The sequence below is a fragment of the Raphanus sativus genome, chromosome 2 (assembly GCF_000801105.2).
Source record: "Raphanus sativus cultivar WK10039 chromosome 2, ASM80110v3, whole genome shotgun sequence".
Lineage (NCBI taxonomy): Eukaryota > Viridiplantae > Streptophyta > Magnoliopsida > Brassicales > Brassicaceae > Raphanus > Raphanus sativus.
This window is the reverse complement of record NC_079512.1, coordinates 30,518,564-30,657,956: the sequence shown is the minus strand read 5'-3', so window position 1 is coordinate 30,657,956 and position 139,393 is coordinate 30,518,564. Positions and strand designations below refer to the sequence as shown.

Genomic DNA, 139,393 nt, shown 5'->3' with positions numbered 1-139,393 from the left:
AGTAAAGTTTATAAAATAAAAGGAAGTCAAGACTGATGAGTCATGAGTTAATTGGTAAGGAAAAAACAGAGTTTCTAGTGATACAAGAAGGTTGGTTAGCATCTAAACAAGCCAGCCACTGAAGGTCTCTCTCACCTAAACCCTTCATAAGACCTTACCACAAACCACAACAATCCAAAACACACACAAACACACACACCCACACCTCGGAATCATCCCCCATTGCAAGGAGAAAGAGAAAGTAAGGCATGAAGACAGATTTGACTGATTGATTCTTGATCAGTAGTTGTTGGGCCATAACTGTTGGTGGGGGGTCTGTTTAGAAGCATCTCTGGCGTTTTGTTGTTGGTGGTGTTGGTGATGGAGCTGATCTAGTGCTTGTGAATGGTAAGGACTCCCATAGCCATGTCCTCCAAAATGCTGTTGTTGTTGTTGTTGAGATGCCTGCTGCAGTAGTTGTGCTTGACGGAAACCAGGAGGCTGTTGATTCTGATGACTAGGAAGGCTGTAATATCCGCTTCCTGGAACCACACGCGAGCTGGACTGTTGTCCTTGATGCCATGCTGCTAAGTGTTCATTCTGCAGTTCAAAACATAACAAAGGAACCCTATATGTTAAAGGGTTGCAAAACAGAGATCGCCACAAAAAAACTTGAACAAACATGAATCTCACTATCTTTCTATTATCACCTAACCAAAAACCGAAATGAACTCATCTTTTTCACACTAAACTGAGCCAAACAAAAATTCAATTCTAATTCACAAAAAACAAACCAAACCAAACCAAACCCATCTGAGCCTAACCAAACCACAATCAAAAGACAGGAATGAATATAAAACCAAAATCAATAAAATGCTCCAGCCAACTAAACCGAATGGAACAGAGTTTTGGATGTTCACATCAAAACATGAGGCGGTGAGATTTCAGATGCTCACATCAACAAGATTAGAACACTGAGACGAGTTCAGCGGCTTACCTGCTGTTGAAGTGATGACGCCAAGTGATTGCTGTCCCTAAACTGCGAGCTCAGAACCTCTTCGTAGGAGTTTGGAGCGCTTGTGGAGTTCAAAGGGAAGTTGTTACCCAACGCGGAGCCACCACTAAAACCATAGGCAGAGGGAGGAGGAACAGGAGGAGCAGTAGCTTGAGTTTTGTATTGCGGTAGCATAGACTGATGGCTACCAGACGGAAACGCTTGCTGGAAAGCTGAAGGCATGTAAGGGTTGTAACTCTGTGGCATGAATGGATAGCTCATCAGATTACCATAATGCCCTAAAGGCATCCCAGGCTGATGAGAGTATGGGTTTAAGGCAAGGTGTTGAGCAAGAGCTGCTGCTTGTTCTCCCGCACCGGGCATTGCGTTTTGTGGAGAAATACTCGCAGCTCTTAGTGCCTCAGCCATGGATATTGCTGGACCGCTATGTGAAGAGGGAGTGGCACTGTTGTATTTTGTTGGGAATGGTGAGTAGTGGAGATCAGGTTCTCTTGCATCTTGAATGCCTTGATGCTGAACATTATGAAAAAAAGAAAAACATGGTTTAGATCTTCTGAGTGAACTTATCATTGTGTGTGATGGGTTTCTGTTAAGGAGATAGATATTTACCATTACGTTGGGGAAGTTATCCAGACTCTGCATTTGTGGATTTGTTTCTGGTGGAGGATTCAACTGTTGGCTGTTTTCAAATTCATAATCTGCAGGAGATGAGAACTTGTACTGATGATCTTCTTGAAGAGGAGGCTCATGTTGCGCTGCTGCTTCTGTTTCAGAATCCGAGGAAGCATGGTAGTTCCTGGCGGTTGAATCGATTTGATAGGATGCTTGTTCATCAGTAGCAGCATTCTTGAGTTGCTCCTCTTCTTCTTCCTCTCCATAGAAGTCAGACTCAGGGTGTCTGAATGATGAATTATCTTCTGTTTCTTTTGTTTCCTCCAAGTTATCATTAAAGCCACTGCTAGCTTGGCCAGATCCTAACCCCATGCCAAAGCTACCAAACATCAAGTGTGAGCATTCTGAGGTATGCACTTGTAGGTGACTGGGGATTATCACCGGAGGTTCGTCTTCTCTCGTTAATGTTTCATGGTCTTCTTCGTTCTCTATGGTTAGTTGCTGAAAACCAGTCGCAACAGATGCAGAAACATCTTCACCTGAACATAGTGGAAAAAAAAAAGCAAACAGACATCAAGAACATGGACAAAGAGGAAGAAAGAATTAAAACAGAGATTTAAACTCTCACCTCTATTTTCCTCAAAAGCATGTGGCTCCACTTTGTCGTTTTCGTCTTCATTAACCGAGGAGTCTCTAGCATCGTCATCGTCCCGCAAATGTCTGCTGGATACTGAAGCAGGTGGAGCCTGTTCTGCATCAGGAGGAGACGCAACTGGATTTGTTTTTGTTTCAGGAACCTCTTTATCATCCAAATGAGTCTCATCCAAATGTTGAGGCTGGCTGAATTGGTCTTCAGCAGCTGGTTTCAAGAGAGAAGGTGTTGGATAAGAAACATCTCGCTTCTCAATTGAAGGCCATTCGTCCTTCAACGGAGCTTTGCTTCCACTCTCTTGAGCCTCTGTTGAACGAGGAGGCACGGCAACAACGTTCTTCTTCTGATGAAGAGGCCTACCCATTTTCACAATATCAGCCATTGTTCTCTGACCTGGGTTGGCATTGGCCCAAGCGGATTGATACACAGGAGGAGTTGGCAGCGAAGAGGAAGTAACTGTATCACTTGAAACCGTTGGTTGTGCTTTCTTAACTTCAGCGTTAGTAGGATCGCTGCAAAAGCAAAGGAGATAGATACATACAGTAAGCTAACACACACAAATAAAAACTGATATTTAAAGATTATGAAAAAACAAAAACAAAACACATAAGAACCTGTTGGGTGGAGGTTGGCGGCCAAGGACACCAGGTGTTGAAGAAGAAGAGCCAGCCCAATGGTTACGTGTTCCATTCTCTCTTCTGTTTGCAGGTACACTTTGAACACTTCCCCTCTCTGAACCAAAATTCAGTAACAAGCTTAGACATTTTTGTTCAGATTAAATCAACCACAAGTAAGAGAAGACGCTCTTGCAAAATAAAATAAAAAATTTGCAAACTTGCTATTACCATTGGATTTAAATCTGTTACCACCACCTCGAGTGGTGTTGTAACCGTCATGACCGCTGCTTCTAGCACCGCGATTGGGTGTGCTACGTGTCCAAGACTCTGCTGGATCTTTGGTCTGACCAAAGAGAGAATAAGACAAAAAAAAATGAGCTCATCATCTGAAAACTATAAGACTTTAAACTATCTGCAATATAGCTAACCTCTTTCTTCTTGTCTCGTTTGCTCTTCACCTCGTGAAAAGTATCTGAAAAGATTATAAGAAACTCAAAGCCGAGAATATAAAAACACACACAAGGAGAGAAGAAGGAAAAAAAAAACAGAATTTTAATGTTCTTTCCAGAAACAGGTAACCAAACCCCTAAAATCATTACTATTTCAAGAAACAAAACATAAAAGTTTTTCTGACATTCTCTTACAAACAAATCTTAAAACTTGTTCCAAGCTTAAAGACAAACAAACCCTTTACAGGTTTGGTTTTACTAAACAAACTCAAAAAAAAAGCTAAAAGCTTTGAAGAAAGAAAGAAAGAAACAAACCTTGAGAAAGAAGACGACTAACGGTCTCGTCAGGATCCATATCGCAATCGACAAGCATCGCGTAGATCTCCAACTCAGAACAGCTAACGATCTCTTTCAAACTCTCAACCACCTTCCTACACGACGCTGGAACACCACCCGCCTTCGCGTTACTTACGCCGCCGCCTCGACTGCCCATTATTCTCTCTCTCTCTCTCTCTAACGGATTCAGATCTGAAATCGAAACTTCTTCGACTCGTGATTCCTTCTTCGAGCTTGCGATTCGACGAAACAAACAGACAAGTGATTCTCGATTAATGAATGTCTCTCGCTCTCGCTTTCTCTCTCTTTTATTCTTTTGCTCTTTGGGAAAAATGGGAAAGATTCAAATTTTTGGGAAACTATTGTAATGGGAAAATGTTAATTTTGGAGATAAGCAATGTTAATTTAACTAATAATATGTTGGTAGGTTATTTTACTTTTTTAAAGGTATTTTTAATAACTTTACTTATTTTTTTTTCTCAGATTTCGATATAATGTTTGGATAATGATGAAAGTAATTTACATATTTAGAAGTACCAGTTGTTGTCTGAGATTCCATTGCAATAATAATTGAGATTTCAGTTTTAGATTCTAACGCGTGGAGAGAAAGAATCTGGGTTTTTTTTTTAATTTTAGTGATCGAATAATGGGAAGAATGGATAATGATGTCGTTGCTGGACCTAGTTAGAAGATACATTTACTATGAGTCTAAAGCCCAACACACCAAACCAAAATATTATACAGAAAAAAGCATAGGATAAAATCTTTTCAATTATGTAAATTTTGTTTATCCCATTGAAAGCTCTTATAAAGATTATTTGTGAAACAATTTCTTTTACTTTTCGAATTAAATTCAAATAACTAGTACACATTGAAAATGGTTGTCAAAAAAGAGGAAAATGTTTTTTTCTTACTTTTGTGAAATTGCGTATTTTTTCATTATTCATTTGAAAACTACTTGATAAACTGATCCATTAGACTCTGGAAGCAATACAAATTCTTGGTATCCAACTAATTATTTTACATGTGTATATGATATGGAGAAAGAATGAAGTGATGTATTAAGTCCTTCTAGGCTCATATCATGTGTTTTTCTAGGTTCATATCACTTGTAATCCTTAAAAGAGCCTAGGAAGATATAAATACATCACTTGTATTTCCCATACATATAATATAAACATGTTTTACAATAATTTGCATGTCACCATTTGTCAGAACAAAGAGATTGTTGATTCATCTAGCAAGAACGTCATCGCCAGTCTCCTTATTGAAATATGTGGTCAAGTTTTTTTAATATGAGAATCTTGTCGTTTCCACCTTTTTCAAAAAATTCTTCAATAATTACACTGAATCAATCACTCATAAAAGCTCACTTGTTAAGCTAATTGAGTCTTTGATAAACACTTCAAGTCTTTGTATAAAGTCAATAATTCTTTCTTCGTTTTATTTTTCAAATTTCAAAGAATATACAGAGGGTATAGTTTTGAGTTACTGATTTACTTCTCGTTTGGTTTGAATGCAAAGTTAACATTTTTGTTTGTAAATGAGATTGTGGTATTTTTAAAAAATAATGATTTGATGTAGTTTATCATATACTGGAAGCGATTTTTCAATCTTATGCTAATCATGTATTGAAATAATAGGTTTATGTTGTTGTTACCGCAACTTCTATCATTTGTTGTATGTTTTATTCTTTTTACCAAAAATGGTAAAGCATGTGTTGGTTTCCCTACTTTAAAATGACGAACTTATTGTAAAATTGAATTTTGTTTCGGAAACAAGATCAGAAACGAAGGAGTGGAATGAAAAGTGTAGAAAACTGAGAAAAGTAAGAGTTTAACAGGGAAGAATATAAACACATGACTTGTATTCCTGATGTCATATACACATAATTCAAATGATTTATATGTCAATTTCTTAATACGTGTATCATAACCTACAAGTTTCTTTAATGGTAAAGTTAACTCAATCACTCATAGAAAATCGTTTGTTAATCTAACGGCATGTTTGCTAAACATTTTTAGCCATTGTAGAAAAATTCTTAGCCAATAGTTTTATTTTCTTCATTTTACTTTATTAAAAGTATAAGCTATTATAGTTTTGAGTTGTTGATTTACATCGAATTCTTATTTTAGCATTTGGCTTTAATGAAATGTTAATATCTTTGTGTTATAATGAGATTGTGATGTTTCTAGAATCTTGGTGTTGTATTTACATTTTATTTGTGCAAGTTAAAAAGAACAATTTATTCTAAATATATATTATTTATTGTCTATCTGCACTATTTTTGCAAAATAACAAATGCAGATTTACTCTCATGATTTTTATTCATATAACTAGTGATTAGTGACTCAGTTCCAATGTAGATAAATCAAAAAAATATTTAGGCTATACCATTAAATATATATATATATATATATATAAAAGAACATATATGACATGTTATTTGTTTTGTGGTCTCCATATAACCAGATAAATTTAAAATTATATTAACGTATATTTTTAATGAAATTATGAATTATAGTTTAAGACTAATATTAACGGACCTGCTTGGATTCAATTTGGTGAGGTCATATATGATGTGTTATAGATTTTGAAAGTTTAATGGCCTTAGTAAAGTAAATAAGATATTAGTTTTTCCATTTGGAAGAAGACCAATCAAGGATTACGTTTGGTTACATATGTTTAATGTCGAATAGTTTTTTTTTTTTTTTGGTTCTTTTGGCATGTTTGTAAGAGTTTAGAGGAATCTATAATAAAACCCAAACTATCTTTTGGTTTTTTGATACCTACTCTTTTGTTCATCATTAAGGGGAATCAGTACTGTTTCTGCCAATATCTTATGTGTTGTTCTTAACAAACTCAATTATATCATTAGAAGCATTAATCACAAGCTTGTGAAGAGATAATAGTTTCACTAGAATTACATGGCAGTCCATTATATTTGTGATCTCACATGTCCTGGAACACTATTACCAAAGTCCTCCAATTATAATTTTTATCAAACAAAGTTTTTTGTAAAGGTTAGATGTGTATCGCAAGTGAAGCTTAGCTCAAATTTGGGTGATGTTGATTTTGAATGTTCTTTTAAACCTGCTAGCAAAAAAAAAACCCAGCAAAAGGTGTTTTCTGATGCAAGCAAACCTAGGCATAAAGAACAGGGAGGAAGTGTGGAAAAAAAAAGCTTATACAAAATTTTCTAGCAACAAAATAAAAAACTACTGCCCAGACATGAAACAACATTGTGTAGAGACCCTAACTCATAAGTCCAATTCAAATAAGGTGGTAACTGGATCATAGATTCATACTCATCACTTGGTAAGAGTCTAGAGAGAATCCATCACCGTGAGTTCATTTACAATACCATCCACACTCTCTGCCTTCTCTCTTATTCATCCACATCATCACCAGGTTTGGTTATGTTCATAATAAATGCTGATTGATATAGAACCGACAATCCTCATCCATATAATCATCACGTTACGTTACCAGACATTTACTCATCTATAATCTATATAATACTTTTTACTATATAGTTCGAATGATAGATATTTAAAGTAAACCGAATCAAACCAAACTTTATTTACGAAGGAAGAAAAAAAAAGTAATAAAGAAAGTTGTTATCGGTGGTCACACTGACAATCTGTACGTGTGGAAGAGAATGCAAACAAGAGTAGCAAAAAAAAAAAGCATTGAAGCAAGCCAAGAAAGAAAGAATATGAGAGTACACACAAAAGAAAGTTTCTTACTTTTATTTCTCTTGCAAATGATAAAAGAAGAATCAGCTTCTTCCCCTTCGTCCTCACTCCTCACACTCCAAAACAATGGGATTCGAGAGCTCTTCCTCAGCCGCAAGCAACATGAAACCACAAAAGTCCAACACCGCTCAATACTCCGTCGACGCCGCCCTCTTCGCCGACTTCGACCACTCTGTCTACTCCGGCAAGTCCTTCGACTACTCCAAGTCCATGATCTCTCCTCCCAACAACGTCCCCGACGAGCACATCACCGCTTACCTCTCCAACATCCAGAGAGGCGGCCTCGTCCAGCCCTTCGGCTGCTTGCTCGCCGTGGAAGAGCCTAGTTTTAAGATACTCGGTGTTAGCGACAACTGTATCGACTTCCTCGGCCTCTCTCTCGCTTCTACCGAGTTTAACGTCAAGGGTCTGATCGGTATCGATGCGAGGACTCTGTTTACTCCTTCCTCGGGAGCTTCCTTGGCTAAAGCTGCTTCCTTTACCGAGATTTCGTTGATGAACCCTGTCCTGGTTCACTCCAGAACCTCCCAGAAGCCCTTCTACGCTATTCTTCATAGGATTGATTCAGGGATTGTGATTGACTTAGAGCCTGCTAAGTCAGCTGACCCGGCTTTGACTCTTGCCGGTGCGGTTCAGTCTCAGAAGCTAGCCGTTAGAGCCATCTCCAGGCTCCAGTCGCTTCCGGGTGGAGACATTGGCGCCTTGTGTGACACCGTTGTGGAAGATGTTCAGAGGCTTACTGGCTACGACCGTGTGATGGTCTACCAGTTTCACGAAGATGATCACGGTGAGGTTGTTTCCGAGATTAGGAGATCTGATCTGGAGCCTTACTTGGGTTTGCATTACCCCGCGACTGATATTCCCCAAGCCGCGAGGTTCTTGTTTAAACAGAACCGTGTGAGGATGATATGTGATTGTAATGCGGCTCCGGTTAAGGTTGTTCAGAGCGATGAGCTCAAGAGATCGCTTTGTTTGGTTAATTCTACCCTGAGAGCTCCTCATAGCTGCCATACTCAGTACATGGCGAATATGGGGTCTGTTGCATCTCTCGTGCTTGCAATAGTGACCAAAAGCAAAAACTCGAGCAAGCTCTGGGGGTTAGTGGTGGGTCATCACTGTTCTCCTAGGTACGTACCCTTCCCGTTGCGGTACGCTTGCGAGTTTCTCATGCAGGCGTTTGGACTCCAGCTTCAGATGGAGCTTCAGATAGCGTCGCAGTTGGCTGAGAAGAAGGCTATGAAGACGCAGACCTTGCTGTGCGATATGCTTCTCCGCGACACCGTCTCTGCTATCGTGACGCAGTCTCCTGGTATCATGGACCTCGTGAAGTGCGATGGAGCTGCTTTGTGTTACAAGGGGAAGTGCTGGCTCGTTGGTGTGACTCCCAGCGAGTCGCAGGTTAAAGAGCTGGTGAAGTGGCTGGTGGAGAATAATCACGGTGATGAGTCGACGGGTTTGACTACTGATAGTTTGGTGGATGCTGGATACCCTGGTGCTGTCTCGCTAGGAGACGCGGTCTGTGGCGTGGCTGCGGCGGGGATCTCTTCTAAAGATTACTTGATTTGGTTCAGGTCCAACACTGCAAGTGCCATCAAATGGGGAGGAGCTAAACATCATCCCAAGGATAGAGACGATGCTGGAAGAATGCATCCGAGGTCGTCTTTTAAAGCGTTTCTTGAAGTTGCAAAGAGCAGGAGCTTGCCTTGGGAAACCTCTGAGATCGACGCGATTCATTCGCTGAGGGTTATAATGAGAGAGTCGTTTACAAGCTCTAGGCCTGTGTTGTCGTCGTCTGGTGGTAATAATGGTGTGGGGAGAGATGCGAATGAGCTTACTTCTTTTGTGTGTGAGATGGTTAGAGTGATCGAAACCGCGACCGCGCCTATCTTTGGTGTTGATTCTTCTGGATGTATCAATGGTTGGAACAATAAAACCGCTGAGATGACGGGGTTGGGAGCTAGTGAAGCCATGGGGAAGTCGCTTGCCGATGAGATTGTTCTAGAGGAATCACGTGGAGCTCTTGAGAGTCTCTTGTCCAAGGCGTTACAAGGTGAAGAGAAGAAAAACGTGATGCTTAAACTGAGAAAGTTTGGTCATCATCATCCTCCTCCGGATTCTTCTTCTTCTGATGTGTGTGTTCTTGTTAACTCCTGCACGAGTAGGGACTATACGGAAAAGATCGTTGGTGTTTGCTTCGTTGGTCAAGACATGACTAGTGAGAAAGCAATAACGGATAGGTTCATCAGACTGCAAGGAGACTACAAGACTATTGTTCAAAGCTTAAACCCTTTGATCCCACCTATATTCGCATCTGACGAGAACGCTTGTTGCTCGGAGTGGAACGCAGCCATGGAGAAGCTTACCGGGTGGTCAAAGCACGAGGTGATTGGGAGAATGCTACCTGGTGGAGTCTTTGGAGATTTATGTAAGGTGAAGTGCCAAGATGCACTCACAAAGTTCTTGATCTCTCTGTACCAAGGCATTGCTGGTGATAATGTTCCAGAGAGTTCGCTTGTTGGGTTCTTTAATAAAGAAGGGAGGTACATAGAAGCATCCTTGACGGCGAACAAGAGTACAAACACTGAAGGGAAAGTCATCGGATGTTTCTTCTTCTTGCAGATTATCAATAAAGAATCGAGTTCTAGTAGCTGTTCTCATAGCCTCGACGAGTTGGCTTACATAAGGCAAGAAGTCAAGAACCCTCTTAACGGTATCCGGTTTGCACATAAGCTTCTTGAATCCTCAGAGATTTCAGAGAACCAAAGGCAGTTTCTGGAGACCAGTGATGCTTGCGAGAAGCAGATTGCAACAATAATCCAAGACACTGACTTGAAAAGCATTGAGGAAGGGTATATAGAACATTACATCTTGATTCTTTCTTCATCTAGTAATTGTCGTTGTTTTTACATTTGGAGTCTGAAAAATGAAATGGTTTTGTCAATGATATCAGCAAGTTGCAACTGGAAACAGAGGAGTTTCGACTTGAGAGTGTTTTGGACACAATCATTAGCCAAGTGATGATTATGTTGAGAGAGAGGAAGTCACAACTCAGGGTTGAAGTAGCTCAGGAGATTAAAACTCTGCCTCTCTATGGAGACAGAGTAAAGCTTCAGCTCATTCTTGCTGATCTTCTGCGCAACATTGTGAATCATGCCCCGTTTCCAGATAGTTGGGTAGGAATCAAGATCTCATCAAGCCACAAGCTTGCACACAACAATAATCCCTATATCCATCTACAGTTCAGGTATATATCCATTTTCACAAAAACAATGCAGCTGTTTTGCAGATTTTTCGAGTAACGTAAAGAGTTTGATGTTGTCTGGATGTGTAGGATGATACATCCTGGAAAAGGACTTCCTTCAGAGATGCTAAGTGATATGTTTGAGACTAGAGATGGATGGGTCACGCCTGATGGGTTAGGACTAAAGCTTTCACGGAAACTGCTGGAGCAGATGAATGGTCGTGTGAGTTATGTCAGAGAAGACGAACGTTGTTTCTTTCAAGTGGATCTTCAGGTCAAGACAAGGTTAGGTGTTGAGACCAGAGGAACAGAGGCTGGTTCAAGTATACAGTAGAGAGACTCTGAGTTACAAAGGCATATATATATAATAAAATTTGATGAATTTTTTGCTCCTTTTATGGTCTGAATGTGTTGTCATTCAAAACAAAGTTTCCACTATTTTATTATCAATAAGATGTATCATTCTTAGTCATTCTTATGTACATGATTAAGCAAACCAAGAAAAAATCCAAACCATAACCATCAATTTACAGTAAGTTGACTGATTATCATTATCATCATCATCACTTCATCCTAGAAACTGAATATTTACGTTTGAACTAGAGGCAATAAAGGGTGTGTGTGTCAGCTTCGGTGTGTGCTTTGGTCCTGTGAATGCTCCAGGTCCATGATAAACTAGTCAGATATAGATATATATGAGTCATCAGTTAAAGACATAATTTTAGATAGGAAAAAAGAAAGTCATTGCAGGGTCATGTCTTTGTTGGAAAAGAATGCTTACCGGATAGCTAGACTCTGTTCCATCAAAGACAATAGGGTGGCAACGCCTGTCTTCATTCATCAAGCTTGAGTTCTGGAAGTGAGCCATGAGTGCAGTTTTGCCTTGGATCCGGGCATAAGCCAAGGAAGCAACTTTCTCGCTGTTGAACTTATCCCATTTTTTCCCATCAAAGGCCTATAAAACATATCACAAGCATAAGGACTCATCCCCATTTTTTTCAGTCTCTATGAAACAATACTCAAAACATTCAAATCTAGTTTTGTACCTCGTACAATGCAACGATGAAAGTAGGAGACACCATATTGATAAATGCATAACCCACATTGCATTTATTCTGCACACAAGAAAAGTTAATCACATGATGATATAGACTCAACACGAAAAAACAAAGGTGGTCTTTACCTTGAAATCAATAGGCAGATACAGAAAATCATAAGTTCCTCTGTTTGTCTCGTCAACGGCAGCTAACAGCATCTTCCTGGTGTACCTGAGAACAAGCAAAAGGAACAGTTCTTTCAGATCCTGATCGATGCATAGCCAAATTCAGACAAGAAACTCTTTACTTATTAGGGATGTTCTTTATCATCAAGGTTGTCCGTAAATCTTCACCGCTCATAATCTTACTCAAGTCGAGCTGAAACTGTTTCTTGCTGTCCACTTGGTTCATGTTACTACTGCCAAGCTGTTGACTCCTACCATCCTCCAATGGTCCGTCAATAGAAGCGGTTGTTGCAACAGGCCATTGGTAAGAAGAAGAGCCATTGCCCATAAACAGTTGACTATGTCTTGGAGCAGACACCTTTTTGAAACTTGGGGATCCAGTCTCACGCATGTTTCTTGGAGCTACATTACCACTTGCTCCTCGGAAAGCTGCTGCTGAACTCATCGATGATGAAGTCTCAGAAGACCTCGGTAAGAATCCAGACGGCGCAGATCCAACATGATGATGCCCCTTTTGAGCTGAATATTGAAACATGTGGGCTATTCCGTTTGAAGAGAGCGGATTCATATGCCGAACTGAAGAACTAGGACTTCCCCACAAAAACTCTGGTCCAGACAATGAATCCACATGACCCGGGTTTGAGTTCAAAGAGCCATACGAGGAAGCAGTACCATAAGACTGTGTTTGCTGAAAAGCAGAAGCTTTGTAGCTTGAAAAGTGGCTGACCCTTCTTCCTTGTTCATTGCTCACCCATGAGTCTTTTGTTTGGTTTGCTCTTTGAGAAGACAGAAACGAAGAAAGTGTTGTTGGACTCAGTGGAGACCTGCTGAGGCTTTGTAGAGGACTATGATGATCAATAGGACTATTACCCCAGAAGTTACCAGCAGGAGAGTTATCTAAAGGAGAATCAGAAAGATTCAGGTAGCTACGTGAATCATCTTGCTCATACTCTGGATTCATTTGCAACATCATACTGAAGAAGAAGAATAAGAGAAACCAAAATAGAAAATCAATTCATAAGTCTCTCTTCAGAGTCAATTTTGTTAGTATCATCGTGAATAAACTCACTTTCGACGAGCACCACCAGGACGACTATGTTCAAGCTTGATACGCTTTCCAGCAATGTCAGTCCTGTTCAAAGCCTTGAGAGCTGAATCAGCTGATCTAACGTCAAAAAATTCAACAAATTTGTGATGCCTCTTATTTGGTGTTTCCCTTATCTGCTTTTTGTCAGAACATAAATAACTTACACAAACGTTAAACCATTAATTGAAAATTCTAAAGAGAAGAAACCTAAAAAAACATCAAGAAAGCAGAGCTCATCACCTCCTTGATCTCGCCATAAGCTCCGAATATGTTTTCAAGGTCTTTGTTTGAAACTGATGGAGCCAAGTTGAAAACCACAAGAGTTCCTTGATTCACATCTTTCTCTGATGGATTATCCTATAAAATAAAAAAGATCATACACTAAATACATAGGGTAAGAATAGTAATGTAATAAAAGAGAGTGAAAGAATATTAAAAAACCTTAGGGATAGAGAAATGAATGTCAAGTTTCCTCCCTTTAAGCAGCTTGCTTTGTAAGGCTCGCATAGCTGCTCTTGAAGCACGGATATCGTAATAGGAGACCATTACAAAACCCCTATGCTTGCAGGCTGTATACAGAGTTCGGATGTCTCCATATTGCTGCCAAGAATGATATAAAGACAAACATAAAGATCCAATCTTTTCAGAACATTAGATTTATGGTAAATGCTTGCCAAAAAAAAGAGAAGTTAACCTCAAAGATAGCTCTCAGTTCTAAATCATCAACGGTGCTGTTAATGTTTCTAACAAACAGAGTCCTTGAAGGGTGTTCACCATATGGATGTTCGCCAGCAACCGACCCCATTCCAGTTTTGAAAATACCATTTTCAGGTGGTTTGGAGTCAGCAAAGCTCATTCTTGGGAAGGTCTTGTTTGAACTGTCAGTCTCAAGTTCAAGACCTCCGCCACTACCAAACAAATCATACTCTTCCAAGTCATCCAATGTATTTGAAAATGAAGTTAAGTTTATGTCGTCCATTAGACCAGCCAAAAGCTGTTCCTCATCACCGGGAAGCATGCTTTCAAGTGGATGTGAGTCATCATGATCATCATTGAAATGGTTTAGCCCGGAAGCAATTTCATCAAGAGGAGGAGGAGGAGGATGGTGGTTCTTGATAAGATTGACTGCAAGAAGAGATAGAGTGATTTAAGAACATAATGCAATGTAATGACAATACACAGAAGTGGGAGTTTGTGGTTAAAAGTACATACGGTTTTGGTGAGGAAGAAGAGGCAGAGAGGTGGAAAAAAAGGAAGCATCACTTGAAGCATTGCAATTTTCAGATGTTGAGAAAGTTCTATTTGGAATATTCATTCCCAAGATTTTATCAACGAAACCTGCACTTTTATTTAACAACAATAAAAAAAAAGAGGTTGTTATTAGGATGAAATCAACTGATCCTTGTTGGTTAGCTTAGAGATGAGCAAGAAAATTAAATTTTCAAGTTAAAGCAAAATCGATTAGTAATTTGAGAAGCAACTAAACAAAAACACAAAGGAGTGAGGAGTCTCAATCTCTACAAAACCCTAAAACTATAATTCTGATGAGGTTAAAACCCTAAGCAAAGTCTAATGTTTGGATAATAAATGATCACATCATCACAGACGTTGCCGACAAGACCACAGATTTAATGCAGCAGCTACAGCTAATTTCGACAAAACTCAAGCAAAGTCAATGAAGCTTGGAAAAACACAAGTCAAAAAGCCCTAATTTGAATCACTAATAAGAAGGCTAACAGTGATCATCCAAGCCAACAAGTCTATGATTGACAATAAACCAACTTTCAACTGAGATCACCCAACAAGCTAATTTTCGAATTAAAAAAAAAAGGATCATTCAGTTCTAAAAGATCGAAACTTAAGAAAAAAAATCAGAAACTGAAACAGAGAGAAAACAGTAAGAAGAAGACATTGGAGGACAAAGAATGATGAAAAACCTTTTTTGTTTTGTTGTGGTTTTCACTCACGATCACACGTTACCGAACCGCTTTCTCTCTTTCTCCCACCCTATGTCCCTCCTGTATATATATACATATATGCCACATTGGTAAATCAGAATATAGGTTTTATTCCCCCTGTTATTATTTTAGTAATATTTTCAAAGCATTTAAAAGGGAATCTTTATTGGATGGATAGAGTGAGAGACTCATGAGCCCCAAGAACAATGGCAAATGTGAGTGAGTAGGACCAATTGGGGGAGCAAACATATTCCAACTCCATTTTAACTTCTTCTTTTTTAGAATGAGACTTTTTTTGAATTTAAAAAAAATTCAATTTTTTTTTTTTATTCTCAAATCCGAAAAATTCTTCCTGAACTTTTTTAAATTTAATTTTAATTTTAAATATTAATATATTTAACTTTAAATTTTTTTTTTTTAACAGGAGGTTCGAAGGCGGACGCGATGGCACCTACGCCACGCTTAACTCAACCGACTAATCCTCCTGGCCCGGAACCAGTCGGCGCCAATACCCATTACTCAAGGGACGCGATGGCACCAACGCCACACTTAACTCAATTTGGGAAGGGCGTAAAGCATTCTGTGGCCACAAGGGGTATTTGAACCCGGGTCTTTATTGGCGTTGTACCTGCCTCAAGACCACTAGGCCACCACCCCGTCGTTAACTTTAAAATTCTAAATTAACATTCCTCCCTGAATCTATTTACATCTTTATTGAAACATTTTGGTTGCTATATTGATAATAATAAAAATTTCAGTGTCATCGTAGAAAATTTCTCTTACAATAACTTTTGTAATTCATTTATTTTTGAGCTGCAAAAATTAAAAAGTTTAATACTGTAAATGTAATGTTTATGAATTGCTACATATCTTATAACCGTTTCGTGTTCGAGCTTCGTTGTTATTACATAAAAGGTTTGAAACAAGAACAATGGTTTGTTATGGACTAAGATTTTAAAAAAAAGCATAGAAACAATTTGGGTAGATTCCAAGGCATGCTCGAGTTGGAAGACTGAATCATATATACCAAATTCATTGATGTTAGATTCACATAGTTGTGGAAATGTATTGTTTGATTATGCTACACCCTGTTCAAAAACGCGGCCGCCTAGCCGCCTAGGCGGCCGCCTGGGCGCTATTCGGTGGGTGGCCGCGGCGAGTTGAGCCAAATCGGTGAATTCAGGCGTTGACCCGCGTTTGACCGTCTAGTTCCCGCGTTGACCGCCTAATTCCCGCCTAATCCCGCGTTGACCGCCTAAGTTTTTTTTTTTTTTTTTTTTAAATAAGATTAATTATTTTTATTCATTATTAACAAATTTGTATAATTATTGATTACTAAATAGTTACAATTAGTTATCTAACCCAAAACAAACACATATATACTACATTAGGGATTTTCTCGTATCAAACACGCCCAAATCTAAATGTTCGATAAATTGAAAGGAGATCGTTTCAAAAAATTATCTAAAAAGTTATAAAATTATGTATAAGAACTTGTGTCATCATGTTTAAAATTAACTAAACATATTATAAATATATTAAATTGTATTTAAAACTAGGCCCCGCGTAATCTCCGAGTACTCCCCGATTTTTCGATAATTCGCTAGGCCCGGACTCGCCGCCCGACTAGCGCCTAGCGTAGTTTAGAACAGGGATGCTACATAAAGGTAAGATATTGAATAACAAGAGAGAAGAAATCAAAATCTACATATTGGGCTACTGGGTAATATAGGCCCATACTGTCTTAAGGTTTTTCGTATTCCCTTAATAGTTCTAAGGAGCCAAATATTTTATTGGGCCCAATAACAAAGCCCATTATACTGTGTCTCATAAGAAACCCTAGTTATCTCCTTTAAAACGCATTTTAGGTTTTGCAGCTGCTGCTGTTTACAGAGAGTCGCATCGAGGTTCTGATCTTAGGAAGCAGCAGAAATGGCGGTACCGTTGCTAACGAAGAAGGTGGTGAAGAAGAGGTCTGCCAAGTTCATCAGACCCCAGAGCGACCGTAGAATCACCGTCAAGGTAAAACCACTTTCTCCATTCGATCTTACAGAACCTATACTTGTTTCTTTTTAGTGTTTTAGAAGACCATCCTCTGTGTTGTGTTTCCTCGATAGTAAACTTGTCTCTTGAGTCTTAGAATCTGCATCTGTAAGATGAAACATTTGTGAAATCACTTGAGTATCAAGAGACGTTTTGCATCTTTAAGACAAAACATGTTTTTATTTTTGTTTTGGTTCTTGTCTGTGTGTACGTACACATAGTGATTCTTTTTTTTGTCTGAATTTAAAATTCAGGAAAGCTGGAGGAGGCCAAAGGGTATCGATTCAAGGGTTAGGAGAAAGTTCAAGGGTGTGACGTTGATGCCCAATGTGGGTTACGGATCAGACAAGAAGACACGTCACTACCTCCCGAACGGGTTCAAGAAGTTTGTTGTGCACAACACGAGTGACCTCGAGCTGCTGATGATGCACAACAGGACGTACTGCGCGGAGATTGCCCACAACGTTTCGACAAAGAAGAGGAAGGCTATTGTGGAGAGAGCTTCTCAGTTGGATATTGTTGTTACCAACAGGCTTGCTAGGCTCCGTAGCCAAGAAGACGAGTGAAGTAACTAAACTAGCAAAGGCATTTGAAATATTAAGTTTGTTTCTGGTTTGTTTGCATTTATTTCCGTTTTTGTAAGACAGATTTTGTTTAACTGTTTTTGTGTTTTGCAATCTACAAACATGAGTTTTGGTATTAGACAAACCTAGGTGATTCAGTTTCCTAATGGACCACGCTGACATTTAATCACTAGACGTGTCTAGAAGATGGATGATATTTGAATACTATTAGGTTTGAAGTATACCGTTGCAAGCATAGTCGGGATGTGTGAGAGTGTGTGTGTTCTTTCTCGGCCATGATAGGTGAAGCAGCTATTAGTTCTTATGCTAACTAACTGCAGGCATCATTCGCTACTTGACCCGATTCTTCAAATATCACCACCTTCACGTAACACCAAATGTAGCTCAAATTAATAAACGGACTCAACCAGTGAAAGCCCAATACAAAAGCCCATAGCTGTGACGCGTATAAAACGACGTCGTATGTTAACTAACCTTTATAAACAAAAAGTAGATCGTTCGGAGAGAAGACGGAGAAACGATGGCGGTAGAAGACAGTCTGAAGCCTGTTGTTGTTGTTGCTACGGAAGAAGAGAAACCAAATTCTCTAGAGCACCCGATTGATCGATACGATGAGGAAGGTGCGGAAGGAGGAGAGATCGCAGACGACGAATCATCGGGAAAATCCGAGGTTCCTGAATCGCATCGGTTGGAGCATTCGTGGACGTTCTGGTTCGATAATCCTTCCGTAAAATTAAAGCAGACGACTTGGGGAAGCTCCTTACGTTCCGTCTTCACCTTCTCCACCGCCGAGGAGTTCTGGAGGTTGGTACTTAGCTTCTTACAAATCATCTTCTCCTTCTTTACAGTTAATTCTACAATCTGGGTTTTGTTTAGATTCCGATCTCTCGGAGGAAAGCTATCTTCTTTATTGGTGGGTTTGTTCTTCTCTGTTTCTGAAGAAATGTTTGGCTGGTGTTTGAGTTTGTAGCTACAAGCTTTTATATGTTATGGTTAGTGTAATAGAAAGAGCACTCTTAGTGTTTTTTTTTATGGGTAACGGAAAATAGCTAACATCTTCTTCTGTTCAATCTAAATAAATATTTTTAAGACCTTTGAGACTTCATTGTTTGTTTCACAATAGCTAGAAAATTGAACCCCAGTGTATATTATTATTGCCTTAATTTGTTGACTTGTTGGTGTAATAAAACTGAAAACTGGAGTAAAAAAAGAGCAAATTTAGTGTTGTGAGAAATAGAGCAGTTTCTGAACCCCTCCCTCGCTCTTAGTATTTTTGTTGATTAACAAAAAAGCTGAACAAACAGTTACTTGGTTGCTGTTGGATGCTATTGCATTGTCGTGAAAGAAAGATCTCTCAGTAAAAAAAAAACTCGTACTTCGTTCTGTTGATTTTATATTATATATGACATATGACTTTTTTGATTTGCAGTTTGTACAATAACATGCGGCATCCGAGCAAGCTAGCTAACGGAGCTGACTTGTACTGTTTCAAGCACAATATCGAGCCTAAGTGGGAGGATCCTATCTGTGCCAATGGAGGCAAATGGACTATGAATTTCTCTAGGGAGAAGTCTGATAAGCCCTTCCTTTACACCGTATCCCTCTTTCTTCTTTCACACATTAATTCTTCCTTCTTTCACCATCCACTCCTGTCGAGTCTAATCGTATAATAAGGTTGTTGTTGTTGTTGTCACTGTAGTTGCTTGCATTGATTGGAGAACAGTTTGACCATGGAGATGAAATCTGTGGAGCTGTTGTTAACATTAGAGCTAAGCAGGAAAGAATATCCATTTGGACTAAAAACGCTTCCAACGAAGCTGCTCAGGTACAAGACAACTTCATTCTCAACCATCAACCATGTTAAAAAAAAAGACTTGAAACTCCATTTTCTTTAATGTTTCCAGGTGAGCATTGGGAGACAATGGAAGGAGTTCCTTGATTACAATAGCAGCATTGGTTTCATCATCCATGTAAGAGAAGAGCGTTTCTCTTGATACCTTAATTTCATATTCTTTGTGATCTCTCACTGTTTGTTTTTTTTTGTCTGTATTTGGTTTGGTTTTTTTATCAGGAGGATGCGAAGAAGCTGGACAGGAACGTTAAGAGCGCTTACACTGCCTGAAACGCCGCCCCCAACAACCTCTCCGATCTTTACACCGTTTCAATCACAGTTTCGTATGTGAGAGATCTCTATTTAACTTGAGATGACGTCTTTGTTCTTGAGTGTTTGATTTGTTCACAAGTCTTAACATTTCATTTACTATTAGTATATGTTAGTATGATATTCTAAATTGATGGTGTATGAAATCAAACTTTTACCTTATAGTTTTCAACTCTGGGCACATCAACACTTATTGACAAAACTGATTAATATTTCGAGAAAATTTTGGGCCTCAAAAGCCTGTAATCTTTTCATACAATAACTGTTTCATTGTCCATGTACATTCTGTCTTTTCGGCGATTCATGACTAACGGTGTGATGTTGTACCGGTTTCTTTGAGATTTCTTAGTGAACACCATTTATAGTAGTATTAATCAAATAGACTTTTTTATGGATTATAGTCTATCAACCTTTTTCAATGATTACGAGATTTTTGACAAGTCTAGTCGTATATTTTTCGAAGACGAGAAGACCTTTCCATAAAATATTTGTTTAGCATTAAACCGATTTAACTCGGTTTTTGACGGTGGCCGGTTAAGTAAGATGTGAGTGTCGGTAGGAGATCGAAACTAAGGGAGGAGAATCGTCAACTGTCTGTAAAAGGACCACTTGGGACGACAAGATCTTGACTCGTAAGCCTTTTTTTCGTTGCAGAATATTAATAAGATTACGCGGTGTGTGTGATTGATTATTCAAAAGTTTAACAATATGGTTTCCAAGTGTTTATTTTTTCCGATAATGGTGAAACCAATTAAAGTATTCTAAAGATCCTTACATAAAGTATAGTTTTAAACAACCGCACACAAAATGGTTTGGAAAAAGAACATATGGAGGGCATGTGCAAGAGACTTAGATCTAAATCTATGACTATTGTAATAATGCTGTTGAGATCTTGCACGCATTTAATTCAGTCGATTTTTATTCAAATTGATCTTAATAGAACGCGCCTTCATCAAAGTTAAATAAGTCAAATCTCGATTAGTGAAAGAGAGGAAGAAAGACATCATTATTAGTTTAGTGACTTTCTCTCTCTGTCCACACTCAAAGCTTTATACTTTCCGCAAGCTCATTCATCACTGAAACAGAGCTAAAACCAGAGATCTGAAGAGATTTTAGAGTCTCTCTGCAACAAGAAGATCTACATCAACCAGGTTAGCTCTTTTTCAACTAGATCCCGTTCTGGGTTTTTGATTTAAGTTGCTAAAGTTAGAGTCTTTAAACCTCTTTCATTCCCTAAGTTGATAAAGTCTAGTTTTTTTTTTTAGATCTTGATCATTGTTAGCTCAAAACTAGTTTATAAATTTGCTTCAGGAGAGAGTTTCAAAATGGGTTCTAAGAATAATCCACCGAGATCGAGAAGCTCACTATCTCTAATCCTCGTGGTCGGACTATGCTGTTTCTTCTACCTCCTCGGAGCATGGCAAAAGAGCGGCTTCGGCAAAGGAGACAGCATAGCCATGGAGATCACAAAGCAAGCTCAATGCACCGACGTCGTCACCGACCTCGACTTCAAACCCCATCACGACACCGTCAAGATCCCCGAGAGGCTAGCCGATCCCAAACCCGTCTCTTTCGAGCCCTGCGACGTGAAGCTCAAGGACTACACCCCTTGCCAAGAGCAAGACAGGGCAATGAAGTTCCCTAGAGAGAACATGATATACAGAGAGAGGCATTGCCCACCCGAGAACGAGAAGCTCCGGTGTCTTGTCCCCGCTCCTAAAGGTTACATGACTCCTTTCCCTTGGCCTAAGAGCAGAGACTATGTTCATTACGCTAACGCTCCTTTCAAGAGCTTGACTGTTGAGAAGGCTGGTCAGAACTGGGTTCAGTTTCAAGGGAGTGTGTTTAAGTTCCCTGGTGGTGGGACTATGTTCCCTCAGGGTGCTGATGCTTATATCGATGAGCTTGCTTCTGTTATCCCCATCAAAGATGGTTCCGTTAGAACCGCTTTGGACACTGGATGTGGGGTATGTTGTTGGATGTTATGTCTTCATTTCATCTTCTTTATCTTCTTGATTCTGATTTGTTTTGTTTAATCTTCTGCTAGGTTGCAAGCTGGGGTGCTTATATGCTTAAGAGGAATGTTCTGACTATGTCCTTTGCGCCACGAGACAACCATGAAGCGCAAGTTCAGTTTGCGCTTGAGAGAGGTGTTCCAGCGATTATAGCTGTTCTTGGATCTATTCTTCTTCCTTATCCACCAAGAGCCTTTGATATGGCTCAATGCTCTCGTTGCTTGATTCCATGGACTGCAAACGGTAACTTATACTCTCTCCGCTTCATTTTATTTGTCGTTCTAGGTTTATGCACAAAGATTAAGAAAACGTATGATTTTGTATATTTCCAAAATAAAAACACAATTACTTATACACCTAACCATATTTCAACCAATAGAAAAAAAATGGAAAATCTTTTAATAAATTTTGTATTGAAACTCTAAAGCTACACTTATTTTGAAACGAAAAATTTTCCAATTAGGGAGTATCAACCAACAAAACAGGAAACAGATTTCACAGTTTTAAATACTCATAATGTTGTTGTTGTTTGTATCAGAGGGAACCTACTTGATGGAGGTGGACAGAGTCTTGAGACCAGGAGGTTACTGGGTCTTGTCAGGACCTCCAATCAACTGGAAGACCTATTACAAGACGTGGAACCGTACCAAAGCAGACCTCAGAGCCGAGCAAAAGAGGATAGAGGATATAGCAGAGTCTCTATGCTGGGAGAAGAAGTACGAGAAGGGAGACACCGCCATTTTCAGGAAGAAGATCAACGATAGGTCGTGCGATAGATCAACACCGGTTAAGACGTGTAAGAGGAAAGACACTGACGATGTCTGGTACAAGGAGATCGAGACTTGCGTGACACCGTTCCCTAAAGTATCAAACGAAGAAGAAGTGGCTGGTGGGAAGCTGAAGAAGTTCCCCGAGAGGCTACTCGCAGTGCCTCCGAGTGTTTCTAAAGGTTTGGTTAGTGGAGTTGATGCGGAAACGTACCAAGAAGATGTTAAACTGTGGAAGAAGCGTGTGGGGCGGTACAAGAGAATCAATAGCTTGATTGGTTCGACTAGGTACCGTAACGTGATGGATATGAATGCTGGTCTTGGTGGGTTCGCTGCTGCTTTGGAGTCTCCCAAGTCTTGGGTTATGAACGTGGTTCCGACTATTACGAAGAAGACGTTGAGTGTTGTCTATGAGAGAGGTCTCATTGGTATCTATCATGACTGGTATGGAAACTCTCTACGTTATATTATTAAAATGGTAATCTCTAGAGAGATCATAAACAAAAGCAATTTTTAAGATCTTTGAGTTTTGAAATATCTGCAGGTGTGAAGGGTTTTCAACTTATCCAAGAACATATGATTTTATTCACGCTAATGGTCTCTTTAGCATGTATCAGCACAGGTAAAAAATTTATAAACCCTAAAAAACTTTCCAAAATTAGCATTTTCTTACTTGATGAATGGTCTCTTCAGCATGTATCTGCTGATGAATGGTTTGTTTTTTTTTTCATTTGGCAGCTGCAAGATTGAGGATATTCTTCTTGAAATGGATCGGATCTTAAGGCCGGAAGGGATTGTGATAATCAGGGATGAGGTTGATGTTTTGAACGACGTGAGGAAGATTGCTGATGGGATGAGATGGGACACTAAGTTGATGGATCATGAAGATGGTCCTCTCGTTCCTGAGAAGATTCTTTACGCTGTTAAACAGTACTGGGTCGCCGGCGGCGGCGATGCAAACAGTCAGGCATCGTCTGCTGATAGTAGTGAAGAAGAGTAAAGAAACACTCAGGTATTGGTTTTCTACAGTCCTTGTTAGTTTTGCATATTTTACGATATTTAACCACAAAGTTTTGTTAAGTTCAATTAAGCCCACAATGCGTTTTGGTTACAACCCAACAATTTGAACCCTTTGTTTGTATGATTATTTGAGATATGCATTGAAGATTATATATATTTTGGTATGGTTTCAGGTGAAGCGTGGAGCTATTTTATGACACCTGGAAAATTCTTCTTATCAAAGGAATCAGAATTTTCATGAAGGAAAGGGGGTCGAAAGTTGAAATACATTATAGATGATTAAGATTAATATGTGCATTTATGTTTTTTTTTTGTACTTTTAAAGGAACAGAAAATAGTTCCATGCGTCTCTTTTTTGAAAATTAGTTGAATCCTTGAACATTTGTTATGTTATGTATGATGTGAACTTACAAAAATAAATCAATAATTAGTTCTTAAAAAAGAAAAAAAGAAATATTAATAGAAACTTCTGGACGATTTGAAATGATTTTAAATATAAATCGTTGAAACGAAAAATCTTTATATATAAAGTAGGCTTTTTATCTCCTTAGGGGGAAAAATGTCATGTAGCATTCTCTTTTTAACTATTAAATTTTTTTTTAACTTATATTTAATAGGTTTTAATTGATGTTAATTGTGAAAGACATTGAATTTTTAAACTTTTTTTCATAAATGTCCACGAGTTTATAACAGTGTTTTGAATCCGATCCGAATCCGCGGTTGAACCGGTAGATCTGGTGACCCAATGTAAATCGGATTTTTTTTTGACAGCAAAATTTAATTCATATTAATCGGATTTAGGTTATGTAAAAAATTCAAAATTTAAGAACCAAAGAAAAAATATTTGATGGAATTGTAATATTTTATAAAACTATTATTTTGATGTTTAAAAAACATTTTAAAATATTAACTTTAGTTTTTATATATTTATTTTCATTGCTAATATATTATTATATAATAAATTTAATTCATATTAACCAGCGGTTGATCATTTGACCCAACGACCCGGTAAATCGTCTGGTTTAGTATCTGAATCAAATTTCAAAACATTGCTTCACAGAGTTTCTTAGAATTTGATGTTGACGATGGAGAATAGGACTTCTACGGTTCTCCTTCTTTAACACAATCGACGTACCCGTTCATGAATCCAGAAATTCCAGTCATCGCACTCATCCCACTCTCTTATATTGAATACTTATTTAATTCATGCTTCCTTAGCTTCATTGCCTATGTATAGACGGTGTGAGAGTTCGGGTGGAAATCCCTTTAGTTTTTCCATTTCAGATCATGTCGAAGTCTCAGTTTCATTGTTCAGAGTTAAAGACAAGCCGGTATAGAGATGTTGTTAAGACTAGGATACAACAATTTTGGCAAGCCTGAAATGTTAAGAAAGAGGCAAGCTGTTGGGGTTGATATGTTGTTGCTTGATGGAAAGGTAAGAAGATTTGGTGAAATGTTCCACTCCGGTTAAAATAGAATTTGTCCATTAAATAGAGGAATTTACCAAACATTTATATTTTTAGCTAAAAAAATATATTTAAATTTATCAAGATTCGTTGATATTTGCAAATAAGGGTAGACAAACAAGAATTTCGTTAACAAACGGACATAATCTTCCATTATAACAAAATTAATATAGAAAATAAATTTATGTTTCTTATTTTAAAATACATATTTTTAGAGGCCTTCAAACTAAACTAACACATACAACTCGCACCTCCATATTTAAAAAATAAACGTGGTAATCTGAAAAGTATATATTAATACTCATCAATTAATTTACCAAAAATTGATACTTCACCCTTACTTTTTTTATAAAATTTATAAAATATGAAACTTATTCTATCTTTCTATTCTTTGAACTACATATATTAGTACAAGTTTAATAGTTCATAAGTACTCTAATAATTAATAATATAAGTATGTTCTCTAAATAAAATGTCAACTTTGCTTTATTTCTAACTAAATTAACTTTGTTACGCTATCAGCTTTTTATTCTATTTTTAGTAAATCAATTAGTAACAGCCACTTATGTTATTTCTCTTTGAACTAAATAATTTCAAACAAAGTAATATACTACGTTCGTTAACCACTATCAAAAATATTAGAAAAATATCATTTTTTAACATATTTTCATTTTCATATTTTTAACATATTTTTTTTACTAAGATCATATAATAAATTATAAATTCATGTGAGAATAAAACATACAGACCCGGCACGTAGCGCCGGAAAACCACTAGTATCAATAATAAGTTCATTATTGACACTATTGTATAAGGAAAAAGGGATGCAATAGTCGGTATGCTGTACGTAAATGGATATTACTGTTTTGGAACAAAGCCATAGTTGTCATGGGTCACCTTTTGTCTCATCACTTATCATACAATATGCATCACGCACTAATAAAAATATACAGAAACTAATAAATGTACATATGTCATTACATTATCATAAACTATCTGATGATATAATGGTTGGAACTTGAAAGACTCATCTTCATGTTTAAGCAAAAAAAAAAAAGACTCATCTTCAAGTCAATGCGATTATGTTTGCCCACTAAACGTAAACCTTAGTTCCATACATTTGTTAGACGAATTAGGTTAAAATTACAAGCCAGATATTTAATCTTAAAAAGTGTATCGACTATCACTGAAATAGTTATTTAAACATAAGATCATTACAAGTATCAAGATATTTAGTCTTCAAACATGAAGATGAGTCTTCCAACCATTATATCATCAGATAGTCTAAGTTTTCTTTTACATTTTTTATATTTCTTTGTTATTTGGTGTTACAAAAAAATATTTCTTTGTTATTTAAGAATCTAAATCATAAAAAAAACTGTCATTATAGTTCATTATGTATATTTAAAAATATAAACCGAGAGTTATATATCTAATTTATTTACCTAACAAAAGAAAAACAGATCAGCATGGTAGTTTGGGGCACAACCAAAGTAGTAGTTTTTGGCCAAAGCACTAACACAATAATTATATCAAAATACGCTAGTTATCTACAAGAACGCTTTTATAGATGGCAAGACACGTGAAACAAAAAGCGCTTTCACGACCACGATCTTAAGTTTATCTTGTGTCGGACTAATAAAATTGAATGATTCAAACATGTACTACTAACTACTTTACAAAAAGAAAATCATAGTAAACTAAGAAATTAGTAGCAACTGTGTCAATCTCATAGTAACGTAAGAGATTTCAAATTCAGTGTGTCAATCTCATAGTAACGTAAGAGATTTCAAATTCAGTTTCTACCTACTGAGATATAAACGTATCATTTCACGTAAAACTATAAAAGGCGAGTTAAAAAATATGTGTGGCTAAAACTAAAAGAGAAGAGATTGTGGAACCAACAAGAGCATTGGGAGTCTGGGACACCTAAAAAGTCAGAACTTCATTCAATTATATATGTACAAACAGAAATTTTGACAAATGTTAGTTGTCCGTTTCATGTTCCATATAAAACATAAAGAGTACATATATATCTCCTTGTTTGATTCTCAACTTTTCTTATCAAGTCTTTTTTGACATACACTTTTATTACGTGTGTTAAATACGTATAAACCAACCACTTTTAGTTAACGTCCAATCCGGACTAATTCTATACTATCTAGGACACCTAAACATATCTCGAACCAACAATGTAAAAATTAGTTTTTATATAGTAAAAATTGAAATAAATACTCCGTTATTTTCTGAGTTATAAATATAATTGATATCTCTAATTCAAACCGAAATCAGTAATATCAAATTATATGTGTATATATATATATGTAAATGATTAAGACCTAGAGACAAACCAAAACTATAATCCTATGAAATAATGAAATTGATTAATATGAATTAGTAAATTAAATTTTGCTATATTGATCAAGTATAATCACAACTATAAAATAACAAAGCAACTTATTATATTATGGGTTGTAAGATTTGTTTTTCCATTTGTTGAGAGATTATCTAAAGCTACAAAACCAGTTCACCAACCAAACGAAAAGTTACAGAAACCACATTTGAATATGAGCCAAACTGTGGGCAGTGCAACAACTGTGTGCTATTAGTTTTCCTCATCTTTGTTTTTATTTATCAGAGACTCATGTCTTTTTTTTTGTCATCCAATAGATTAATATTAACTTTGAACAAAGTATCACAAAAAACCAACAAAGGTGCAAACCTTTCTAGAGCTATATGCCGGCAAGGTGATATGCAGCATCCGAAGACTAAGATTGGTACAGACACTAAAACATAAACTAGACAAAAGGAAGAAGACAATTGATTAAGAACACAGGAAGAGACACAATGCACTTTAAGAAAGGAAAAACTGAACGGAGCCAAAAGTATATATGAGTGAGAAAGCGATGCAAGCCTAATTATTTGAATTCGAAGATGACTTTCTAGAACAGTTCCACCAGTGAAACACGTTCAAGAACCAAACATAAAACTGCTTCAGCACAAAAAGCCACAAGAGAAAAGATCTTCAATTCGATCAGCCAAAATAAAATGATGGTTGGCAATTAACTACTTAAAAACTACACACGATTGAGTTAAAGACTCCATAGCCCTTTACCAAGTAATGGAGAAACCCATTGGTTTCAAACTAAGGAACTGCACAGTTTCCCTGCCCTGAAACTTCATCAACAGAAGAGAACAATAAAACGACCAGAAGACTAACATGGAGGCCTTACTAAAGATGACAACAATCAAGAACCAGACGTCTCGTCAAAAACAGAGCAAAACCACTTCCAAAGCAAGGAAACTCTACCTGAAAACATAGTATATGATATCTCCCACCAAAACCATTAGACCAAATAAACTCTACAAGTCCATCAACGACTGAATCTCCTTCCAAAAAAATCGAAAAGCTGAACCCCTGACTCTGAATCCGCTACACTTTCTCAAGTTGCCTCCAAACTTAATTTTCCTTAAGAATGCCCTTAAACGACGACCTTGATGCAAAGGCTCATGTCAATTGTTTGTTTTATTTCTATTTTTGGCTCAATTAAATAAAAATGTTACAACTTACCTCGATTTGTCCATTATATACAAGCTCGTTTCAATAAATAGTGGACTAGTTTAACTTTTTTTACAGCAAAAGGTCTTTTTCAATTTCATCATCTTTAAAAAGTGTTTAATTATATAAATTATGAATATTTACGAAAAAATAAATCTAATATTTTTGGAAATATAACACATAATATTACATAACATATTGAACTAAATACAAAATATATATATATATATATATCTTGCATCTGAAGATCTCTGGTACATTTGCATTCATCAATTTGTATAATGTTGATTACCAAATTTTTTTTATAATGTTTATATTTTGAAATAAAATCTAAGACATGTTGTAAAAATGCTAAACATTTGATTAATCGCTGGATTAATTTGGTCAAACAGGTTTGACAAAAAATTGCTTTCTTTATAAAATGCCCTTTTAATCTTCTTTCTATTTGCATTTTTTTTTTGGATTATACAAAAGTATCTTGTTCTTTCCCCCCCACAAAAGTAAGTCCAGATTAGTCACGTGTTTGCAGCCTACATTTTCAGCTTACATGTAGATCTCCTATCTCTGGTGATGCCGAAATGTTAATTTCCCAATGACCAACGGGATTCGAATCCGAATCCGTATTAGGGTCGAAGCTCCCTCAAAACAACTAGACCATCCTCGTTGTATAATTTTAACATTACATAGAAACTTGTAACTCTATGAACCGGTTGATACGGTTTAGTATAGGTGTATAACTAAAGAAGCTATCTATTTTGGCTATAGAAATGATAGCCAACTGTGGTTTTGTCTTTTTTAACCATGGACTTACTGACCATTTGTGTTAAAGTAAATTTAATCACTTGCCTAACAGCCTAAGAGCACTTCTTCACCAACTTTGCTTATTTTTCGTATAAGGAGATACGATAAAAAGGAATATAATGGAGCTCGAATAATTAACAAATTCTAATCAAAGAAAAAAGAACAATTATGCGGTGGAACAAAAAAGCAATTATCATTAAATGAGTAAAAAAAATAGTGAAAAGGGCAATTACCACGAAATGGTGAAGCTTTCTAAAGTAAAAACAACCAGTGAAACTTTCTATGAAACTATTCTTTTTCAAACAACCCAAAAAAATCGCATTGATGAATAATACTACATCTCAGACTCCTAGTGTGTGTGTGTGTTAATGACGATGAACTTTAGTCTCCTTAAAAAAAAAAAGAAATCGCAATTGGATATAGTCAAACTATAGTTTTTCAATTGCCGTTACAGAAAAAGAACAACTACGACTTAATTGGTTATGGTATATGCCGGACGACAACAATCAATGTTATTTGTAAGTGCTTCTTAACAATCAGTTAATACGATGATGACAACAGAATATAATAAACACGAAGCCAGCCTTGGCGTAATTTGAATTTTATAGTTGAAATGCATCTTTTTGTAAGTTGAAGTATAAGTTAGACTGTATATTTAAAAGGAAAGATGATGTTTGGTTAAATCCGGTTGTTGCTTTGAACACACATATGTCATCATAAAAGTTGCGCAACGAGTTTGAAAGATTGAACCTCTGTAAATAGGTTTCCCCTACCTTATATTGATATATAACTATTTCCAAACATATAAAGAGTACCATCAAATAAAAGTAAAAATCTAAACGATATAATTTTAATTATTATTTATATTTCTTTTTTTTTTGACAAAAGATATAATTATATTTCACCATGCAAACAAGATTTTATGGAGATGGAACTAATTTAAATTATTCTGATACATAGCCCGACAAAATTATAAATCTAAGCTTTTTGGATTTCATGGAAATAAAAATACTTTTTTTGGTTATATCTCACCAGGAAAACCTTTTTTAGTTTTATACTTATAAAGGGTCAAATGGAACCAAATATGCATGATTAATTTTGTGTATCTTTGTTTTTTAAAATTTATGTTCTAGTTTTTTTTGTTAATAGTAATATTTCAAGACGAAATCTATAATTTCTGGAAGATACAAAGTCTTTAGAAATTTTGTTTAAAATAATAATTATTTGTATCAAAATAGGTTCGATAAATAAACATTTTACAATATTTCTAGGCTACCACATTTCAGTAAGCATTGTTTAGGTTATGTTTGATGGGGTTTGTTTTTTAATAAACCAAAGATGTTTGATTTAAATGTTTTTATGTTTGAAAATTATTCTAGCTAAAATTATTTATAATTTCAATAGATTTTCCTTAAACTTATACTTGATTTTTTATATTAGTTTGATTTTGTTTACTTTTTTGCATTGTTTTGAAAATCAGAAAAGATCGGCCAATCAAACCGGTTCGACTAATAATCAAACCGGTTTGACTAAGATTCGTTGAATAAGCCGAGTTCGATTTAGTTTAGACCTATTTTTGAAAAATCGACAAAACCAGTTAAAACTCGTAAAGTTGGTGATTCTGATAAACTTAAAAATCTAGTTCTAAAATTAATACATAATTAATATATTTATAACTGATATTAAATTTTGGTATATTTATACTTTATAAATATTTAATTACTTTTTCATTTTTTTCATTTCTTAAAAAGGTAAAAAAATGCTCGATTTGACACTTAATTGTAAGAATAAACAAATGCAGTAATTTGAACGATCAATAATTTGTGTATCTCATTTTATTTCTTTTCAATTTTTACTGTATATATTGATAAATTCATAGAACTATTTTTAATTCTAAATAATATAAATATATGATTATATATGTTTAGTTTTTGAAAAATAGAAAACACGGTTGAACTAATCCAACTAGTTAATCAGCAGATATACTGAATTGGTATCTAATCTAGTTTTCAAATAATTGTTTTTTTATTAAATAATTAGTTTGGGATTTTGAACCCGAAATGAATTGAATTTGCAACCTTGTGAAATGAAATCCCAGCAATTTTTGATAAAGTACTGACAAATGCTCTTCTTGTAATTAAAACTGGAGTGAGTATTTTCAGTGGTAGTTTATAAGATTTTTTCACAAAAAATAAAAAAATAGAAAAGTAAGAGAGAGACTATAGAAAAAGATGGTAAAATATTTCATTAGAAAAATTATTATAAAAATTTGAGGGATTCTAATGCTACGTGTTATTTTCAAAATAATCTAATTCATTTAAAATAGAGATATAATAATATCAAGAGATTCATTTGTATAAACTCATAGATGATGATGTTTTAATGTTTACATAATGATAATGAATTAATGATATTACTAGAGTCTGATTCGTGTATCCGTATAAGTATTTTTTTCATTTTTATTGATCAAATAAATTTAGTTGTATTCTAAATATTTTCATGTTAGTTGATCCTATTACCATTAGATATTCAGATTTCAAGATAATATATAATTTAACACATTTGTCATTTGATAACATTTATAGCAGTCTAAACAACTACTTTTTAAATGTATCTAATTTGATTTACAGTAAACATTTAAAATTTATTATTTACATTTAAATTTATATAGAATATAACGCTATAAAAGTTTTATATGTTTTCAATATTATTAATATATAAATCTATTACTTTTATCAACAATATATTTCATTATCTGTTTTTAATAAATGTCAATATATTCTTACAACATTATTCTACACTAAATTTCATAACTTGATTAACTTGGTCTTATGGACAAATAAATGACCTGTATATTCTAGGGATAATTTAAAATCTTGATAAACAGTTTCCAAAAAATATGCTTTGAAATATACACTATTTGTGATTTAAATTTTTGAAATACACTTTTTTTGAATACTATACTTTCTTATATGTGATAGTACATTACTACCCTAAATTAAATTAAAATTAACAACTTAATAACTATTTTTTGAAGTATACTTATTTATATTGAGGTAATAAAAGTTATTATTTTAAAATAAAAAATATCTTAAAATTCTTTTCAAAATTTTCAGTTTTTCGAATTCTCTGTAAAAAAAATTTACCCATCATCGTTGAAATCAAATGTATTCTTCGTTCATACGATTTTGTTAGCATCAACTTTATTAAAAAAGAAGTACAAAAATATACTACTATGAGAAGTCATAGATGGACTATTAATTAAAAACTTAATCGATATCCTAAATCTAATTGTATATGATATTTTCCTAATAAAAGCATTATATATCTAAACAATAACTAGAATATTGGTAAATATTTTGTGACAGATTTCAATAACTGAAATATTTAAAATCTTACGGACCAATATGGTTTAAAATTAATAATTTATAGGAAGATAATCTCAGTCAAGTTGTAATCATATATTAAAAAGATGTGTTCTAGATCGGTCAAGTTGCATTAATTGGAAACTAAATCATATAGATAGCATCAAGAAAACGATATAAAAAATATATATAAATTTAAATATAGATGTAAATACTAAATTTGTTAATATATACATTATTGTTACAAATAATATTCAAAAATATTATTTAATAATATATTCTATCATCTAAACTACATAACAAAATTAATGAATTAATTATATTATAATAAAGATGTCACACAAATGACACTTTGAAACTATACATTCAATTATCACATTTACACTATACCATTTTCAAAAATATAATGACAATAATTAGTTATATGGTAAATATCAATCATAAAAACAATTCTACTCTGTTAAAAAAGGATTACAAAAAAATCTACCATTAATAAGTTATAGTTGAAATATTAATTAGAAACTTAACAAAATATCTTAAATCTAGTTGTATATGATATTTTGTAATAAAAATCTTTATACATCTAAAAGATAACTAGAATATTGTTAGATATCATGAAGATATTTTCACAGTTTTCAATAACTGAAATATTTAAAACCTTACAAACTAATATAGTTAAAATTAATGATTTGTAGGAAGATGATCTCAATCAAGTTGTAGTCATTTACTAAAAAGATGTTCTCGATTGATCAAGTTGCATTGTTTGGAAGTCTACCATCGTATAGATAGGATCAAGAAAACAACAAAAATAATAGACATAAATTATGTTTATATTATTAAAACTTAATAAATAGAACTAATCTTCTAAGTACATGTAAATACATGCAAGAGTAAAAATTTAAATATAATGTTTATACTAAATTTATTAATATATAAATTACTGATACAAATAATATTCAAAATATATTCCCTAATCTTAAAATCCATAACAAAACTAATTTAATAATCATATTATAATAAAAATGTAACACAAATGACAATTTAAAACAATATATTAAGTTATCAAATTCACGCTATACAATTATTTAGGAAAATATGATAACATATAACTAGTTATATGGTAAATGTTAAAATAACATATAGCTAGTTATATGGTATCAATAATCATAAAATCAAATTTATTTATGAAAAATAAGTAAAACCAAATATTCCCGCAGACATATAGATCAAACTCTAAATTTCTATTAAATCAATATTTTATTATTTTGGTCAAAGTTATTTGGTTAGTTCAAATTTTAGAACTTAAAGAAGTTTAAGCAAACAATTGATTATATGCTTTTATATCTGTTTGTTTAGTTTATTTCAATACACATGGAAATAGGGTTCAAAACAAAATAGTGGGAAAATAAAGGGAGAAAGATACCACGATTATTAAATCGTTTGCAAAAAAAAAAAGATACCACGATTACTTGAAATCAGAGAAAATAATACGTGCATGTAAACAATGCAGAAATGGAGAACACATGTTATGTGATTTTTGTGAAAATGGAGATGACTTGTTATCACTTTCTTTTGTTGAATTTGTTTCTAAAGCAACTTTTAAAAACACATGATTGAAATTATTGTTTCGCTCTTGTATCTTACAAAAGGAAAAAAGAAAACAGCAGTAACAGCTGCAACAGGAGCTGAATAACTGATAGCAAATTACACATTACTTTTTGTATAAAAAAATTATATTCGCGTGTCCTCGAAAATTTATAGTAGGTGAAAATTCTTCTTTATTTTTCATTAAAATAATTCTGTATAAAAATTGTCATTAATAAAAAATAATCTAAGATTAGTGTAATTTTCAATGGCAAATATTGTTGAGATATTAATCTTAATGTTCTTTATTGGATATTATTATGTAAATATAAAAGTATAATTAATAAATTTTCTAAAGAACAGTTTAACATAAAAATCACACATGAACAAAATCATGACTTTTATTTTAACATATATCTTGTGTATTGAGGAAATTTCCAACTTTTCTATTTTGTGGTAAGAGGAAAATAATCTTTTAACATATATTACTTAAAAAGTCAAAACCAAATTAACCTTTATCCTCCCCTTTTCTAAATTCAATTCATTACATTTATCTTAGTGAGAAAAAAAAAACCTTTATCTTAGTGAGGATTTTTGATTCCTTATATCTTGTGTATAACTCAATGACAATAACAACACTAGTCACCAACTTATTATAACTCTTCATCCATTTTCTCTCTCTAAAAGTCACCATTTACACCCAAAGGATTTAATCTTGAATGTGACCAAGGACGAAAGAGAAAGAAAGAGAGAGAAGGAGCTTGAGGAAGGGGTCTGAGCAGATCTGCAACAAATACTCTCGGGTATGATGAGACCTTTAAAAAAATGAAATTACCCTTAGTTTACTTCTTTCAATTTGAGTTCTGGATTGTAAGTTTGTTTTTATTCAGTTACAAGCTTTTGTGTTTTCTTTTGATAAAGTATATGTTCATTGCATGTGATGAAAGCATCTCTTCTCTGGGAAACAATGGATTTGAGATTCTTTCCTTCTTTTTTTTTTTTTGAAAAGGAGTTTCTCTCCTTCTTCTGCAGCAAATTTCTTTAAATTTGTTTAATCAAAAGGTGCAACTTTTTGATTTGATCACAAATTTTCTCTCTGGGTATTATTTCTCTTGATTTCGCTAGATTCTAGAGGGATTTGCTTTTCTACTTCTTTGGTTTGTCATTAATCTGTGATAAACCAGTTTAATCATTAAATATACATACTGCATGCACGAGTTAACAACAATTAAGATGTAATAATGCTCTTAAACTAATTATTTAAATATATATTCACTCTCAGATGATTCAAAGTTTTGTTAGATTTCATGGCATGGTGGTGGTCCACTCTTTATTATAACAAAATCAAGATCCTCATGAATTATTCTTATCGCATCAATAATAGACACCTTTTTACTTTTCTATGCTTGTTCCTCTAAAAACACTTATTCCACTTTCTTTTGGTTTTTGTTATTGATTAAAATACAGATAGTGATTTCGTTCCCCGTAGAATCTACCGGCAACCACAGTGACGGAGGAGAGAAGCGGCGGTGTTGGCCGCAAAAACGATGCAAAACCAGCTATGGTCTTTACCTCTAACGATATATCAAACTGGGAAAATTTTCCAAAGGGACTTAGAGTCCTTCTCCTCGACTGTGGCGACGGCATATCCGCCGCCGAGACCCGATCAAAGCTTGAGTCCATGGACTATATCGGTGAGCCGACTAATTTTCCTCTGCTTCCCCTCTCTTAAAATCTTTCTTACTTTCGCTTTTGTTTCATTAGAAATGATATTAAGTATTTTAGAGATACATATCTGCCATGTTTATGTTTACAAGTTTAATGTTAGAGTTACTTTAGCTCTTACATGTCCCGTGACGGGACCGTTTTTTTTTTCTTCACTGCCTATTAATGGATACTATAGTACTATTATAAAATTAATACTGACATGTAGAATGGACTATAGTATGAAAAAACAACGTTTTAGTCGGTTGAAAGTGGAAGACAGTAGTAAAGGGTGTGCAGTAATAATTTTGGAGTTTTGTTAAGTTTACATAATTAAAGAGCAATTATTGCATCCGAAAAATTCATTGACTTAGTCTTTTCCATTTTTCTGAGTTTGCTATGTTTCACTGTGTGTTAAGACTATGCATTCAATTTATTTTTGTACTTTTGGAATTTTCTTTGCAGTCACTACGTTCAGTGATGAAACCGAAGCTCTCTCTGCCGTTATAAAAAGCCCGGACAGCTTCCACATTGCCATCGTAGAGGTGAATACAAGTGACGAGAACGAGAGTTTCAAGTTTCTTGAAGCTGCTAAAGACCACCTTCCTACTATCAGTTTGTGAACCGTTACCTTTTAAATTTCTACAAAAAAAAAAAAATTTAAAATAAATCTTTTATAAACATGGATTTGTCTTTTTGTCTTTACAGTGATTTCAAACGATCATTGCATTACAACTACGATGAAATGCATAGCGGTATGTGATCGCTACTTGCATTTTTTTTTTGGCGTATTATGTATAAGAAATGTTTGGTTATATGATGAGAATTGACAAGTGTTTTCCAGCTTGGTGCAGTTGAGTTCCTTCAAAAACCGCTCTCACCGGAGAAATTAAAGAATATTTGGCAGCATGTAGTTCATAAGGTTCAGCTAGTTAAAACTAAACCGTTTAATATACATTTAATATTTAATGTAGAATAATAGTACTCATCTTTTGGTGTTGTTGTTGTTAGGCATTTAATGATGGAGGGACTGATGTTTCAGAGTCACTCAAGCCTGTTAAAGAATCTGTTGTCTCGATGCTTCATCTCGATACCGATATGATGAGTACTGATGAGAAAGATCCAGCACCATCAACACCGCAACTAAAACAAGTTTCACGGTTGCTAGACGGTTGTGATCGTCGAGAGAACATAAACTCCTCCACCGAGAAAGAGGATATTGAAGATCAAGACATCGGTGAATCCAAATCAGTCGACACTACAAATCATGACGACAATGTGATTGTCAAAGAAGAGAAAGAAGATGGTGAAAAGAAAGAAGGCCAAACCGGAGATACGAAAAGCGAGAAGACAGATTCAGTTAAGTTTCAGAAGAAAGAAGATGAAACTACTAAACATAACAATAAATCAACTGGGATCAAGAACTTGTCTGGTAACAAACCTAGTCGAAAGAAGGTAGTGTAAGGTTTCTCTTTAAACTTTGTAGTGGCTAAACGATTTAAGCTCTTGTTGATAAGTTCTTTTTCCTTTTCAGGTGGATTGGACACAAGAGCTGCACAAGAAGTTTGTGCAAGCGGTAGAGCAACTTGGAGTCGATCAAGCGATACCTTCGCGGATTCTTGAACTGATGAAAGTAGACGGCCTAACTCGACACAATGTAGCTAGCCATCTTCAGGTAAGTGATCTGAATGTTTTGTAGAGATTCTTGTGAAATGGTTACGGAATCTTTTTGAGTTCTTGAGCAGAAATTTCGGATGCATAGGAGGAATCTTCTTCCAAAGGAGGATCATAACCGTAGATGGATACAATCTAGAGAGAACCAAAGACAAATCCATCGGCAGTATAATGGTTTTCAGCAGCAACACCGTCCTGTAATGGCTTATCCCGTTTGGGGTCTCCCCGGTGTTCATCCGCCTGGAGCAGTTCCGCCTCTGTGGCCGCCGCCACTGCAGTCCTCTGGTCAACTACCTCCGTGGCATTGGAGACCACCTTATCCAACGGTAACGTTTTGACTCCTCTTTGTAACTAACAAAGGAAGTAAATCGGTTTTGTTACACCAAGAAAATGTCATTAGCTACGAATAAAAACATAATTAAATCACGGTTTATGTTATAATACATTTCAGCTTTGCAGTGATGTTTTAATTTGTAAAAGTGTATAGCTACGTTCCAGTTCTAATAGTAACGAAAATATATAGATAGACAAATATATGTTGAAGTTTTTGTTACTATTATATTAACCGTTTGGGTGGTGCGGTTTGTATACATTAAGAATTCTGAAATTTAGATAAGATTTAGCAATGTTAAAATCGATTAGCCAAATCGTTTATTGATGTTATATATACTATCGTGTGATAGGTAAACGGTAATGCATGGGGTTGTCCGGTTGTACAACCGGTAACCGGGACATTCAGTTCTCCGGTAACCGGAGCATTTAGTACTCCTTCGGCGATTCAGCTGGTAAGTGTCTAACATATTCTCTATTTTTGCGATAGAAATAACTAAATATTTACATGAAAGGTTGTATATTATGGGTTTGGTCAGGACGAGGAAATGGTTGATCAAGTGGTTAAAGAAGCGATTAGCAAACCGTGGCTGCCGTTACCGCTCGGGCTAAAACCACCATCCGCGGAGAGCGTTTTAGCTGAGCTCTCGCGTCAAGGCATCTCAGCCGTCCCTTCTTCTTCTTCTTCCTCTTCCTCATGTCCAATCAACGGCTCTCGTCGTCTCCGCTGACGTGTCACTAAGCGGGACCAATGCAAAAAATAAAAACAACAAGCCAGATGTGATGACGTCATGTGTTGCGTCCTTCTCCGTATCTGACTGTCCGAAGCGGGAACTGATTTTACAGAGAGAGTTTAATTGCTATTTATTTTCTCATCAAAACATTTGTTTTTGCTGTTGTTATTATTATGAAAAAACGAATCGGACGGTGGAAATGTGGGCCACGATGTTAGTTCGAGGACCATAAAATAGAATCTGCGGATGTACATAGATCTCAGACACGAGACTCTGACAAGTCGGAATCTGACGTGTGTATCATTGTGTGTTGGTTGTCGAGGCGGGGCCCGCTGAAGAATTTAATAGTTGAGACTTTTTTAGGTGATGCGATAAAAAGATGAAAAGTACAACTCAAAGATTCCGTGATGACATCTTTTTGTTTATTTATCAATAAACTTCCAAGAAAATACGACAACAACTATTAAGTTTTCAAAGAGTTTTAGAAAAACTTTTAAAATCTCGTTACAAAAAAAAAAAAAAAAAAAAAAAAAGAAAAACTTTTAAAATCTTACACTGCCTTCAATATTTTTATTTTCCTAAGAAATTATAAGTAGCCACAGCTCAAGTATGCCACTTTTAAGTTCTAATACATTTTCATTCGCCAGGGTAAATTAATAGAAAGTCTCACTGAGAGGAGATTTTTGTTATAATTACAGCTTTTTGTTATTACTATTCGCAAGAAATAGTAAAAGTTGCTATTCGGTAGAATAACAGTTCTGGATAGGGGTGGCAAAATATCTGTAAATTTTGATTCGATCCGTTATTTGTTTCGATTCGATTAGAAAAATCTGAATATCAGTAACTTAACAAATCGAAATAAATACTAAAATCTAATATCCGTCAAAGACGAAGCAAATTACAAATACTAATATTTTTAGAAACGGATATCGATCCGGTCCGTTATATACATATAAATTTATACATGTTTATAAAATTATATAATATATATACCCTTATATCTCTATATAAGTTTTATAAAGTTTTTATCTACTAAATTAATTATTTAGTTATTAAAAATTTTGAAAGTATGTAATTTTAAAAAAATTGTGATGAAATATTATTATTTTATTTTAGATTTTTTTTTCTTTTTTTTATTTTTTTTTAAATTTTTAATTATTTTTTTACGGATCAAATCGGATATCCGATGAAAATTCGGATATTCGCGGATCTGGAACACCGAATATCTGAAAAGTTACAGATTGGATCGGATTAAAAATTGAATATTCGTAAAGAATTAATCGGATCACGAATATCCTTAAATTCCGGATATCCGTTACGTGGCCATCCTTTTCTGGATATTACAGCTCTAAAATACTTCTCGAGTATTGGTGCATAAGACATAAGTATATATCAGGATGACACCACATCATTATTCCTACATGGACTCTTCAACAGTTAAGTTAATGATCACAAAGAACAAGACAGATAAACATGTCTGTTTTCGCTCTGTAAAACTGCATTTTGTTCCACAGTTGATAGTAGAAATGACAAAACAGATAAGCCACTACTGAATTATAATCTCTAATCAATTTTATCTAGTGACGTCTCTTTTTTTTTTCTTTTTGGATCAACATATAGTGTAGTCTCTATAACCAGAGATAATGAAGTGTATAAGTAGTTGTCCACGGGCCTGATAGATTCTATTTGTAAATGTATAATAAAGACTTTATTTCTGTGAATTATGTTTGGGCCTCAAGAGGAGAAAAGATGTTGAAAATTGGGCGTAAGGTCGATGGGGCGGAGGCAAAGAAGTGTTTGTGGGATCACATGACCCACTAAATTTTGGGGAATTTTTTTTTTAGTGTACGTTTTTTAAAAATTGCTTTAACATTTTTTTATGTTTATGTTTTCATATGTCTCCATTAGAAAAAAATATTTTTGTTATAGCATCATATATTATCAAGTTCTAATATTAAATTTATATGTTATGATCCCTGTAAATTATATTTCTTGCTCCGCCAGGGTAACAACACGTACAGAAGATATGTAATATTTATAATGTTTTTTTACTTTTTACTACTCCCTCCATTTCTTAAAGAGTGTCGTTGTTACATTTTTCATACAGATTAAGAAAGTTGTTGAAATATATGTAAATTATAATTAATTATACCTCTTTGACCAATAGTATTTTAGATAAATAAAATTATTTATAAAATCAATGTAGTTTGCAATTAATTTTCAGCTGAAATTTAGTATAATTTACATTGGAATTGTAAAGTGACACTCTTTGTGTAACAAGAAAATGAGCTTAGAATGACACTTATTATGAAACAGAGGGAGTATTGTCTTAGATGCTGTAAAGAAATTAATGGGTTTTGATCAAAAAAAAAATGAATGGGTAAGATGGCAAAAAAAAAAGAAGATTAAGAACTTCATCAAATTCAGTGTACTAAAAGAAAAATCAGAATATATCAAGAGCTAGGAAACAAACAAATTTCACGAATAAATTATCTAAAATCCCGGTGGTTGTATAAATCTAAAATCGATTATCCTATGTTATTTATTTAATAGAAAAAGTCAACTATTCATAGTGCTAATTCGGAAATAAAAAGGGGGCATAATAATTTATTTTTCTTGTAAAAAATATTGACCCATTGTCTATTGGACAAGACTTAGGTTCACCCCCTATGGTGAACCTTTAAATTCACCACACTATTTATGACCAATAAAAATTACATGTAGATAATTAAATAAAACATATTAAATTTATTTTAAAATAGTTAAAAAAGAATAATGACAATTTTAAACCACAAATCTTAATTTTTAAACCCTAAATAGTAATTTCTAAATCTAAATCCTATACCCTAAATCAAAATTCTATACCCTAAACCCAAATCCTAGATCCTAAATCCAAACCAAAAATTCTAAACCCTAAACCTAAACCATAAATCTTAAATCTAAACCAAGTACCCTAAACCCAAATCGTAAACCCTAAACCCAAACCTTATACCCTAAACCCAAATTATATATCATAAACCCAAATCGTAAACCCTAAACCCAAACCGTATATCCTAAACCCGAATCCTATACCTTAAATCCAAACCGTAAACCCTAAAATTTAAATTTAAATTTAGGGTTTACGGTTTAGGTTTAAGATCTAGGATTTGGGTTTAGGGTATACGGTTTGGGTTTATGGTCTAGGATTTGGATTTAGGGTATTAGATTTAGATTTAAGGTTTATGGTTTGGGTTTAGGGTCTAAGATTTGGGTTTACGGTATAGGATTTTGGTTTAGGGTATAGAGTTTGATTTAGAAATTAGTATTTAAGGTTTAAAAATTAAGATTTGTGGTTTAGAATTGACATTATTCCTTTTTAACTATTTTAAAATAAATTTATAATGTTTTATTTAATTATCTACATGTCATTTTCATTGATTATAAATAGTGTGGTGAATTTAAAGGTTCACCATAGGGGGTGAACCTAAGTCTTGTCCTTGTCTATTGATTATGTAACTAACTTACTTGGACACGTTATTTTTGTTCGGCGGATTTCAACTAGAGACCAACCTTTTCTCTTGGAGTGCACGATTTATCATAAGTTATAGCATATCGATCCGAAAATTCAATTTATTCAAATAGGCTATTTTCTGTTCTGTCATTTGTCGAAGGTTTAAAAGTAATGTCTTCCAAATCTAATTTATGAAAGACTTTTTCTTGGGTTCACCTCCTAGGGTGAACCTAAAGGTTCACCAACCAATAGAAAGTTGTTATTTTAAATCTAGTATCTTTTAATTAAGGAAACAAAAATAACTTGCCAAATTATATTATGCTTTTAAAATAAATAAAAAGATTAAATAAATAAAAATAAAAATAGTTCTCAATAAAGATTATTTTTAAAAATATTTATTTATAAGATTTGGAGTTTAGTGTTTAAGATTTATAGTTTAGAATTTATCTAAATGTTTAGTGTTTTTCTAAGGGTTAGGGTTTACCCAAGGGTTTAGGGTTTAGGATTAGAGTTTAGGGTTTAGTGTTTTGTTGACAACATGTTTAGTGTTTTTTCCAAGAGTTTATGGTTTACCCAAGGGTTTAGGGTGTATGATTAGAGTTTAGGGTTTAGTATTAGAATTTAGGGTTTAGTATTAGAGTTTAGGGTTTAGTGTTTTGTTGACAACATTAATTTTTTTTTAATTCGTTTTTATATACTGTTTTTATTTATTTTTAAATTTTATTTTGAAAAAATAATATAATTTGACAAATTATTTATTTCCTTAATTAAAAGATACTAAATCTAAAATGACAAGTTTCTATTGGTGGGTGAACCTAAAGGTTCACCCTAGGGGGTGAACCCAAGAATAACTCTTTATGAAACTAGTTTGCTTTTGTTGCGGAAAATATTTTCATCTACCTTACGTACAATATACAAAAGACCATCGTCATCGAGTAGTATATATATCAAAAACCATAACAAGAGAGCTTTTACGGCTATTGAGACAAATAGCAGTAAACTTTCTTTCTTCTGAAACTAGTAGCAGTAAACTTTATGATCAAGTGATACTTTTCTGAAACGTTAGTGCTGAAACTAGGTTTCGGCCTAAGTAAATCCAATGGATTACGAGTCGTGTATGATTGGTTAATGCTCAATTAAGGGGAGGATAAACAAATTTCTTGAGAGGTTTATGGAATGGATATATCTACTATCTCCATGTTTTTTTTTTAATCTTTTGCACGGAGGTATTAACCTCCAATATTCATGAGACTAAACAAATACGATGTGCGACAAAAATACATATATATCACCCTCTAGTTCTCCAATCTTTCATCTCCTTTACAAAGATTATAGTCCAAGTTTTGGAAGCATCACCAAACGAATGTGCGCCATTTATGGAGTTTGGTAAGGATCTTTGGGGATGAAATGTCTCTCTAAACATAGCCGGTTCGTTTGTTCATTCGTCCTCCTTTGTCGTGAATGACTTTTTGAATCTAGTGCATACAATTTAGTACCTGAAGAAGTAGTCGGCCATACAACAGAATCAAAGAATTTGCTGAAAGTCGTTCATCTTTATCTGGAGTTTGGCCTATTAGATTTAATATATATAGGTAATAATTATATATCAAGTTGTTGTATAATAAATTATTTATATTAATTACTCCTTCTGTTTTTTAAAGATAGATATTTTAGAAAATAAATTGTTTTACAAAGATGTATTTTTTATATTTCCTATATAAAAATTGCAAATTTCAATAAAATTGATTGAATTTATTGAAAGAATATTGGTTAAAATGTATTGGAATTTGATAATTTCTAAAAATGATGTATAATCAATGTGTTTTCTTAATATGTGTGAAAACACCAAAACATACATCTTAAAAAAACAGAGGGAGTATATGCCAAGTTGCTGTTAAACAAATTATATACCACTCTGTTATCATCATAATGTATAAAATACAATTAGTTACGCCATGGTTCGAAGTTCAAATGGTCTAAAAAATAGGTTATTAGCATCAACATCGATCATGCACTAAACAGAGGAAGGCTGTAGGTGGTGAACACGGTAAAATAGGGTTCGAAATGTCATGAACACTATGTTTTCGCAGAGGATAAAAAGCCTTTAAACGTTTTGGTGATCATTCTACTCTACTGTAAAACTCACATAAAATCCTTTAAACGTTTAAAACACTAACTATTCAATGCTTAACTTTAGTTATTTTGTAGGTGTAAATTACTTATAAGGATATTTTAAAACAATTTTAAGTATAAGACAACTTAAAATGCAACACCATAGAAGCACTTGCATATTTATAAAATACATTTCTACTATTAGACAGCTCAAAATGCAATACTAGAAACACTTGTCTCCGTTTAGACTCAGTTTCTGGTCCATCCTATGTACACGATTCACATAGTGATGGAGATATTGTTTATATTGTATATATAAGAGATGGTGGGATCTCCAATTCTCTCAAATCCGTATGGTTCTAAAACCCCAATTGTGTAACAAAAGATAGTGATTTCTGATGTAGAGAGATCTTATATTCCACTTCCAAATTGTAATTTTGTATACAAACAACACGCATCACCCTCATTTTTAGTCCTTTAATTTTAAAATCTGTTACTTTTTATTCTTGTAATGAGAAGGAATATCGAATTTATTAATCGTTTTGGGGATTATCACATTGTTGCTTCGCTGTCTAGACAAAGACCAGTGACTTTCATATACAACTTAATTATTTTAGCTTTTTTCCTATATTTTTAAGAGAAATGGATGTTTCAAGAAATGTCTAGGAAAGTAAGGTTAGCGATTAGGGACAAAAAATTGTCGCCCTATGTTGGTGCAGTGGCACACAGCTGTGGAGTCGATGTACCGTAACGTACTTAATAACTGATAAGCCGATGTCTACCCAGTTTTGTTTTTCTCGAGTTTCCACTCATTTTTGTATCCGTCACAGTTAGCCCAAAATCATTTTTTCTATCTAAAGATGGTCATCACTTATATTTTCTTTTTGTTTACAACTTTTCTGGACGGCATATTAAAATGCAACTTGATTTACAAATATTTCTTTTTTTTTCCTAACGCTGGATGATTATGATATTAAAAATCGATAAATATTATAGACGATTATACATCCCACAATTCTATCTATCTTATAAGGATTCTCGCCTGACTGCATTACCTGAGTCGTCTTATGATATTCTTTGCGTAATGCTGTAGATTTCTCGTAAGTTTTTTCTCTCTTAATTTGCATAATTCTGTTTTTTTCGGGACTCAAAACTCAGACTTTTTGGTGTAGAATCATTAATGAACATTAGTCAAACTACTGGTGACTGGACAAAAGAGATTAAAAATATTTTATATACGTTTAATTTTCTACTTAAGCATTTTTAATAAAATTATGGTGTTGGTGACCTTCTCTCTCTAAACAATTTTTCTACATTTTCTTTTCATCCGAATTTTTTCTCTATCATTTTTTGTAATTGTTGTCATTTTATGCGGTGGTCAATCTCTTTCTCCCGTCTATGTTTATCTTTGTCTCTCCTCATCTGTCTTCTTCGTTGTTTCAGTGAGAATAATGCTTGATTGTGTCTTAAATCCGGTAATTCCGGACTCAGATATAAGATTAGCAACAACAAAGGTCTTTTGAAGATAGTTTTTTTTACCGTTGTGCGTTCTCTTGTCTGAATCAAAACTCTATAATTTTTTCTAGATCCAGTCAACTCCTAAAAACTTAGTGGCTTGTGTTGCGTCCTTAAGCTCCTCGTCGGCCCGGTTTGTCACCGTGTGGAGTTGGGTATCTAGGGTTTGCCGCAAATTGGTATCTCGAGTGGTGTTGAGGAGCCGCTTCTTGGTAACTTGAGATCTTTCTGCAGAATCTGAAGAGCCTTCGTTATGCTCTCAGGCGATGACTGCGTGGGGGTTTCGTCGATGACCGAGACGTTTGTACGGTTTCCCTTTAACGATGCATAATGTGTGGGTTCACATGGTACGCTTTGTGGTTTAGCTCCCGTGTGTTCCTTTGCCTCTCAAACTCAATGGTAATGGTGTTTGTGGACTAATATTTCGTTAGATTTTCTCAAATAATCTCAGCAGATTTGTGTTCGTGTCTTGGCAGCAACTTCCAGCTTGCATGTGTTGTCTTGGTGTGAGTGATAGTCAGCAGCGCTTGAGTGTGGCTTCAGTTTAGTCTCCTCTAGAGGATCTATCAATCTAACGATTCATATTCCTTATGGAATGTGGTTAAATGAGTGTATATCGTCTCCGTGGAATGCAATAGACCAGTAATCTTCGGCGCAAACCACTGCTGGTCTTTGGTTTTTTTTCGTACCTAGAGACGGATCCACATGTATTAATAGTGGATCAGCTAACACCCCTTAAAATTTTTAAACATCGTTTTTTATATGTATAACATTAAGATTTAGTAGCTCTGGTGGTTAAATCTAATCTTCTAACCATCCTTAAATCTGGCTTCAAACCTGCTGACACTATATTTTACCTTTTTTTTTCATAGACCTAAAAGCCCATTTAAAAGTTTGATCCATGTTAAAATAAAGTCTGGGGCACCGTTGGTGGTCTTTTTTATCGTACTTACTCTGTGTATGTGGTTGGATTATGTGTTCTACACTTCTACTTCGCTCTGTGTATGGGGTAATGATTTGTGAGTAGTTATGACTTCAGTCTATTAAAAACTTTGTTTTGAAATGAATAAAATACATGAATAAAAATACGACAAAGTGGATTATTCGCATAAAGTTGTAAAAACTCTTTTTATTTTTATTTTTATTTTTGTCAACATGTTACTTGAAAAACTTTCGTACGCCATGATTCGATTCTGTTTTCTGAATATCGATATTCAACTAATTTCAAACTAGTTATAATAATGAAAATTAGGGACTAATTGCGTCCTTGTATATGGGTGCTTTTGAGGGTATGTGGTCCAAATGAACCTTTATACCGGCCTACCAATCGTATCTAATGTTTGTGTTGGGTTTGGTAAATTAGAATATATTATCATATGATAGATTACAAATATTTTGAATATTTTCGACTAACCGACTTGATCAATTTAGACGTTTCATATTTTGTTTCTTGTGTTAAAGATTACATTTCAATAATCACACTCTTTCTAAAATTGCTTAAGAAATTTAAGATAGTTGTGACAATGGTAGCTTTGCTGTCTACATTTGTTGATATGTATATTAATGTTTGATACTTAATTAATAAACGATCTTTCAAGCAAACCAAAATAGCATTATATTTTCGTGTTTAATGGTTTAGATACTTTTTGTTTTAAATTAGACGAAGTTTTAAATTTTCGGTGTAAAAGTTATTAAATTTTATGTTTATATAACAATTTAGATTGTAAAATATTTTATTATTGGTTAGACTATCTTTTCATAATTATTAACAATTTTGTTTTGCTTTAAAATAGAGTTAAATATATTTTAGTTTGTATTTAGAATCTTCAAACGTCCACTAACAGAAACAGAAATATATAGAAAGTAATTTAACGTAAATCGGAAAGGCTAAGACAGCAGTTAAATTAATAATTAATCTATCCAGATGTTAGTTATCCCGTCACTCTCGATGATAAGTAAAAACATTTCTGTTTCCCACTAAATTATGGTAAGAAAATATCCCACAACTATTTTGTGGTCAACCAACCATCGTCGTCCTTTTGTTTTAAAGTCCCCTTAATAAATTATGATTAATTAGTAGCACTAGTTATAATTAAGTGGGGTCAATAAGAACTTTCTTAATGACTCTCGTTACGTCCTCTATCTTCAAATTGCATTGCATGGGCGTCAGTTTGTTTTAATAATTATAATGATATCTACTGTCTAATGACGTTTATTTTCAGTGTTTAACTATCGTATAAAAAAATTAGAGTATAATCAAAATAAATTAAAATCTGCTGTCGTAAACAATTAACATTTCAATGTAGCCGAAATAATTAACACATCATATCTTATCTGCAGAGTAGATATCAATCAAATTCAGCTGTTTCTGGAAATTATAATACAGTTTTAATTTTCAAAATGGTTGTAAGTTGTAGTTGAATAAACGGTAGCTATTAAAAGAAGTGTGATATAATACTTTTTCGACTGATATAATACTTATTTAAGTGAGGATAAAGCGCATGATTCTTTTCGTTGTTTTCTTTGGTTCATTGTATAATATTATTTTAATCATTAGTCAAATAAATAATCAATCTTTTTTCCGACTGTATGGCTGAAAATATTAGCTGGAGCTAGACTCATGCAAGTTATAAACTAATCCTTTTATATAATCGATGTCTAAAGAAAGTTTGACTTTTTTAAATCACTAAAAAGAACGTCTGTATTTTTATAGTATAATCTCTTTAAATTAATAATTGATAGATTAATATCTCTTTTAATTAATATAATTTTAAAGTCTTAAATTGAATTTTTGGTTCAATTAGTATCTCGATAAATTAATAATCTCTATAAATTAATAAAAAATTATAGTTTTGGTGTAGTCCCAACATTATTAATTTATAGAGGTTTCACTGTATTATCTTAATAGTATTTGCTAAATCGGATTTTGGATTGGTTTTGGTAGAAGAAAAACAGTGACTAAACTGAAACTGATTATACTGAAACAAACTTCATAATTTCATATCTTCAAAATATCATAGTGAAGAAAAAGAATTATCAGAGTAAAGCACAATTATCTTCAAAAATATCATAGAAAAGATAATTAAAAGGTTAGGTATGATAAAGCATTCAGATAAATATCTGTTTTTTTTTTGCTTAAACAGATAAATATCTGTTACAATCGTAAAACCAAACCAAGATAACCAATTCGGTTCAAATAAATCAAGAACCAGAAGAAACATGGGTGAGAACAAATAAAAACAGAAATAAATCAGTCTTTCTTTATAGTTTTCAATAACATGTCTTGCCCAAATTAATCAAAATACTATTAATAAAAAGCGTGTATTCGCAAGTTGGAGTTTGGTTTAAATAACAGCCATAGCTTTTTCTTAGAACGAACCCAAGAAAATAATATCAGAGAATTTTTCATCATTACAATTTTTAAAATTATATTGTAATTTTAATATATATTTTTTTGTGCCTTCACACGTCTTCTTCTCTGACTGCCACTTTTTTGAGTTGTCCTTCTTATTCGTTCTTGCTTGTGTGAAGACCTCTTTAACTCTCTGTCACTATTATAAATATCAAAACTCCGACATTTCTTCTGTTCAAATTCTCCTCGAGAGTCCCCCAAAGAGAGAAAAAAAATACTATCAAATCTTTGTCTGATCGGAGAAGATGAAGGCAAGACGTGGGAGACGCCCTGAAGTACGATGCCTTGACCTTCTCTGTTTTCATGTTTTAATTCTTGATATTCATATAAAGATTCTGATTTTTTGTTATTTGTTTGATGAAAAACAGAAATTTTGGCCTTCGATTGTGATGAACAAATGGCTCAACATAAAGCCGAAAGTTTACGACTTTAGCGAAGACGAAGTCGATACAGAAACTGAGAGCGAAGACGACGGTTAGTGTTTTTTTTTTAATTGTTCTCTCTTTATTTAACCTTACTATTAATCTGATTTTCTGGGTCCCTTTTCACAGTATGTTCGGTCAAAGACGTAGCTGATTCTTGCTGTGTAACTGATGAAGACAGCAATGGAGGTCGCCGAGGAAGCCAAGCTGATCACTGCAACAAAATTTCAGGCAGAGATTCTGTTTTGTTTTCTAAAAAATAACCTATAGAGACTAGAGTAACTGAATCAGAAATTCATAAATAATTAACAGGATAAAGAGTTCTAATATTTATTTTTTCTGTTTATTTTAAAATTCTACAGAAGGTGGCGTGAAGAGTTACCAGAGAAAACACCGGCGAGGCAAATCGGAGACTTTGAGAGTCCAATACATCAACACCAAGGACATCAAGTAAGGGTATTTCTGTAGTTTCATCTCTTTTCCGCCGTGTGAGAGAATATCTCTGTCTTTTTCTGACACGTTTTTTTTTTTTACTTTATAGAGTGACGGTGGCTACATGGAACGTCGCCGGTAAACGTCCCTCCGATGATCTCGAGATTGACGACTGGCTTACTACAGATAACCCTTCAGATATTTACATCATCGGGTATGTGATAATAATACAAAAGTCTCATACCTCCTCTGTTTCAATAAATCTAATTTATTTTTTGTTAAAAGGTTTCAAGAAGTGGTTCCGTTAAGCGCCGGTAACGTTCTCGGAGCAGAAGACCGAGGCCCGATTCCAAAATGGGAATCTATAATCCGGAGAACACTGAACAAATCTCAACAAGAATCAGTCTATGATCAATCATCACCAAGCAATAACACCAACGTTCTTCTTCATAGGTCTCACAGCGCACCATCCTCTCCTGTCTTAGCACAACAAACGAACTCCATCATCGCCGATGTCATGGTCGAGAATCTCGCCGCGGACCAGTCGTTAGACCTGGCTACTGACGAGTTCATCGACGCTGCAACCGCCTTACCGAGTCTTGAACCAGTGGGGAATCCAGACATGGACTGGCCTGAACGAGCTTTAGACGAGAATCCTCAGATTGTTGGATCAGAGGGGAAGCTGAGGAGAGTGTTGAGCAGCAACGCTATGCTAGGGTTTAAGCTACCGGAGAATCCAACGGGTGTGAGTAGGTTTTCTTTGGACGCAAGAAACTTGAAACGGTCACGGAGCTTTGAAACCCTAAAGCTGAGTTGGAGTGATATCAAAGAAGAGAATGATAATAACTCTTCCACCTCGTCGGAAGGTGCGAAAACTCGGTCTGATGATGATTCATCAGACGGAGATTTGTCTTCTTCAGACGAGGAAGGAGACAAGATGGGAAGTACTTATGGATTGCCGGAAGATCTGGTGGAAGAGTGTCGGAAGGTGAAAGATTCTCAAAAGTATGTGAGGATAGTAAGTAAGCAAATGGTTGGGATCTATGTATCGGTTTGGATCCGACGGAGGTTAAGAAGACACGTCAACAATTTGAAAGTTTCTCCGGTTGGAGTTGGCTTGATGGGTTACATGGGAAACAAGGTACTCAACAAAACAAACCTAGCTTACTCTCCAAGTAATACTAATACAAACCAAAAAAACAAGCAGTTTCTTAAAATTTTGATAATTTGCAGGGATCAGTATCGATAAGCATGACGTTATATCAATCAAGAATGTGTTTTGTATGTTCACACTTAACTTCCGGTCAAAAAGACGGTGCTGAGCAGCGCCGGAATGCTGACGTGTACGAAATCATACGCCGTACTCGTTTCGCATCGGTTCTTGATACAGATCAACCTAGAACGATTCCAAGTCACGAGTAAGTAACCACTCAAAGATTACAAAACACAAAGAAAGAATCTTTAAATCTTCTTCCTAAATGGTTTTTTTTTTCACACAACAGTCAGGTATTCTGGTTTGGAGATTTGAATTATAGACTTTATATGTCAGACAGTGAAGTTAGAAAGCTTGTGTCACAGAAACGTTGGGATGAGCTCAAGAACAGTGATCAGGTTCGGTCTCTCTTTGTTTAGTTCGGTTTTGATATGTTACACATATATGTTACTTTGTAACTTAATGAAACTAATATCAATTTTAATGTAACAGTTGATTAGAGAATTACGACGAGGGCATGTCTTTGATGGATGGAGAGAAGGGCCGATCAAGTTCCCTCCAACATATAAATATGAATTTGATTCCGATCGTTACGCTGGAGAAAACTTGAGAGAGGGAGAGAAGAAGAGAGCTCCTGCTTGGTAAGTGACTAAAAGTTAAACGTTTTAAGAGTTATGGGGCCATTACGAAATCTTAGAAGTGTTATTCCTTTTTCCCCTTTTTTTGTGTGTGTCAGCTTGTGTGATTCTTAAAGTCATTTGTTGTGTGGTGTCAACAGGTGTGATAGAATATTATGGTTGGGAAAAGGAATAAGACAGGAGTGTTATAAGAGATCGGAGATAACGATGTCTGATCACAGGCCGGTGACTTCAATATTTAATGTCGGAGTTGAAGTTTTTGATCAACGGAAACTTCAAAGAGCTCTTCATGTTAACAATGCCGCCGCTTCTGCTGTTCATCCTGAACCTTCTTACTTGTTCTAAGTGTCTCGCAAAGATATTAGTGACTTATTAACAAATTTCTGGGATTAATTTTTATTCATGGACGATTTGTTTTGGGTTTTAGTCTTTTGTGTTTTGTATTGTTAACTAAAAGCTAACTTTTACCTGTTTAATTGTATACGAGTCTGTTTAATAGTCTTTTTTTTTGTTTAAATGTCTTCATTTTCTTTGATTTCTTTGTAATGATCTACCATTTCCATTTTAAAATTGTCTGAAAATGCTTAGATTGTTGCTGTAGCTCTGAAACCCACTTGACATTTAAATAACTGATCATTGAATAACTAAAAAAATATAAAGAATAACTAAGATGATTTAAAATAAAATTAAGAAAATAACATTTGCTTACATCTAAGACTTCAAATTAAAAATATAGGATCATGGTTTAAAACTAATGAAGCTAGGTTTAAAAATATAGAATTTTAAAAACATCTTTCTTGAACTAGGTTTCTTGCAGTTGCTTTATAATCCACCTCACATACCTTTCTTTGCATATGAGTCTCTTTTTATATTTATTTCATTTCATTATTCAATTTTTTGGTGAAAAGAGTCAAGGCTTAAGTTTAATAAACAAAAAAAAACAAAAAGAGTCAAGGCTTAAGTAGTCAAAATTGATATTTGTGAATTTGAGCATAATTTTCAGTGTGGATTATATAAGGCTAAAAACATATGAGTATTTGATTACTTTCATTCCATAAGAAATAAAAGTGAGCAGATGTTGTATGATTGAAAATTGGTCCATCCTCAAGCTATGATAAATTTACTAATCATGTAAAAACTTAGAAAATGGAATTTACGTTTTTTTTGTTTTTCTTTATGCAAGATCGTTCGTCAACAAAAGGATATATTCAAGAATCACCACTTTCACATTTTCATTCATAAAATTTACACTTATCTATGTTGTAAGCAGAGTTAGTAATAATATTAAACATTTTCTTCCTCTCGAATTTAGACTGGAATAGTATTAAACACAAATATGTCCATACATAGCATCTGCCACAATATTGACTCTCCCTTTTTGTAACATTTTCATTAACTTAAAAACAGAATACAATGTTAATACGTGATATCTTTGCAAAGTTTGTAAAGAAAAAAAAAGAATACAATGGTTTACCTGTTGAGCCAAGATATTACCAATAACCTGGCTCTCTATGCTAATTGGTTAACATGTTGTACAAGCATTCTAGGAACACTCCTAAAAGAAAAAATTGTTTTTTGGAGACAATATTAGACTCTCCTTAAGTGTTAATTGGTCGGTGTTTATGAAAGAGGGTACCCATTGACTTTATTTGCGACCGAAACAGCTAGAATTATATAAAAGATTGCATCACGTGCGGGTAACGAAAAAATCGTCCATTTTCATATTAAATTGTAACATCCTTCTTTACATACCGAAACATAGCTATAGTGTTAAAAAAAATTCAGCCCATTGTGTGCATTTCGCAGCCAACAAATTAAATGGGAAATAGCCACTTTTCATCTTTGGTATAATCTATAACCCAATAGTTGTTCCAAAAAAAAATTCTACAGGGGCACGTGCCCAGTGATAGACTCTTCCACTGGAATTTTCTTTTTTTGCCATCTAAAAAATATTATTACTGGGTCAAAGCCCAAGCCCGAAGGCAATACCATACAACCATAACAACCCGACATAAAGGGCAACCTGAAAAAACATGGGCCTAAACAGCGAGGCCCAAAACCGACAAACCCAAAGATCACAACAACCAACCCAACACGTCAAGATACACGTGTTATCACCTCAACCGCGAGAAAAACACGTGTCGACAGAACTGGTCTTCCACTGGAATTTATAACGAGAATATGATTATTGAATAACCAAAAATGATAATCCGGAATATGGGTATAGTTAGTAGTAAAGAGATGAAAAAGACTATAAAGTTGTTATCAACTTAGAATGACTTGGAATCTAATCATCTTAATCAAGCCTTTTGTTAATTGATTCATTATTTTATTATGTAACTTCAAATATGTAATACTTTTTATCGTAAAAATATGTCAAACCGAGTTAATTTTTAGTATAGTTGAAAATTTCATTAACGTTGAAAACAAAATAAGAAAATTGCATCTTAATGTTATGATACTCTAGTAACATATCCTTTGTATGACATTTTGACCAAAAAACAAAACATATCCTTTGTACATTTACGATGTTATTATTATTAATTTTTTTGGTAAAACATTTACGATGTTATTAACCAAAATATGCATGTCCATATTTTTCACGATAGTACTATTTCTGTAAATGGTCCACATATTATTTATCAAAATATAACACACAAGTAGTTTTTCTAATATTTTCTCATTCTGATCTACTATTTTATTGTGTTTTTTTTTTATTTTCTTTTTTCTTTATTGTTATTTTTTTGTTGGTATGAACCAAAACTATATATTCTCATAAAATATATAGTATTAACGTTATTAGATAACTCACATATTACTTTATCAAAATCCATAACCCAAAAAGTTGTTATATCAACTAGACTAATGATTAAAAATATTAAATAATTTTTTCAAAAACTAAAATAATTAAAAAAATAAATAGTATCAACTTTAATAATACTAGTGTCACTATCTAATCCCTAAACTCAAACTCTATACCATAAATCCAAATTCTAAACCCTAAATTCTAAATTATAAACTCAGATTATATACCCGAAGCCCAAATCTTAAACCCTAAACTCAAACCATAAATCATAAACCCAAAAACCTGAACTATAAACCCAAACCTATACCCTAAATCCAAATCCTAGATTCTAAACCCAAAACGTAAATAGTAAACCCAAACCCTATACCCTAAATGTGCTCTAGGTTTGAGTTTATGGTTTGGGTTTAGAGTCTAGGGTTTGGGTTTAGGGTATAGAGTTTGAGTTTAGGGTATAATTTTGGGTTTAGAGTTTAGATTTTTGGTTTATGATTTATAGTTTGGGTTTAAAGTTTAAAACTTGGGTTTAGGGTAAAATTTGGGTTTATAATTTAACATTTAGGGTTTAGAATTTGGATTTAGGGTATAAGTTTAAGTTTAGGGATTAGATAATGACATTAGCATTATTGAAATTGATATTATTTATTTATTTAGTTATTTTATCATTAGTCTAGTTGGCATTTTGATTGGTTATTAGAGAGGTGGTGAATTTAAAGGTTCACCATAAGGGGTGAATCCAAGTCATATCCCCAAAATATCTAGTTACGGATGTGTGTAGGCTAAGAAAACAACATTTGCAAAATCTGGAAGCACATGAAAGTTCTGTTTCATCTGAAAGATATACTATTTAGAACCAAAATGTTAGCTTCACATATCCATCAACATAGATAATATTAACGTCTAGCAAGCAATACCGTAATTAATTAGAGGACTTAACTAACTCTCTCATAGAGATAAGATAGATAGAGCTAATGTTGAGTACAAGAAAGTTGAAGCTTCTTGTTTCATATTAGTGAGTTAGTTGTGGTTAAATATTTACTGTGGATTTCTATCTCTCTCTCTAGTTCGTTGGTAACATAGATTTTTCAAACATCATTATAAGGTAACATTTTTTCTTAAAACATCATTTTATGGTAACACATCATTTTATGAATAGAGTTTAACTTAAAACAGAAACGTAAGAAAACTATCTTTTTTTAAAAAAATTTATTTACCTCCCAAAAACTAATTATTTATACTTTCTGTGGTTAAAAAAAATCAATATTTATTCGACTTCTTCTGCCTCTTCATCTGCTTTTAACATAAGCACAAAGCCACAAAAATATAAATTCCGAACTCACTCCCATTGAAGGAGAAGAGACACAATCTTCTTCACAAACTCGACGGCATAATCTTAATCAACTCATCACTCTTTCCCATCCAATTTCTGCTATTTGCTTGGTAAATTTTGGTTTTCTTTTGATGGGTTGTTTCCAGTCCAAAACTGTTAATCTCCCTTCTCCTGATGACCCATCAGTTCCAAACAAACCAGAATCAGGTTTCGAACTCTAGTTTCTGTCTATAATTCTTTTTTTTTTGTATTTCTTGTGTTAAGTTTAGACTCTTAAGTTTTTTTTTTTTTTTGCCAAATTCTGTCTTATTTCTGTTGTGGGTTTGGTTTTAATGATTGTGGGTTGATGGAAAATTACGTTTAAATCAGGAAAGAGATTGAAAGTTCAAACCTTTTTGGGACTAAACCCAAATAAGATTAGCGTTTTTGAAACTGTTATTGTGTTGCAGTAACTGAATGCCACCAAGTGGATCAAGAGAATCAAGTTCCATGTTTCAAAGAGTTTGAGTTGAGTGAATTGGAGAAAGTAACAAATGGGTTTAGTCCCAGTTGCATTGTCTCTGAAGGTGGAGAGAAAGCTCCCAATGTTGTTTACAGAGGTAAGCTCCAAGGAAACCGTCTCGTCGCCATCAAACGATTCTCTAAACAGTCCTGGCCTGATGCTCATCAGTTTGTGGTAAGAACCAAAATTTTGAGATTCTTAACATTATGTTCATGCATTTCATGGATCATCAAATTCAGTATCTAGACGAAGGAAAAGTAGGTAACTTTAAGTTTGCAAAAGCTACTTTTAATCCCATGATTCTGACTATATTTTACGGACCACAGTTTTATTAGATTCTCTTTTAGCTTTATGGGTTGCAGATACCTTAGTAAAGGTGTGGTCTTTAAATGAAAAAAGAAAAAAAAAAGCATGCTTTGGAACTTTCATGTCTGTAATCTTTGTCTGAAATGAAACAGTTGATCTAGCGTTGACCAAAATGTTTGACTTGTGGAGTTCAGGCTGAGGCTACCGGTGTTGGAAAGCTTAGATTCAACAGATTGGTTAATCTGATTGGTTTTTGCGCTCAAGGAAACGAGAGACTATTGGTAGCTGAGTATATGCCTAATGACACTCTCTCAAAGCATCTTTTTCACTGTAAGATGACTTACTACTTTCCCTTTTGATCTTCTCTTAAAAGAGACTTTGCTTGACGCTCTCTCTCTCTCTTCTTCTTGTGTAAGGGGAGAAACAGCCACTTCCTTGGGAAATGCGTCTCCGAGTAGCAGATTTTATAGCACAAGCACTTGATCACTGCAATGTCGAAAACCGAAAGATCTACCATGACTTGAACGCGTACAGGATCCTATTCGATGAGGGAGGTGATCCTCGTCTATCTACTTTTGGTCTCATGAAGAACAGTAGCAACGGGAAAAGCTATAGCACCAACTTAGCTTATACCCCACCTGAGTTCTTGCGAACAGGTAGAGTCATTCCAGAGAGTGTTGTCTACAGTTATGGAACTATTCTTATAGATCTTCTGAGCGGCAAACACATTCCACCGAACCATGTAATAATGTCTCTTGACAATAATAATCTTGTTTTTTTCATTTTGTCATCTTGATATGTGATTAGTGATGAATGAATGTTTGAAATGTTTTCAAGGCTCTTGATATAATAAAGGGGAAGAACGCGTTGCTACTCATGGATTCATCACTTGAAGGGCAATTTGAGAAGGAAGACGCGACCAAACTTGTTGAACTTGCTTCGAAATGTCTTCAAAACGAGGCAAAAGATCGACCTGATACTAAGTTCCTTCGCTCTTCAGCAGCACCACTGCAAAAGCAGAAAGAGGTTAAAAGAATCATTACTCAAAATATATATGTTTTTCTTTAAAGTTATTAAACTTTTGTGTGTTGTGTGGTGTGTTTAGGTTGCATCTCATGTCTTGATGGGTCTGCCTAAGAATACTGTGATACTACCAACTCTGCTTTCTCCTCTGGGAAAGGCTTGTTCTCTGATGGACCTTGAGGCTGTTCACGAGATTTTGCTTAAAACTGGTTACAGAGACGACGAGGAAAGAGCAGATAATGAGGTTACTTGGAGAAACATCTCTAACAGAGTTCTTTTTTTTTGGTTCTGATTTTGTCTCATTTTTTTTGTCTCCATCCACAGCTTTCATTTCAAGAATGGACACAGCCAGTGCAGGAGATGCTTAGCGTAAAGAAGTTAGGAGACGCTGCTTTCACAGACAAGGACTTCGAGAATTCAATAGAATGTTATTCAAAGGTAACACTAAAAAAAACTAACAACAACAACAACAAAAAAGGTCAAATGATTTGATTTAGTTACAGTTTTTTTGGTTTTACCAGTTGGTGGAGATGATGGCTGTTGTTCCATCTGCGACTGTGTTTGCGAGACGGTCATTCTCCTACTTGATGACGGAACAAGTAGAGCTTGCACTGAGAGACGCAATGCAGGCTCAAGTTTGCATACCGGAGTGGCCTACTGCGTTTTACATGCAGGCTTTAGCGCTTTCAAAGCTTGGAATGGAGACTGATGCTAGTGATATGCTTAACGATGGTGCTGCTTTTGATGCTAAGCGACAACAACAGAGCAGTTGGCGTTGTTGAAGTTTGAAGGAACAGTGCAGAGCAGAGAAAGAGAGAAGAGAGTCCCGAATATTAGTATGGGTCCTTTTCAGAAACAGAGTTACTCCGTTGAGAGTGTTCAGAGAGAAACTTGTGAGGGATTGAATGTTATGGTGGATTAGGGTTTTTATTTATGTTATATATATAGTATGAATAAATAAAGATTTAATGTTTGTGTGGAAATCTGATTTTTGATTGTTTTGCAGTATTGCTACAGAAAAAAAATGTAAAGCTTGAGAAATTGGCTATGAGAGGAGGTTGAAAATTTATTAGGTAGAAGCTCATTTTGAAAATGGGAACTTTATAGTTTACCACCACTACTTCGAATCTGGGCCACACCATTTATGTCTCTAGTTTGCTACGTTTAAAGCCCGAAGATTGACCGATGAAACAAATGAATTAATTTGTGTGGGAAAACAAAAATGTCACATCCGAAGATACTCCTTCTGTTTTTTAAAGATGTATGTTTTAGGAATTTTTTTTGTTTCAAAAAGATGTATTTTCATATTTTCAATGTAATTTTTGTCAATTAATTATGAATAATTCTGAATCTCAAAAACATTAATTGCATTTCTTGAAATTTTATTGGTTTAGAAATATAGGAAATATAAAATAACAAAAAACTATGCACTAATAAATAAATTTTAATATGTTTTATTAAAAAGTATGAAAATCTCAAAACATGTATTATTTAAAAACAGAGGGAGTATAAGCCAATGTGCTACATGATGGATGATGAGTACCAACAACTAGGAGTAAGCACAAATCTAAAATCTAGATTTTTAGAAGTATTCGTGATCTGGTTTATCTAGTACAAGTAATAATTTTTTTTTGATTTGTAGCCATCCGAAGATTTGGTGTCTCGAATATATGAAAAAATTGAATTTAAAACTTGATATCTGATCTGTACAAATAAAATAAAATTTTAAATAAAAAATATAAAATAATAAGAATAATAATAATACTTATTACAAAATTATCTTTTACTTTTTTAAATTATAATAACTAATATAATAAATTTAATAAATGAAAATATTGTAAAACTTTAATATAACAAAATATTTATAAGTTATATATATATATAGGATTTTCGTTTCTAAAAATATTATTATTTGTGATTTGTTTCATTTCTTATGAATATTACACATAACAATTTGCTTTGCTTCGTATAGTTATGATATCCAATTTTTTCTCTTCAAATCGAAAAATTTAATATTTACAAATAATTTGGACAGTCCTACCAACAACTAGTCACACATTTGAACACGCACAAATACGCACATATGCATGCATTGCGGTCAAACAAACAAAAATGTACGCATGCATGTACGGTTAAGAAAAGGAAAAAATCATTGATTGACTGAGACCTTAACTTGGTCTTCAACCTGTCGGGGTTCTCCTTTTCAACATCGCCGCCTAATAGGCTTTCTACTGCTAAGATTAACTTAAGTTGACGGCGATCTACAAATATCACGTAACTATTTTGCCTTTCGATAATACTTCCATCTTTGTTGAGTATGTCCACATGAGTTTCTAACAGACTTTAATAATAATATTTTCAATATAATTTAGTTAATAAATAATTTTAAACCATAAAAATAGTAGTATAGATTAATCATAAAGTAATACATGGACAAAAAGTATCTTTAATTTTTTTTGTTGAGGTTCTGAAACCACAACCATTTCTTTGTCTCTCTCTACTTTTTTCAATTTTTCAATTTTTAAATAACCAGATATTGGTTTTCATCCCTTCGTTGGTGTTGTCCTAAATTTCAAAATTGTAGATCTTTTGTGGTAAAAAGTATACATTGTCGGGATCGTAGACTATTTAGCAAAAACAAGAAGCACGATGGATGACCATAATGGTGGGTTGGTACTTGGTATATTTGATCACATCTATGATATTTATTTTCCATGTCAAGAACAGTTGTAATAAGATAGATGTGTGTGTATAATATATAAAAAGATTATGCAAACGTTTTATTGGTTTATAAAAATAAATTAATATATGATAGTTTTGTTCGTCGGTGGTATCGGTTCAATCTATTAGATATCAGTCTTGCTCTTTAGCGGGTGATTTATTCGGTTTGGTGTACATATTGTATCTAGGGCTAGCATATTTCCATTAAATTTGATTCGATTCGTTATTTATTTGAATTCGATCTAAAAATCTGGATATTTATAAGTTTCCGAATCAAATAAATATTACAAATCAATATCCATTAAAACTAAAATAAATCACAAACACTAAAAAAATTTAGAGGCGGATATCCGATCCACTCCGACTTATATACAAATAGATGTATATCTATAACTAAATATAGAGTTTTAAATGTATAATTTTATATAATTATTATTTTAACATACATTTTTGATTTTTTTATCAAATTACTTATAATATATAAAATCAAGAAAAGTATAAAATATTTATAGAAAACTACCATTTTCTAAAATTTTATTAATTTAAAAAATTCACAAAACACATAATTTCATTAATTTTTAGTTTATCTTTTATATTATGCAAAATATGTTATAAGAAAAATGAATTTTTATAATGTTTTGTAGATTTTACTTGTATTGAATAAAGTGGATAAAATATCAGTAAATATCCATGAATATTTACAAATATCTATAAATTTTTCGGATATCCGAAAAGGCGGATATCACTATTTTTTGAAATAAAACAAATCGAAAAAATTAGATGTCTATGAAATACGAAGCAAATCACAAATATCAAAAAAAATACGGTACTATTCGAATCCATACACACCCTTAGTTGTAGCACAATTTTTTAGCATATATAGTCCGAGTATCGCTCCTCGTGTAGTCGTGTATGAGTGAGTTGCTTTTGTTGTAAGGATTATTCCCAATGTGTCATTTTCCTCTTTAAATCCTTTATACTAGACGTATATATTTTATAAATGTAAGGTCAAAACCAATGAAAATCAAAAACTATTTTTTTTCCAAACACTTGTATTGCATTGCATTGAAAAAGGGGTACAACTGACACACAAAGGATCAACATCAATCAAGTAGAAGCTTATACAAAAAGATGGCTAAGCCAAGAAGGAAAACGAGAAGCTATGTAAGATTGATAAAGATCCTTCTTGATCACACTTACTAGCAATGAGCTTTGCGCCAATAATGTGATGATGAGGATGGAATTGGACTTTCCAATCTACTATATTATGCAGCCAGGCTAATAATTGAGGGAGTAAAACTTGAGAGATGGCCAAGCTGATGGTTTAGATATGGCACCTATAAGATCGTGGTCATCACTAACAAAGATAATAGCATTAAGTTAAAGACTATTATAAATATATTTTTTCTTACAATAGGTAAAATACACATTTGACTGATATGAATTTAAACCCGAATATTTTTAAAGTATATTAGTAAATAGTAACCCCATATTGTCAAACGTATAAAGTACTATTGTATAGACCCTTCACCCTTATATGACTAGTGTTGTCAACATAGAATGTCTGTTATCTTATGTCGTAGGCTCCTTCCTTATGACGTAATTACTTGTGTTTTTCATTCCAGGGAGATCCTTTTTTATGCCGCGATAATTATTTGCCTAAAAATGCAAAGCTATATATATATAGATTTCTGGAATCGTGAACAAGAAAATACACTAGTTGGAAGAAACGAAAAACACGATGACCAATTGACCATTATGAGTTGGTGTCGGTTCATGGCTTAATGCTATCAATGTTCAGAAACTAGTTAGGTATTATTCTATTCTCAGATTTTGCGTCTGGTGTCTAATAAAAAAATCGGAAAGTAATCACAGATTAATTGGTGATTAGTTTATGTAAGAAATTCAACGTTGTTTAGTGTTAGGTAAGCCCCTCACCAAAGTCACTTAGAGCCTGATTAACTCTGATCTTTTAATGGAGTTTCTAAACTCATGATTTGACATTTTTTTTGATCAAAATGATTTGACATTTTTTTTACAATTTTCGACTAAAAAACAATTTTTATATTTTTTTTATTTCAGAAACAGTTTTTAGGCTTTTTTAATTAAAATCTAAAAACTAAGAACCCCAGTTAAAAAACTGGGGTTAATCATAGTCTTAATTAGGTCATGGTTTATAACTTGAGAGAGAAGAATGTGTGTGTGTGGAGTTTTTTAGGTTTATTGATGATAAAATAACACTCTTCACAACTTATCAATGGATATAACCCTTTTGGTATGAATAGTTTATCAGTCTGGACATGGATGTTCTTATTTGGGCATAATCTACATTTCTTTGCTATGGAAAATGCTGGGAAGAGCAAACAAGGGATCCAAACCTCCCTACCAATCTATGATACATGAATAGGAAAAAGATTCCCCGACAAAATCCCTTCCCTATCATATCCCATTTAAGTTGGGCCAACCTCTTTCTAGGGTTCCATACTTTGGGACTTTATGTTCATAATGACGTCATGCTTGCTTTTGGTACTCCCGAAAACGCTAGTGGATCGAATGACAAAGACATTGTTGAAAAAAGATGGCTTTTTCCGGATGAAATGAAAATAGGATTCATGTAATATAACAGACAGTTTGGTAGCTCGCAAGGCTCATAACCTTGAGGTCATGGATTCAAATCATTTTTTCCTTATATAAAAAATATATTAATAACTCAATCAAAATTAAATTATCCACAAGAACACCAATTTTTGTTATGCTTAATATATTTAATTTGGAAATGCCCTTATTTTAACTTTCACAACATTTTACCTAGATTCGAAAAATCGAACAGGAACTAACCCAAAATACATGAACCAAAATCGAAGCACAAATTTATAGTATATAATTGGGTCTAAATTTCCAATATCCGAAATAATTAGAACTGAAAATAATCGGCTCGAATACATCCGATCCGACAAGAACTGATTTATATTCGACCAAAAATATGAATATCCAAAACACCATGATTTTATTTGTTCTTGTTTGTATATTTTAATTTATAATTTAGTTGAAATATCTTTTCATCAGAAATCTTCATTATTATTTTTGTAACATTTTCTAGTAATCTGAAATTTCAAATGTCAACTTTGGAATTTGAAAATGTTTAATTTCAGTTACTAATAGTTTTTTGTTATATAACAAATTTTAAGATAGACATGATGAGTTTTGACAAAATTTTGATGAAATTTTGAGTTTTTAGATTTTTCGGATTCTAAATACCTGAAGTTATAGATATTTTTTAAGTGTTTTAGTTATAAATCTGAATCGATCCAGATTAGAGAAGAATCAATTCAAATTTGAACCTAAGATTTTCAAATATCTAGTTAGGTTCAAATGTCTAAAACTCCAAACACATGTTTTAAAAGGAAACAACTCTTTTACTGTTTTTTCTGGTAAAATGCTAAAAAAAATTATCTTCTTTTTGACAATTGCTTTACCTTTTCTTCGTAATCTTGTCCGTTAGAACCATGATCAATCATATTTGTATTATAACTTGAGATTTTGGACATAAAATCGATAAAATAGAATACTTTTTAACTCCAGCCGGTTAACTATCTGAATAGTGCCAAATCGACGGTCAATTGCCCGTGCTACGCTTTTCCGGCAATTTAATGGACGTGGACAGCGCATTGCTATGTAATACCTTTTTTTATTTGTTCAAAATTGTATTTCCCTCCATTCTAGAGTAAATTATGCAGTGAGTCGTAGATACTCTAAGAACATCTACAATATATTACTCTAAATTTTACGTGCAACTCTAAAATAGAGTAAAGTTTTACTCTAAGATCATCTCCAACACTACTTCATAATTTACTCCAAATTGAGAAATAGAGTTGAAAATGGAGTGGAAAATGGAGTGACGACTAAAAATAAAAAAATATTGAGTAATGTTTTTTATTTTTTGGTCATCACTCTATTTTCCACTCCATTTTCAACTCCATTTCTCAATTTGAAGTAAATTATGGAATGGGATTGGAGATGCCCTAATGCATTACTCCATTTTTATTCCAAAAATTGTTAATAATTATTAATAATATCTTATACTTATAAAAATCTACCAATTAACCTCAACTATTTATGTTTGCAAAAATGCCTTAAAATATAATTTATTTAAATTAAACATTTATTATTAAAAGGTACAAGAAATTAAAAAATAAAAATAAAACATAATATATAAGTTGGTTCAATAATAAGCATTAGAATATTTTCCACAAATGATCAACTAATTCATTTCGCAATGAAAAAAAAAAGTTCTTTATCTTTGATATTCTTAAATCGAGTAAGAAATTTTTGAAATCGGACATTTAAATCATTTATTTTATGTTATTTTTATTTTTATTTTATATTATTTATGTTGTTTAATTATATTATGCATTTTATGTCAAATTATTAAATAATGAAATATCTTGTTTTTCATGTTATTTTATCATTTTAAAATATTATTTAAGTAAGAAATAAGAACATTAAATATTTAAATGACTATTTTATAAATTAAAAAAGTTCAATCCCAAAATGGAATAGTGTGTAAGATTAATCCATAAATAGAGTAACTCTAGTCATTATTCCATTTTGGAGTTGAAAATGAAATGAAGTTTGAGAAGATTTTATTTCAAAATAATATTTGGAGTAGAAAATGGAGTAGGGTTGAAGATGCTCTAAGACACATAAAATATGGGGTGGAGAATAAAATCCTATTGTATGTTTTATTTTTATTATTTTTTTCTATCTGATAAAATATTTTTATATGTCACTTAGGATCGAAAACATATTTACGCATGTTTCCGCCGACACTATAGTGCATGTATGATCATTATCTATGATATTTATTTTCCACACGAGGCAAAACTGTTCTAATTAGTTAAGTGTTTTTTAATTATCCTGAGTGTGTATTAAGATGCATCTTCAAAATCATACTAACGGTAAAAGCAACCGTCTTGTTACTTTATTGGTCTCGGAGATACTCGTTGAGACTATTGCTCTATTAGATATCGGTGGTATTCCTCAACGAGCTGGTTTTGTCAGATTGGTGTCTCTCTACTTTTTGGTTGTTAAAGAAGCAACACACATTGTTTTATGTTTGCGAGATGAATTTTAGGCAAAACAAGAAAAAACTGAAACCTTGAAGTCATCTTTGTTTTTTATGTTGGATATTGCATCTGGATGACTATTTAAATATTGCTCGTTTGGACACAATTGCACAACCATCTAAATGATGCATCTCGATGCAAAATTCAAAACATCTAGAAAATTAAGATAATTTAAATGCCAAAATATGTAGAATTTGGAGGTAACATTTATATCTTAAAATTAAAAAAAACTTAGATACTCTTCAATGGAAATATAAAAATAACCACTTTATATTAATTATTATTATGATGTATTTTAAAATAGTAGATTTAGGTTTTCCTTGAAAACAAAAAATCACTTTTGCAAAAAAAACATTTTTACAAAAATTACGAAGTTGAGTTTTTCAATAAAATCGACAAAAATTCTGAAGTTAAGTTTTTCAATAATATCACAATATTATGTTTTTTTCATCAACAGTTTTTACAAACAAAATTTTTTTTACCAAAACCGCAAAATTGGATGCGAAATTACAATATTAAATTTTTTCGTTTTTCGCCAAAATCACAAAATCATATTTTTTTACCAAAACTGGAAAATCACAAAATCGACTTTCCAAAACCTGCAAAAATTGTAAAACGAAGTTTTTTCTTTACGCAAAATTACATTTTTCTACCAAAACTATAAAATTGTTATTTTTTCAACAAAACCATAAATTATCTTTTCTCATAAAAACAATAAAATTGTATTTTTCGCCAAAACCATAAATCCACATTTTGACCAAAACCTAAAAACTACATTTTCACCAAAATCGGAAATAATGATTTTTCAGCAAAATTGCAAAATTAAAGTTTTCTGCCAAAGCCATAAATTTGCAAAATTAAGTTTTACATAAAACTTACATTTTATTGCTGAAACCACAAAATTAAATTTTCTCGCCGAAACTTCCAAAACTACAAATGAAGTATATGTGATTTAGGTAATGTGAGCTCTAATAAGTGCGAACTTTAAAATTTCTGCGTATAAATTTCAAAAATCTGATATTTTTGAAGTAGATTCTTCTAGCTCATTTTTTATTAGAGTCGGTCGGTCTGGTAAACAAGCTCGTTAAGCACTGACTTCCACGGTAATTTATACTCCCTCTGTTTTATAATAAGTGTCACTCTGAGTTCATTTTTGTGTTACACAAAGAGTGTCACTTTACAATTCCAATGTAAATTATACTAACTTCCAGCTGAAAATTAATTGCAAACTGCATTGATTTTATAAATAATTTTATTTATCTAAAATACTATTGGTTAAAGAGGTATAATTAATTACAACTTACATATATTTCAACAACTTTCTTAATATGTGTGAAAAATGTCACAACGACACTCTTTAAGAAACGGAGGGAGTAATTATTTTAGGGGCCAATGTACAGAAGTATAAGCTGGTTCAGTTGGTTTGAAGTAGGTAAATGTTAGTTGACACCCGCAAAGCCAGATCATATCTTTTTAATTCTTTTTGTTTATAGTCAAATGTTGTACTGTAAAAAAATATATAATCATCAAATCAAATCACCTTTTCCACATTTTGTAATATTATATAAATAAAAAGGTAATACTTAATATATTAGCTAATAAAAATCAAGCAAGCATCATTGCTTTTATTCATATTGTTTAATCAAATACTGTACTAGAGAAAAAGAAATAAAAATTAAAGAAGCAGTAGAATCAAGTCACGATTTCCATATTTTTATAATACGTGAAAGTTTATGCACAGAAACTAAGAAAATATGTGATTTTGTATATCTCTAAAATAAATACACAACTACTTATACATCTAACCATATTTCAATCAATAAAAAAATAAATTAGAAAATATTATTAATAAATTTTGTATTAAAATTCTAAAACGACATTTTTAAACAGATTTTTTTCCTACAACAATAATTAAACTGAAACAAAAAAAATAAGAATCAAACAAAAATAAACAATTAGAGAACCTTATTTCAGAAAACAAAATCCAATGTTTAGAGGTTGTTTTATTTCTCTGTTTTTCAGTTTTAGCAATTTTCAATGGATATATTTATGTCTTAATTTTTTTTCCATCTTTAAAAAAAAATCCACTATCTTGACCGGCTTCTTTATTTGTTTGGTAAAACATTTTTACAAGCATTAACTCCACAAAGATATCACTGCATTCAGTGCCAAAATGAACACCATGCTTCAGATTAGGACTGAACATTTTATCTGTTAAATTTGATTTGATTTGTTATTCGTTCCGATCCGATCCAAAAAATCAGATATCCGTAAATCTCTGAAACAAAATAAATATTAAAAATCAACATACATTAAAAGTGAAGCAAATCACAAATATGTATAATGCTTTGTAAATTTACTTGGATAAGATATCTATAATATTTACAAATATATATAATTTTTGGATATCCGTTATTTTTTCAACTAAGATACGAAGTAAATCATAAATACCAGAAAATATGGTACTATTCAATCCATGTCTACCGCTAATTCATATAAGCTATTAGGTTGGCACAATAAACCATCAAACTATCATTATTTATAGACCAAACCTTGCCTCAAGAGAAATCACATCGGATATGCTGAATTTGAGTTCATATTGCTAAAACGCTTTTAATGCGATTCCCTAATGGATTTGTGATAATGGTTTGACTGTATTATCATTCATGATGACTCTGAAAACTTCGCATTATCTGTTGAAAAATCAAACAAGCAATGAATAAAATTTGGAAAAGTAATACATAAATGGAATTCGTCAAAGTTTCGTTATCCCTGTCTAAGAAGTTGAAAGCTATTTTGTCTCACTCATGCTGTCGTGGAAGAAATAGTTTTGGCTACAATAAATCAGAACCGATTTTTATGACATAAAAGTTACTTTCTCCGATTTCACAAAAAAAAACTAAATTAAATAAAAATTAACGATAATATGTGTTCAAATCACTTAATAATGTTTCAGCGGTGTTTTGAAACCTAAATTTAAAAACCCGCAAAAACCCGCAAAAACTTGAAACCCAGTACCGGTTGAACTACTGGTTGAACCAATAGATAACTTTTACATTTTCTAAAACTTTTAGTTATTTTTTAGATTCTCTTTTATATTCTAAATTTCCAATCAAAAATTAGTTTTTTCGGGTTTTTTTTCATCGTTCTTCTTCTTCTGCTAATTCTACTGGCTCTGTATCTTCTGTTTCTTCTTCCTTTTTTCTTTTCGATTTTTTTGTTTATTATAAATCTGTAGTAAAATATATTCTAAGTTCTAAGTTTTACAACTCTGTTCTTTGCCGATTAACAAATAATTTTTTTTTGTTTTACATGTTTCTAACTTAAATAGTCTATGCTATTTTTTGATAGTTTGTATATTAAATAAAAATGAAAATATAAAAAGTAAAGTTAAGTATTTTCTAAATATTTCTTTAAAATATAAAATATATACATATCCAAACATTTAGAAAATATTAACTTTAGTTTCTATATTTTTGTTTTCATGACTAATATATTATTATATAATAAAATTAATTTATTTTTTGACCCGCGATACACCGCGGTCGACTCAATGATCCAGTGATCCGGTTAGTAGTCCGGTTCAGTGTCCGGATTGGCTTTCAACGCATTGTGTTTCAGAGATAGTTGTGAACTTAATAGATAAGCATTGATTAACGATATATTGTATTAACAGGTAATGGGTTTATAGCTTAACTGTGGTGTAAGAATCCAGGGTGGATGTGGATCCAATACTATCATAATTTTTAGTATTTGATGTTTGTTTTGTATTTTACGGATATTCAATTTTTTGATTTGCTTTGCTTCGGAAAACTAAAGATATCTGATTTTCTGGATATCCAAAAAATTTATAGATATTTGCGAATATTTACGGATATCTTCTCCACTTTGTTCAATACAAATAAATTTAGAAAATATACAAGTTTGTTTTCAAAAAATATCTTTAAAATAATATAAAATATAGAATAAAGATTAGTGAAATTATATGTTTCATAAAATTTTAAAAATTAATTAAATGTTTTAATAAAACATAAATTTTTAGAAGAATTATAGTTTTTATAAAGAGTTTTTATAAAGAGTTAATATTATTTTCTTAATTTAATATTTATCTAAGTAGTCTTATAAATAAAATTAATAAAGTTAATGTTGAAACAATAATTATATAAAAATATATATGTAATTGTACATATACATATATTTGTATAAATGTCGGAGCAGATCAAATATATGACTTTAATATTTTTAGTATTTGTGATTTGTTTCGTTTTAACGTATATTGATTATTAATATTTTATTTGCTTCGAAGATTTACGGATATCCAGATTTTTTGATAAAATTGAAACGAAACATATCAAATTAAATTAACTGATAAAATGACCAGTCCTAAAAACTTGTGTTATATTTTAATAAGAAGAAAAAAAAAAACTTGTGTTATAGGCTTATAACTGATCTGTGGTGAGCGTGTTATAGGCTCATAGCTGATCTGTGGTGTGTGAACTCGTGTTATAGCATTATAGGTGAACTGTGGTGTGTGATGTGTGATGTGAACTCCTGTTATAGCTGAACTGTGGTGTACAAACTAGTGTTATAGCTGAACTGTGGTGTACAAACTAGTGTTATAGCTGAACTGTGGTGTACAAACTAGTGTGCTTTTGAGACCAGGTGGGTCCATCTTCTATTGAAATTTTGGGAACTCTTAAGACAAGCAGTGTCTTTGTGTGCTTTCGGTGTGTGTCTTACTATTTTTCTTCTGAATTTTACATAGCATTATAATATAATACGATATAGTTACTCACAATCCGTATTTACTTAATTTACCCCATAGTTCAAAACATTGTGCTATATATATTCATTGCTCCACAACCATTTAACGCTCTACTAACTTTCCCTTCCTTAATCATTCTCCTAAACTTATTACGGGCTAACCCTTTTAGTTTCTTATATAGCTAATCTCATATTTAAAGTCAGATCACCGTTTTATTCACTCAGTGTCTTTGACCCCTAGCAACTATCTCTTCTTCAAATTCAAACTCCAGTGTTCTTTCGCTATTTTTTTCAATTTTAATCTTACATTTGTGGTTACTGTTACCGTTTATTCACTTAGTTTGATATTAAGAAGTGGAATTCAGTTAGTTTCGGTTTGATCTTTTTGTAATCATGAGGTTTCTTTAGGACAATGATCAACGTTATTTGCCTTTTTCTTAAGAAAAATCAAGTGTCAAAAGTGTATATTTCTGAATATACAAGATATTTAGTAGATTATAAATATCTTGTGTCGCAGTAACAAGAGTTAATTACGCAAATGGGAAGTTCATGTTTACCTCCAGGATTCAGATTTCATCCAACAGATCAAGAGCTTATAGGCTATTACTTAACTAGAAAAGTGGAAGGTCTCGAGATCGAGCTTGAAGTAATTCCTGTTATTGATTTATACAAATTCGATCCTTGGGAGTTGCCAGGTAATTTAAAACCAAAATCAAGCTTTAATTATTTTTATTTATATATTTAATTTAATTATCATGATCATTAAAAAACTTTTTTTTTGAAATTTGTCATTTTTGTTTTTAGATCAATCTTTCCTTCCTAATAGAGACATGGAATGGTTTTTTTTCTGTCCAAAGGACAAAAAATATCCAAACGGTTTACGATCTAATAGAGCTACAAAAACTGGTTATTGGAAACCAACTGGCAAAGACCGGAAAATTACATGTAGATCGTCGGGTGTCTTAACCGGCTACCGGAAAACACTAGTTTTCTATGAAGGTCGTGCCCCATTAGGTGCTAGAACTAACTGGTTTATGCATGAATATCGTCTAAACGATGACAATCTTTCTCAAAAATCACCAAATTTCAAGGTGAAAAATAATAATTTGTTTATCCAATTTCATAACGTATACATATATTTGACATATTGAAAAATACCTGAAAACTAAATATGTTTGAATTTCAGGGAGCTTTCGCGTTATGTCGCGTAGTCAAAAAGAGCCAACTTAAGACCAAAACTTTGAAAAATAAAGATGAACAAGCTATTAGCTCTGGTTGCTCTAGCCTTGCGACTTCTCCATGTCGCGATGAAACGACGCAACTTCAATCATTCAAGCCTTATTCAACTACAAACAAATCTTCTACTAGCATTTGGCAATCTACTGATTTCATCCTTGATTCCTCCAAGGTACCTTCTAATATCTACACCAAAACAGCTTTTTATAAACACCTAATGGTCTGATTTGCTTTTGTGATATAAATAGGATTATCCTCATACTCAGGAGGGTGTTTCTGAATTTTCCAATTTACATTTTCCAGTAAATAAGGCCAACCACCACGTGGGATTTCCCGAGAGTTCTTCTTATTTGAACGTTGATCAGGACATTGACCAATCAATGCCGACCGGATATTGGCCAAATTATGAATACGACCAAACCGGCTCATTCGCCTACTCAAACCTTTTCTAGGTAGAAGGAAGTGTGTGGGGGTCTTTCTTCTGAACAGAAACGCCTTTTAACGTTGGAGTCCTGGACGAAGAGTTGTCATAAAGTTGGATTTGGAAGTCGCTTTGCATTTTATTTGTAGAGAATAATTATATGGTTGCTTTTGAGTTTGGTTTTCATATTACTAATGAATACATATTGTATGCTGTGGAATAACTATTTTAATTTACTAATTGGTATAGCTTTAATGATTATATGATAGTCTTATTTTTATGTTCCGAAATATATGCAAAGAGAATGACATCTTAGAATCATTTAGGCTCCGAATGGAGAAAGCGGATCAAGCGTTGCGGTTTTAACCGATCAAGCGTATTGAGCGGAACAAGAGTGGATCAAGCGGATCGAGCGGTTTAAATGTGGATCTAGCGTATCTAGCGGTTCAAAACATATGTTCGAATAGAAAAAGTGGATAAAAAGCGGTTCAAAATATTTTACTAGTTTAAATTAATCTCTATAAAAATTATAATACTATTTATTTTCATAATTAAAAATTGTAATGTAAAAATAATATTTTAATCAAAATAGAATAACAACTATTTCAAACATATATATTATTATTTTAGTTTTAAAATTAAATATGTATCTAATTTTGGACATTTAAAAATATTGGACCAAACTTATAACCTCTAAACCAACTTTGGAAGTGGCAAGTAACAATCACTTGCATAAGAAATCATATTGTAAAAGTTATGTATGTACATGGTTTTTGAAATTCCATAAAGGGAATTTGGAAAAGGTAAAAAATATATATAAAAAGATCCAAAACTATATATGTAGAAATGGGCAAATGTGACGCAGCAATTTGTTAAAATATGTAAGAAAGCCTAAAGGTTTGCATTTATCCCCGAGATGCATTATACGATGTGACCGGTTACAATTGTTTGCCATTTGTTCATGAATCGATCACTTCTTAGAGATTCTTTTATGTCACATCAAATTTTCCCATTATGATTACTGATTCCCTAATTTTGAAAGAATCATTGGTTCATAGGGCATCATTAAAGAGTTGAAGGTAAGAGACTCACCAATTTCTTAAAAATATAATTTTATTTCTTTTAAATTCCACCATTAAACAAGAAATGTATGATATAGAGTCTAGGCCATATGGTTTTTCAAACAAAAAAATAATGAAAGTTAAGAAACGTAGACAGAATTGTCTCTCACATCAAGGTTCATATTCTTTTGAGAAACTATTAGGCCAACTCCAACGTGACGGTTAGCTATTTTGACGTGTGTGATGTGATGTTTTTCCACTCCAACCGAACTGGCACATTTCACTGCATTTTAGTGCGATTCTGTTTTTTTTGCTATAATGTCACACTATATTTAGTGTAATAACGTAGCAACGGCAAATTTTTCTATCAAAACTGTTTATTCTATGCATTATTTAGTTACGTTTGATTACATTTGATTTCTACGATTATTTTACAATTGAATTAAATATTTTAAAATGTCATAGTTATTTTGTTATATTTAAATTTTAATTAATATGATTTTATATAAAATACAAAAAATTAAAATACATTAGTTTAATTTAAAATTTTGAAATAGAAATAGTTATTGTAGTTAAAATTCTAATATTGATCTAAATAGTTTAGTCATAAAATAATTAATATTTATCAAAACTATTAAAAATATCAAAAGAATCTTAATTAATAATATAATAATGAAGAGTATTCATTTTTAGTGTAGTATTTGGTGTTGTGGTTGGAGATTCAAAAATATTTAGTGCTAAAATTACACTAAAATGTAGATTCGACATTAAAATGATGTTATAGGTTGGAGATGCCTTAAGTACACTTGTTAACTGACGACAAGTGGATGAAATGTTTTAATACACATATCACTATAAAAATAATCAACTGAGACTCTGAATAATGATGATTCTGAATAATGATGATGCTCTTAATGATTTATAAAAATTTCTCCTGAAAAATTCATTCTATTCTGTCTCATCTTTTTCTAGTGAAAAGAAATTCCACTAAAAACTTTCAATGCTAATGGTTTTAAATTTTATAAAATGTATGCATGAGTTTCAGATCTACAGATTCATTTTTTTCATTACAGCAAGTACAAATCAGAAGTCTAGTATACATGAGGTTTAGATGTAGAGAAATCCAATGTGGACACATCTATAATTCTATACTTTACTTACCTTAAACAATTAAGATTGTTAGATACATAATAGTGTGAAGATTGTCAACGAGGGTCCATAGCTCAGTGGTAGAGCAATTGACTGCAGATCAATAGGTCACCGGTTCGAACCCGGTTGGGCCCTTTTAATAATTTTAATTTTACTCCAGTTTCCAAATAAATAAAACGAACTATATCCGGCTTGATGCATAGCTAGCTAGCTAGCTACATGGAGTCGATTCATGTATTCCCGTAACATATCACAAGTTTTAATATTATTCAACATTGAAATTTTCGAAAACATATAAAATAGGTAAACCTAAATAAACTCGTCTTGGATGCTCCTTGTTGTCTCAATCCTTAAAGGCGTGGATTACACTTCTCTTCCGGACCTTTTCTCCGGTTGTCCTAATCTTAAACGACTTAGAGAGAGATAGTAGAACAAGACCAAGGAGATGACATCATTGTGGCAGTGCCTCGTTTGGTGTTATTAAATTTCTGGGACGCAAGAAACGGAAGTAAAGGTGGTGCATGCGATAGAAGCTTGAGATTGTTGATGATGTTTTTTTACGACTCGTGTATAATTTGGGAGTATGGCAAATTTGGCTGATACCACATTTTGACATTGTATAAACCACAAAGAATAACGCCTAGTCAAAAACTAATTGTAAAACAAACCCCAAATATCATTTCTGTCCGTCTCTATTTATAAAACCAGTCTTGTTTTGCTCAAGAATAATAATAATAAAAAAAAATCTAATTTAGTAATCAACACAACATGTTACCATCTGTTTGATACCAGGGTTTTGAAATGCTGATGAAACAAAAGCTTGTCCAAACCTCTCTATGTTGTTTCAAATCATATTCATACTAAAAGTAATCTTCCTTGATGTTCAATGCACTGCTGGAGTTTCCCATCAGAAGACACAACCAGTCTTCTTACTTTAGCAGGTTTCGTTTTGCGTTTCGCCTCAAGCCTTGGCATTGTCTTATTAGAGCTATGATCATCTTCTGCGTTTGCCGGTTGGTCTCCCTCTTCCAAAAACTCATCGGCGACATCTCCATCTTCATCAACCCTTAGCCGTTTTGTATACCACCTTAGTCCCTATATTCAAAACAAGAGAAAAACTATAACATAGTGTAGGAAAAAAAAAACAAATATACAAGAAGAAGAAGATATTACAATCTCTTAGTCTTAGCAAAGTAAACGCCAAAAACGACACAAAAACTGTCATATAGAGTATATAACAGTTTGTCTTCCACAACATAGCAAGTGATTTTGCTTTCAACATAGTCTTCAATACAAGTCTGATCTAACTGTTATGATTCTTAACTAACTATATGCCATAAGGAACTATAATTTAACTGAAGAACATGGCAGCCAAAGAAGAGTTGAAATTAATTTTTGTAATATGTCGAACATGATCTTATGACTATCAATGGTTAAATAAGGAATCTTTTCTAGTACCTTCACATTTTTAGTGTGATCAAAACCTAATCGATCAGAAAACTAAATGTTTTGAGAGTTTTGTGCTAAGCTAAATCCTGCTAACTAGACAACTCATAAATCAAGTTCCATACTTCAATAAAACAATCAACCCAGTAAGCTCTGGAATCGGATAAATTAAAAAAAAAAAAAAAAAGAGAAAACCTGAATACCACCGTCTCCGGCGGAGCAAGGATGAAGAAGAGGACCAAGTTGAGACCTTTCCACGGCGACTTGAACCGGAACTCCGAATCCTCTCCTGGGTAGTCCAGTTTCGCGAAATCTCGGCTGATTATTCTCCCTCCGCTTATCTCCGTCACCGGAATCGATGACTGTACCGTCTCCTCCATCGTCTTCCTCGCTTTTCACAGCTTCCTGCCCAAATCCAAACACGCCCGCGAGCTTCTTTAAGAACCCCATTATCAAACCTCCCGCAGGAATGGATTGCAACCGGAAACAGTTTATACTTCTTCACAGCTTCTTTGATTAGGTCGGAATCAGACAAATCTTCAGAACAGTATCTAAAAAGGGTTCTGTCTGGATCTCCTTCTTTTTCCTCTGCGCCCTTTTTCTACTTTTAACTGCGCGGTAAATATTTTTAAGTACGAAGATTTTACTCGTAGATCGCTATTAGGCCTGCTTATATGAAAGTTCCAGGCCCATTAAGAAAGTCCACCGCCAACTTTTCCGTCGCTTAGTCTTAATTTACTTGAATTGTTTCACTTGTGAATTGTGATTCCAAATAGTTTTATGTTGTTCTATTAATATATGAGCTGACTCCAGTATGATTTGTTAGTTTAAGGATACTCAGTATTAGCCCTTCCGCAGTGTTCTAAAAACGAGTCTAGTAGTTAATTAGAGTATAGCTAGTAGCTTGGAGTGAGATTTGCACCTGAATTGCTTCTACGCCGTTGCTTTATTCAAATTGTAAAAATTGTGATGAAGATGCTTATCTTTGTTCTAATATATAGTTGTTGCACGGTAATTGATAAGCTTATTAGTTTCTTGTTTGTAATTATGTACACTGTACACCAGTAAAACAAGCTTGACGATGTCACATATCACCAATATTGTAAATCTAATAAGATTCAACTCCTGAATATAATGGAATATGGATAAAGTTCCACACCAGAACTTTGAAGAAGTTTTATGTACTATATAAATAAAATGGATCAGTTCAGTTATTGCCAATTTTTTTTTGATCTACTGTTAGTTAAAAAAAATATTGCTGTCTTGAGTAATAGTTTTGATTGTTTGCTGTTTAAGAATTCTTGTGTAGATAGTTCATACCATTTTATTTATAGTGATTTGATCTAATATTTCAATTATTTCATGTTTTAATAGTAGCATATTATTCCACAGAGTTAAGTGAAAGAAAAAAGTGATTCTACAATTTTAGATTGGACGATCATCTCATTTAAAGTTGAGTTTGTACCAGGAGATAGTGAGTTTGAAGTTTAAACTGATGTGTAATTTTGAGAAATGCCCTATGTAAACGTCATTCGTCTTGTTCTGCTACCAAGCACGGGTCTAATCTTATGACCAGCTAAATGAATACCTACTAACTACTCTACGCAATCTACCAAAGTTTTTCAGCTGAGAAAGGTTGCTGACTCTAGTGTAATTCGTTAGCTGTCTCAACATCTTTTCTATTTTCAGCTACCAATGTTCACAGTATAATCTGGTTTACGTGTCCGGTTCCTTAAGGTAACGCGCATGGCTTAAACTTTAAACAACTGCTTTTTTTTGGTGCTTGTTGGTCTGGTAAAGTCGATCACTTTTAGCCGCTAGCTAGACCAACAAAAGTTTGGTGCTTTCTCATTGAGTATCCCAAAACCCAATTACATGCCACTTTTTGTCCTTTTTAATTTAGAAACCGGTTTCATTTTGTGAAATCGATACAAAAGCTTAGCCGGTGAATTACAAATAATCTCGTGATAGGTATGGGTAGGAAAAGAGTGGATATAACCAAAGCTGGTTCATATGAAATCAGATGTTGGGGAAGTTACACTTTTGTTCATTTACAGAAAATAAAGTTGGATATTTATTGTGTTGCTCAGCTGAAAATACACATTGGGTGGCAACATTAGTACTACTCATCAATGGGTCTTTGTTTTAATGTTGCATAGCATTAAAAGTTAACAAGTTATGTATGTCAATTAATTTGGAGTCTATATAGTATACATACTTATTTTGTAATTATTCGATTTTTGTTTTCTTAATGTGATGAGGCAATAGAAGGACACAATTGTCAAAATAAGCTGATGTCATTTTCACACCGGTGATTGTTTCTTTAAGATCTGATGGAGTATATACTTAAGAAAAATCTGACACATCAAAGTACAAACCCATGTTTATTTGGATTTCCAAAATACAGTCAAACCAAAATCTATATAGTTTACATGACTTATTAGATTCTCTTATTAATTCATGTGCATTTGATTCTATTTCAAAAGAAACTACATATAATGTTTTGTAATTTTCTTCTCACTCATCGCTTGGGTAAGAGATTTGAGTCTACTACCATTAAAAAATGACAGAAAGTCACCAAATCCTCCAAACATTCAACTTCAATGCCTCATTCCGATTTAGTTATCTCTTCCACTACCAAACTCGGTTCATTTAATGCAACATTGCAAATTATGTGTAAAGACCAAAATAAATTAAAATACATTTTTTTTTTACAAAAGAAAAGAAGAGAGAGAGAGAGAGAGAGCGAGAGGGAAGAGTTAAAGGAGGACACCAAATCCAAAGAGTACATTGCAACTACAAACTGTAAGGACTGGACTGAACATCATCATTAAAGACAAAACTCTTTACTTCCTCCTTAAATCTTCTCCTTCACATTCACTAACCAAATCCTAACTAAATTATATGTTCAGATTTATTTCCCTAAAAATATTTTTTAAAAAGCAAAAAATCCCCTGAAAAGTGATACTTAGATTTATTTCATTAATAAAAACTAAATAAAAAAAATCCACCCTAGACCGAGGATTTGTTTCTTTAATTCGGTTTATTAATAACTAAACCAACAAAATAAAATACTCCATCCAATACACATCATCCATCCATCTCTCTCTATAGAGAGATTATCATATATCAGTGAGAAGAAGAGAGGAGAGAGAGTTGTTAGCTAGCTCACACGCTTTCGCATAAAACTCAAAAACCTGCACTTTCTCGTCTATTTTCTCGGCATTCGCGAAACAGAAAACTGTGTCTCCGTGAAAAACCACCACCCCCTAATTTTAACCCAAAAACCTCCCCCATAGAGAGAGAGAGAGAAACCGAAAGTTTCTTCCTTTCCTCTTTACTCTCTCGATGGATTCTAGAGAACTCAACCACCAACAGCAACAGCAACAGCACCATCAGCAGCAGCAGTTACAACCACCGCCTGGGATGCTAATGGGCTCCTTCAATCGCAACAACAACCCTAACGCCGCCCCCTCCTCCTTAATGGGTCCCACCTCCACCACATCTCAAGCAGCGATGCACCACCACCGCTTACCTTTCGGCTCTCTCACGCCTCACCTTCATCACCACCATCCTCAGCAACAGATGATGGATCAGAAAACGCTCGAGTCTCTCGGATTCGAAGGATCGCCTTCCTCCCTTCATCACCACCAGCACCAGCAGCAGGAGCAGCAGTCGATGAGATTCGGGATCGAGCAGCAGCAGCAGCAGCAACAGGTTAAGAAGAAGCGAGGTAGGCCTAGGAAGTATGCTCCTGATGGCAGCATTGGTCTTGCTTTGGCTCCTACCTCTCCTCTTCCTTCTGCTTCTAATTCCTACGGCGCTGGAAATGACGGTGCTGGTGATAGCGGCGGTGGTGCTAACTCTACCGATCCGCCTGCTAAACGGAACAGAGGTCGTCCTCCTGGGTCTGGTAAGAAGCAGCTTAATGCTTTAGGTACTTGTCTCAAACTCGGATCTGTCTTTTTTGATCAAATCAAAGATCACTCTTTTACACTTCTGGGTTTTGTCTGTATGAGCAGGAGGAACAGGAGGAGTAGGGTTTACACCGCATGTTATTGAGGTTAAAACTGGAGAGGTAATGTGGTCTTCTTGTCTTGTTAAATCTCATAAGCTTTGATCTTTGAATTTGTCTGTTTTGATGTGTTTCCTGTTGGTTATAAACTTATGTTCAGGACATAGCTATGAAGGTGGTGGCGTTTACGCATCAAGGACCACGTGCGATCTGTATTCTCTCAGCTACAGGAGCTGTTTCTAGTGTGATGTTTCGTCAATCTAGCAATCCTAGTGGAGTTGTTAAGTATGAGGTACTATTAACATATTGCATGTCCTATTTGAGCTTATGTTTTTTTTTTTAAATCATTGGATTGCCTTTGTGATCTTGTGTTGTTGTATATGCAGGGACCATATGAGATTATTTCTATGTCAGGCTCTTTCTTGAATACTGAGAGTAATGGTACTGTGACTAAAACTGGTAGTCTGAGTGTATCTCTGGCTAGACCAGATGGTCAGGTTGTGGGTGGTTGTGTTGCTGGAATGCTTGTAGCTGGATCACAAGTTCAGGTTTACTCCCATTTCTTAAACCGAGTTAAATTCACACAATCTCCAAGACGCTGACTTTACTTCTGGTTTTAATATAGGTCGTAGTTGGAAGCTTTGTACCAGAAGTGAAGAAACCTAAACAAAGCGCAGCGCGAGTTCAGAATACTACTCCCGAGCCAGCTTCAGCACCAGCCAATATGTTGAGCTTTGGTGGTGGTGGTGGTGGACCAGGAAGCCCTCCTCGGTCTCAGGGACAGCAGCATTCAAGCGACTCATCAGAAGAAAACGAAAGTAACTCTCCGTTGCACCGTGGTAGCAACAACAATAACAACAACAACAACAACAACAACAACAATCATCACGGACTATTTGGAAACTCTCCTCCGCCGCAACCACTTCACCAAATGCCTATGCAGCAGATGTACCATCCTCACCTCTGGCCTGGCCACAATCCTCAGTAAACAGAGATGGTCCGTTTCTCATGGCTGGCTGGTCTCAGTTTACTTCTCTGTTTCCGTTTACACATGTCTCCTTCAAATTAGATTGAGCTTTCTTCTTACTCTCTCATCATCTTCTTCTTCTTATGCTTCCTACTTTCTCTTTACTTCAGCTTTGGTTTTAGATAAATAGAGAGACAGAGATGTTAAAGTAGGTCTCAGTTCATCTTCTTTAGTTTGTGCCCTTGTTTCTTTTGACTGATGATCACAAAGACTTTTCTTTTTTTCTACTCCTATACTAAAATCAACAACCAGTGATCCGTTTTAAAAGAAAAAAGAAAAACTGACTAATTTCTCTACCAAATTGCAAAAGAGCTATAACCTTTTACACAAAACTTTTAATTACAAAAGCCTTTTTTTATTACCTCTTACATATCATATCATTACATTCGTTTTCTGTCACATATATATATATATATATATGTTTATTGCTCTTCAGATTACTATTACATGGCAAGTAAAACAAAAGAGTTAGAAAATTCATCAAAATACATAAAAGTCACAGTCTCTCCATTGCTCCTCTTCTTCTTCCTGTTAACAACTCTTTAGGCCGTTTCTAAACCGCAGAAACCATAGCTGGTGATGCACCAACCATCATCACCTCTTCTTCATCATCATCATCCTCTGCCTCCCACATGAAATGAGCGTATGATCCCAAAACCATACTGCAACAAAAGTCACACAAACCTTTTAACATTCTGAAAAAAAACAAAACTCATCAAAGAAGAATCCAAACTCAATAACATACCAATCATCAGGAGCAGCATTAACAGCTTGATCAAAGTAACATTGAGCTCTCTTCTCATCTCTCTTCGTCTCCCATATCAGCTTCCCATACATCGACAAAGCTTCACCATCACCTGGATTCGCAAGTATAGCTCTCCCGTAATATTCCTCTGCTCTCTCTAAATCTCTCTCCACCTAAAATCAAAAAAAAAAAATCCAAACTCTTATAATAAACCTAACTTCAACCTCAAGCTTCCATAAAAAGTCGAATCACCTTTCATACCTCGTACAGAAACTTGCCGTAGTTCATCAGAAGAAGCGAGTTGTTCGGATCCGACTTCAACATCTCCCGATAGTAATCACCGATCCTCCTCCTACCGTCGTAACCGCCTCCTCCGTCTTCTCCTCTACCGCCGCTAAAACCAGATCCACCGCCACCGGAGAATCCATCCTCCTCCTCCTCTTCCGTCTCGTCGTCCTCCGGGATTCTCGCCGGCGAAGGCTTTGATCCGACGCTCTTCGACGTCCTCCTCTCCGATCGAATCACGTCGCTTTCCGATAGCACCCTCCGCATCCCCGCCCTGGACTTGGCGTCGATCGAGATCCTGCCGACGGAGAGTTTGTTATCGCCGTGGGTGGATAGCGATTCGACCGAGTTGTGACGGGAGATTGTCGACGGGATAAACCGGTTTTGAACCGGCATCGAACCGGTTCTCATTAAAAGAGATTTCATCACGAAGCTTGTCTTCGATTATATCTTCTTCCCGAGAGTGTGTGAGATTATATCCATTTAACGAATCTCTCGTTTCTTCCTATTTATAGAGATTCATCAATCATCCGACTTGTGTTTCGTATCCACCGTTGGATCGTTTGACTTTTTTCTTTTTACTTTACAATCTCGCGCCAATTTCTCGCCACGTCATCTCTTTCGTGTAATAGACTTAAAGTTGGTTTTTCTATCAGCCGTCCGATGTGATGAATATAATTTGAGGGGAAGAATCAGCTACGACATGTGAAGGGTTTGCACGTAAAGGGCTGAGAGATTGACTGCTACATTTATGAAACGTGGAGGTGATTGTGGGACCTGGTGAGGCTGTACGGGTTCTTCGTACTTAGGTGAGTGTAGGATATTTTTTACTCTTCGATGGATTTTGTAGTTTGCGTTGTCAGTTGTGTGCACACAGAAGTACGAAACCACCCTTACCATTGTATTTCAACTTTATCGAATACCATTAGCGTGCCAGAATCGTAAGAACTTGTGTATCGAAACTCTTAACCTCTTACCCGATTTGAGTTTTGTTGTCATGTCAATAATATAATGTGGCAACTGGCAACTCAAACAATGGTGTTTGATAAAGACAAAACGTTTGCTTGTAGCTTGTAGTTTTTGGTTTTGTCTCCATGTATTACTATAAAAGTTGATTAACGATTTGATGATATATAATACTTGAGAGATCACACCAGTGTTAGTATAACATAAGTATATAGATGATCATAAGTCGCTATTCCCATCTATATATGTAATCGAGCTTTCACTAATTATCTCAATAGTTTTTTCGATCATGTAGGGAGTTAAAATCTATCTATCAACGATTGATTTGACGTAATGTCTTTATTGTTGTGTCCAGAGCCGGTGTCATAGTTATCACTACGAGTACGACAGTGTTTTTATTATTCAGTTCATGTTCATATACCATGTCTAGTGTACCTTTTCTTTTTTTTTTGCTTAATATCTCTAGTGTACTTGCCACTTGGGAAAAATGATTTTGACATGTGAATTGTGAATGATTAATATCACAATATGACATTTTCTTTATCTTTGGTATTGTCTGTGAAATCTTGAAGATCTGAGATTCACTATGGCTACACTTACAATTGGCAAATTTTCTTTTTTGATAAGATAAGATAAGGTTTCTTTTTGTCTAGTATGTGACGAAAATATGGAATTTTAGTTTCGTCAAATTTTGTTTCACATTGTTAAAGGTAACATGGAAATGGAAACAACTTCACTCAACCTACTTGACTAGTTAATGATACTAAAATAACTAGTGATAAGTGATTTGTTGATTACGACGCTTTATGTATCTTGTTGGTTTTAGTATCATCCTTATTTCTTATGAATGCATCATTATATCATTCGGTCACATGGAGGCAGGATAACATTAATGGAAGATAAGACGGCAGTGATTGGAGTCTTTGTTCACCTTGCCAAAACCAAAGATGTTGAAACTGAACCATAGCTTGCAAAAATTGAGTGGTAAAGATGATGATTTATATTGAAGTTCAAAAATTGAGTGGTAAAGAACTTCAAAGACCGACGAGTTCTTAATTTCTACATTTTGGGTGCTGATGCCAAACTGCACCGATCAATCAAAGTATCAAGCCATCCTCACTACCTAATCTCAAATTATCTTGTTCGTCACTAAAAATGCATTGAAATTGCAGTTTGTCTATCTTTGAGAAAGGAGTTTTACATATAATGGATGTAGATATATAGTAACTTTCATGCTTCAGTAGCTATGACATGTAAACGTGTTTGACAGCAGACTAAAAACAAAATCCTATTATTTTTGGTTAGAAGGTGACTCAAATTAACAAGTGAGTATACTATTTTTAAGGACTAAGTGGCTTAACGTCAAGCAAATGTCACACAGGACTCGTTCAATGCATAGTAAGCAAACCAAGCAACAAACAAAACCATTCCAAACTCAAAACACAGTTCCTATTTTTAGTAATCACAACTTCTACACTTCCACCCCATCACACATTTCCCACACACACTACCAAATAAAAGTTTTTTTTTAACTAAAAACTATAAACAAAAACAATAAAAAAATACCATATCTCTTGTTCTGTTTCGTGTATGAGAAATCTCACGGCGGAGATAATCAGTCTCCGGCCACCGTAATGTCGACATTTTCTTCTCCTTTACCGCCACATTCTACATCACAAAACTACGTCACACCGCCTCTGACGGTCATCCTCACCGTCATACTCCTCGTTTTCTTCTTCATAGGCTTCTTCACGCTTTATTTCTGCAAGTGTTTTCTCGACACCATGATGCAAGCTTGGCGCCTCCGCCATGGAGAAAGAGAAGCCGAAGCAACCGAAAATCCCATCCAGCCACCAGAGGCTCCCACGGTTAACCCCGGCCTCGAACTTCGCATCATAAACTCGTTTCCTACTTTTCCTTATTCCTCCGTTAAAGATCTCCGGGAAGAGAAGTACGGCCTCGAATGCGCTATATGTCTACTAGAATTCGATGGAGATCATGTGCTGCGTCTCTTGACCACATGCTACCACGTGTTTCACCAAGAATGCATTGATCTCTGGTTCGAATCTCACAAAACTTGTCCCGTTTGTCGCCGTGATCTTGATCCTCCACCGCCAGAAAACACCGCCGTTACTCTCCCTAACGTCGATGAGATGATCATTGATGTGATTCAAGAAAATAGCAACGACGACGATCAGCATCATCAGACAACAATAACAACACAGATTGATAGTTGGCCGTCTTCAGGACAAAACAGTTGCTTAAACAATGAAAGATCGAGAAAAGAACAAACTCTGCCGGATAAATTCTCGAGATCGCATTCCACGGGACATTCAATAGTGAGAAATAAGCCGGAGGAAGAAGATAAGTACAGACTGAGATTACCGGAGCATGTCAAGATTAAGGTTACAAGAGGGCATAGCCAAACAGCGAGTTGTGTTACTTTTGCTGATTTTGTTAGAAACGAAAGATATGATCATCGCCGGTTTGGTGAAGTTTCCAACCAAACGGTTGTTACACAATCAGAAAATTGAAGAACTAGTAGATACTATACTGATATATACTTTTCTTTCTTGACAAAAGGTTCTTTTTATTTTCTTGTTGTTGTAATGAATTATATACATCTTTTAGGTAGAAATTTTGACTTGAGATGGTAATTAGTGTTGTTAGTGATTTTATACAGTTTATTTATATTTATTAATAAAAGCGGACAATTTATTTTGTGGAATGTTAAACCAAATTGTGACTGTCTATTATAGTGTAAAATTTTACGTTTCTAAATCAAATTTATATGCAGAACTAACTCCAGTTTTGAAATAGTAGACCTACATGTTTCCACAAGTTTTATATAGCCATGCGGTTCTGTACTAAACCAAACCAAAATTTTCAGTTTTAGTTCGGTTTTATAATAAGTTGATTTTTGAATTCATAATAAAATCATACTATTTATTGTGAATCCTGACATTAAATAATATTTATTTATACTGCCATATGACTCATATTCAAGATTTTGAACCGAACAACTTAAATTATGAATATTTAACTGAATAACCAAAAATATCAGAATATAACTAAAATTACTTGAATTTAACCTAAAATCATGTTAAAATAAAAATTCCAGTTCAGTTCAGTTACAAATAGTTAAAACGGAGATATCCTAATTAAATTGAACCAATCCATTTTTTTGTTCGGTTCATTTAGACATATTGTTTATAATCTGAATTAACCAGAAACCAAATAATATACCAATATTTTGAATTGATCTGCACGCCTAGTTTGACTTTTATATAACAAAATAGGAAAAAGAGTTTATTTGAACTTTAACTTTAAGCATCATACATTTTTTTTTACTAGTGCGTATTTCATATTAAAACAAAATACTATATAAATTTCATGTATCATGTATTTTCATTCTAAAATTTTATATTAATACATATTTTATAATGAACTAAATAAAAATTTAAAAATACTATACGAATTCTCAAAATCATACGTATATACTTATACATATATCAACCATCAAGTTGTTAGTCATCAGTCATCCGTTAATTTATCATCATGGTTTCAGTCTGGGAAAGAGGTTATCAGCACTAGTTCGGGTAAGAGGCTTAACTTGCTCAGGTGCCCCTTGATGGGTAACCATCGAACTGAGTTATTTCCTTGTTTAATGTATCTATGGGATTCTTTGTGTGCTGCATAAGTAATTAGTATATCTTCGGCCTTGTTTCTCTGTTGAAGTTTGCAGACATTTTCAAATGTGGACTCTGTGGTTAGAAGAGCTGCCATTGCAACAGCAATACATATAACATATGATTCTAAGGAGCCTTTGCTCCTTGTCCATGGCATCTCCATACATCAGGTCTTGGTGTAACTGCTTCAGCACTATTGAAAGAAGCTTCGGTTAAGTCGTTTACACTTCCCTGGCTCCCCTTTCTTCTATTGCATATTCCGCCACACAGGAGATGTCTAGGCCGGTGGCTCAGGAACAATGGTCCTCTTGCCGTGCGGTGGATTTTTCACCAGCAGCAACCCCGGAATTATGTGCATAACTATCCATAATTGTCGTCAGAAAGTGGTCAAATGAGTTTAACATTTACAAGAATGATTATATATATATATCCATATATATATAATATATTCACAATTAGTTGTATTTTTAAAGGAAACAAAAGGAATGATTCAGAATCATTGCTTCATTCATGTTAAGTAAGGACTATGTTATTCTACTTAGCAGTGACCTATCTACTTGGTAAATGGTAGTGGTAATAGATAGAAATGTCTAATAAAAAGATGAAACTGAACGAATCTGCTGGAAGTATTCTTATTCATGTTCTCAATTGTTCAAATGAGTTTCTCTTGAATCATGAAAAAAAAGAATTGATAGAAGACAAAAAGCAAATTGATATCATGGTTTTATTCAATATTTTATCTAAAAAAGATACCGTAAAAGGGAAGTTTGTTTCTAAAAAGAAAATTGAGATTTTAGTTTTAGTCAATTGTTTTCGAGTTCCAACTACGGTCCAAATTGTTAGTATATATATAATCAAACTTTAAGAATCAAACAGTTATACTGTATCTGATCTTGCAATATCAGCAGAGGCGGTGCTAAAATTTACGAGAGCTCACACACAAATTTATTTTTAAATCACAAAAAATAAATCAAAGAATTATGCTACATTTATTTACTATAAAAATTATATGTATTGGAACAAATAACAGATTCAAACATATTTTTTTTAAAAATATCTATATTTTGTAGTAATACCATTAGTTATTTGTATAAATTTATTAGTTTGGTGTGTTTTGTACTTTACTAGTCTAGTGTGTTTTGTTACTTTATTTATAACTAAGTATGTTTTAAAATTATTTATTTATTACTTTTAAATTTTATATTTTTCAAATTATTGGTCCACAAAAATAGAGACCACATCCCAATGTTTCATTGGAATGCCCTCAAAAAGGGCAATTGGTATGAGAAAGCAGCCTTTGTTTTGCACCATCAAAAGTAAGCCACAAGACTGGATTAACTCATACAAGCCTTGGCAAGAAGTTTTTTTTTTGGCAAGAAGTTCCCTATCATAAAACTCTCAAACCATTCTCTCAGGAACTGGTAAAAAGGATTTATTCTCACAACTTAAATATTCACATGTTTAACAAAAAAATAAAAAACTTAAATATTCACACACTCATGTAGAAAACTTTTAACATTTAAGATCTATCTCTTTCGTACGTGACAAAAAAAAGAATAAAATATAATGAACCATTTAACTTGTGATAATTGAAAAAGTTAAACATAAAATTAACATCATTCACTAACTATGCGAATCATTCATCCCTCACATCTGGAGATATAAGTTTGAGCACCTTCTCATGTCATTTTACACCAACTTCAAGAGTTTTTTCTTTTTTCTTTTGAGAAAGAGCTTACCAACTTCAAGAGTTTCAACACCTAATTCCTTCTTTTTTTTGTTTGTTAACAATGTGCAACCAGGACCGACCGGACTAATCTTCCAGTGAGTACGGTGAACAGTGAGTTTCTTTGTGTATAGGATTTTTAATTGATCTATAACATTGGCACTATTTCAACTAGTAAAACATAAAAGATTTTTAGATAAGTTATTTTTTAATAAATTCTATCGGTTGATCTGGTTAGTTTTGGAAAAAAATGCATTTAGTACTAGAAAGTAGATTAGCTTAAAAACATACCATACTATTTGACCAGAATTTAGAATACCTTCCACCTAGTGCCAAAAATAGACCAATCATCTGTTTCGGCCCACTATATAAACAACGTAAACCGAAATCCAAGTCTAGACGAACTCGGGACCAATAAGTTATTCAAACTTGTTTTTCATTAATTTTGAATTGTATTAGTTCTTTTAAAAGCACTTAAGAGTATTAATTTTATATCTTTCAAATAGAATCATATGACAATAAAATCATAGCTACGTTATTTACGTAATAGATTCTCGATATATCTTAGTCAACAAGCCATTTATCTCATCAAAAGAAAAGAAAAAGAACTAAAGAACAAAGTTAAAGCCATATTAAAAGAAGAAAAAAGCATGTAAAGATAACAAAGCAAGCTTCTCATATACCAAAGGAATCAATCACTCTTCTATATTATAAGATATCAAACTTCCTCACTCCACAAATTAATATAAACGACATTTCATCATACTTAGTCACACACACACAACACATTTTATCACACACATTTTTATATTATATGTATACAATTTCTTACATCCTTCATATGTCCAATGATTTTGATTATCATATAAGAAAAATAATAGTTATTATGATATAAGTTTTGTTTTCTTCTTTCATGGAGTCCGATCCAAACCCTAATGCTCTAAATCAATACATAAATCCAAGAGATTGTACTCAAGGCTTTTGTTCCACGTTTTGTCCTCAGTGGTGTAGTTACATCAAGTTATCTCCACCACCACTTTCCTATGAACTCCTAAACGATGGTGTTTCATCAAACCCTAGTGTTTCACCTCTTCTCATTGCCATTATTGGTATCCTTGGAAGTGCATTTCTTTTAGCAACTTACTACACTCTTGTCTCAAAGCATTGCGCCACCGACACAAACGATGGAGCTGCCTCAGACACGGGTAGATCTGATCTCATTATCGATGTTAACTCGCTAGAAAGTCAAGATCATGACAACCCTTTTGCTCATGAGTCTTCAAATGCCGGTTTGGACGACGCCATGATAAAGAAGATTGGTTTCTTCAAGTTGAAGAAGCATCAAAACGGGCTCAAGATCAACGTTACAGATTGTTCCATATGTCTTGGAGAGTTTAACGAAGACGAGAGCTTAAGGTTATTGCCTAATTGTAACCACATTTTCCACGTGGTTTGTATTGATCGGTGGCTCACCTCTCACTCAAATTGTCCCCTTTGCCGGGGTAAGATCATCGTCCCTACCACTCAAGAAACCGATCATGTCTTTGTGGTGATGAATCTTGATCGGTTTACTAGCAGTTCTGGACCAGTAGAAGGAAATGTGATGGTTCTTGATCCTCGTGAAGAGGTTAGTGTTTCGGTTAGTTCTCATCATCCACGACGGTTCTCGGCCGCAGATATTGTTATGTGGATGAGCAGAGACGGAGAAGAGGAGGAGAGAAGTTATGATCTTGAAAATGGAAACAGAGTGAAGCTTGTAGACTACTTTAAAAGATCACTCTCAAGTGGTGGATTGGTTCTTGGGGCTCAAGGACGGACTAGGAGATCCTAAACCTACTTCCTTGACTCCATATTCGTTTCTTAAATATATTTTATTGTACTTACACTTTGAGAAATTGATACAGATACATATAATGGATGCGTTTCATCATTCAGTTCCTTTTTTCCCCAGGGATACATTTATATTCCCAGCTAAGAGGTTTTCCCTGTCTTTATATATTGTTATCCATATATTTATTTCATTTCATAGAAATTTTCTAAAATAATAATCTCGCCATCATCACTCACCATGCATTAACTTCATTTTATTACATTTTAAATTTATAGTATGTTCTTAACTAAATAAGTTTCTTTTCGTTGTAAATTACCAAAAAATACTATTTTAGATGCTTTGGTTTTCATAGTGCGAACTACAAAAGAGTATCCAACTTTTTCATGTTAAAAATTTCCATATTAAAAGTGAGTTTTAGTTGGCTTCTCTCCCTTTGTATCCCTCCCAATTTTAGATTCTCTCGTTAAATTGGTATTAATTGAGAAATCATGATATTTCGTGAAGAAAAAAAACAAAATTGAAAAACTATTTACTACTATATGCGAAAAATACTTAATCCGTGGTTTCAAATTATAAGTATCTTTGACTAAAATTACAAATATTAAGATAAACATTCTTTGTTTTTTTCATTTAATTAAAAAGAAGGGTCATTGACAAATTATATTTCAAATTTTCAATAATTTAATTAATTATTCACTTCACTTTTTGCATTAGACTGAAAACAACTGATATTGTGAAACAATAAAAGCCTTCAAACAATTTATATATTGAAACAGAGGAGTTGTGACAAAAAAAAAGAAACAGAGGAGTATATATTAGTATTGTCCTTGGTCTCTGAGGCTTACAATTTCCAAATGGTTCCTTCTCGAAAAAAGTTTAAAAGAGAAAGCAAATTACACCTTCCCCACCAATTGCTTTCCAATGCCCCATGACCATGAGAATTAATGTATACCACAGTATAATGTAACTATATACCGAATAGACTTTAAAATATAACGATTTAAAATTTACTAATTAATTACAGTCGTACACAAAAGAAAGTGCCTCCATGGATTTAAATAAGGACCATACGGTACTAATATGTTTGAGACGAAAATGTAACTTTCGAAGTCCAAACTCTTGCGATGATTCGTTTCATCCTACTATTATCATACAATCGAAAAATGCTTTTTTTTTTTATAACTCTGGTATATGGGTAGTCACATTCCCAACTATCCCCGAAAGGAGTCCAGTGCCCCAACAAAAGGGATGTTAAATCCGTTGTAGTCAAAACTCGAACCCGAGTGGCGGACAGTACAACTGTATCTCCTTTACCACCAAGTTACGAACGCTTGGTTTCGTAAAAGAAAAAAAATCAAATGATTCTTGTAATTTTTTGAAAAATGCTCTTACCTTCCAAATGAATTAAACACACTACTCCCTCTGTTTTTTAAAGATCCATGTTCTAGAAAAAAAATTGTTTTTAAAAAATACATTTTTTACTTTTTCAATGTATTATTTAATGAAAATCTGTTAACTTCAAGAAAATTAATTGTGTTTATTGAATTTTTATTGGTCAAAAGTTATGGAAAATTGTTATTCACAAAAATCAATGCATTTTTAATGTGATTTCTTAATATATGTGAAAAGTCTAGAATATGTATCTTTAAAAAACAGAGGGAGTATTATTATGCATTTAAAAATAAAACGATTCTTGTAATTTTGTTAAGTATCATGGTTTTGTATTTTTACCAGAAAAAAATTATGTACAGTAAAACTTCTATAAATTAATAATGTTGGGATTATACCAAAATTATATTTTTTTATTAATTTATAGATATTGTTAATTTACTGATATACTAATTGAACCGAAAACTTAATTTAAAACTATAGAATTATATTAATTTATAGAGATTTTTAATGTATATTAATTTATCGAATATTAATTTAAATAGGTTATATTGTATATCATTTATACAGAAAAGGCAATCTTTATTGAAAATTTTCACACTATAAAAATTGTCGAATAAAAGATAGGAGGGAATCTCATTATTTATTTGTTATTCCAGATCCATCCACCTATGCATCTAAGGATCTAACCAAACCAATTTTTACATCATGCAAACATGAATGAAAACAAATTTAAACTTTGTTTTATTCCCATTTTCACCCCCTTAAAATCCCTATATTCCCATTTCTACACTTTTTTGTATCACATCCATATATACACACAAAGCACATTACATATTCACAGACTTACCATTAGTAGGATAAAACCTAACTTAAGGCCTTTTCTTTTTGCTAACACAACCAAAAGACCATTTCTTCCATTATATGAAAAAAAAGATAAGAGACAAAGCTTCTGTATACCTTTTAAGTATAATCTTATAGATCAAGAAACTAGCAAATGGCCAAAGCTTCTGTATTAGCTTTAACTCTTTTGCTTCTTCCTTTTAAACCGGTTTCTATCCCATTGGAGATCGGTGAGGGATTCCCTTTCTTCGCTTGGCGATTCTGCAACTAGTAGATGTAGTCAGTGGAGGTGTTGATGGGCTGAAACTCTGGAGATTCGATATGTTCCTCCCAATTCCCATGCTGCTACCTGAATCCTCTGATTCCGTCAAAAGGTTCCTCCTTCCCTTTTCAAAGCCTCTAGATGATCCAGCGATCTTGGTTTCATTCCCAAAAAAAAACAAAGAAAAATAAAATTTAATCAGACAATGATTATTGAGAAAAGAGTCGTTACAAGATGACCCATTTCAAAAAGTTTTCATCTTTTTCTTGGTTGAAACGGTAAGAAACCCTTAAAAAACGTGAGGATGTTACTCATATAAATGTTGTTTTGAAACGTGTAAAGAGGGAGAACAAGTGTAGACCCGATACCAAAGATTCTTCCTTTTGACTCAAATACAAATGTAAAGTTGAACAAATGTACCTTGCAGCCAAGAGAACAGAAGCGGAAGCTGTCGTCAACGAGAGTACGGTAGCAAACTTTGCAGGTATTGGTAACGCCTTTCCCTGTCTTAGGCTGAGGCCTCTCGTTCAAGAAGACGACTTTAGCACTATTTATCACATAAGTCTGGATACCTGATATGTCAAGATACTTTTGTATCTCATTCACCCTTATAACATCATGATAAGAAGATCTCCTTATCTGCCAAAACCATTCAAACACAAATTCAAACACACACGTCAACTCTTTCAATGAAACTACTTTGAAATTACTGCAAGAACACACCTGAATGGTGTGATGATCCTTGTGATGGGCAAGACAGAGAGAGCAGAGCGGGCCGTTGGTGCAGTCTAAGCAATACATATTGCATTCACTCTTGTGAGAGTCTACATGCAACTTGCAGTGAACAAAGAAGTGCTCTTTAAGCAGAGGTTTAAGCCATGGCGGCCATCGGTTATCTTCCTCCTCCGGTCCACCAGCTCCCTAAACCGATACAGATTTTTGATGATCAGTTTCAGAACATAACCATTTGGTATATCATTAACTATTTTATATATACCTCTAGAGACCATTTAAACATATCTCTTAAACCACCATTGAACTTCATAAACTTCTTCTTGTGGGACAAGTTTCAAATTTGATTCTCTTTTTTATATTTCAATTTTAAAAAGTTATCTACGAAGGAAACGTATCAATACCCATAAGTGTTCCAGATTCCTGCTCACTATTTTACTGGATTTCTGAGGTTTTAAAAGTATAAAAATTGGTATATAATAGAAAAGCATATTGTAGCAAATCGTGACACCAAATAAAGTAAAACTACTGAAGGGAATCAAAGCCTGTAGAAGAAGGTGAAAAACTTTCAAAAGAGCATTGTTCTGATTCTTCAAGATCAAATCAAATCCCTTTGTTAGGTACAGGAAACAGAGCACTTAGATGAAAAAACAGAGCATTCTAGATAAAAGTGTATTGTTTGAAATACAGAGCACTTAGATGGAGTAAAACAGAGCATTCTAGATAAATGGTATGTTTGAAATACCATGATTCTTCTGTTCTTAGGCTTGATTTCTCGGATTGTGTTCTCTTGATCTTCGATTGCCATTTTCGTGAGAAACTTGATGGCAGGATAGCAAACAGAGTCTTTTTTCGAGTAAAGCTTGGAACTTTCTTTTCCTAGAGAGAACGAAAATGAGTTATAGAGAGAGAAAGTGTGGAAATTTCTTGCAGAGAAAGGGAAAGAGAAAAGAGATGGCCTCTCTCTTTATCTTGGCAAAGTCGACCAACAAAACCTCCTTCGCCTTCCCTTCTATTTTCAATTATTTTCAAAATAATATATTTAATATTATTCCACTATGAGAAAATCTAATTTTCTTTTTGCGATATTCTCTTCAGCATATCTTAAAACAATATAATCAAAAAAATATTACAAGAATCTTACCCCTTCTTGTCACAAAAAAAAAAAAAGAATCTTACCCCTTCTTTGTTAAGGTTATGACTCATAGCTACATATTATAATCTTAATATACTATTAAGAATTTTTCTAATTTTGGCTATAATTAATTTGTCTGTTTTCACTATTTTGTTATGTATATTTTTTTTTTGAAATATGTTTCTGTCATTATTGGACTTATCTTAAAAACTCATCATGCATTCATTAAATACTGGTTAATATTTTTCCGTTACATAGCTTTACAGTACATCATTATTGTTTTTTTCTTGGGTTACAGCATTATTGTTGGGTTACACATTAGGTGTTTAAGTTGGGTTACACATTAAGTATTTAAGTATAAATACGAATTTTCCTTTCGTTATTAATATGGAGTTTCATACTTTAATTTTTATTTGGGAAAAGTTAGGTTTTCGAGTTACATCTATATTATTAAAATAGAAGTACACTTTGAAAATACCCCTAAGTTTTTGTAGTTATTTACATTATAATGCCACTGAAGTAATAAATTAATTTTCCTTAATTATAGTTGTCTTTTCTGATTTATAAATGCATTTTTCTTAATTATAGTTGTTTTTATTGAACCTATATTTAAGTATGATTGTCTTTTCCTATATTTAAGTATACTTGTCTTTATTGAACCCTTTATTGAACCTATATTTAAGTATGCTTATTTTTTTCTAATTTAAATAATAGATTTAAACATTTAATGTATTTTCTTAATTTAAATAATAGATTTTTTTAATCAAATATTTACGAAAATAGATTTCCCAATATACTTCGTTTTAACATGTTAAATATTTTTAATATTTATTGGTATAAATAATAAAATAAAAATCACACATCATAATCAATTTATATAATATATAAATAAAATATAAAATAATTTATTCATATATTATTAGTACAATGGTTTCATAATATAAATATAATAAGTTATAAATATTGGATTTGTTTATATGATACACGGTGATATAATAGACGATCAAAATCACAAAATATAATTATTCAACGTAATAAATAAAATTTTTATGTTTTAAAATGTTTAATTAATAATTATGTAATACATTTTAATTTAAATATATATGTATATATATATTATACCATTAGTACAAATAAAAATTTAAAATGAAAGCAAATATTTATACGGTCACAGGTCAAACTCTAGAAATAAACAACAACATCGCTAAATTATTTTTCTTTAACAAATTTATTTTGATAGAAATATTGTTCCAAATATGGTTTATATATTTTATGTATTTATAAATTTATTTTATTGGGATGCTAAGATTTTGAAATTGGAAAAAAATATGACCCACCTCTATATTATTTTTATTAAGAAATTTAAATTATGTATCAAAATATTTTATTAAGCTTTTAATTTTAAGTTTTATTATAACTGTAAAAATTAATTTTTAATCGGAATTTATGTGCAAATATTACAAATTCATCATTTAATATATAAAAACAGAAAATAAATACCCGCCTGGTCGGGCGGGTCAAGGTCTAGTATACTATTATGTTAGCCAAGTGGAGATAACCATTGCTCCATTATTGTAGCTTTAACATCTCATATATATCCTTTACAAATCCCATTAATATGTTCTTCTTCTTCTTTTTGCATCAGGTGGTCTCCATCTAATTGTCATCTCTTTTTTAACACCGGATATAATTGGTCTAAATTATATATATCATCATATAATATTTAATAATGTTATATATGATAATTAACTATTTTCAACATGTGTAAAGCATGACCATGATGACAATATTAAGTTATATACGTAATATTGTAAAACATGACCATAGTAAAATAAAATAAACAGAATTATTGAATAGAGATATACGGTAAAATCCTTACAAAATCAGAAAAAAGTTTTGGAGTAATGTTATTTTAAATCGGAGTTATGATGGAAACTGGACAAAAAATGCAGAATTGGAATCTAACCTGAATGAAGAAATATGATCAGTTATTCAATCCAAAATGTTAAGATATCCTAACCGATTTTGTAATGTAATACAAAACATATCTGAATCCGACGTATTATTAAATAATCTGAACAAATAATCCAAAATTTTAAAATTAATAATCAACATAAATATTTGAAACATACATAAATAATTCAAATGATCAACTTAAATAAATACTTTAAATATCCAGTTACCTATAAAAAGTATTTCATAACTTGATTTTTAAGATATAAATCTACTATATCTATAGCGTACACTTTGTTGTTATTTTTATCAGTTATATGTACATTGTATTATTTTCTATTCAATTTAAGTATTTTTCTCATGCTTTGTTTTTAAAAAAAATTACTTCAAATATATTCGAACCAAACCACACCAATATAATCTGAATCCAAATTATATATGTTTACTTTATGAGTTTTAAAATGTATTACAAATTAGAATTGAACTCAATATGTTATTATTCTAACTTGATAGGTAATCATAAGATATTAAAATGATACTTTTTAATTAAAATAAAACTAAAAAGATAAATTTGTAAATTTAATATATCCGACCTAAAACCTGAATGTCCAAAACTAAACATAAAGATGAATTGGAACTAGTGTGAGTAGCAGCAATTTCTTCTTCTTATTATTATTGGTGGATTAGATTAAGACATGTTTAATTCTTAAATAAAATATTTAAAATATAAATTAAACAATGTACAGAGTTATAATTTTTCTATTCATATTACAGATCAAAATTTATATTGATTTATCTAAAAGTTATGTTTTATAAATCATAACTACATTTATATAATTAATTAAAAACTGAAGTTGAATTAGACTACCCAAAGTTTTTATAAGAAACTCCTCTAGAATAAATAATATAACATAACTTTAAAATATTATATTATTTAAACTTATATATAAATAACTGATAAAATAAATATTTAAATAAAGCGTATGATAAACACAGATTTGTAAACTTTAAAACTGAAATAAACATTTTTATATGAAAAAATCTAACATATAATCATATAAATTAAGAAATCATTATAAAGTAATTACGGCCATATGTCATATAAATTATATTATATTTATTTTGCATTTAAATCATTTAAAATTCTAATATTTATCTTGCATTTATTACATGTGTCAAATTTAATCAATATACTTGGCATACATTATAAGCATGTTAGTTATTAATTTTGAATATCAAATTTATACTATTTATAATATAAATAAGATTTGTGTATATAATATAAAAGAAGATGGATAATATCAATGATTAATTCCATGTTATAGCTTTTAAAGCGAGCAATAAGCGGACACAAGCTCATGAATTGGACATTACTACCTAATCCATCTGTACTCTTTTACGACATTATTAATAAAGCTGAAATAAATGAAGAAATATAGGTTAAAAATGGATAATAACACCTAGATTTTACGGCCGCCAATTCTATTATCTTATCAAAATTTATATTTGTTGGTATGTTATGCACCAAACTAAAGATCTCTTGTAATTTTTTTTCATAATTTAGAATTTTCTAGAATTTGAATTCTAGACTCCTGAAGATAGAAACATTAACGAATTTTTAGTTAAACCATTGAACAATGGAAACTTACACTTTTTAATTTATTATTGATTTTGGTTGGTGTTCCGGTTTAATTATATAGACATAGCAAAGTCAGTACTAACTATTCCAACATACATCAGTTGAAAGGAAATTTCATTTTAGACTCATGTCCTTTGAGTATCGAAAATCATATGCACAGTTATTAATTTCTTTTATATACCAAACGTTTTTTTTTGAATTGCTGTTATGTCTCATCTTATATATAAGGACAATTAGCTTTGAGTAACCATATTTCCCTATACATAATATCATATTTGAATTCAAAACTCGATGAGCATTTTATTTTCCCATATTACATATTGAACAAAACACATGTTCTACTTCTACTTTTTTTTTTTTTGCTAATTTTTTTTTTAACCTAGTTGAATCTAGGGGAGTCGTAAGCCCGCGGATGGACCCCTTCTCCTGGGTATTCAAATAGGTCCTAAAGCATGAACCCATATCCGCGTTAGATGAACAGAACAATATGACTTACTTTCGCATAGCAGGAGGATCGAACCTGAAACGTGTTAGCGTCCCAAGCCCGTCCATTGTCACTTGACCACAAGGCCCGTTTCCTACTATATACTCCATCACATTATAAGACATCCAGAGAAGGCTAGTTATATATTAATAACTACATAAATTATATATCAAACATAACAAAATATGTTAATAACTGAGTTTTATATGATTAAAGTCTTAGTTCTTGTTAAGATAATACTATTTATTCAATTTCATGTATTATATATTATAAGATTCTCCTAATTTTGTTGTTAATTACACGCTCCATTCATGCGGATATGCAATTTGTTGGTCCGATCGATGATTAATCACTGAATCTTATAGCGTGTCTTTTATTTTATTTTCTCAAAAAATAAAATAAAAGAATGACGACTAAATATACTAAAGAAAACATATAATATGCATTTCATACACGTCATATGATAATATAAAAGATATTATACATGATGAGTAGATGAATGAAGATGCCAAATTGTTCTCTCAATAGAAAAGCTGAAGCATATTTGATACAATGTCGATACTAAAACTGAAAATGTTTAATTGTTTGAAAAATGTGTGCAGTAATTTAACAAAAAGTGAAAAACGCACAAGCCTTGTGTGCGCTTTTGTTGTCCATTGACTTTGAAAAAGGACGCCACTTGACTTTCACATTATTTTCTTACGTTTCATAGATAGTTTGTGTGTTTGTTGTTTTGTATTATTGTAATTACATTATGTTTTCCCATCATAGCATTTCATATTACACACATAAATACATTATGTTTATTAATTTAACTTTGTTATTATATAGTACTGGCAAAAAAACATTTTGAACGTTTAGTCAAAATGAAGCAATTTACGGGTTATTACTTATTACATTACATTACATTACGGTTGCTCAAAAAAAAAACATTACATTACATAGTACTAATTCAAACTATGCATAACTTTTCATGTCAACTTTTTGGTTTAACACGAATAGTATTAAAACATATAGCGACGAGTTACATATCCCTTGACGATAAAACTAAAATAAAATAAAATAAAATTTCTTAACATGTTTACCAAAAAAAAAAAAAAAATACTATAAAAAGGAGAAGAAAAACAATTGAAAGGCTTAGTCAATATTGAACCACTTGGACACGGCACGCAATATGTGACGCTGGTGGGCTCCCTCCTCATCGTCCATTCCCATTTCTTTATTACATTTCTAGAAGTTGCATTCATTTATTAACCATATCAACGAAAGCAAGAGTTCCGGCGTCATTTTCTGTGACCTCTAAAACACTGTTCAAAATCCCCAATTCATTTATTACATTTTTGAACAGTGTTTTAGTTCTCTCTCTAAAACACTGTTCAAAATCCCCAATTCTCAAAGTGACCTCGTTTTCTGTCATCTTCCGGCGTCATTCGCGGCGTCGCCCACCGTCTTCTGGTGCTCGAGCAGGCTCCAACGCAATGGGAAAGAGAAAAGGTTCGAAAAAGGCCTCTCCTCCTAAACTCCCATCAGGTCCGCTTGCTTCAGGCTCAAAAGCTCTAGATTCTCTTGCGTCTTCAAGCGTCGTCAAGGTCTCTCCGATCTCAAATGAGGCCCTAGCCTCTCAATTGGCTTCTGTGGATGAAACCCAGGACCCGACATCAGAACCAGCCTCTGGATCTGAAAACCTGAAATCGGATGTCATCTCTTCAGCGACAGTAGAACCCGCAAGTGATCTACAGAACTCAGAGAAAGACAAACCTCACACTACGGCTTCTGCGACCTCAATCCAGGACCCGACTTCAGACCCAAAAACTGGATCTGGAAACCAAATCACTGTTCAAACAGTGAACTCTGCGAAGGCCGCTCCGGTGGTTAACCCGGTAACAAATCAAGACGGTGATGAGATGGAGGAAGGCGAGATACCTCCTGTTCACTCAAAAAGCGCTCCATTAAAAGAAGCTGATGTTTCAAACAACTCCGGCAAAGTTGCGACTTCTGAGGCACCCACAGGAAAGCCTGATTTGTGGACTCATCTCTTCAAAGGGCCCACAAAGAAACTGCAAAAGAAAGGAGAAAGCTTCCTGCTCCCATCCGGAGAGTCGTGTGTTACTATCCCAAATTCTGTCATTGAAAAAAACAAGAAATCTTGGGATAGTTTCATCATTGGGCAATTCTACTCTGATCCGCCGTCTCAGGGAACTATCCAAACGATAGTAAACGGAATCTGGAGTAAGCAGTTTAAGGATATTACAGTCTCTAAAATGGAAGGCTTCGCTTTCCTTTTCCGGATCCCGAACGCTTCAACTAGAGCACACGTCCTCAAGCAATGCCTCTGGCAGATTGAAGGACAGACGATGTTTGTAGCAAAATGGGAGCCTGGTATTGTCCCAACGAAACCAGAGCTAACGACCGCCCCGATATGGTTAGAACTACGCGATGTCCCTCTGCAATTCTTCAACGAGGATGCACTGGAGCACATTGCAAGTCAGGTTGGAGAACCCAAATTCCTTCATCCTCAAACTGCAAATAAAACTAACCTGGAAGTGGCGAAGGTCTTCACCATCATTGACCCAAGAGTACCTCTGCCAGAAGCAGTCAATGCGAGATTTGAATCAGGGGAGATAAAGCGTATCCGGGTTTCGAGTCCTTGGATGCCTCAGGTTTGTTCCTTCTGTAAAGAAATAGGCCACTCTCTCAGGCGCTGCAAAAAGGCACCTATCACTTGCAAATTCTGCAAATCGACAGGTCACCTACAAGCAGACTGCACCCGTATCAAAGGAAAGGCTGGGGCTAAACAGTCTAACACCTCTGGCTCCTCGAAACCTCCTGATGTCGCTAAGGTTTCTCCTTCTGGTGCAGTAAAGAGCGGATCTGTGCATTCTTCACCGAGTAAAACTAAAACCTCCTTTTCTCGTTTGGAGATAGGAGAAACTAGCACACCTGATGGAACCAGATTACCTGCCACAAAGGGTGACCTTCCTCTTATTGTGGCATCTGCTGAGACTTCATCGGCAGAATCGGATTCATCAGATATAGACTCTCCACAATCACCGCTTAGTGCAGACTCGGACTATACAGAAGTAATTTCTTCGAGGCAGAAGAAAAAGGATAGGGGCAAAGGCCCCAAACTCAAATAATTTTTATGTATACAGACCTTTTTGGCTGGAATGTACGTGGCTTTAATATGGTCAGTCACCGTACCGGATTTAAAAAATGGTTGAAGCAGCATAGACCAATTTTTGGATGTCTCCTAGAGACTCATGTACAGCGGGTAAAGCAAAGTAAGTTTGTTAATTCTCTTCTTCCTGGTTGGGGTTTCGACGCTAACTATGAATTTTCGGAGTTGGGGAAGGTCTGGATTCTATGGCACCCCACTGTTCAAGTCACTGTTATTCATAAATCCCTTCAGATGGTGACCTCTCTTGTCAAGCTTCCGGATTACATAACCCCGATTATTGTGTCCTGCATCTACGCGTCTACAGACGATCAAATCAGGAAAACCCTCTGGTCAGATATAAATGAAATCTCCAACTCTGCTGCTTTAGAAGGAAAAGCTTGGATGCTAATAGGAGACTTCAATCAAGTTTTGAAGCCTGAGGAGCACTCTCGCCCCCGCACCTTAAATATTGACCGAAAAACTAGAGAGTTTCAAGAATGTCTTGCTGATGCGTCTCTTTCTGATCTCACCTTCACAGGACCGACTTTCTCTTGGTGGAACAGCCAAAAATCCAGCCCTATAGGCAAGAAACTAGATCGTATTGTAGTGAATGATCAATGGCTAGTTCAGTTTCCTTCATCCATGGGTATCTTTGGTCCTCTGGAATTCTCAGATCACGCCTCGATGTCTGTCACCCTGAGGACTCCGCAGTTGAGACATCGCATTCCATTCAGATTTTATAACTTTTTGCTTCTGGATGATGAGTTCCTGCCGATGATTGCCTGGCTATGGTTCTCTACAAATATCGTTGGGTCGGACATGCTGAGAGTGTCAAAGAAATTAAAGTTGCTGAAGAATCCTATCAGATCTTTCAACAGAGATAACTACTCAGACCTGGAGAAAAGAGCTGAAGAAGCACGCTCAAATCTCAACATAATACAAACTCAGCTGCTGTCTTCCCCAACTTCTATCTTAGCTGCTCTTGAGGAGGAAGCTCAACGAAAGCTCGGAATTCTACTAAAAGCGGAACAGGCTTTTCTTTTTCAGAGGACCAATATCTCCTGGCTGCAGTTTGGTGATTGTGGCTCTCATTATTTCCATAAGATTATGGCAACACGTCGCTCTCAGAACCATATTCACATTCTTTTTGGTCCTGCTGGTGAACGGTTTGAGACCAGAAAAGCCATACATGATCACTGCCTCTCTCACTACTCGGAGTTCTTAGGAGGGTCTGCATCTCCTACACTGTTTGATCCGCAAGACATATCCCTTCTGCTCAATTTTCAGTGCTCAGAATCTCAGAAAGCTATCCTTCAGTCTGACTTCTCAAATGAGGAGATAAAAGAGGCCTTCTTCAGCTTGCCCAGAAACAAATCATGTGGACCAGATGGTTACTCTTCTGAGTTCTTCATTGGATGCTGGACAATCATTGGACCGGAGATCATCTCAGCTATAAAAGAATTTTTCAGGGAAGGCAAACTACTGAAGCAGTGGAATTCTACCACGCTGGTTCTAATCCCAAAGATCAGGAACGCTTCAAAGATTGGTGATTTCAGACCAATATCCTGCCTCAACACACTATACAAGGTTATCTCTCGCCTCCTAACCGGTCGATTGAAGGACGTCCTTGAGCAGGTTATATCACATGCGCAATCTGCTTTTATGCCTGGCCGACTCTTGGCAGAGAATGTCCTACTTGCTACAGAGCTCGTTCAAGGCTATAAAAGGACAAGCATTGCTCCCCGAGCTATGTTGAAGGTTGATCTTAGGAAAGCTTTTGACTCTGTAAGATGGGATTTCGTAATTGCGACTCTCCAAGCGCTACACTTGCCTCAGAGATTTGTAAACTGGATTTCTGAATGCATCACTACAGCTTCGTTTACCATCTGTGTCAACGGGGAATCAGGTGGCTTTTTCAAGAGCAACAGAGGGTTGAGGCAGGGGGACCCTCTATCTCCCTACCTTTTTGTCTTGGCAATGGAGGTTTTTTCTAGGCTGATCAAATCCCGTTATCAGTCAGGCTATATCAGGTATCACCCTAATGCTGAGCCGATAGAATTATCTCACTTGATGTTCGCGGACGACGTAATGGTTTTCTATGACGGAAGTAGCTCTTCTCTCCATGGCATCTCAGAGGCGCTTGATGATTTTGCGAGTTGGTCTGGTCTTGAAATAAATCAGAGTAAGTCAGAGCTCTTCACGGCAGGTCTTGATCAGCAGGAAACTACGACTACTTTGAGTTATGGTTTCCCTATTGGCATTCTGCCTATACGATACCTTGGCCTCCCGTTAATGCATAGGAAGCTCAGAGTCTCGGAATATACTCTACTGCTCGACAAGATCTCTGCAACCTTCAATGCGTGGTCAGCGAGACACTTATCTTTTGCAGGAAGACTGGTCCTTATAAAATCTGTCATCTCTGGAATTGTGGTTTTTTGGACCACAACTTTCATCTTGCCAAAGGGATGTATCAAGAAGATTGAGTCTCTTTGCTCCAAATATCTCTGGTCGGGCCAGATTGAAGGGCGCGCTTTCGTCAAGATCTCCTGGGCTGATTGTTGTCTCCCGCAGACCGAAGGGGGTCTGGGTCTTCGTCGCTATGAGACCTGGAACAAAACCTTATGTCTGCGACTGATTTGGCTTTTATTTGCTGAAGGGGGTTCTCTGTGGGTTGCTTGGCACAAGCATCATCATCTTGGAAACTCAAATTTTTGGGCTCTAACTGAGCAACCTCAAGATTCTTGGCACTGGAAGTCTCTACTCAACCTCAGACCTCTAGCTCGTCACTTCGTAACCTGTACCATCAGGGATGGAAATCAAGCTAGCTTCTGGTTTGATAGATGGACTCCTTTGGGTCCTCTAATAGACTTTATTGGCAATACTGGGCCTCGCTCTCTGCGTGTACCCCTCCTTGCCACTGTCTCGAGAGCAACCAGAGTAGGTCTGTGGAATTTGCCATCACCAAGATCGGAGGAAGCAGTATCTCTACATGCTCATCTGACCACCGTTGATGCTCCTTGCGTGAATAGAGGACCTGATCTTTACTCATGGACAATTGAGGGAATCCAACACCAGTCTTTCTCTTCTTCCAAAACATGGAGCGTGATAAGAGAAAGAAAACCGAACCCGCCTTGGCTCAAGTCGGTTTGGTTCAAGGGTCATACTCCTAAGCATGCTTTCAACATGTGGGTTGCAGTACAAGACAGGCTGCCTACCCACACAAGACTAGCTTCTTGGGGAATGCAAATTCCTACTACCTGCTGTCTTTGTTCAACTTCAGACGAATCAAGGGACCATCTCTTTGTTGACTGTCCTTTTGTTAAGATTCTTTGGAGTTTGATGCTCGGAAAGCTCTCAGAAACTCCTATCACTTTTACTTCTTGGTTGCAGTTATTGGACTGGACTTCTTCAGGCTCTGCCCGATCACCGCGCACGCTAAGAAGCATTGCTGTCCAGGCTGTCGTATACCTCACTTGGACTGAAAGAAACAACAGAGTTTACAAGAATCAGATGCTGTCAGCCTCTGAAATTTTTAAACTCGTCGATAGAACAGTCAGGAACACAATCTCTGCTCGCAAGACCAGGAAGCAATTCAAAAGTCTCATGGCCCTTTGGTTGATCTAAAAAAGCGCCTCTAAGTGTATCTCTTTTTGTAAGCATGTTTTTTCTCTGTTTTTTGCCATGCTTGCAAAGCCTTGTTTATAAATCTATTTTGTAAACATTTTTCATATTCTATGATATTTACAGTTAAGCAAAAAAAGCAAGAGTAGTCTCTGACAAATTAAAACATCTATGCATATAGTCAAAGTCCAATAAATCTTCAGGTTTTTACAAAAACTCTACTTACTGTATCTAATGATTAGTTTTGTTAGATGAGAACTCTATAACAACTTGTTGTTATTGTGTCATAGATCCAATAATATCGTATTTGTGCATGAATATATACTTTTAACAGCATTAAAACAATTTAAGAAACAATGAACTATTCTTATTTGGCTTAAAAACAAAACAAACCAAATAAATTTGTGTATCTCGTTTTTCACGTTATTTCAAAATTCAAAACCAGATTTAAGCATATCTCTATCATCCGAGTATTTTTACCTTTTCTCTATAATGATGATTCAATCTATAAACCTTCTTCTGATATGAACGAGAATATAGGTCAAGATTTTGTTCTGGGAATCGCTTTACTCAAGAAGAATGTTGGGACCGGTGGTTTCTCTTCTTCCTCATGCTTCTCGGCAAGGCAGTAGACTAGTGGCTCGTCGTGGTAATTGGCTTTTTGTGTTTAAGTAGCATATCAAATTTTCCCTTTCGTTTTCTTCTGGATTTTTGGGGTCAATGGTGGTCTCTGCCAGTCTTGGGAAATGGTTTGGTGGCTACGGTGAGTGGTTTTTCGATTCTATGCAGTATCGCCGAGATTTGGTTTCTTCATCGCTTTATTCGAGTGTACTTTGGTGGTTCTTCGACCACAGAGTCTGTTGTGAGTTCAAGTGCACATTCAGAAATGATATTTGGCTCAATCCCAACTCGTGTAGTGTGGAGAGTTGTATCGACAATTGTTGCCTATGGTTCCTAAGTAACTTGTCAAGATGGATTTCCTTTGTGCAGCTTTTTTTCTTATTCCTCCGAAAATGACTCTTGTTGTGTAGTGTTTCTTATGTTGTATTTGTTCTTGTTTTGTCTTTATTGACACTGGATGACAGATTTTCACAGCTTAGAGTTTTGTTCTTTGGTTCTCAATGACCTTAAATGATGTGACGGTTCTCTGTATCAGTTGATGATCGTTACAGTGTCTTGCTTCACTTTTGCTCACATCCCGAAAACACATCAGCTCGCTTGACTTATGTGGTGGTGTAGCTTGGCATTTCTATGTAGGTTTTGAAGCTCTCAAAAGTGGTGGGGGTGACGGTGATTTCAATCTGTTCTTGTATCATTTTTTGCGACAATAACAAGTCTATAATGTAGTTCGGTGATTCTCTTATGATAAGGATTTGCGAATCTCCTGCTTATTGTTAGTTCGCGCATAATGTTCGATTAAGATTACAAACTTAGATTAGATCATCGAAAACTACTTATTCCGAAAACGATACGGGAAATCCTAACATTCTGTGATTCTTGTCAACGGTTGAAAACAACAACTACTTCTCAAAGATTACAATTCCGAACATGAAACCGTCCTTTCCAGTAGTATTGCTGCTGTCTTTTTTGCAAGCAAAACATTTTAGGATGATGGATCGAGCAAAGCTGAGATATTTAATTTGAATTTTTTTTGTTCAGGTGAAAGTTTGTAATCGAAAACTTTATTCCCATTACGGTTAGATAATTTACTAGGAAAAAAACAACTATTCTTATTTACATCAAAGAGATATACAATAAGGATATATACAAATATGTATATATGCTGGCTATATCATTAATTTCAAAGTGAATTATTGGTTGATAAAGTGACTACCGACTGGAACCAAACCGGTCGGCTTTCATTTCACTAACCAATTGCTGTGTACCTTCCTAATAAATAAAATACTTATTTCCATTTATACAAATTCAAGTGTTCTTCCTAATTTCCGGTATAATCTATACTATTAAAAGAGAAACATTCTAAAAAAATCTACTTATGCAAAGTTGTTGGACCTATTGGACCTATTCATTTTTAGTCTAACCTTCTATATACAAACCAAAATGCATAACTTATATTTAACCTCCCACCGCATAATTTTCAACACCCAACGGTTTATATCAACCAAAAATTAAGTATAAACAATTGCTTTTATCAAACCTATGCGATTGCTATTTCATACACACATTTTATCAAACGAGATCAAATGTTCCAATACAAAAGGGTCATGTGTCCATCATATCTGTCTCATCCTCCTCCATTAAAAGCATCAAGTTCTCTGCAGAGAGGCATCAATGTGATATTTAATATTTTTTTATCAAATGTTTATTCCACGCACATTTTATTCAATGAGATCAAATGATTTTCAGAGGGGGCATGAATAAAGCAATCTTATATTTCATCTCTTCCATTAGAGCATCAAGTTCTTAACAGAGATACATCAGTGTCCAATTTAATGTATCAAAACAATTTTATACATTCATTTTTTTATTCATCTTATCCGATTCATATTAAAATTTTAGATATAAGAATTAAGATTGCGTTTTTCGTCACATTTTTTTGAATTATAAATATAAAACCAAACCCTATAACAGAAATAATAAACAAATATTTTTTACTTTAATATTGAGATTTTTTTTGGAATCTTAAATATCTGCACGTTTTTAGATTGTGTATTATACACGATTTTGAAAATATTTGATGTAGCTTTACATAATTATCGTAGATTTTATAGAAAACGTAATCTAAATATTCTTTTAAGATCTCTTATTAGTAACAACCAAGATATTTAAAAACTTATACCCTAATTTTCGATGGCCTATACCATCTTACCCCTAATATTATAAATATACCTTCATTCTTTAAAATTTGAGAATTGTCCTATTTTAGTGGTATGGATTTCACATCTGATCGAGTTTTAAACTAATTTTGATTGTTTAGATTTTTATTAAACTATCCCGGATTTTTCAATTCTAAAAAAATAATAATATTTATATATTGAAATAAACAGATGTTAAAATTATTCATTCAAATTTTAACTATCAGTTTATATAAATATCTTATATAATACCACTTTTATAAAAAATGAAATCAGATTTCTAATTTTTTATAGAATTGCTATTTAAGATAAATTTAAAAACTACAAAAATCTTATAAATCTATATTATTAAATTAGCCAAACACTGTAAGTAATCTTAAGTCTCACCAAACATAATAAATGTAAATTTATAAAATGCATACAAGATATAATAAGAGATATAATAAGAGATAGTAGATTTAGGCATTCATATTTTTGGGTCAGGTACCAATCGGTTTCTTTCGGTATGAATCTTTCAGATCCTAGACATTTAGATCTAAGTAAGTATTTGATTTTGTTTTTTTTTGGGTTCGTGTTGGTTTCTTTTGAGTTTGGATGAATAATAAAATACACGTAAACTACATGTAATTTTTGGGTACCAAATGGATCGGATCGATTCATATTTAGAACCCGAAAAATATTCAAAGTATCCAAAAAACTCCAAAAATAAACACAAAAATACCCAAAATAATCGAATACTCAAAATTGTCCGAAATTGACCTGAAATCTGATACGATGAACCAAAAAGTACCCAAAATTTCATCTAAATATCCAAAATATTTGTATTTTAAAAAAAAATTACTTGAAGCTTGAAACTATAACCGAAAACCAAGACCCAAAACTTAAAAATAATAATTGTAATACAAAACATATCCGAAATACCCAAATATATCTAATATACACAAATGTTAATTCATGTTATTTTGAGTATCCAGTCCGGTCTCGGGTTAAATCCAGACTCAAACAGAGACCCGCATATCCAAAAAATCTTAATAGGTATTTTGCTTTGGACTCGGATTCGAACCAATATCAATGCATCGTTAGTCTGTATATATCTTTTCAGTTAGATTTTAATTAAAAAAACAAAACCCGCGCTTTTAAGCGCGGATCAAAATCTAGTTGGGTCTTTAAAGTTGGAACCAAAAAAATTAACAGTGACAGAATCTAATCTAAAGATTATTATTTACAAAAACCAAGTAAAAAACATTGACAGAATCAAAAGCTTTTTATTAGTTACTATTCACAAAACATAAAAGAGTAATCAAGCAATCAACAATAAAGCCGACTAGGTTACCTCTTCGGTGTCCAGATGCTATAGTTTTTGTAGGTGGAGAACCAGATTTAGATATGGCTTGGTCCAACTCTCTATAATGAGGATAAAAGTTTTCATGAACAATATATTTTTCGTTAAAATCTGCAACGTCGTTTACTGACAATGGCTGCTTGCAAGATTTTTCTTCTTGGTTCTTTTTTTGTTTCAATTGCTCGAGTTCAATTTTGAAAGTTTCCTCTGCAGAGTCATGCGTTTAAAACAGTTTTAGAAAACATGAACTCAGTTAGAAAGAAAGAAACCCTGCTGTTTTGGTGACGACTCTTGATTTTGAACCATGAGACAAGGATAGTCTCCATCACCAGTGGTAGCTCTTTCAATAGCTAAACCAGTATCTGCCCACTTTCTCAGTGCATGGACTGTTAGAATCATCATTAAGATCATGCGGTTTCAAAGGCTCTGACGTGAGAGAACAGAGTTTGGTAGTACAAACACACTATCTTCATCAATTCTAGTGACCTGCCAAGGTCTGTCAACAACGCACAGAACTAGGGAAAGTTTTATTCATCAAAATCATTTATTTAATCAACCCATTTCACTATATATATATTACCTGCTTGTCATCAAATATCTTTGAGACATTGCCACTAGACGCAGAGAATATTATCGATAAATAAAACATCATGGCCGCACAGTTATATATGACTAAAGATTCTTACTCTGAACACAAATCTCTTGCAAAACCATATAATCTTACAATTATTTTGAGGATCAAACATTCAAAACAGGGTTGTATCTTTATCATAACAATTAAAATATTTTTTTCTGCAAACAAACAAAAGATTGATAAAAGTAATATTTATGACATATCCAATAGTATCCATATAAGCTGATGACAACAACAGAGAAACGTGTCTACTTCATTGGAAGTTTCCCGGACACTTCTTTCTTCTTCTCTGTAAAAATATTAAAACCATGAGAGACCTCGTTTTCTTCTTACAGCATTCTATCCTGAAGGTCACTGAAGATGCCAGAAGCCAAAGTTCCAAGCTTCTTCTTTGTTTCGCCTGCTATGTTCATTACAGACGAGATATCTTGTTGCGCCTGTGACAGGAAAGATACCAGAGGCCAAACATGTTAAAAAAATCCTGAAGAAGAAGATGAAGAAGCAAGAGATTTTGCAAGTATGGATCATTTTTTACCTGGAAAGAAAGCCGGTTAATGAGATCACTAGCAGTTATATCAACATTGGAATCATCTTCCCCGTGACCGAAAAAATCAGCGCTTGATATAGAGGCTGAGCCCTGCAACATCCCACAAGTGGCATTTATAATCAAAAAGGAATGAGAGAATGTTTTCTTCTTCCAAAGCTGTGTGGAATGTCTTTACTTACTGAAAACTTCTGAAGAGTAGCTTTTGATTCGAGATCAGCGTTCTTGTTCTGATCACCAAAGTACTGAGCAGAAGAGATGGACTTTGCGTTTGTAAACTTCTTTCTTGCTTCATCTGACTCTTCAACCTAATAAGAGAACACACAAAAAGGGTTTAGCAGAGGCTTGGAAAAAATCTATTTACTTATTACAGAAAGAACAATGGCTTTTACCTTTACTTGAGCTTTTGAAGAGTTGGAGCTTGGTTTTTTGGGGTAAGAACTGTCCATTCCAAAATCAGAAAAGAAGCTGGACGAGTTTGGTGGAGCAACATGGCTAAGCACTTGTGTACCACCACCACCAACGCTTTGTCCTCCGGTTTGGAAGTCGTCGTTGTACTCAAACCGAGAGGCATATGATGATGAACCAGCTGTTGATTTGCTTCCACCGTTATTAGTTACAGAAGAAGCAGCAGGAGGAATAACCGGTGCAACTTCTTCAGGTTTCTGGTCATAAAGATTTGCCGTTGGCTGCATTTTACCAAAACAAAAATAAAATAAAAATCTTTTAATCCGAAAAAAAAACAAGAACAGAAACGTTGATGCTCTAATAAATTAAAAAACAACCCAAGACTTTAGTTACCTTAGTAGTAAGTTTCCTTGCACCAAGACCACCAGTTTTACCCGTTCTTTTACCACCAATGGGTTTCTTAAACGTACTAGGCACAACTGTATTAGAAGCTTTAGGCGAAGAGGTTTCTTTAGGAGGTAAGTCTTCCTTGACAGAAAAAGAAGAGACCCCGTTAGTTGCTTCCGCAGCAGCAACGGGAGATTCAGGTAGAGCAGCGTTAGTAGTAGTATCTTGTAGTGAAATGGCTTTAGCAACTTCTTTAGCAAGAATCTGTCTATACAAATCAGCAGCGCGTGAAGTGTACTTAGCCTCGATTTTGCCACCGTCGGTCCAACCATGCTGCTTAAAGAAGACCTGTGCGCGGTTGTTGCCACCAAACATCATAGTCCTGAGCTGCTCAGGGCTCCACGAATCCAAATTCGTAGATCTACACCACAATGAGATAAATTCACAAAAAAAAAAAAATCTTGATAAACGTAACGACCTAATCCAAATCCAGTACAAGGAGGTTGTATATGTAGTATGGTCTCATTGAAAATGGTTTTTTACCTGACGAAGCTGATGTGAACACCGAGACTGCGATGAGTAGCTGAGCAATCTATGCAGAGGAAGACACCGTACGTGACTGATGCCCATGTTGGATTCTTCGCACTGCAATCGAAGCATACCTACAAATATCAAAAGATCTACTCAAACAACTCTCAGATCTACACTTACAGACAGGAATCAATCAGAGGAGGGGGAGAGAGAAAAAACCGAACCTTGTTCTCAGATTTTGATTTTAGTTTTCTGAATACAATGTTCTTGTCGGTTAGATTGTCGGACGAAGCCATGAACAAGCAGAATATGACAACAGATCAGATCACCCTCTCTAGGAATTAAGACAAGATTTTTTGAAATCAAGGAGCTTCCTCTTTCGTCTTCTTCAAATCAAATTGATGAGCCGGTCAGCATTTTGATCTGACGATACTACCCTCACTACTATAAAGCTTGTTGTTTGTTGTTGTTTGTGAAACGGCACGCAGTCCATGGTTCCGTTTTCGAATCAACATGGATGGTAACTGACCAAACCCCTTTTATTATTTTCCCCTTTTCTTCTTTCTCAAGTCAACACATACTCCATAGTACACCATCTATACTATTAAATCAGATGACTGTCTATGATTCTACCCCTCAAATTTCTAAGTAATTACAAAAATTGCATGTACTTTTTCCAGCATTATTTGCAACCAATCAAAAGTCATTATTTTGCAATTACATTAAAGAATATTTAATATAATTCAGTTCTTAGCTTTTTTGAAAAATTTGTTTCCTAAATATTTGCACCATATCTTTCCAAAAAATATTTCACATTATTAATTATTTGAAATCATTTATTAAATGAAACTTCAAAATAAAATCAAGTCGAAATAACAAATGATTAAATCAAGAAAATCATAATACGGATCTGAATTATATCAACTCCTTAAAAATAGTTTCATTTAAAATAAAAACTAAATCACATAAACCAAATTTAATAAAATTATAGAAAATGTTTTGAAACGCACAAATGAATTTTTCAATACAAGAGTGTTGAATATATAAAATATTTTATTTAAATTAAAAAATCAGTGTAAAATAAGTTTAACTTGGGTTTAAATAAATAAAATCATATTACGGGTTAGAATTATTAGAGTCTTCTAAAATTTAGTCATATTGAAAAAAAATAAGTCATATAAATAAATTTAAGATAAATTTCATAAAAAGTTAAAATATATAATTTATCAAAAATCATATTTTTTATTACATAAAATAATTTTCCAACAAAAATATACCCGCCCTTACCTTTTTGCCACCATTATTTGCAACCAATCAAAAATCATTATTTTGCAATTACATTAAAGAGTATTTAATATAATTCAGTTCTTAGCCTTTTTGAAAATTTTGTTTCCTAATGTTTACAGCATATCTTTCCAAAAAATCTTTCACGTTATTAATTATTTGAAATCATTTATTAAAGGAAACTTCAAAATAAAACCAAGTTGAAATAACAAATGATTAAATAAAAAATCATAATACGGGTCTGAATTATCTCAATTTCTTAAAAATAGTTTCATTTAAAATAAAAACTAAATCACATTAACTAAATTTAATAAAAATATAGAAAATATTTTGAAACGCACAAATGAATTTTTCAATACATAGAGTGTTGAAGATTTAAAATATTTTATTTAAATTAAAAAAATCGGTGTAAAATAAGTTTCTTATTAACTTCAGGTTAAATAAAAAAATCATATTACGGATTAGAACTATTTAGAGTCTTCAAAAATTTATTAATATTTAAAATAACAAAAATAAGTCATATAAGTAAATTTAAGATAAATTTCATAAAAAGTTAAAATATATAAATTTTCAAAAATCATAATTTTTATTACGTAAAATAATTTTCCAACAAAAAATATAACCGCCCTTGAAAAGGGCGGGTCAAAATCTAGTTTATCTTATTAAAGTAGAAGTACTTTAAACTTTTGTTTGATAAAAGGGATATGAGTCTTTAGAAAAATTAAATTTTGTTTGGTAACAAAGATAGTAGAGAATTTTATATTTTCCTTATTTAAATGATAGATTTAAGTATTTAATGTATTTTCCTAATTTAAATAATAGATTTCTTTCATAAAATGAATCTTAACCAAAATAAATTTCCTTATAGATTTTTGTTAACATTAAATATTTTCAATATTTATATCTATCTTATTAAAGTAGAAGTACTTAAGCTTTTGTTTGGTAAAAGGGATAGGAGTCTTTAAAAAAATGAAATTTTGTTTGGTAACAAAGATAGTAGAGAATTTTGTCTTTTCCTTATTTAAATGATAGATTTAAGTATTTAATGTATTTTCCTAATTTAAATAATAGATTTCTTTCATAGAATGAATCTTAACCAAAATAAATTTCCTTATAGATTTTTTGTTAACATTAAATATTTTTCAATATTTATTAATAAAAATAATAAAATAAAAATCACACATCAAAATCAATTTATATATCATATAAATAAAATATAAAAAAATTATTTATAAATTGTTAGTATAACACTTTTATAATATAAGTTCAATTAGTTATAAATATTAAATTTTTATATGATACAACTGTGATATAATAGACGACTAAAATCACATAATATAATTATTTAAGTAATAAATTAAAAATTTGTTTTAAAATGTTATATTAACAATTATGTAATACATATTAATTTACACACACACACACATATATATATATATATATATATATATATATTATCATTAGAACAAAGAAAGAAAATTGAAGTGAAAGCAAATATTTATACGACCTCGGGTCAAACTACAGAAATAAACAACAATAGCGTGAGATTTTTTTTTAACAAATTTATTTTAATTTCAAATGTGTTTATATATTTTATTTATTTATAAATTATTTTATTTTTTTATTAATAATGTTAAGATTTTGGAATTGGAAAAAATTATGACCCATCTCTATATTATTTTAATTAGGAATTTAAAATTTATATCAAAATATTGTTTTAAACTTTTAATTTTTATTGTAACTACAAATGTTAATTTTCAATCTAAATTTATGTTTAAATATTACAAATATATCATTTATAAGTAAAAACTAAAAACATAAAATAAATACCCGCCCGGTTGGGCGGGTCAAGATCTAGTTACTCCATTAAGAAAGTCAAAGATATGTGATTTCTAATTTTCTGAAAGAAAAAAATTATTTTAGGCCCGAATTTATTAATGAGCCGAAAACTGCTAGACCCAATAAAACTAAGCCCATCTAAATTTAGCTATCTGTACTTTTAACGCGATTCCAAAAGCGTCACTATAAAACAGACACTACGGTTTCGTCGGATGCACGTAGAGAGAGCCCAGCCTTTTTGGCATTTGCTCTCACTGAACACACAGAGCAAGATTTCATTTGGCCAATTAGAAAAAAAAAACAAGGGAACCGACGAATAATAGAAAGCATAATGTGATATTTCAACTTAAATAATTAATACAATACCTTTTATTTGCCTTTATGCTCTCAAGTCCTTTTCACCTTTTTATTTCGAAATTGTCCATGCTTTTCTTTTATCAAAAATTTATGTCGGAAAACGACGTAAAAATATGTTAGGAAAATAATTATGTTTTAGTTGCAGTACTTGCTTTGTTGATTTTGTGTATACTTAAATTTTAGAAAGCTTAAAAGTTTTTTTTATTATCAAAGAATGCTTAAAAGTTGTATCCAAATCTCAGAGCTAACAATTGTGAGTTCTCGGGTGTCAACATTCATCGTTTAATTATATACTTTTTTGGTGGTTAATCTATCATCTAACTATATTTTTCTTAAAAGAAACAGCTTTTCTCCTCAAAGAACCAACTAATTTAACAGCTCACTTGTTGTAATTAAGTTGATATATGCTGGCAAGGATTAGTCACACTCACAATTCACAAGAAAAGCAGATATGGACCCAAGCACCAAAAATGGGGAAGACAAAGATAATTATTTTAAGTGAAAAATCATTCTCATTCTTTATTGGTTTTTAATTATCATGATTATATAATATGCCTTGATAATTAAAAACCAATAAAGAATGAGAATGATTTTTACAAATATTATTTCACTTAAATTATTTTACTATAAACAAAGTTTAACAGATTAAAAAGAGGATATTATCATCTTTGTCTTTTCTTATTTAATTGTGATAATTAAAAAATAATGAAGAATGCAAATGTTTTTTTCACTTGTAATAATTATCTTTATCTTGATGAGAATGATTTTTCACTATTATTTTAAGTAAAAACCAATAAATAATGAGAAAAGCAAAATAATTATAGTATTAAAAAAAACAATTTTAGGTCCAATCCAATTTTTGGGGTTTGTACATGTTCACTGAATTTTAATACACCTAAAATGATAATATTTTTTAAAAAATGGAAGTTAAAATTCACAAACAGAAATCAAATTCATAATATCAATAATTGATTTGAACGAACAAATCTTAGTTATTTAACTTTTTATGATTTATGGTAAATATTAAACATATGAAAGAGATTATACTAATTCCTAAATGATGTAGAATTTATATGGAAATGAGTAGTAAACAAAGATTATATCTGTGTGGATATCTAAAAGCAATGTGTTGTAGTTTCACGCATCAAGTGGATGGAATTCGAAATATACTGGTGGAATAAGTTTATTTTTTATCATTTTTTGTCACAATGATTTTTTTTTTTGAAATGTTAGTTATATTATTTGTAACAAATTTTTTCTTAAAAGCTAAATAAAATAATTTCATTATTCAAAATAATAGTCACAACTATTCTTAATATTCTTTTTTTAAAAGACTAAACTACGATCCAGTGGTGTGTTCATTCAGTTGTATCTCCCCAATTACAAAGTATGATATAGTACACCATGAAAATTAACCCATAAATTCTTCTAGACTAAATATAATGAACTTACAATGCAAATAAACATATTACTGACAACATTTTTAAAATACTGATTGATTGATCAATATAAACTTTTTAAGTAAACATTTTATTTTCGAGGTAAAAAAAAAGTAAAGATTTTTATTCTCCTTCATCAACATATTATTTAAAATTGTTTTTTTGCGCAACACATATTATTTACAATAATTTTAAATATATACAGATTCTTATTTCCCCAACAACCAAAGAAAGAAACGCCACTAGCTTCTTCTTTCTCACTGATCTCTGTCTCTCGCCGGAAAAAAAAAACAGTAAGGTAATGTCTTCGACGGATGTCCAAGTAACCGACCACCACCTCAACCAGTCAACAAACGGCACAAATCTCTGGTCAACAACCGAGGACGATGCGTCGGTGATGGAACCTTTCATCGGCTCCGAACACTCTTCTCTCTGGCCTCAACCACCTCTCACTCCTCCTCCTCCTCCTCACGTCACCGAAGACACTCTCCAGCAACGGCTCCAAGCACTAATCGAAGGAGCAAGAGAAAGCTGGACGTACGCCGTGTTCTGGCAACTCTCCCACGGCTTCGCCGGAGAAGACAGCACCACCGCCGCGGCGTTGTTAAGCTGGGGCGATGGTTACTACAAAGGCGAAGAAGAAGAGAGGAAGAAGAGGAAGCCGAATAATCCCGTCAGCGCGGCGGAGCAGGAGCACCGGAAGAGAGTGATTCGAGAACTCAACTCTCTGATCTCCGGCGGCGGAGGAGGAACGGTCAGCGGGTCCTCCTCCGACGAAGCGGGAGACGAAGACGTGACGGATGCGGAATGGTTCTTCTTGGTCTCGATGACGCAGAGCTTCTTCGCCAGCGACGGCTCTGGTTTGCCCGGTCGTGCTTTCTCGAACTCGCAGACCATCTGGCTCTCTGGCTCGAACGCCTTGGCTGGATCGAGCTGCGAGAGAGCTCGTCAGGGTCAGGTCTACGGGCTGGAGACCATGGTTTGCGTACCGACTGAAAACGGCGTCGTTGAGCTCGGTTCGTTGGAGGTTATACATCAAAGCTCGGATCTTGTTGATAAAGTCAACGGCTTTTTCAGTTTCAACGGTGGAGGTGGAGGCGTGTCGGGTTCTTGGGCGTTTAATTTGAACCCGGATCAAGGAGAGAATGATCCAGCTACTACGTGGATTAACGAACCGGATGTAACCGGAATCGAACCGGTTCTTGGGGTGAACACCGGTAATAATAATAACTCCACTTCTTCTAACTCTGATTCTCAGACAGCTTCGAAGCTTTGTAATGGAAGCTCGGTGGAACACCCTAAGCAGCAGCAGCAGCACCAGAACCCACAGATCTCTAGTTCTGGGTTTGTGGAGGGAGACAGCAAGAAGAAGAAGAGATGTTTGGTTTCAGACAAGGAAGAAGAGATGCTGTCTTTCACTTCTGTTCTTCCACTTGCTACTAAAACAAACGACTCGGATCACTCTGATCTCGAAGCTTCGGTTGCTAAAGGACAAAAGAGTGGTGGTAGAACCGTGGTTGAACCGGAGAAGAAACCGAGAAAACGAGGGAGAAAACCGGCGAACGGACGAGAGGAGCCGTTGAATCATGTGGAGGCAGAGAGACAGAGAAGGGAGAAGCTGAACCAGAGATTCTACTCTCTGAGAGCTGTGGTTCCTAATGTCTCTAAGATGGATAAAGCTTCGCTTCTAGGGGACGCGATTTCGTATATCAACGAGCTTAAAGCTAAGCTGGAGAAGGCTGAGTGTGATAAAGAAGAGTTGAAGAAGAAGATCGATGGGATGAGCCAAGAGGTGGCGAGTGGGAATGTGAAAAGTTCGGTTAAGGATCAAAAGTGTGTGGATCAAGATTCAGGTGTGTCAGTGGAGGTGGAGATCGATGTGAAGATCATTGGTTGGGATGCGATGATAAGGATCCAATGCGGTAAGAAGAATCATCCTGGTGCTAAGTTCATGGAAGCATTAAGGGAATTGGAATTGGAAGTGAATCATGCGAGTTTATCGGTAGTTAATGAATTCATGATCCAGCAAGCGACTGTGAAGATGGGGAATCAGTTTTTCACGCAGGATAAGCTCAAAGCTGCTCTAATGGAGAGAGTATGAGAAGGCACATGTAAGATAAGTTAGCATCTCTAGAGGGTAATAAACCGAAGAAACAATGCTAAAACAAGGGTCACAGTATGAACCAGTAAAAGTCTCATGTGATTGTAGTGTAAAATGTATTGTGCAAGGGTAATTTTGCAGCAGAGCACCCAAGTTGTTTTAGTTTGATGGTAAGTAGTTTGGGCTGTAAGCTTTTCATGAGATTAAGGTGTCTTCGGTTTGTTTGGTGCATTGAGTGGGTATGTACATATTATATTATTATGTAATGAAATAAGGTTTTTATTTGTAATCAATAAAATCAAAATGGGATTTGAGTTTCGAGTTTTCACTTTCAAGTCAGTTTCATTGTTGTTGTGGTTATGTGAAATTGAAGGTTTGTGAATTCACCTCAGCCACATGCACAATTCTCTTTGGAAGTTTGTATCAAAAGAGGCATCTAATCTGTCAGGAAAGAATATACCTTTTCCTATGCATTTATGTTACACCAATCATACCTCTCATTAGGGCCTGAAACTACTGTGGTTGTGTATGATGGGGATCATTGTATTATTAGATCATATAGATTGGGATGTGATTTTCAAATTGATTCATAGTGTTTATTTCTATGCAGACTCTGTGTTTTCTTAGTTACATTTAGGGGCATATAGTTGTTTCAAAATAGAGGAATCAAAATAAGAGGTCTGACATGTGTGGTCGATTATTAAAGAGAGGGTAGATGGGCTTTATTTTCTGGAAGGATATTGAGGATAAAGTTTAATCATACAGAAACAAAATGCGGAGACATGTGTGGTCGATTTTTAAAGAGATTGACCTTCCAGATGTATTATTGCTTTTGCTTTCTTTTAAGCAATGATACTTAAAAACGTGCGTGGGAGTGAGTGAATAAGATTGAGAGAACGTGCAATAGAGGTGAAGAAGAAGAAGAAGACGAAAGCAAGCGCAAAAAAAAAAAAAGCATCTGGTCATTTTCTTGGGGATATTATTGCCAAAATAAAAATATAGACAAGAACGAACGTTACAAGTTATTGTTTGTACATACTACTATACTAGTATAGACTGTAGTTACTCCAAGGTTCTCTTTCAAATATAAATTTATGAGGTTGAAGATGATTTGTGAGGTTGTGTAAAACATCTAAAAAATTCAGGTAAAATGTTTTAAAGATCTATAGAGCTTTTAGTTGTGTGAAACAAATTGCTTGTTGTTGGGCTTTCTTGGTTCGGACTGATTTAATACACCTTTTATAGTAGTTACTATAAATAACAATGCAATGATCGGTCGTATCCCGCCAAGTTATACGCACACATGGCTTTTGTCTGATTATGTTGTAATATTCCCAAGACGATCGAATATGCTATGTTTTGGCTTTCGACTTTTCTACCGAACTGAATTAAAATAAATTGTTTTCTGAAATATATGCATGGTTTTTTTTTTGTCTATTTCTTTCATTTCTTAAAAATCGAAGCACAAAGGCCGAAAATATCTGAGAATGGGCTTTTCTTGCTTTCAGGCCTCATCCATTAATTTTCATTTTTTAATTAGATCAGGGATGGGAATTCAAAGACCAATCGGGTTTCGATTTGGATCCAATCATGTTTCAGTTTTTCGACTTTATGAATTTCAGACTTCGTTAGGATATTATAAAAGTTTGGTTCTCGAATTAGGTTTATTAATATTTTTGAAAACTGGCTTAACCCAATATAATTTCAATTTTCAAATCTTAATGGAATTTTTGGTTCAAAAATATTGTTTTATATTTAGTTAAACCAGGAAATCAAATATAGATACAAAGAAACAACAAAGAATTAAAATAAAAAAAATTGAAATGAGAAATAATAAATGCTATTGCCACGATTTTTTTGGTTCTAGTGTAATTTTTGACAAGTGAAATCAGAGAGCACACACAATAAAATTATAGAATAAAACTCAAAATTATTTTTTGGGCAACAAAAAAACTCAAAATTATATGCACGCATCATATTCGACAAAACAAATATTAAAATATATTTTTGGTGAGCTAATTAAACATTGTGACTTTTTTTTTCTGAAACTAAAACATTGCGACTTGTGAGGCGTGTGGCGAACATAATGTAAAATAATGATTCTGTGTATTAAATATCAATGAGTGTGAAATTAGTTATTCTTTGATTTACCGTGTTCATCCCGTAAACTAAGTTGGAATAGGCTAACTGAAACTTATTTTGCTAAAGTTTATCATATAATAATACTCTTTTTGTAATTTACGAGTATTACGGCTTCCCCTTGAATGGTATCACAACGTACAATTTGATTTAATAATTACAGTGTTAGGGCATTTATATTGAAAGATTTTAGGTGGAGTTCGCACATGTTTCGAGGAAAAAAAATAATAGAATAATAGAATAGTTGTGAACTTGGGACGTAGAGTATCACTGGACTGATACCGTTTCGTTACTGTTCTGCGGATCCCACGACACATGGCGGTCCGCGATAGGTTCAATTATAATTTTTCTTTTAAGTCAAACGAAAAAAAGGTTAAAAATTAAAAATTTACCTTGGGAATAATTAAAAACTTATCTTGGGAATCTCCTCAGGAGATTGCTGATGCTCATGCCCTTAGATCTAATCTAGTTAGATCTCTTCACAAGTTGACAAAAAAAAAAGATCTCTTCACAAGTAGAGAGATGAAAGAAAGATTTGACGTAACGATGTTAATCATTAAGTTGAGGTGAGTGCTAGTAAAATATACCGATCTTCTGATTGGCTGGCTATTATCAACTCCAAGATCAAGTACATGCAATATTCTTTTTCCTTGTTTTTAGCGAAAATCATAAAATTTGTCGCTGGATTTTAACTTTTCAGTAGAAAATATAATAAATTTTATTTCCATTAATTTATCGGCGTTTGATAACCAACTAAGGTGCCGACTGGTTTTCCCGCTACCACCCGCAAACGCAGCTTTTGCGGTTTATAGCGGTTGTTGGCGTTTCGAAACAATCACAGAAAACGCTACAAATCGCTTCAAACCGCTCCGAACCTCTTAAAATCAAAAGCTGGTTCCAGCTAGCGTTTGCGGGAGGGTAAATTTTTTTTTTTAAAAAACAGAATAAATAAAAATAATACTAAAAATATCCAATAAAATTTTCAATTGAAATAATAGAAATTGTAAAATGTATTCATATTATATTTCAATTTATATTATAAAATTCAAAACTAAAATATTTTCTATAAATTTTTAAAATTGAATAATATGATTTTATAAATATAAATTTTATATTTATCATATTATTATGATTTTTAATATTTTTATAATTACATAAAATGTAAATATTGTTAAATTATTATTTAACAGATGTTGCGTTTTGTAGTTTACCAGTCATAAGAGTCCCACAAACGCAACAATTTTTAACAGCTATACCAGTCGTACAAATCTCTAAAAAACGCTTAAAACCGCAACCACCCGCACCCGCAAACTCCCGCAACCGCAACCGCAACCGCTGCGGTTACACCAGTCAGACCCTAAGTTGGCAAGTTGCAAAAGTTCATCAAGATGGCAACTTGTACCAGCATCACCTTTGCCTTAATTAGAAGACTAGGTGATTTTCCCGTGCTAATGCACGGATATAAATATTTATATAGTAAATACATTATAATATTTTATTTACACTATGATAGTTTATTAATATTTTTTAATTTTTTAATTATTCTGTTATTTATATTGTAATCAATATGCATGGTTTGTTTTAAATAATTTTGCGTTATTTTAATTAGATTATAATTTTGGATATATAATATCTCGTCTGTTTGGTTATTATTTGGATATATTATATAACATTTACTTTTTACGATTCAACTAAGATATTTTGTTATACAGATTAAAATTTTGATTAATTTTGTTATTTTTATATAGTTTGATTCTTGCCTTAAATTTATATATATATATATATATATATTTGGTCGGATTATGTATAATTTAATATATGTTGTTTTGAAAATTAAATAGTAAAAGTAAACTAAAGTGTTGATCGGTTCAAAATTACATCTTAATTGTAATAGTTGGTTAATATATTTGTAGTATAATTTGAGAATTTCATATTTATTTAGTAAAATGTTGAGAATAAATGATAATATATTACTTTTATTTATTGTTTGACTTTGTATAAAATAATTTGGATTGGTCTAGTTACTCATTTGTGGGTATATTGTGTTATATATTTCCGTTAAATTCAAGTATAACTATTTCTAATCTTATTCAACCAAATCATATTCATTGTATTCATTGCATTAGTTTGGTTTTCATATTAGATGTGTATATATATTTATGAATTGACTATTTGTAAATAGCCTATACCTATGTTAATTTTATAGTACTTGGTAATTTGGAATATGATAATTATCACAAATAAAATTATAAAAATATAATGATGATAGGTATGAAATTGCATGAAAATATAATTGATACATTCGAAAAAGGAATATTAGTTCTTTATATTAATATCAAGATTATTTTTCTAAAATTTCCTATTTATGAAATCAAATTATATATAAAAATTATTTTCGGTTTAAGTTTATAAATATTTTCTTTATCATACATGTTATTTGAAAAATATAAAAGGGAACATAAAAAGATTAAATTAAATTTTATTCATTAAAGATATCTTAGTTTATGCTATTTAAATTATTTTGTAATAATATGAGAAATATATTAATTTAAATAAAATGCTTAATACTTTTAAAATATATATTATATTGTGAAGATTATTTTCAAAAAGGGAAGATTATATTTTTTTACTTTAAAATTCAGATTATTTTGTGAAATTTCCTTATTATGAATTACACTATATATAAAAGATATTTTCGTTTTTAAATTACTATATTTTCTTTATATATAGGTTATTTGAAGAAAAAAAAGGAAACCTAAATAGAAAAGAAAAAATAAAATAAAATAAATGTTTAATAATGATAATTAGATATATTTGATTCGTTAATGGTATCATCGTAATCAACCACCGTGAGAGTTAACGTGAACGCGACACGTAGAAAACTGATTTTTCAAATAATATTATAGAGATCAACTTATATATAATTAATAAAAACTGATATAAAACTGATAATTTTGAAAAATTATAGCTAAACAATATTAATAAAATTTGTAAATATATAAGAAAGTAATTATTTTACGTTTACTTTTTTATAATTTTTTAAAAATTGTATAAAATTTCGAAAATTTAAAGTAATAAAATTTGTATAGTTATAAAAATATAATTAAATAATATTTCGAAATTAGCAATGTTCATATTTGAATATTTTTATTTTAATGAGGATCTTTGAGTTATTACCATATTCTATTTTTTTTACCAAAAATATAAATCAACATAAATGTAATATATGAGTTATTACTACATAATTAATAAAAAATGATATAATAATGATAATTTTGAAAAAGTATAGCTAAACAATATTCATAAAATTTGTAAATATATAAAATATTAATGATTTTAGGTTTATTTTTTATAAAATTTTAAAAATTCTATAAAATTTCGAAAATTTAAAGTAATAAAATTGTATAGTTATAAAAATATAATTAAATAAGATTTCGAAATTAGTAGTGTTCATATTTGAATATTTTATTTTAATGAGGATCTATGAATTATTATCATATTCTAAAAAGTTTACCAAAAATATAAATCAACATAAATGTAATATATGATTTATTACTATATTCCTAAAAAATTACCAAAAATATAAATTTACATTAAATATAGTTGTCCATGTCATATTTTTCATATGCCATGTCATCAAATTTAGTAGACATGTCACATTTTTTTTGCGAAACTGATTCTGAAGAGGACATGTGGCAAAATCACTTCGCAAATACAGTCTAGGGGATATCGATTTTCAAAGCATGCAAAATAGAAAAATGTACAAAGAAACTCTCTCTCTCTCTCTCTCTCTCTCTCTCTCTCTCTCTTCTCTCTCTCTCTCTCTCTCTCTCTCTCTCTCTCTCTCTCTCTCTCTCTCTCTCTCTCTCTCTAAACTGAAATGTCCATCTTGGCAAAAACTTAAAAAAATAAAAAAATGTTAAACCCAAGTTTATCAAAAATAGACCTTCTCCTGAATATTTAAATGAGCCGAAAACAAAAATTTATATTTGTGTGGCCAGCGGAATTCGAACCAAAATTCTCCGTATTTGGTTTATTTATCTCAAGCGCCATTAGACTAACACCACTTAGATTAACACCCCTGGTTAGAAAAACACTTTTTAAACAAAAAAAAAACTTCAACACATAATTTTTTCGCATTTTGATATTTTTTCCTCTCTAGGTTAGTTCCCCACATGACTACATTTCACAATATCGCAGATTAGTTTGTGATTTATGTTTATTGTTTTTTATATATCATATCTGTTAGTATTAGAGAAAACACATTTAGTGTTATAAAATAAATTAGTTATCATACTGAGTGATCTAAGTTTGGAATATCTTCCAACTAATATCAGAGAATAGATAGATTACCTATTACAATCCATTGTGTTAACATTTAGGTCGAAACCTAAATCCAGTTTCGCCGAAAAACGATAACTTTGATTTCGAGAAAAACTGAAATCATAACTAATGTTGATTCACACGAAACACAAAAAAATACAAATAAGCGACCATCACTTCATTTGTGTACATTCTGTTAATAGCTACAGGTATAAACCATTATTCCCGTGAAATCTTGCCATGATTCTTAAGACCACGAATTGAAAAAATTAAATGTAATAGTTAGATTGATTTAATGGCAATGTTGAATAAGATTTAATTGATTTAGTGGCATGTTGAATAAGAAGCTGAAACTTAGGTGAACTAATTCATGTTAAATCATTTCAAACGGTTGAATCATATGACTACATTTCACAATATCGCAGATTAGTTTGTGATTTATGTTTATTGTTTTTTATATATCATATCGGTTAGTATTAGAGAAAACACATTTAGTGTTATAAAATAAATTAGTTATCATACTGAGTGATCTAAGTTTGGAATATCTTCTAACTAATATCAGAGAATAGATAGATTAGCTATTACAATCCATTGTGTTAACATTTAGGTCGAAACCTAAATCCAGTTTCGCCGAAAAACGATAACTTTGATTTCGAGAAAAACTGAAATCATAACTAATGTTGATTCACACGAAACACAAAAAAATACAAATAAGCGACCATCACTTCATTTGTGTACATTCTGTTAATAGATACAGGTATAAACCATTATTCCCGTGAAATCTTGCCATGATTCTTAAGACCACGAATTGAAAAAATTAAATGTAATAGTTAAATTTATTTAATGGCAATGTTGAATAAGATTTAATTGATTTAGTGGCATGTTGAATAAGAAGCTGAAACTTAGGTGAACTAATTCATGTTAAATAATTTCAAACGGTTGAATCATAAGTGAGAATAAAAGATAATGACAAGTGTCAAATTGGTATTGGTTCTCGTGAGTATGACATTTTTATTCCTAATTTTTTAAAATTAAAACTTTTATGATAATTTAATTAATTTTGTAGTTTACTGTTATTACCAAAAATATTTTTATATTTTACAAATGGAGACTTTTTATTTGGATATAAATTAAAAACTATTTATTATAATTTTTATTAATATTTATTAAATTTTTGTTTTATATTATTAGTTTCAATAAACTCATCTCCTTATCTTTAAACATTTTATTTAAATTAATTTTAATAACATCTTTAAAATTATAACTTTAAAAATCAAAAATAAAATAAGAAAAGTGTGATAATGTGTTGAGTTTTAAAATATAAAATTTGAATGAGTGTTAAATGACTATGTGAAAAATGAAAAAATGAAATGGAAAGTAAAAAGATTAAATAGGATGTTGATAATTAGTTAACCATTGCAGATAGCATAAGTAATCGATAAAAATAACACTGAACTTCATTAGTAATCAATAGAACCTCATTTCCACCAGTACCTAAATCTAACAATATATTAAAAAAAAATCTAACCAAACATAGATACGTTTTTCTTAAATATAAAAACATACATAAGTTAATTTTAAGAGAGGAGGACAAATCATGATTCTCCAATAAAGTTATGGCTGCGCGGTAAAGGATATAATACAACTAAATACACGTGAAAAATCAACTTTTGTACCCAAAAATACACGTGAGATCATTTATCACGATACTTCAACGGTTTAATTTATTAACCAACCAAAAAAAAAACATCACGAGAATCCATTTATAGTCTACCTTTCTATTATGGTTTCGTGACAATTTGTTTACGTAGACCAAAGTTTTGATTGACTCCACAACCACAAGAATATACTTACCAAACAAACGTTTAGACGATAGACCATCTAAAGTATATTTTTCTATTTTTCTCAAAACTAAAAATTTTGAAACATAGTTTCGTAATGTATACCTTTTGATTTTTTTTTGTTCAACTCGTAATATATACGTTTAAAATAAAAACTGTTATTTGTTCTTCTAAATAAATAACATGTATATATATATATATATATATATATATATATATATTATACGAATGTCATTTTCTGCCTAAGATAAACAAGGCTATTTTTCAACATTGACAAAAGGTAAACTATAAGGTTAAAAGTTAAAACAGTCAAAATAGTAGAATCTTATATAAAAGCAGCGCAAGTAAATAACATTTCCCGAAATAGTAATCTAGAAGAAAAATAAACAAATCGATTTTCCATTTTCTTTCTATTTATATATAACTTTTATGTTTTCTCTTTCCAGTTCACCTGAGAACCGCTTCCAACGCCGGCGTTACGAGCCATAGCTTCAGTGACCGTCGCGAGTTTCTGCAGATTGAGCTTAACGACAGTATCAGCAAACATACGCGTATCCTCTTCCGAGTTCCCTTCCGGCATATCCACGACGTACGACTCGAGAACCACCGTCCAGACCCGGTTCTCCTCCTTCTCGAACCTGTGCACCGTCGTCACCGACTTGTAGTTCCTCAGCCTGTGCTCGCCTCCGATGACGCTGAACCCCGTCACTCGCCTCTCGTCGTCGAGCACGTCGAGCCTCTCCGTCGACGTGTTCGCCGGCAGTCCGCTGATGACGATCACGTCGCGCGTGCAGCCGACGCGCATCTCGAAGCCTTCCTCGACGGAGCAGGATTTGATGAAGTGCTTGTAGGTCTGCGGTTTGTCGAACTGGCGGACGGCTGACCAGACGATCTCCGGCGGCGCGTGGATTCTCTGCGCGTGGAGGGAGGAGCAGCGTCCTGGACCGAGGTGGTGAGTGTGGAACTCGGAGATGGGTTGGGTGAGCTCGGATCGTTCTTCCTGAGTTAACTCGGAAGGCATGATGATGATCTCAAAAATTATCTCTCTCTATCTCTACGCAGTGTATTTGAGGGAAGATGAAGGGTAGTTATGGAAAAATCTAAGCGCAAATAAAGAAACATAGGGTATTTTTATTAATTGTTCAGCTTGTTCGAACCGAGTTCGGTCGGAAATTAGTAAAGAGAGACGAAACTCGTATGTGGGTTTAACGAAGATGTTTTATTAGATGAGTAGTGGTTTTTCGGTTACAAAGGGGAGAGTAAACGGTGGAAACAAACCGGTGCTCAAAGAGCTCGCCGAGAAAACAGTACAAAATTGCGGATAGAAAAAAAAGTGAAACCCTAATTCTAGCCGCCAAATATGTATGTCAAAGTATCGATCCCTTTTTCCTTCCTCTTTTCTCCCTCTTTATAGGCTCCCTTCATGATTCGCCCTAGTAGCGGTATCTCCCTTGGGCTTCTTGTTAGTCGGTTGGGCTTACTGAGTTATCGGGCCGAATAGGCAAGCCGGGCACTCTTAATTGGCCGATTTAGCGACTAAAAGTATTCTGGAGCCGAGCCTTCCGAATAAGCCGATAAATGCGCCGCTACTCGTCCTGTTGGATCTCAGTACCTAAATGGGCTGGATCTTACTATTTGATTGGCCTTGTGAGAAGGTGCGAATCCATCCCCTACACAGCTGAGGTTGAGTTTCAAAAATTTTATATACTTCTAATGACTTGACTTGTCGGATTTAGAAAAACTGGAATTAAGGGGTGTGAGACCAAACGAACATTTCAATTTATTTTATACTTTGATGTTTTGGCTCAGTGCATAAATATTGAAAAATTATAATTTTTCAATTTTTTATAAATCAGCTAATCAATAATAATAAAACCATAAAATTTAATGGGTTGAACTGTTTCCAATAAGGTTAAAGTTAATACTAAAATTTCAAAACTTCATGTAAATTGAAAGAAAATAATCCTTCTAAAATATTATATATATTAAAAACGAAGGAAGTATTTTTTGAAATATTATAAAAGTCAATATTGGTAAATATTTTATATCTAAATATTTTCATTCGTAAAATATTGTGAAAACATATATATTCCGATTAGCAAAAAAAAACATACATATTCCACTATATATATATTTCTCAATTATTGACGAAGCTTCCTTTTCTCTTCTCTAAAAAAAGCTCGCCGGTGTTTCTGCAATTATCGACGCTGCTCCGGCGCGTCTGCCAAGCACGAGCTCTAGATCCAGTCTCGCCATCTCTCAAGGATTCCATCTCACCAAGCTTTGTCCTCCTCTTTCTCTTGTCGCCATATATCTGAAACCACCTTTAGAAAACGTAATCGACTACGCTGTTCAACCTTCAAACAATAACTCCTCTTCCTCGATCTCTACAAATCTTTAATGGTTTATGTATATCTCATTTTTCTTCAGTTTTAGTTTTATGTTTGTGCTATTTCTACTTCAAAGTTGGTGAAACAAGATATTTCTGTACAAATGATCTCAATGATTTTGTGTAGACCTTTTTGTCAAAAATCTTTGGGTATGAATGGTGACCAATTAATGAACATGAATGATGCATTTTCTAACGTTCCAAAAAAATTAACCATTTATAAGGAATGGTTTTTTCTTTTCTTTCATTCTCAATCCTTTTATTGTGCATAAATATTAAACAATATTATTCCTTAATATATATATGATAATGAATAATCATTCCTTGTCATTCCTAGCATCGTATTCTCATAGGTTCCTTTCCTATTTATTTCTAATGTTCATGCGATGGTTACCGGTTAGACTCTTTGAATTGATGGTACTAATTGAACGAGCTAACATATCTTTTTGAGTGATTAATTCTTGATAAATTAATATTAATCTTGTTTCCTTTTTCATAAATATTTAATAAAAATTCATTAAGATAGATGTCAAGAAGCAGAAAACCCTTAAAATATTTTGGTATGAAACTCATTACCAGGTAAAAATACATGAATGAAGACCGAAAAATATAAGATTCGAACGTGTACACAATTTATATAATATATCAAACAATAAAATCTTTAAAATACATGACAATATTTTCTAAATAGTTAAAGAAAACTTCAGAGCTTTTTTACATATGTATACCAACGATTACATTTGTTATCAAAGAATATCAATTAAAATATATTTTTCTTCAACTTTTATTTATCTTTTTGGGGAGCTTTATATATATTTATTGGGTTATTATGACTTACATTTTTTCAAATCTATTTTAACAAAAAGCGTTTGTAGTTGTACACGAAGTTTCATTGCACATCTATCTTATTAAAACAGAAACATTCCCTTGGACCTAACTATTGTTTTGTAAGATTTTAAATTAAATATACTTCTTTCTTATAAAGTTATACCCACATTAATCCATTATTAGACCCTCTTTTATATTTCTATTGGTTTTGGAAATAACTGGTGCAATATTATGACTTTATAACTCCTCTCTTATCGTGTACTATAACTTCGTAACATTTATAAATGCTATACATGTTATTCAATCTTTTTTTTTGGTAAGATCATATTAGTGTGGGTTGATAGATTGTAACATAAATGTACTTATTTGTTATCATACGCTCATATTTACAAGTTGATCTATCATATACAAATTAGTTCGTATTTGTAGAGAAATTTGAAAGATTGCTTTATAGTTGTCATGATGAACTAATCTTTAGAATTTTAGATATCACATGCGTTTATAGACTGAAACTATAGTTATTTCATATTTTATCACCTTTATATCATATATAACTTCAAAATTTTATCAAACAAAGAAAAATATCAAAATTTTGTCACACCCATATGAGGTCTTTTACACGTTTCTAATATAGTCATATCTAAAGGATTAATTCAAATAAAATTTATTAACGTATAAAAAACAAATGACATATTCTAAAACCAAGTTAATAAGAGATTATATTGCTAATCTATCTTATTACGAAAAACATGTACAAGTAATAGGTAACACTGATATCAATAATCAAAAAAATTATACCATGATGAAAAGGATCTATACTAAAAGATTAGTTCATGATCACTTCTAAATAAAATCACATGATAATACAAATTCAGTTATAAGAAATTTTACAATATTTATAAATACTCGGAGATACTTCTTTCGTTGGTATCTTAAATAATTTATAAACTTAAGTTATTAAAAAAAGCTAAACGACAAAATTACTTTTGTCTCACTTAACATTCAAGTCTAAACAGAAACAAAACTAAGGAAAAATATTTCCGAAAATATTTAGGCAAAAAAACTAAGATATTATTTTCTTTTTTCGAAAAAAAAAATCTTAGATTGATATGGTTAACTGTAATTGTGGATATACACCAACTAAGAAGTAAAACTCGACTGCAACAATAAATATCGTCTTCAATGTTTTATGCAATTTATAGTTATTTGAATAATTTTCCTCTGAGTACCGAGTTATAGTAATAAAAAATAATAGAAATATCAGTTTCTTTGATTCTAACCCCCGTTTACCACAGCCTATTGTATCAAAAAGCTTACACAAGATTATGACCAAAAAACAAATTTACACTGACTAATTCATTTCTTTATATGTCAATTACAGTTACTTTTGAATGAATATAACCCGCCCGATCGGGCGGGTCAGAATCTAGTTGTTGTATTTATTCATCAACATAATATTGTCACAAATAAACACTTATGGTGGTTTAAAAAAAAAACTTAATGACACTTTCATTGAGGTGTTATTTTACATATTATTAGAAAATCCAAACAAAATAGATATACTACAGTCTTTGGATAACTGGATAATTCATATTAGGGATCCACATTTAGATCTATATAGGGTCTGCGATCTATGTTAAGACCTACATTTACATCAGACCTATGTTAGGGTCTTCGTCAAAATCTGGGTTAGGTTCTTTGTTCAAGTCCAACCACACGATTTTGGGACGATTTCTTCTGTTCAACAAATCAGCTTGAGATTCTGCTTCTTCTGTCAACTGCAAAAGGATAACAAATACAGAGTGAATTTTATATTTTCTTGAATACAAGAAACTGGACCTTTTCCTCAGAAAAAAAAAACATATTTTTGCAGATATTTTTGGTGTTATGGTATACCTTCGAAAAATCATCAGAGGGTCCAATTTTTCTTTTTCTTGAGCTGGGTTCCACGTTCGTATCTATGTTGGGGTCTACATTCAGATCTATATTAAGATCCGTGCTCAACAAATCAGGCTGGTTTTGAGATAATGTTCTTTCTTCCATCTGCAAAAGGAAACAAAAATGATTTGGGTTTCTTTGGACTGCAAATTTTACTAAAAGTTTCTTGTGTATTTAAATACGTTGTATTATAGTACTGATTACCTTAAAAAAATCAATAGAGGATTCGACTTTCCTTTCCATGGAGCTAGTTTCTTCTCCTTCTCCCACTCCATCTTTATCTTCAGTGCAGTCATGGCAAATCCATTCCCCGGGAACGTCAGGTTTTACCATCATGCAGTAACTAAAATAATCCAAGAGATGATAAAGATATATTAACAAACTTTGGTTCTCTAATTGCACTAACAAAACATTATATAGGTCACTGACAAAAAAAAATTACGTACGTATGTTCAGCACCAACTTTGCATTTGCTACAAATGACAATTAAATCTTCATATCCTTGATCACCACATGCATCACATATAATCATCTGCAAAACATCATTAGATGTGATAAGATGCACTGGTTTAAGATCAAATAAACTAAATTAGTTAAGAAAATCATTACGTACTTCTTTCTCAATATGAGATAATTCATTTTCATTGTCGACGGCTACCGCTTCTACAGATAAATCATTTTCATTAACCGAAGGAAGATTTTCTGCCACAACTTCTTTGTTTTCAACATTGTGGTTATCATGTTGCACAGAAGATTTCAATTGTTCCTCCTTCAACAAATAGAAATCCGTTATCAAATTCATTATAATGAAAATTTAAGGACATGATATAACACATTTGATTTAACATAAAATATAATATATAACCTTTGATAAAGCATATATATTTGAGTAAGATGACTCTGCATGGTTTGAACAATATGCATTTGTAGGTGGAGATGTCAGTGTGATCTTTTCTAATACTACAATCTGACCGTCCTCATGAGAGTTTGAAACCATGGTTGATGTTTTATACTGTATGAATCTGTAAATATTTTAAAAAGTTAATGAATCTCTAACACTATTAAACATGAATCACAATTTTAAACCCAATTCATCAAGAAATATAATTGAGTTGGAAATTATGATTTAAACAAGATTTTATAAATCGGTAAAAAGAATTAGCATATTTTTTAAAATAATAAATATTGAAAAGAGTTTTAAAGGTCTTTCACCAAAAAAATCTAATCAGAAACAACTATTTCGAAAAGTAAGAGAATTATCAAATGATGCAAAGAGAAAATCAAAATCAAAGCGTAGTTCAAATAATAATCTTGAAAACTTACAGAATATCAGTGATTAAACTAAAAAATGTGGAGCAAATAGGATGAAGATGAGTTAACTTTATATATAAAAGTCAGGGTCAAAGCTTCATTTCCTTCCCTTATTTATCTTCCTTATTTCAATTCTCAATTTTGAAAATGTGTTTGACTGTATTTCCTTCTTATTTCTCCCTTTGAACTCACCTTTTATTTTTTTAATTTAATATATTGAACAATAGGCTTACTCGAAAATTATAAAAAATAATAATATGCATAATTTGCAGTTTTAAGATTTGAACTCGTAAAACAATTAATGAACTATTAGTCAAACTGTTGGACTAAAAGACTTCCATAAAAGTATAATTATAGATTTTGACCCAAAAAAGTATAATTATAGATATGTTTTCATTGTTGTCAAAAAAAAGAAAGATATGTTTTAATTAATGGCTATTTCTTTGATATTTTCTTTGATTGAGACTCTTTGTAAGCCTTATATATATATAAGGCCCACTAGTGTGCTAAATAAATACCTACAATTCTCACTGTACTCTCTGTAACAAAATTTCTCGAATCCCATTTAGTTTTTCGTTTGAAGAAAGTTCCCTATTCAACTATGAACAGAAGACTGCAACCACAAAGAAATTTCCTTTAGATGATTGAAATTTGAAAACACCATTTGTTGAAAAAGAAACGTAAGGAATGTATTTTGTAAGGTATTGCCTATTGGAGAAGTTTACTATTGAGAAAAATTGATTATTATTTATGTATATAAGTATGAAATTTAAATGGTTTGTTTGTGAGTTGAGGTTTGTTTTGGCTTATTTTTGTATGAAGGGGTTATTTGTCAAATTTCCCTATATAATAATAATGTACGCATGGAAGTTGAACCCACCTATACTTGTACTGAACTTTGATCAACCTAATGTACTTTTGTAGATGAAGCTAATGTTGGGTACCTCAAGTGAGGGCAATTTGATTACACTCAAGGTTTTCCTTTGGCTAAGCCAGTTTAAAGCACTATTAAATACCAGATAAAATTGATAACTTAATTTTTAAATTGATGCTACTAGAAAATTTCTTGCTGTGCTCCTCCGATGTTTAAAATGGTGTCAGATCTCTCTCTCTCTCTCTCTCTCTCTCTCTCTCTCTCTCTCTCTCTCTCTCTCTCTCTCTCTCGGTGTTGACTATTGTGGTGCTGAAGAAGCATCCGCTGAAGCAGAGCATCCACCGGGCCCATTTTCACCATCACCATGTCAAAACTTCTCCCCCTTTGCATCCTTTGAAGAAGCATCTGCTTCTAATTTTTTGTTTCACTGAATACAATATGTTTGTTTATCACAAGTTTTAGTATAAGATAAGGCTAGAAGATCTTTATATGAGATATGCACATATTGAGATATATGATAGTTATCTATTACATAATCATCTTCTGCATAACGTTATGTACTTATCCTAATACCATGTGTCCTACTGTCCTTCATTTTGTTCCCAAAGCTGGATTATCAAAGCTCAATTTTTCTGTAAGTTTCACAAACTACTCCGTCAGGGAACCTCATTCGATAAGGATCATGGTGTTTACTCATCACTCAGGCTCTATAGCCATATTGATCCATCTATGGGCACTGCAGTTTCCTCTTTGGCGAGATTAATTGTCTTCTTTTTGGAGATATCACTTCATTGTTTTCTTTTGAATTGGAGAATGGAATTTTTGTCAACATACATCAGAAAATAAAATAATGGATAAATCCATCTAGTTCTAATCAGTCGGGGAGAATGATGGAGTTGGATCAACGAAACTCATATATGTTGGGCAACTTTGAGCACTACGTGCTAATTCGCTTACCTTTGTGTAGGTCATTAAACCTAGTTACATAGATAATCATTACGTATGTTCTTCTGCACTAACTCCGCAGTTATGACAAATGATAAGCATACGTAATCAAACTTTATAATTTAAATTATCAATAGATAAAAAGCAATTAATTTCTTTGCAGAATAGTAGAAAAAAAAGGACGCCCTTTCTCAAAAACAAAAAAAAATAATTGAAAAATACTTCTTTTTGTGAACAACCAATAGAAAAATACTAAAATATTATTTTCAGATCCATTCATAGAGAGAGTCGTGTATCCACACGACGTCTCTTTGCCCATTGGTCTTCTTCTTCTTCTTCAAGGGACCCTTGCCCAACCAAAGGTGGAGACGCTCTCATTCTGGTATGAGCTTGGAAGTTACTAGTAGAACTCCACCGATAAGATGAACCACAATCTAAAGAAAGGTCCAAGTTATTATCCACATTCAGCTCTAGGTTTGGGTTCGCATTCAGAGCTATAGAAGGATCTGGACTGAGATCTAATCTAGGGTTTGCAGTCAGGTTCAAGTCCAGGCCTACGGTTTCAGAAGACATTTGAGTGCTTAAATCATTTTGTTTTTGTAATGCGCTTTCTCCTATCTGCAAGTGGAAATAAATCAAAAATGATCTTTGTGTCTAGTAATTTAGTTATCAAGATGGTTTAATTTTTTTAGTTACTACGCTTTATTTTATGGATACCTCGAAATGGTCAACAGAAGCCTTCGATTTCTTTCTTATAGAACCAGTATCTTCAACACAGTCATAGCAAGACCATTTTTCGGGAACATCTTCAAACTTTTCAGCCATGCAGTAACTACAATAACCCAAAATATGATTAAAATGCGCAAATATAACCTTTTTACTATATATAACCTTACGTATGTTCTGCACCAACTCCGCAGTTATGACAAATGACAAGCATATTTTTATATCCTAGAACACCACAGGTATCACATATGTTCACCTGCCACAAAATCATTTCAATATAAGCACTATATAGCTTAAGTTTATAGATCCGGTTAATTGAGTATAAGCAAGAATCTTTATGTACTTCTCCCTCAATATCATTCAATTCTTTCTTATCGTCGAAGACTATAGCTTCCTCCGAAAAATCTTTTTCACTAACTGGAGAAAGATTATTTGCCACTTCGTCACCAGGATGCACGGAGGATTTCATTTGTTCCATATTCTACAATCACAAACAAGTCGTCAAATCATTTCTTCATGAAAACTTAGATATATTCTGCCAAAAAAATCTAAACAGAAATAATAACTGAAAAGATTAGAGCATTTTCTTATCGTACAAAGAGAAAGTCAAAATCAAAGCGTAATTAAAAAAGAATAATCTTGAAAACTTACAGAAAATGAACGATTAAACTAAAAATATGGAGCAAATAGGACGAAGACGAGTTAACTTTATAGACAAAAGTCAGGGTCATAGATTCATTTCCTTCTCCCCTTATTTACTTCCTTATTTTGATTCTCAGTTTTTGGAAATGTCTTTGACTGTATCTTACTTTTTATTTTTCCCTTTGATTTTCACTTTTTATTTATTTGATTTAATACGTCGAACATCAGGCTAACTCGTAAACTTATAATTGTAAATATGTTTTCATTTATGGCTACTCTTTGATATTTTTATATGACATTTTTTTGAAAATTTAATCATTGAAATTGGACATGGGTACGAAACCCAAAATAGTTCTACAAAACTGAGCTATCCAGTCGTCAAAGACTGTTAGTATCGGACATCCATTAAAATCATATTGCCCAGTATAATCCTGACTAGTTTTGGTTCGCAATTGTGCCAGAAGCATTGCAGGAAGACAGTAAATTTTCCAGTGCTTGTGAGATATGTACATATTGAGATATACGATAGTTATCTATTATATGATCATGGTCTTCTCGTATCTTTATCTGAATAATGTTGTATTTATCCTAATACAATGTTCTTCTTACTGGAATCTGTTCCCAAAGCTGGATTATCAAAGCTCAATAGTTTTGCTGCTGGTTTCACAAACTACCCGGGAAGGCAACTCATTGGACATGGATCATTGGGTTTACTCATCACTCAGGCCTTATAGCCATATTGATCCATCTGTTGGCATTGCAGTTTCCTCCATTGGGGGGAGATTTATTTTCTATCACTATCATTGTTTTCTTTTATTTTGGAGAATTCAATCTTTTGTCAACATACAGCAGAATGGTGGAATTTGATCAACGAAACTCATATATGTTGGATAACTTTGAGCACTACGTCCTAATTGTTTGTTTTTGTATTGTTTGCTCTTCGTGACAAAAAAAAATGTATTCTTTGCTCTTGGAAACTGTATGAATTGCAAAATATTGGAAGAAACTCTTACATCAATTAAATTCTTCGATAGGTGATCATTCATTCCACTACCCAAATATCATGGCCTCAAACTTCGCATGGAGACATGTAAGATTTCATCGAAGATTTATTACTCCCATTATTGTTGCTTTGTTACCCTCTTTTGTACAAACCCATCGCTGGTATGCATGAATATCAGAATTCTTCCAGACTCTATTAATGTAGCAAAACCAACATGTGCATATTCTCCTTTAGTCTGAAACAATGAAGTTGCTTAGTTCTAATTGAAGACGTCTGCATGTTGTCTCTTTACAAAATTGTCCTTCCACCTCGATGCTAGTGTTAAGAAATCATTTGCATTCAGAATTTTATTACTAAATATTTCTTTTTTTTTTGTTTGTCCATCCTTATATACCATAATATTCATAAAATCTTCATTTTATATTTACTTGGGTTCCCTAAACAAACAATCCAAGATGCTGTTTTAAACGTTCAGCTTTGAAAGTATAATATTTTTGAAGATCGATGGAAAGCACAAAAATCAAAGAAAAGTAAAAAAACTATATATAGAACAAAATTACATTATAAATATATAAACCTTTATAATTTAAATCATCAATCAATAAAAAGCATTTCTTTGCAGAACAATAAAAAATACTTATAATATTTTTTTTTTCAAATCCATTTCATAGAGAGAGTCGTGTATCCACACGGCGTCTCTTTGCACATTGGTCTTCTTCTTCTTCAAGGGACCCTTGCCCAAGCAAAGGATTCGGCGACATTCTCATTCGCTTATGAGTTTGGATGTTACTAGTAGAAGTCGACTGATAAGATGAACCACAATCTAAAGAAAGATCCAAGTTATTATCCACCCTGAGGTCTAGATCTGGATCCAAGTTCATATCCAAATTCAGGTCTAGGTTAGGGTTCACATTCAGATCTATGGAAGGATCTAGATTGAGATCTATGTTCGGATTCAGGTTTAGGTTAGGCTCTATGTTCAAGTCCAGACCTACAGTTTCAGAAGACTTTTGAGTGCTTAAATCTTTTTGTTTTCGAAATCTGATTTCTCCCATCTGCAAGAGGAAACAAATCAAAAGTGATCTTTGTTTATTTGATTTTTAGTTACCAATATGGTTTAACTTTTTTTCGTAACTCCGTTTTATATTATGGATTACCTACCTCAACACAGTCATAGCAATACCATCCTTCGGGAACATCCTCAAGTTTTACATCCATGCAATAACTGCAATAACCCAGAATATGATTAAAAATGCGAAAATATAACCTTTTAACTATATATTACACAGATAAATCATTACGTATGCTCTGCGCCAATTCCGCAGTTATCACAAATGGCAAGCTTATTTTTAAATCCTAGAACACCACAGGCATCACATATGTTCACCTGCCAAAAAG

The 139,393-nt window shown here is 33.1% G+C and overlaps 19 protein-coding genes, 1 long non-coding RNA gene and 1 other non-coding gene across 24 annotated transcripts in view; 14 read left to right on the top strand and 7 right to left on the bottom strand.

The window, feature by feature from the left end:
• LOC108842861 (GBF-interacting protein 1-like) overlaps window positions 1-4,047 on the bottom strand; it is a 4,054-nt gene extending 7 nt beyond the window's left edge. The window contains exons 1-8 of the mRNA XM_018615906.2: window positions 3,640-4,047; window positions 3,304-3,347; window positions 3,104-3,218; window positions 2,873-2,990; window positions 2,235-2,770; window positions 1,604-2,145; window positions 977-1,507; window positions 1-579 (exon numbers count right to left, since the gene is read on the bottom strand). The exon at window positions 1-579 is cut by the window's left edge and continues 7 nt beyond it. Of these exons, the coding sequence (XP_018471408.1) occupies window positions 280-579; window positions 977-1,507; window positions 1,604-2,145; window positions 2,235-2,770; window positions 2,873-2,990; window positions 3,104-3,218; window positions 3,304-3,347; window positions 3,640-3,817 (2,364 nt within the window). The 5' untranslated portion in view covers window positions 3,818-4,047 and the 3' untranslated portion in view covers window positions 1-279. The remainder of the gene's footprint in view (window positions 580-976; window positions 1,508-1,603; window positions 2,146-2,234; window positions 2,771-2,872; window positions 2,991-3,103; window positions 3,219-3,303; window positions 3,348-3,639) is intronic.
• A 3,283-nt stretch (window positions 4,048-7,330) lies between these two features.
• On the top strand, window positions 7,331-11,131 carry LOC108842035 (phytochrome E). The gene is made up of 3 exons (XM_018614837.2): window positions 7,331-10,267; window positions 10,369-10,662; window positions 10,750-11,131. Exons 1-3 carry the CDS (start codon window positions 7,485-7,487, stop codon window positions 10,991-10,993), a joined length of 3,321 nt encoding a protein of 1,106 aa, XP_018470339.2. The 5' UTR covers window positions 7,331-7,484; the 3' UTR covers window positions 10,994-11,131.
• On the bottom strand, window positions 11,071-15,053 carry LOC108842036 (protein MEI2-like 3). 2 transcript variants are annotated; one of them, XM_018614839.2, is made up of 11 exons: window positions 14,906-15,053; window positions 14,181-14,306; window positions 13,663-14,093; window positions 13,410-13,568; window positions 13,209-13,325; window positions 12,951-13,102; window positions 12,004-12,855; window positions 11,843-11,927; window positions 11,706-11,774; window positions 11,441-11,614; window positions 11,071-11,334 (listed from the first exon to the last, which is right to left on the bottom strand). In XM_018614839.2, exons 2-11 carry the CDS (start codon window positions 14,281-14,283, stop codon window positions 11,284-11,286), a joined length of 2,193 nt encoding a protein of 730 aa, XP_018470341.1. In that variant the 5' UTR covers window positions 14,284-14,306; window positions 14,906-15,053; the 3' UTR covers window positions 11,071-11,283. The 2 variants fall into 2 exon arrangements, with proteins under 2 accessions (XP_018470341.1, XP_018470342.1); XM_018614840.2 differs by having other exon boundaries at window positions 14,181-14,311; window positions 14,906-15,045.
• A 1,735-nt stretch (window positions 15,054-16,788) lies between these two features.
• On the top strand, window positions 16,789-17,668 carry LOC108826564 (60S ribosomal protein L32-1). The gene is made up of 2 exons (XM_018599940.2): window positions 16,789-16,948; window positions 17,224-17,668. The coding sequence occupies exons 1-2, from the start codon at window positions 16,859-16,861 to the stop codon at window positions 17,533-17,535; spliced, it is 402 nt and encodes a 133-aa protein (XP_018455442.1). The 5' UTR covers window positions 16,789-16,858; the 3' UTR covers window positions 17,536-17,668.
• Window positions 17,669-18,036: 368 nt separating this feature from the next.
• Window positions 18,037-19,878, top strand: LOC108827486 (eukaryotic translation initiation factor 4E-1). The gene is made up of 5 exons (XM_018600894.2): window positions 18,037-18,357; window positions 18,983-19,148; window positions 19,253-19,378; window positions 19,458-19,523; window positions 19,625-19,878. Exons 1-5 carry the CDS (start codon window positions 18,074-18,076, stop codon window positions 19,673-19,675), a joined length of 693 nt encoding a protein of 230 aa, XP_018456396.1. The 5' UTR covers window positions 18,037-18,073; the 3' UTR covers window positions 19,676-19,878.
• A 691-nt stretch (window positions 19,879-20,569) lies between these two features.
• Window positions 20,570-23,909, top strand: LOC108842698 (probable methyltransferase PMT14). The gene is made up of 7 exons (XM_018615687.2): window positions 20,570-20,865; window positions 21,026-21,681; window positions 21,762-21,972; window positions 22,268-22,940; window positions 23,041-23,118; window positions 23,235-23,508; window positions 23,690-23,909. Exons 2-6 carry the CDS (start codon window positions 21,040-21,042, stop codon window positions 23,494-23,496), a joined length of 1,866 nt encoding a protein of 621 aa, XP_018471189.1. The 5' UTR covers window positions 20,570-20,865; window positions 21,026-21,039; the 3' UTR covers window positions 23,497-23,508; window positions 23,690-23,909.
• A 10,998-nt stretch (window positions 23,910-34,907) lies between these two features.
• On the top strand, window positions 34,908-39,141 carry LOC108843051 (two-component response regulator-like APRR2). Its single transcript, XM_018616139.2, has 10 exons — window positions 34,908-35,094; window positions 35,759-35,985; window positions 36,461-36,610; window positions 36,704-36,750; window positions 36,840-36,917; window positions 37,007-37,450; window positions 37,530-37,670; window positions 37,741-37,995; window positions 38,353-38,454; window positions 38,539-39,141. The coding sequence occupies exons 2-10, from the start codon at window positions 35,853-35,855 to the stop codon at window positions 38,728-38,730; spliced, it is 1,542 nt and encodes a 513-aa protein (XP_018471641.2). The 5' UTR covers window positions 34,908-35,094; window positions 35,759-35,852; the 3' UTR covers window positions 38,731-39,141.
• A 10,222-nt stretch (window positions 39,142-49,363) lies between these two features.
• Window positions 49,364-52,567, top strand: LOC108843671 (type I inositol polyphosphate 5-phosphatase 2). Its single transcript, XM_018616923.2, has 10 exons — window positions 49,364-49,537; window positions 49,631-49,736; window positions 49,814-49,915; window positions 50,047-50,134; window positions 50,226-50,330; window positions 50,402-51,257; window positions 51,350-51,534; window positions 51,619-51,727; window positions 51,822-51,970; window positions 52,108-52,567. Exons 1-10 carry the CDS (start codon window positions 49,508-49,510, stop codon window positions 52,310-52,312), a joined length of 1,935 nt encoding a protein of 644 aa, XP_018472425.2. The 5' UTR covers window positions 49,364-49,507; the 3' UTR covers window positions 52,313-52,567.
• Window positions 52,568-56,058: 3,491 nt separating this feature from the next.
• Window positions 56,059-58,914, top strand: LOC108824712 (serine/threonine-protein kinase BSK2). 2 transcript variants are annotated; one of them, XM_018598110.2, is made up of 8 exons: window positions 56,059-56,307; window positions 56,550-56,776; window positions 57,103-57,238; window positions 57,325-57,650; window positions 57,746-57,934; window positions 58,014-58,175; window positions 58,256-58,369; window positions 58,435-58,914. In XM_018598110.2, the coding sequence occupies exons 1-8, from the start codon at window positions 56,232-56,234 to the stop codon at window positions 58,711-58,713; spliced, it is 1,509 nt and encodes a 502-aa protein (XP_018453612.2). In that variant the 5' UTR covers window positions 56,059-56,231; the 3' UTR covers window positions 58,714-58,914. The 2 variants fall into 2 exon arrangements, with proteins under 2 accessions (XP_018453612.2, XP_018453615.2); XM_018598113.2 differs by having other exon boundaries at window positions 56,061-56,307; window positions 58,453-58,914.
• Window positions 58,915-70,645: 11,731 nt separating this feature from the next.
• On the top strand, window positions 70,646-72,460 carry LOC108842208 (NAC domain-containing protein 71). Its single transcript, XM_018615048.2, has 4 exons — window positions 70,646-71,237; window positions 71,347-71,633; window positions 71,729-71,950; window positions 72,027-72,460. Exons 1-4 carry the CDS (start codon window positions 71,081-71,083, stop codon window positions 72,228-72,230), a joined length of 870 nt encoding a protein of 289 aa, XP_018470550.1. The 5' UTR covers window positions 70,646-71,080; the 3' UTR covers window positions 72,231-72,460.
• A 2,012-nt stretch (window positions 72,461-74,472) lies between these two features.
• On the top strand, window positions 74,473-74,544 carry TRNAC-GCA (transfer RNA cysteine (anticodon GCA)). The gene has a single exon. It is a non-coding gene; the product is annotated as a tRNA-Cys (tRNA).
• A 520-nt stretch (window positions 74,545-75,064) lies between these two features.
• On the bottom strand, window positions 75,065-76,485 carry LOC108842207 (uncharacterized). The gene is made up of 2 exons (XM_018615047.2): window positions 76,051-76,485; window positions 75,065-75,504 (listed from the first exon to the last, which is right to left on the bottom strand). The coding sequence occupies exons 1-2, from the start codon at window positions 76,303-76,305 to the stop codon at window positions 75,265-75,267; spliced, it is 495 nt and encodes a 164-aa protein (XP_018470549.2). The 5' UTR covers window positions 76,306-76,485; the 3' UTR covers window positions 75,065-75,264.
• Window positions 76,486-78,960: 2,475 nt separating this feature from the next.
• On the top strand, window positions 78,961-81,124 carry LOC108842204 (AT-hook motif nuclear-localized protein 13). Of its 2 annotated transcripts, none has more exons than XM_018615044.2 (5): window positions 78,961-79,768; window positions 79,878-79,933; window positions 80,031-80,162; window positions 80,257-80,418; window positions 80,496-81,124. In XM_018615044.2, exons 1-5 carry the CDS (start codon window positions 79,204-79,206, stop codon window positions 80,856-80,858), a joined length of 1,278 nt encoding a protein of 425 aa, XP_018470546.2. In that variant the 5' UTR covers window positions 78,961-79,203; the 3' UTR covers window positions 80,859-81,124. The 2 variants fall into 2 exon arrangements, with proteins under 2 accessions (XP_018470546.2, XP_018470545.2); XM_018615043.2 differs by having other exon boundaries at window positions 78,962-79,792.
• Window positions 81,125-81,230: 106 nt separating this feature from the next.
• On the bottom strand, window positions 81,231-82,421 carry LOC108842206 (uncharacterized). Its single transcript, XM_018615046.2, has 3 exons — window positions 81,904-82,421; window positions 81,643-81,815; window positions 81,231-81,559 (listed from the first exon to the last, which is right to left on the bottom strand). Exons 1-3 carry the CDS (start codon window positions 82,351-82,353, stop codon window positions 81,451-81,453), a joined length of 732 nt encoding a protein of 243 aa, XP_018470548.1. The 5' UTR covers window positions 82,354-82,421; the 3' UTR covers window positions 81,231-81,450.
• A 1,819-nt stretch (window positions 82,422-84,240) lies between these two features.
• Window positions 84,241-85,621, top strand: LOC108842205 (RING-H2 finger protein ATL29). Its single transcript, XM_018615045.2, has one exon. It carries the CDS (start codon window positions 84,528-84,530, stop codon window positions 85,425-85,427), a length of 900 nt encoding a protein of 299 aa, XP_018470547.2. The 5' UTR covers window positions 84,241-84,527; the 3' UTR covers window positions 85,428-85,621.
• A 3,427-nt stretch (window positions 85,622-89,048) lies between these two features.
• Window positions 89,049-90,242, top strand: LOC108829638 (putative RING-H2 finger protein ATL53). Its single transcript, XM_018603261.2, has one exon. The coding sequence runs from the start codon at window positions 89,222-89,224 to the stop codon at window positions 90,137-90,139; it is 918 nt and encodes a 305-aa protein (XP_018458763.2). The 5' UTR covers window positions 89,049-89,221; the 3' UTR covers window positions 90,140-90,242.
• Window positions 90,243-92,249: 2,007 nt separating this feature from the next.
• Window positions 92,250-94,368, bottom strand: LOC108829252 (protein RGF1 INDUCIBLE TRANSCRIPTION FACTOR 1). Its single transcript, XM_018602917.2, has 4 exons — window positions 94,111-94,368; window positions 93,357-93,554; window positions 93,054-93,272; window positions 92,250-92,787 (listed from the first exon to the last, which is right to left on the bottom strand). Exons 1-4 carry the CDS (start codon window positions 94,171-94,173, stop codon window positions 92,584-92,586), a joined length of 684 nt encoding a protein of 227 aa, XP_018458419.2. The 5' UTR covers window positions 94,174-94,368; the 3' UTR covers window positions 92,250-92,583.
• An 11,119-nt stretch (window positions 94,369-105,487) lies between these two features.
• Window positions 105,488-106,471, top strand: LOC130508005 (uncharacterized). The gene is made up of 2 exons (XR_008942661.1): window positions 105,488-105,557; window positions 105,895-106,471. It is a non-coding gene; the product is annotated as an uncharacterized LOC130508005 (long non-coding RNA).
• Window positions 106,472-110,210: 3,739 nt separating this feature from the next.
• LOC108820384 (probable ADP-ribosylation factor GTPase-activating protein AGD8) lies at window positions 110,211-112,440 on the bottom strand. Its single transcript, XM_018593337.2, has 7 exons — window positions 112,241-112,440; window positions 112,029-112,147; window positions 111,492-111,906; window positions 111,083-111,379; window positions 110,873-110,998; window positions 110,682-110,783; window positions 110,211-110,583 (listed from the first exon to the last, which is right to left on the bottom strand). The coding sequence occupies exons 1-7, from the start codon at window positions 112,310-112,312 to the stop codon at window positions 110,476-110,478; spliced, it is 1,239 nt and encodes a 412-aa protein (XP_018448839.2). The 5' UTR covers window positions 112,313-112,440; the 3' UTR covers window positions 110,211-110,475.
• Window positions 112,441-117,148: 4,708 nt separating this feature from the next.
• Window positions 117,149-119,357, top strand: LOC108843171 (transcription factor MYC4). The gene has a single exon (XM_018616289.2). The coding sequence runs from the start codon at window positions 117,237-117,239 to the stop codon at window positions 119,034-119,036; it is 1,800 nt and encodes a 599-aa protein (XP_018471791.2). The 5' UTR covers window positions 117,149-117,236; the 3' UTR covers window positions 119,037-119,357.
• Window positions 119,358-127,591: 8,234 nt separating this feature from the next.
• On the bottom strand, window positions 127,592-128,970 carry LOC108840555 (abscisic acid receptor PYR1). Its single transcript, XM_018613395.2, has one exon. The coding sequence runs from the start codon at window positions 128,358-128,360 to the stop codon at window positions 127,767-127,769; it is 594 nt and encodes a 197-aa protein (XP_018468897.2). The 5' UTR covers window positions 128,361-128,970; the 3' UTR covers window positions 127,592-127,766.
• Between the last annotated feature and the right edge of the window lie 10,423 nt (window positions 128,971-139,393).

What these genes read in the sequence shown, in the direction of transcription:
- LOC108826564 (XM_018599940.2), top strand. Translation starts at nt 16,859, where the DNA reads ATGGCGGTACCGTTGCTAACGAAGAAGGTGGTGAAGAAGAGGTCTGCC. An exon ending in ACCGTAGAATCACCGTCAAG is followed by an intron (nt 16,949 to 17,223) that starts GTAAAACCACTT and finishes TTTAAAATTCAG; the next exon opens with GAAAGCTGGAGGAGGCCAAA.
- LOC108842035 (XM_018614837.2), top strand. Translation starts at nt 7,485, where the DNA reads ATGGGATTCGAGAGCTCTTCCTCAGCCGCAAGCAACATGAAACCACAA. An exon ending in TTGAAAAGCATTGAGGAAGG is followed by an intron (nt 10,268 to 10,368) that starts GTATATAGAACA and finishes CAATGATATCAG; the next exon opens with CAAGTTGCAACTGGAAACAG. An exon ending in TATATCCATCTACAGTTCAG is followed by an intron (nt 10,663 to 10,749) that starts GTATATATCCAT and finishes CTGGATGTGTAG; the next exon opens with GATGATACATCCTGGAAAAG.
- LOC108842204 (XM_018615043.2), top strand. Translation starts at nt 79,204, where the DNA reads ATGGATTCTAGAGAACTCAACCACCAACAGCAACAGCAACAGCACCAT. An exon ending in GAAGCAGCTTAATGCTTTAG is followed by an intron (nt 79,793 to 79,877) that starts GTACTTGTCTCA and finishes CTGTATGAGCAG; the next exon opens with GAGGAACAGGAGGAGTAGGG. An exon ending in TAGCTGGATCACAAGTTCAG is followed by an intron (nt 80,419 to 80,495) that starts GTTTACTCCCAT and finishes GTTTTAATATAG; the next exon opens with GTCGTAGTTGGAAGCTTTGT.
- LOC108842036 (XM_018614839.2), bottom strand. Translation starts at nt 14,283, where the DNA reads ATGAATATTCCAAATAGAACTTTCTCAACATCTGAAAATTGCAATGCT. An exon ending in TTCATTTCTCTATCCCTAAG is followed by an intron (nt 13,326 to 13,409) that starts GTTTTTTAATAT and finishes TTTATTTTATAG; the next exon opens with GATAATCCATCAGAGAAAGA. An exon ending in ATAAAGAACATCCCTAATAA is followed by an intron (nt 11,928 to 12,003) that starts GTAAAGAGTTTC and finishes GCTTGTTCTCAG; the next exon opens with GTACACCAGGAAGATGCTGT.
- LOC108842206 (XM_018615046.2), bottom strand. Translation starts at nt 82,353, where the DNA reads ATGAAATCTCTTTTAATGAGAACCGGTTCGATGCCGGTTCAAAACCGG. An exon ending in ACGGCAAGTTTCTGTACGAG is followed by an intron (nt 81,816 to 81,903) that starts GTATGAAAGGTG and finishes TTTTGATTTTAG; the next exon opens with GTGGAGAGAGATTTAGAGAG. An exon ending in AATGCTGCTCCTGATGATTG is followed by an intron (nt 81,560 to 81,642) that starts GTATGTTATTGA and finishes CTTTTGTTGCAG; the next exon opens with TATGGTTTTGGGATCATACG.
- LOC108840555 (XM_018613395.2), bottom strand. Translation starts at nt 128,360, where the DNA reads ATGCCTTCCGAGTTAACTCAGGAAGAACGATCCGAGCTCACCCAACCC.
- LOC108820384 (XM_018593337.2), bottom strand. Translation starts at nt 112,312, where the DNA reads ATGGCTTCGTCCGACAATCTAACCGACAAGAACATTGTATTCAGAAAA. An exon ending in CTTCAAAAGCTCAAGTAAAG is followed by an intron (nt 110,999 to 111,082) that starts GTAAAAGCCATT and finishes TTCTCTTATTAG; the next exon opens with GTTGAAGAGTCAGATGAAGC. An exon ending in CTACTCTTCAGAAGTTTTCA is followed by an intron (nt 110,784 to 110,872) that starts GTAAGTAAAGAC and finishes GGGATGTTGCAG; the next exon opens with GGCTCAGCCTCTATATCAAG.
- LOC108829252 (XM_018602917.2), bottom strand. Translation starts at nt 94,173, where the DNA reads ATGGCAATCGAAGATCAAGAGAACACAATCCGAGAAATCAAGCCTAAG. An exon ending in CTAAGAACAGAAGAATCATG is followed by an intron (nt 93,555 to 94,110) that starts GTATTTCAAACA and finishes GTATCGGTTTAG; the next exon opens with GGAGCTGGTGGACCGGAGGA. An exon ending in TCTGTTCTCTTGGCTGCAAG is followed by an intron (nt 92,788 to 93,053) that starts GTACATTTGTTC and finishes AATGAAACCAAG; the next exon opens with ATCGCTGGATCATCTAGAGG.
- LOC108829638 (XM_018603261.2), top strand. Translation starts at nt 89,222, where the DNA reads ATGGAGTCCGATCCAAACCCTAATGCTCTAAATCAATACATAAATCCA.
- LOC108843171 (XM_018616289.2), top strand. Translation starts at nt 117,237, where the DNA reads ATGTCTTCGACGGATGTCCAAGTAACCGACCACCACCTCAACCAGTCA.
- LOC108842207 (XM_018615047.2), bottom strand. Translation starts at nt 76,305, where the DNA reads ATGGGGTTCTTAAAGAAGCTCGCGGGCGTGTTTGGATTTGGGCAGGAA. An exon ending in CCGGAGACGGTGGTATTCAG is followed by an intron (nt 75,505 to 76,050) that starts GTTTTCTCTTTT and finishes TTTTGAATATAG; the next exon opens with GGACTAAGGTGGTATACAAA.
- LOC108842698 (XM_018615687.2), top strand. Translation starts at nt 21,040, where the DNA reads ATGGGTTCTAAGAATAATCCACCGAGATCGAGAAGCTCACTATCTCTA. An exon ending in CTTTGGACACTGGATGTGGG is followed by an intron (nt 21,682 to 21,761) that starts GTATGTTGTTGG and finishes ATCTTCTGCTAG; the next exon opens with GTTGCAAGCTGGGGTGCTTA. An exon ending in ATTGGTATCTATCATGACTG is followed by an intron (nt 22,941 to 23,040) that starts GTATGGAAACTC and finishes AAATATCTGCAG; the next exon opens with GTGTGAAGGGTTTTCAACTT.
- LOC108842208 (XM_018615048.2), top strand. Translation starts at nt 71,081, where the DNA reads ATGGGAAGTTCATGTTTACCTCCAGGATTCAGATTTCATCCAACAGAT. An exon ending in CGATCCTTGGGAGTTGCCAG is followed by an intron (nt 71,238 to 71,346) that starts GTAATTTAAAAC and finishes TTTTGTTTTTAG; the next exon opens with ATCAATCTTTCCTTCCTAAT. An exon ending in TCATCCTTGATTCCTCCAAG is followed by an intron (nt 71,951 to 72,026) that starts GTACCTTCTAAT and finishes TGATATAAATAG; the next exon opens with GATTATCCTCATACTCAGGA.
- LOC108842205 (XM_018615045.2), top strand. Translation starts at nt 84,528, where the DNA reads ATGTCGACATTTTCTTCTCCTTTACCGCCACATTCTACATCACAAAAC.
- LOC108827486 (XM_018600894.2), top strand. Translation starts at nt 18,074, where the DNA reads ATGGCGGTAGAAGACAGTCTGAAGCCTGTTGTTGTTGTTGCTACGGAA. An exon ending in ACCGCCGAGGAGTTCTGGAG is followed by an intron (nt 18,358 to 18,982) that starts GTTGGTACTTAG and finishes TTTGATTTGCAG; the next exon opens with TTTGTACAATAACATGCGGC. An exon ending in CTTCCAACGAAGCTGCTCAG is followed by an intron (nt 19,379 to 19,457) that starts GTACAAGACAAC and finishes TAATGTTTCCAG; the next exon opens with GTGAGCATTGGGAGACAATG.
- LOC108843671 (XM_018616923.2), top strand. Translation starts at nt 49,508, where the DNA reads ATGAAGGCAAGACGTGGGAGACGCCCTGAA. An exon ending in TCACTGCAACAAAATTTCAG is followed by an intron (nt 49,916 to 50,046) that starts GCAGAGATTCTG and finishes AAAATTCTACAG; the next exon opens with AAGGTGGCGTGAAGAGTTAC. An exon ending in ATCAACACCAAGGACATCAA is followed by an intron (nt 50,135 to 50,225) that starts GTAAGGGTATTT and finishes TTTACTTTATAG; the next exon opens with AGTGACGGTGGCTACATGGA.
- LOC108843051 (XM_018616139.2), top strand. Translation starts at nt 35,853, where the DNA reads ATGGTCTTTACCTCTAACGATATATCAAACTGGGAAAATTTTCCAAAG. An exon ending in GGAGACCACCTTATCCAACG is followed by an intron (nt 37,996 to 38,352) that starts GTAACGTTTTGA and finishes ATCGTGTGATAG; the next exon opens with GTAAACGGTAATGCATGGGG. An exon ending in CTCCTTCGGCGATTCAGCTG is followed by an intron (nt 38,455 to 38,538) that starts GTAAGTGTCTAA and finishes GGGTTTGGTCAG; the next exon opens with GACGAGGAAATGGTTGATCA.
- LOC108824712 (XM_018598110.2), top strand. Translation starts at nt 56,232, where the DNA reads ATGGGTTGTTTCCAGTCCAAAACTGTTAATCTCCCTTCTCCTGATGAC. An exon ending in TCCAAACAAACCAGAATCAG is followed by an intron (nt 56,308 to 56,549) that starts GTTTCGAACTCT and finishes ATTGTGTTGCAG; the next exon opens with TAACTGAATGCCACCAAGTG. An exon ending in CAATAGAATGTTATTCAAAG is followed by an intron (nt 58,370 to 58,434) that starts GTAACACTAAAA and finishes ATTTAGTTACAG; the next exon opens with TTTTTTTGGTTTTACCAGTT.